Here is a 115,572-nt window from a genome sequence, read left to right on the forward strand (position 1 = left end):
GCCACCGCGCCCGGCCTGATCTCTTGACCTCGTGATCCACCTGCCTCGGCCTCCCAAAGTGCTGGGATTACAGGCTTGAGCCACCGCGCCCGGCCGCCTTTCTTCCATTTTTAATAAGATGTCCTGGAAATCCCTCACAGAGCCAAAAGGAAGTCTGGAGAGTAGCTATAAGGAAAAGAATGATGTGGGGTGAATCTGGGGTTGCACACTGGTACCACATAGTTTCTCTGAAATTATTTCTTCTTCTTCTTTTTTTTTTTTTGAGACGGAGTTTCGCTCTTGTTACCCAGGCTGGAGTGCAATGGTGTGATCTCGGCTCACCACAACCTCCGCCTCCTGGGTTCAGGCGATTCTCCTGCCTCAGTCTCCTGAGTAGCTGGGATTACAGGCACGTGCCACCATGCCCAGCTAATTTTTTTGTGTTTTTAGTAGAGACGGGGTTTCACCATGTTGACCAGGATGGTCTCGATCTCCTGACCTCGTGATCCACCCGCCTCGGCCTCCCAAAGTGCTGGGATTACAGGCTTGAGCCACCGCGCCCGGCTGGTGAAATTATTTCTTCTAAGCCCACTCCTCATCCTTCTCCTGTGTGTTTTAGATATGACCTTTATATCACTCAAGGACAAGCAATAAAATATTCTGCACTTTGTTTTCTTTCAAGAAACTTCACAAGAGCAGTCTGTATCTGCTTTTTTTACCATTGAACCCACAGTGTCCAGCACATAGTAGGCACTCGACACATACTTGTGAAAGGAATAAACAAACAGATGAGTGACCAAACTGAAAACAGCCATCAAATACAAGGATAATACAAAAATCCATGATTCCTGTCCACAAATTTCTTTCTTTTAACCTTTTTTTTCTATTGAGATTCATTTACTTAGAGTGAAATATACCCTTATTAGTATATAGTTCTTATGAATTATGAGAAATGCATACAGTCATGTGGCCACCACCACAATCAAGATAAAGAACAACAAAAAATTCCCTCCTGTCCTTTGAAAGTCAACACCTCCCCCACTTTTTGCTCCTGGCAGCACTGATATGTTTTCTGTTCCTATGCTTTCACCTTATCTTGAATGTCACAGAAGGTAGGCTTTAAGTCTGGTCTCTTTCACTTAGCACAATGCATTTAAGATTGATACAGGTTCTGGCCGGGCGCGGTGGCTCAAGCCTGTAATCCCAGCACTTTGGGAGGCCGAGGCGGGTGGATCACGAGGTCAAGAGATCGAGACCATCCTGGTCAACACGGTGAAACCCCGTCTCTACTAAAAATACAAAAAATTAGCTGGGCATGGTGGCGTGTGCCTGTAATCCCAGCTACTCAGGAGGCTGAGGCAGGAGAATTGCCTGAACCCAGGAGGCGGAGGTTGCGGTGAGCCGAGATTGCGCCATTGCACTCCAGCTTGAGTAACAAGAGCGAAACTCCGTCTCAAAAAAAAAAAAAAAAAAAAAAAAAGATTGATACAGGTTCTTACATGTATTAATAGTCCACTTTTTTTCAATGATGGGCCGGCAGGATTCTGTTGTGTGGATGTAACACAGAGTGTGTTTAGCCAGTCACTCAATGAAGATCAGTTGGGCTATGTCCAGGGTTTTTTTTTTTGTTTTTTTTTTTTTTTGGCTATTATGAGTAAAGCACATAGAAAAATGCGTATACACATTCTTAGAGGACATAAGTTTCACTTGGCTAAATGCCTAGGAGTAGAATTGCTATGTTGTACAGTAAGTCTATGTTCAATTTCATAAGAAATTGCCATACTTCTGAGATGTGAGTTCCCTTGACTCCTTCGTGGGACTTGCAACAGGGATGTGGCCTGCTTACTTGGCCACCACCTTGCTCAAACTCCTTGTGGGAGTGGGCGCACACAGGCGAGTAGGTGCCAGGGCTGGGGTGAGCACTCTTGGGCTCCACCCCAATGGCAGTGTCTAGGGATGTGTTACAATTATTGCTCTTTTAGCAGTTGCCATCCATGGACAGCTAAGTGTTAACCTACTCAGTGGAAAGTCAAGGTGACAGCCTTTTATACCCTGTCGTCTTCGTACCCAGGTTCTTGTTCAGTGTCCAGGAAAAATCAGGTTGCATGAAGTGTTTGAAAGGTAATGAATGCGGAGGATTTTCTTAAAATGGTGGAAGTGGCTCTCAGTGGAAGGGGAGCGGGAAACGGGATGTTGCAGAAAGAAGGTGATCTTTCCCTCCTGACTGTCTCTGGCCAGGCTCCTCTCCAAAATCATGCCGTCTGAAGTTCAGCCACATCTCTGATGCTCGGTTGCTTCTTCTCCTCTCGATGTTCATCCACTTTTCTCTCTGCCAGCTGAGGTCTGGGGTTTATATGGGCACAAGATAGGGGAGCTTGGCCGGGCGCGGTGGCTCAAGCCTGTAATCCCAGCACTTTGGGAGGCTGAGGCGGGTGGATCATGAGGTCAAGAGATCGAGACCATCCTGGTCAACATGGTAAAACCCTGTCTCTACTAAAAATACAAAAATTAGCTGGGCATGGTGGCGCGTGCCTGTAATCCCAGCTACTCAGGAGGCTGAGGCAGGAGAATTGCCTGAACCCAGGAGGCGGAGGTTGCTGTGAGCCGAGATCGCGCCATTGCACTCCAGCCTGGGTAATAAGAGCGAAACTGCGTCTCAAAAAAAAAAAAAAAAAAAAAAAAGATAGGGGAGCTATACAGGCTAAAAAGTAATATTTAAGCAGGAAAACAGGGGTAACTATTACCATTTAGGGCTGCGGTCTCAAGGCTTGAGGGTGGGACCTTTGTTGGGGAGCCACCCTCTTCTACCCAATAATTCCCTGCCTTATGTCCTTATCACTTCTTTCCAAAAAGGCTGTCATTCTGCATTCTCATCAGCAATGCATGAGACTTCCAGTTGCTCTGTGTACCTTGTCAGGACTTGATATTGTCAGGGTTTTATAGCCATTGTAATAAGTGTGTAAAAGTGTGTCATTATGGACTTACATTTCCCTAATGACTACAATGTTTAGCATCTTTTAATATTCATTTGCATAGTTCCTTTGGTGAAATGTCTGTTCAAATATTTTGACCATTTTGTTATCAGATGTTTCTTTTCACATTTGAGAGTTGTTAATACCATATTTTCTATAGGTCTGTGGCTTGACTTTTTAAAAACTTTTTAATTTAATTTAATTTTTTTTTTTTATTATAAAGATGGGGTTTCACCATATTGGTCAGGCTGGTGAACTCCCGACCTCAGGTGATCCACCCGCCTTAGCCTCCAAAGTGCTTGGATTACAGGTGTGAGTCACCACGCCCGGCCTGTGGCTTGACTTTTTGTTTTAACCTCCTGACTTTTCTAACAAGGCAACATCATTTAATAAACGTAAATATCTGCAGTGGAAAAACTCCCATGGCCCATCTGTAATTTCAGACCTGAAATTCCCCAGAGGTTTGAAGCTCTCATTGACGGGTAGTTGCTGGTTATGGCCAACAGCCAGGTTCATTCAGGCACTGACATGTTAGGACATTCTGCACGTGTGTGCCTCTAACGCTCCTCCCCCGGCCTCTTCCTCCCCTCTGCAGAGACACCCTTCTCCTTTCTACTGTGTCTGCACGGGTGGCCAGAGCCACACAGCCCTTTCTTTAAGTCAGGAGTCGCCCTGTCAGAGCACAAGGCAAGAAGGAAGTGATAAAGGGACAGAGGGGAGGCCCCTGAGAGGACTGAGAGAATGGGAAACTGTCTGCTGAGAGAGAACAGGTAAGTCTAGACTCCCTACAGGAGAGCAGAGGAGAAGGGGCAGGCCAATGCAGCAAGGAAGAGAAAAAGAAAGTTAGTATACAGCCAGCACACTAAGTTGGGGTAGAAAGTAGTTGGGTAAGGAAACTGCCAAGCCTTCAGTGCCTATTCTGTGTCAGATGCCACGTTAAATTTCTCCTAGAATTTGCCCTCTCCCAGGAATCATAGTGGGAAGTTGATGGAGAATAGCTGAAAGGTAGAAAGACTTTACTAAGGACGGTTTGTATAATAGGTTACCATCTAAGAAATGAAACAACTTTCTGAAAGGCCTGGGAAGGAGATGCTCTCCTGAGCTCTTAATGTTCCACAAGGAGGTCAAAATCACCACCACTTTTCAGCCACTATTTTAAGTTTGAAATAAATAGCAAGCTTCCTGCCACCTTGAGACGCCCTTTGGTATGCACTCCCTGCGAGCAGGTAAGCAGAGGTCATCTAAATTAAATAGGCAGAGAACTTAGATTTACTTTTCTGGACCTCAGCTTCTTTGAGTAGAAATAACACAGTATCTACCTTAGAGGGTTCTACTGTGTATGGTGCTAGCATAGTGCCTGACACAAAGTAGGGTTCAAAATTAGTAGATATTTTTTGTTTTCGTTTTTTGACCATCATCTTCCTTAATATCAAAGCAGCCATTGTGGAAAACAAAACAAAACAAAACAAAACAAAACAACAACAAAAAAAAAAACCAAAAAAAAAAAAAAAAAAAAAAAACTAGTGCCACCAAAGACAAAGTAATCTCTAGGATATAAAATGGAGCAGTCTAGAGAGAGTAAGCCAGCCAGTGGGGGGTTTTCACAGGGTTATGTCTGGAATCCCAGGTCTCAGTTCATGTCATTGGAGAGTGGAACACAGGCAAAAATTGGTAGCCCACTTTTGACTACTGGCCGAAAAGAGGATTGGTGGCCCTATGGACTATCTCAGGTCCCTTCCTGAGAATCATGTGATCTGAGACTTCTCTACCCTGGGACCTCACAGTCTCTTGTCAATCTTCTACTCCAGCATTTGTTCTAACAATTACAGAAATTGCTATTTTTACTACTAGATATGAGCTGCTCAAATGTAGTGATTATTTCTTATTTATTTTTGAATTCCTGGTTCCTGGAATTGTTTCTGGCACATCACAGGCACTTAATAAGTGGTAGATCATTGACTGGAAACATAAAGAAATTATCGTCCTGAAAAAAACAAATGAAATACAGAAATGATATGAGTTGGAAAGTCCTGATTGAACTCACACATGGAATTTGTTTTTTAGAACTTTGGTGTAGGGGTAAAAATTATGACCTTACTATGTGTTTGTAATAACAAAATTGGAAAATACAGAAATTCTAACAAAAAAAATGGTCATTGCATTTATAACTACTAATAACACTAGATACATTCTGCTTATTTAAATGTCTGTATTCATTAGCTGTTTGTATTTCTTCATCTGTGAAAAGCCAGTAATTTTTTTGCCTGTTTTTATTTTGATTTATTCTGTTTTATTGATAGTAAAAAACTATTTGTTTTTGAAGAAATTAGTCCATTCTCATAAACGTCCCCCCAAAAAAACTTTAAATTTTTTTTTACTATAAAATTTTGTTTTATGTAAGAAAAAAACTTTTCCCAAGGTATACACAGCTTGTGCTTATTTGGACTTCTTATGGTTTTGTATTTATTATATTTTAAAGAAAATTGAATTTTAAATCTAGAAAGCTTTTTGGTTTCTGCCATTGTATTTATGCTTAAAATTCTTTGCTCATCCTAAGATGAGACAAATTCACTCATATAAGTTTTATTATTTTACATTTGGCAACATATATTCAATATATGGTGTCATATATAAATTTTTCTCAAAATAGTTGATCGGTTTGCCCAACATCTTTATTTCTATGATGATTTAAAAAGTCTCCAGCCGGGCGCGGTGGCTCAAGCCTGTAATCCCAGCACTTTGGGAGGCCGAGGTGGGTGGATCACGAGGTCGAGAGATCGAGACCATCCCGGTCAACATAGTGAAACCCTGTCTCTACTAAAAATACAAAAAATTAGCTGGGCATGGTGGCACGTGCCTGTAATCCCAGCTACTCAGGAGGCTGAGGCAGGAGAATTGCTTGAACCCAGGAGGCGGAGGTTGCGGTAAGCCGAGATCACGCCATTGCACTCCAGCCTGGGTAACAAGAGCGAAACTCCGTCTCAAAAAAAAAAAAAAAGTCTCCCTTGAACCAAGTGCAATGGCATGCACCCGTAGTCCCAGCTACTCAGTAGACTGAGGTAGGAAGACTGCTTGAGCCCAGGAGTTTGAGGCCAGCCTGAGCAACAAAATGAGACCCAGTCTTAAAAATATATTAATTAAAATAATTAAATAAAATGTTTCCCTTAACATATTCAGAAGTCTTTTATATACTGGTATCTAATTTTCTTATATACGCTGGTATCTAATTTTAGATACTGGTATCTAATTTAGGGTGACTGGTGTCACCCTAACACCCAGTTATCATCCAATCAGCACACTGCCCCCCATCATGTCTCTCCAGACCAAATAAGCTAAGAAGCTGGGGAAATTTTCCACAGGATAGAATGACACACATTATTTCATGAGAGGAGCTGAGTCTCAGAGGAAGGGACCTGCCAGCTGCAAACCCAGCTTTTCCCCATTAGTGGTTGTGAATCTTCAGACCAGTTGCCTAGCATTTTGGGCCTCACTTCCCTCATCGGTATAAGAAAATAAAATGATAATGTCTACCATATGGATTTATTCTGGGATTAAATGAAATATAACACATAAAATGACTGGCATATAGTAAATAATGTTTAAGTGTTAGTTTCTTTATCCTCATACCCTCAATCCCCAACAAATGGAAAGACGGGTATGCAGAAATCTATCCCAAACAGTGAACCCGTTTATTTTTTTATTTTATTTTTTTTTTTTGAGACGGAGTTTCGCTCTTGTTACCCAGGCTGGAGTGCAATGGCGCGATCTCGGCTCACCGCAACCTCCGCCTCCTGGGTTCAGGCAATTCTCCTGCCTCAGCCTCCTGAGTAGCTAGGATTACAGGCACGTGCCACCATGCCCAGCTAATTTTTTTTTGTATTTTTAGTAGAGACGGGGTTTCACCATGTTGACCAGATGGTCTCGATCTCTCGACCTTGTGATCCACCCGTCTCGGCCTCCCAAAGTGCTGGGATTACAGGCTTGAGCCACCGCGCCCAGCTTATTTTCTTTATTCAATCCTTGTCTTCTCCTTCGATCCCCTGTTCTCCGCCTCCCATGCTTTCTGTGAAATACGTTGTGATTTACACACGACAAAGCCAGTACCCTTCCCCATTGCTTGCATACAGCTCATGGAACTGCACCAGAGAGATCATGATGGCTCAGGACCTCGGCCCTCTCTCTGGACAGATACTCTTAGGGTCACGATGAGGATCCCTAAATATTTGAAAACAGACTTAGGATCACTTGTTCATGGAGGCTGGAGGACATCGGTGGGCTGTCACTGTGGCCACGGAGAGCATGTCAGCGCCAAGGTAGCCTGTGACATGTACTTGAGGAAAGAGTATTAACATGTGTGAGGGCAACCAGGCAATTTCAGAGTTGCACACAAATAGCAGAAAAGAGGAAATTTGTAAAAATTATGAAAAGAAGTGGCAGGCCTGGTTAGGAAATACTTAGCCTGTCTCTGATATGTTGAATTTCAGGTGGCAACAGAACACTCAAGAGGTGCCTTGGAATCTGAGAATGCAAAGCCCCAAACAGAGAACATCCAGGTGAGAGCAAAGTCAACCAGACTCCTCCCAGCCTTTGCCCAGGGAGAATGAAGAGTCCTGAACTTCATATCCCAGCAAGAGAGGGCCCTGTTCAGACCAGCATCAGTTGCAATAGCAGCAAATGCGAAGACAGGACAAAAAAAAAAAGTTTGAAAACGTTAAGAAGATGTGCTGCTTTGCTGGAAGCTAATGTAACTCCTAGCAACAAGAACTAAGACCCTGTTAGTCCCCGTTATGCCCCGTCATAAAATAAGGGACCTTGTTTCCTGTTGTCCTTTTGTTTGTCTATCTCAGGTACCTCCACCCTGCTCAGCCTGCACCCTAGCCGTTTTATTTTAAGCTGTCGGCATCTATTTCTGAGGTGACCACATCCCCCACGTTACGATAATTTTTAGAAAGTTAGGGGAGAGACCATTGTGGTCGCCCTGTTGCGGCTAAACAAAGACCACCTCATTAATTCTTTTTGAACAGAAAATGTCCAGCCCTAAAGAATTCTCTCTAAGGGAGGGAATAATTAAAGTATGGAACTCTAAGTTTGGCCAAGAGAAAGACGAATAGACCCAGAGTCAGGCAAGCAAGTTTTATGAACCTGCCGGGCTGCTTTGTAACAATCAGAGGAGGCAGCCACGCGCTTACAAGACAGGGCCTGTAAGGAGTTTGTGGTGTTCTATGGGGGTGAGAGGGGCATAAGGGAGTTTCAGGACTGAGGTAATCTACCTGCTGGTAACAAGCACAGAGAGAGTTCACTTGTAACAGAACTATAATACATCACCCTGTGACTTTTGTGGTGGCAGTTTTTTTAAAAAAAAAAAAAAGAGAAACCAGGATTTTTTTTACAGATATGTGTCAAACAGAAATTTACAAGTATGGATAACCAACATATGCTTTCCCTGCCCTCCCTCAAGCTGCCAGGAAGTCCGTAATCGGGCTTTGCTTAATTGTAGCACGTTTGGCAGCCTCGCTGTGGCGCCTAGGTAGGGGTTCAAGAATGCACCTGCTGCAGAGCAGAGGGGGAAAAACAGTCAGCCTGCTCCGAGGGGGTTTTCAGAGGCAGCTTGTCTCTAACAGGAACTAATGTTCCAGGGTCCAAGAATCCCAACGGGTGACAAGGTCGGTTGTTCTGTGGCCTGTAAAGTTACTGTGCTTTTCACATGGTTTCAGGAGGAGATTTTGAAAGAGGAACAATTAAAAACGCAAGCACTGTTGTTATTTAATACCAATGCCCATGTTAGGGGCTGCAGACCCAGAGATTCCTCCCAACAGGGTGCATTTTTTCAGGGCAAGTTGAGAATTATATATTTTGGGGGGTATCGTTGGGCACATGTTAAAGCATACAGTTCAAATGATAAATCAGAAGGGCCGTGGCATTATAACAAGGGAGAGATTGGGTAGACCAGAGAGCCAGAGAAGTCTTTGTGAAAGAGACAGATACCTCAAGTTGCTGACATGTAGCCTAAGGTTACAGAGATTTGTCTGGTTTACTTCATGGAGGCTGTCTGAACCCATTCCACACCAAAACAACCACGTTGAAATCCAAGAATAAATTGCAGAAAAGTCGAGTAGAATAACAGCCAGCTTACAAATAGTTTGTGCTCATATTAAATCTCATCTTATTCTTATGACTCCATGGTTAAGCAGTACACACATATCCTCTCTTATAGGTTTAAAAACTGTGGCCTCAGGAGTTCAGAGACTCTCTCTCAAAATCATCCCCGTTTTCTCATCTCACTCATTTTCCTCAGTGAACCTGATTTGTTAGCTTTGGTGCGATTCAGCAGTTTTCTTATGATGTCTCCTTAGCAATAAAGCAGAGATATAAGCAAACGGCTTGGAGCACATTGAAGGTAACCTAAAGAAGAGGAAGAGCTGCAGCTGTGCCTCTGGAATCCAAAGGCTTTGATGATGACACGTAGATCTTAGAGGCTGTCAGAATGCTCAGTCAAGCAGGCGGCCACAGCCAACCAAGGTCATGATGCAGTCAGCCTCTCCTCCACTGCGCCTCCTGATGCCATGGGAAAGCTCACTGGGGGACATTTTTGGATGGTGTTTTCCAAAGGTTTTGACGTACTGTAACTGACATACGTGCAACTTTGTAAAGGGCTTTCACATTCAACCATGTAGATAGCTGACTATACCTCAAATTCAGACAGATGTGCAGAATGATACTTAGACATTACCTAGATGTCGGACTGGAGGGAGATTCTAAGCCTTCGTGCTATGAGAGAGAGAAGTCCTGTTATTTAACTATATCGTTGAAGTCAAGGTGTTGGACTTGCTGATCTCCTGCATCAGAGTTGCTCTGTCCTTGGCTATTCATTCTGTATTCATATCTTCGTCAAATATTTATTGAAAAATCACATAATGTGTGCCAGACATCACTGGCAACACATACCATGGTGAACAAGATCAATATGGTCCCCAGCTTTGTGAAGCTCACGTTCTAGTGTAGAATATAGACAAGTGAGCAAATGATTGCAATATGCTGTAAGTTGGAGAAATTCAGAGTACAGTAAAATGCTATACAGATATTGCCTGACCCATGCCTGAAAAAAAGGATTTCTAAAATTTCCACATTTGTATCTTGATTTTCTGGAGATAACACTTATGTGTTCTTTATTACATGGGAACCAAGTCAATTACCAGAATTGAGGGTGAGAAAACATTTTCCCTTTGCTGGGAACACCGCAGAAAGCTCTTTTCCTGATTAGGAATTTGATAGTATTATCTTCATCCTAGGAGGACAAAGGCATACTACCGTGAAAGAAGTGTCCCAGTTCCCTAGGATGAAACACACTTGCGGAGAGAAAAGGTTTTCCACAGAAATGGCAAAATGAAAGGAGTCACCTTAACAAAGTTGTAGAAATCAATCTTATGATTTGCCATTTCTCTTGGGTATTTTAGATGCTGGGATCACCACATCGCTGAAGGGCGTTTCTGCCTTCCATGGTAAGTGGACAGTTGTTTTTAGGAGTTATTTCCCTAAGTGTGGTTTCAACATGGTATTTGCTGTAAGTTACTTGTGAACTCCCTGCTGTCTGTGGCCACAGCGGAATCCTGTCACTAGCCCAGATGAAATCACCTGAGAGTCAATCAGGGAAGCAATTCTTCCAATTTGACGAGAAACAGGAACAATAGGCTCATGGGTGGCATGCTGTCCTCAAACAGGAAAGCCTCAGAAGCAAAGATGAAACTAGCTACTAACATAGAAAAAAAAAAAAACGCCTGTTTTTCACGCTGCAAATCTGAGTCTGCGTGTTCCGAAGCACACATTTCTATCCCTTGCACGTAGAATGTACAGTCGGGGTGATCATATAATTTATCATCTAAACTAAGATACATTTGAGAGTGAAAGGGATGCTAAAAATAGTTAAAGCTTGCTAAGTGATTGATAATGACCTTAACCAGACTGAGGCAAACCAGGACATATGGTCACCCACACAGCAGATGTCCCTGTCTACTGAAATGATGGTGGTTTTCCATTATATTTATATTGCATTTTTTTCAGGGGGTCTTTTTTTTTTTTTTTTTTTTTTTGAGATGGAGTTACCCAGGCTGAAGTGCAATGGCGCCATCTCGGCTCACCGCAACCTCCGCCTCCTGGGTTCAGGCAATTCTCCTGCCTCAGCTGCCTGAGTAGCTGGGATTACAGGCACGCGTCACCATGCCCAGCTAATTTTTTTGTATTTTTAGTAGAGACGGGGTTTCACCATGTTGACCAGGATGGTCTCGATCTCTTGACCTCGTGATCCACCCGCCTCGGCCTCCCAAAGTGCTGGGATTACAGGCTTGAGCCACTGCGCCCGGCCTTCAGGGGGTCTTTTATACAGTGTCCCCTTATGGGAAGAGTGTGTGTGTTTGTTTCTTTGTTTGTTTGTTTTGGAGATCATAGATTAGAATCGAGATTGAAAATAACCCTGGATCCTTCATGCACATGATACAAAAGAAATTAGTACTTTGTTAGAAAAAAAAAGTCTCAAAAAATGTAACCTATGATAACATCATATTTCCCCAACTATAAATAAATTCCCTATCAGATTTAGAAAAGAGAGAGGGGAGGAGAGAGAGAGAGAGAAAGAGAGAGAGAGAGAGAGAGAGAGAGAGAGAGAGAGAGAGAGAGGCACAAAAGAATATATTTCTACTTGGCCTCATCTTTTACTTTTTTCTTTTTTATTTAACTCATGCATGCTGAAGGAGGTATTATACAAGGCATATAACTTTAAAAAAGAGTGAAAATAAGTTTTATCGTTTTGTATAATTTCCTTTGAGAGTTTCTGAATATTAAAACAATTTGCTTTGCTTTTACAGGAAGAAAATACACACTTTAGAAAAGAGGCGAGATTCCCAAAACGAAAGTAAGTTGTTGATTTCCTATCATTTTCACTTTTTGATAAGACTTACATTTCCAAACTGCCTCTTCTCCATCCTCCCAAAGACCCTTGGGCATATTTCAATTATAATATCTACACATTTTGCTGCAATGTATCCAATGGCATGTGTTTTTTCCTCACTAGATGGTGAGCTCATTGAAGCAGGAATTGGCTCATTAATCTCCATATTCCTCGGTTAGTGCCTGAGGCCTGGGGGATAAAGGCAGTGACTGGGGGCAGGGATACAAAAGACGGAGGAGAAAGGCACTTAGAAGAAAGTGCAAGAAAGCCACCCTGGGATAGAAAGGGGGTGGGGCCTCCTGGCCAAGTTTAAGATTTTCATCTTTGTCTCGAGAGCTCTAGGAGATACTGGCTTTACACAAGGGGCAAATATGATTAGATTTGTATTAAAGATATCACCCAGGTTGCTGTGCAGAGAACAAATTGCAGCAGAGGGTGGCAAGAGCAGATACCAGAAGATCACTTAGGAGGCTGGTGCAATAGTCTCTGGTGATAGAAAAGCATTGAAGTTAAGGAGAGAGAAGAATTCTAGAAGGAGAGCGTGGTGCATTATATCACACCTAAAAATAAAAATAAGAAAGTGTAAGCCTGAGGACAGGCCATTGTGTTTCTGAAGAAGAAAAATGGAAGAGTTTTGACTTTGCCTCCCTTAGTTAAGGAGGAGAACCTAGTTCATCTACACAGAATCTTAAAATCTAGCACTGCAAGATGTGTACGTGAATGATATAGCCCTCCCACCCTATCCACTTCACTCTGGGAATGGTGGGTCCCAGGGAACCTCAATTTCCATCAGAACAAAACATGATAGAAATAAGACCAGATGCTAAAACTCTATGCTGAAGTTGCTTTTCTTGTAACGATAATCAGGGAAGTTTTAGATGGATAGGAGCTTATGGAGATGTGGAAATCCAGGATGAGAGGACCAAGAAAATGTCAATCCATGTACTATATGGTAGCCTCCTCTGTAGACACAAGGGCACATGTTTGCTTATGGAGCTGGTGTCTTTGCAAGAGAATAGCAAGGGTGTCAGTTTGCCTTTTTGCTGGATGGCCAGAGCCATTTGGTTATAACTAGGCTTTGAAAAATTGCCCAGCTTATTTGTTATCTGCCAGCAGGTATAGGAATAGGAATATTTAGCTTAAGAGTTTCCTGTTCTGCAAAACTCCTTGAACACCAGCTTTCACACCACCAGCATCCCGTCACCTACAGTAGAAACAATGGCCCTCACTTCATAGTATGGATCTCTCACACTCCCTTGTCTGTATCCTGTGCTAGCTTGTGAGCCCCTTGACGACAGGGACTGTTTCTGATTCTTCTTTGCCTCCCCAGTGCCTGATGCAGAGGCACTGAATTTGTGTAAGGAATGAAAATAAATTTTGTTTAAGGAAGGAGTCGGGGTAGGGAAGGCGGGAAAGAGAGCTGGAGGGAGAAACTGATTTCCTATCCAAAGACCAACCAAATGGGTCTCCCTCCTCTCACCTCTCAGACTAGGCACAGCTCCCCGGCTGTGACTTGTTTACAGGCACTGTCACTCGCCAGGGATGTGCTGTAGATCAGAATAGGCTGAGAAGAGCTATCCCAGCTGTTTCTTTTAGTTATTTATATTCTGTCTCCCCTGCTCCTCCTCGCAAATCTCCCCATAACCTGAAATTCATTGAGTGTGTTTTCTTTCTCCAGATAAAGGAATGTCATCTACTCCCATCCAGGTAATAAGAACATCTCTAAGCTAAGCTATTTTTTGAGATGATGATAGAAGTGCAGACATCCTAAATGGCAGAAGAAGTTGGCCTCCGAGATCCTTTCTGACGCTCACATGGAGGACTTTAGACATCAGTGCTTGTGGACGCAGGTGGCATATGCAGGGCCTGGTGGCAGAGCAGCAGTCACCTCTGCTGTATAACTTACTGAAAGGAACTTACATTTACTGACCACTTCATTTATGGCAGACAACATGCTGAGTGCTTTACACACATCAACTCATGTAGCTATCACAACAACCCTTGAATATTGCTACTATTATGCATCTCATACCCCCATTTTATAGATGAGGAAACTGAGTGATTAAGTGATAATTCCCCAAAGCCAGAGAGCTAACAAGGGGGTGGAGCCAGGATTCAAAAGTAAGTTTCACTTCAAAATCCATGCTCTTCCCCCTGTACTTTGCTGCTTTGCTTTTTATCTCATGATATTGCATCATAAAACTTCCCTTGAGTTCTTTTCCCGTTTAATAAAGCAAGTATCTCTAGAGGGTAATTAAATATCGTAACCAAAACTCACCCAGACTGGCATGCAATGGCACGATCTCAGCTCACTGCAACCTCTGCCTCCTGGGTTCAAGCGATTCTCCGGCCTCAGCCTCCCAAGTAGCTGGGATTACAGGCACCTGCCACCACACCCAGCTAATTTTGTACTTTCAGTAGAGATGGGGTTTCATCATGTTGGCCAGGCTGGTGTCAAACTCCTGACCTCAGGTGATCCACCCACCTCAGCCTCTCAAAGTGCTGGGATTACAGGTGTAAGCCACCGTGCTCAGCCAGATTATTCTTTTTTTTCTTTTTTTTTTTTCTTTTTTTTTTTTTTTTGAGACGGAGTTTCGCTCTTGTTACCCAGGCTGGAGTGCAATGGTGCGATCTCGGCTCACCGCAACCTCCGCCTCCCGGGTTCAGGCAATTCTCCTGCCTCAGCCTCCTGAGTAGCTGGGATTACAGGCACGTGCCACCATGCCCAGCTAATTTTTTTGTATTTTTAGTAGAGACGGGGTTTCACCATGTTGGCCAGGATGGTCTCGATCTCTTGACCTCGTGATCCACCCGCCTCGGCCTCCCAAAGTGCTGGGATTACAGGCTTGAGCCACCGCGCCCGGCCTCAGATTATTCTTTTTTATGAGAACGGGCTATCCTCAGAGCCCTGAGATTGGGAATTATATGGGTAGTGTTTAGTCCATTGGTGTTGCTATAAAGGAATATGCAAAGCTGAGTAATTTATAAAGAAAAGAGGTTTATTTGGCTCATGATTCTTCAGGCTGTACACTCCTAACTGTGAGGATGGCACCAAGTCATTCATGAGACGTCTGCTCCCATAACAAAACACCTCTCACTAGGTACCACCTCCAACACTGGCAACCAAATTTCAACACTGGGGTTGCAGGGAACGAATATTCAAACTATATCAGGTGGTTAGGGGTCACTCTGGTACAAGGGGCAGAGAGGATGCACCTGAGTAGGCCCTATATGGTAAGCACTCTTGCTGCCTGGTCTAGTGGTTAGGGTAGGAGCAGCCATTTAGAAAAAAGTGGCCAAGAGATGGGGAGGAGGTGGTCATAGAAGACAGGCTTGACCCTCAAGACAAGCCTGTGTTGAGACTGAAGTGTAAAGGTCATGGCAAAAGGCCAAATCTTGATGATGCCTCTCCTTTGACCAGCAGGACAGTGTTGACCAGACCTACTCAGAGGAGCTGTGCTATACCCTCATCAATCATCAGGTCCTCTGCAGAAGGCCATCAGGGAACTCTGCTGAGGAGTACTATGAGAATGTTCCTTGCAAAGCTGAGAGACCCAGAGAGTCCCTGGGAGGGACTGAGACTGAGTATTCACTTCTACACATGTCTTCTACCCCTAGGCATGCCCCATCCCCAGAAGATGAATACGAACTTCTCATGCCTCCCAGAATCTCCTCTCACTTTCTGCAACAGCCACATCCACGTATGGCCCCTTCTGAGACTCAGTTTTCCCATTTATAGTGAAGTGGTTAGACTAGCATTTGTTTAGCACCAGCAAATACAAGGTGGGATGGGGGATCCGCCTGAAGCAGGAACGGGATACAAAGTCCCTCTAGCTTATCTCCCATAGCAACCCTTTCCCTGCAGAGCACGGTTTGCGTACCACAAGCCCTCTTAGATAGCACGCAAAAGCCAAAATCTAAGATCAACCTTTTATCCTGAACACCACCATTTGAGAAAGAGCTAACCATCTTTGGTTCTACATGGTTTGGAGAGTATAGTGGTAGGAGCTATAAAGCTATGCACACCCCAAGGGGTTCTACTCTTCCGCATGGGATCTTATAAAACGTTCCCGTGATTGTTTTATGAAGTCACAAGGAAGCTTTACTCATTATACTAAGTATAACCAAGGGGGAGTTTACTCATTACAGTGACCTTCCAGCTCAGCCCCCACCCCATGGGAGCCTGTGTTGCTCCTCCCACTCCATGCATCTAAGCCATGTCTTCTACATGGTGTCCTTTGACCTGTTGGCCCCCATGGTCTGGTTGGTTATGTGAATTGAATCAAGAGGCTCTAAGCCAGATGTTTACATAATTTTAACCTATATGATTTTATCTTTAACTTTGCATTTTTCCCTAGAAATCTTAATCAGACAATTATAGCATCAGGCTATGATAAAGAAGAAAGATCCTTGGAGATCCCATAATCGCACTAGCCTTTCTTGGCTCAGAGAGGATAATTTGCTCAATGACACATTAAAGTTAGTGGCAAAACTTAATTTGGAGCCTGATTTCCTACTGACTTCCAATTTAGTCCTCCAGTATACTACATAGAAAGCCCTCTGCAATATACTAAATGCATATGTTTAATAATATGTATAAAATATGAATACAATGTCCACACGGGAAGTGAACACATCTATACCTGCTGTGATAAGCATTCCTCTGTGTGTCCTCATTATTTACTTTCCTTTATCTTTTCTTTAGTGTTCCTCAAATTGTATCTATCCTCTAAACCAGGGATCAGCAAACTGTAACTCACAGGCCAAATCGCCCCACTCACTGTTTTCATAAAGATTTATCAGAGCACAGCTACACTCGTTTGTTTACCTACCATCTATGATTGTTCAACCGTGGGAGAGTTGAGTAGTTGTGACATGGACAATAGGCCCTAAAGAGCCAAAATAAATATACTTGAGCACTTTGTGGAAAAAACATTTGCAGACACCTGCCCTAAATGATCATAGTTTGAGAGAAACTTAACAGAAATGTGTTTGGTTACTGATGCATGAGAGCAGGCACCAATAAAACGGCATAAAAATATTAAATCACAGATCGGATGAGTGAGACCAAGACACTTTAGCAAATTCTACTATTTCTGTATTCACACCTGTGTCTTCTACTTGCCGTTTTGTTTAACTCATGGCTACTGTCCTAACTTTAGGGATGCTAAAATAGTTTGTTTTGAAAGAGGTTTGTCAAGACAAGCAGTAGGTACATTACGTTTACTAGACAGGCCCTTTGACCAGGTACATGACAGGGCCCCTAGTACATTTAGTTACTGTTTTCTTCTCAAAGTTAACCAGAGCAAAATAACTTTGCTATTTCAAATGTGCCAAGTGCCAAAATGAGGAGAAATCCCGTGGCTTGAGCTTGAATGTGTCACAGCTTTGCAGAGCCTTCAGCCAGGTGATGGTCTTCAGCTAAAGAGCCAGCTGCACCTTGGTAACTTGTCCTCTGCTAACTTCCTACTTTTAGCAAAATTATTTCACGTGGAACTCTAGCTGATCCTTGGCCACGTTCAGATCCTCAAAAGGAGGTAATCATGTTAGCAGTGGATATTGCATAAGATGTAACATGGCTTAGAGGAAAGAGTGTGGACCCAAGAGACAGGTCATCAGTCATTCAAATCTGGATTCTCTTCCTCCATCTGTGACTTTGAAGATGCTAGTGGAGGCTCAGCTTCTTCACCCATCAACAGGAGGATTACATCTAATGTAGGCAAATCATCTATTACAGATGCCTAATAAATGATATCAAAGAGAATAGAAAAACAAAAATCTTTTATGATGTATGGGAAAAAACATGCTGATACAGCCGGTTATTCAGGGTCAACCAGCCATCCTCCAGCAAAGCAGAAATACCAACTCAATGAGTTGATGCTAGAATTTTTCACATGGCTACTTGACCGTTGTGGAAGTAAATTGGTTGAAATACTCTTAGTATGACATGGTAAGTTACATTTGTTTGAACCTTGTCCTGTGAAAGCATTATCTGTCCCAAACAGTTACCAAAATGCTTAACCAAAGAAAGTTATTCTTATAATGAAATTATAATAGGGATTTATAAGAGGGAATTATAAGAGAGATTATAAAAGGAATTATTTTTGAGTAGGGGGAGCCATTTGGGAGTGCTTCAAGATACCCAATAGAAGATGAACAATTATGATTTCTCAGTGAAAAGTAAATTAAGAGCAAAAAAATGAGTTAAAAAATCTGATGAATGTAATATACTTAATGTGTAGGATGTCTCAAATTTCCAGTAAATAAATTTTGATGTCCAAAAATACCCACTGTGTCTGTATGTCACACTGATCCTGTTTCCCTTACATTTTAGGATTTCTGTTAAAAGCTGTGCACCCCCTTTGCAGAAAATACACATTCACATACACACACATTTTTATATGACGTGTGCGGGGGTTAGGGATGCAACCCCTCAGTGAAAGAATGCCTATTCCTGATAAAGAACCTGAGCCTTCGCAGTTAAATCACTCTCAAGCCACAGACATAACCAGAAAACTCCCTCTCACTCATGCTGGTCTTAAAACTACACAGCCAAAATTCAGAGGCACAATTTATGCCACAACTGCAGACTTTGTGGTTTCCGTTTTACATACATACTAGCATCTATAAATAATCCCTTATTCTGTGAATAAATTCTTATTTAAAACAGAAGAGAAAAATAGGAAGAGGGCAAAGAGAGGGCGGGAAAATCTGTTGACGACAAGTTGAAATGCTAACGTTTTTTAGGACAAACTTGTTTGACAGTTGCTTTGGATATTTTTAGGGATGGAAGGGCATGGACAGAACGGGAAAGAAAAGCCTCCAGGATTCCATGAGGGCTCCAGGGAAAAGTAGACTCTGTTTCCATTTATCTCTGCTCTTTTCCAAGCCTGTAGCCTCAAGTTCAGAAAGCCACTTGATCTGAGCATACCTCGGCTCTGCCAAATGTTAAGTGTGCCAGTGTAAATTCTTCCTACTTTCCTACAGAAGTCTCTTTTCCAAGGCACTTGGTGAAGCCTTGAGAGGTCATGATCATCACAGACAGTCTCCTGTAGTCTGAGGGCCCTCCCTTTCCATTCACCCCGACCCCTGACCATCTGTGCTCGTTAGGGATTCCCAGATGTCAACCAAGCCTGAACTGAGCATGACCCTGGGGATCTTAGCTGGAGGCCATTCATCATGTGCGGTTGACCTGTGGGCTGGGCTTTGCCCTCAACAAGCTGTGGAACTCTGGGCTGGCCCTCCCAGCTCTTCCAGTAGGATTTGATTTCCCAACTGTGAGATGAGGGAGGTGCCTTTTGATGCTGAGTCTATGATCTCTCATTGCAAGGGAAACATTCAAGGATGTCTGTGGATAAAGCTGCCAGCAAGGCAGCAATAGTGTGAATTAACTTATTTTAAAGCAATGAAAGAGTGATGGGAAAGGAGAAGGAGGACATTGAGAGATTTTTCCCATTTTTTTTCTTAGCGTTGTTCAGACTCTGAATAAGACAGGAATTCATGTTCAGAATTCACATGTAAAAGACAAAGGAGAGAATATGTTCCTCATCCTAAAAAGGCACAAACATGCATAAAGGAAAGCAAGTCTTCTTATTCAAATCCTACCAGTGCTTCAGGATTCAGCTTGAATCCTACTTCACACACACACACACACACACACACACACACACACACACAACTCCTCCAATTAAACTATACTGACCACTCTTTTCTCTGATCACCCACAAACCTACTGTTTGCCTTTGTTTTTGTTTGTTTGAGAGCGTTTCACTCTTGTCATCCAGGCTGGAGTGCAGTCGTGTGATCTCAGCTTACTGCAACCTCTGCCTTCCAGGTTCAAGCAATTCTCCTGCCTCAGTCTCTCAAGTAGCTGGGATTACAGGTGCCTGCCACCATGCCTGGCTAATTTTCAGTAGAGATGAGGTTTCACCATGTTGGTCAGGTTGGTCTCGAACTCCTAACCTCATGTGATCCACTCACCTCGGCTTCCCAAAGTGCTGGGAGTACAGGCGTGAGCCACCATGCCCAGGCTACCTTTGTTTTTAACCCCTGGGTATTTTTTCCTGTTTCCTGTTCATCTGTACTGGTCCTGACTTCCTAGTAAAACGAACAGCTTCGTTTTTATTGTCATCTCCATTAGTATCCCCTAGAGCCCTGTATAAAATGCATCATTTTTTAAAAACTATAGAACTAAATTAAATTGATAGGCAAAAGAGAATCAGACACAGGGCTGGAATTTTCATTGGCAGGAGAAACAGGAGTGGGTTCTACTGATATGGCTGTCACCCTTCTATCCATATCTAAGTGACATCCAGAGAAGAGCAGTTTTCCTTCTCACATCCTTCAATTATTGAAAGCTCACTATGTGCCAGGCATTATGCTCTCCATTACGTTGTGTGATGACCAGTAGCTTTATCTTCTACAGCAGAACAGTGCATTTGCAAGTGCCATTTTTTCAAGCACCCCCAAATATGTGAGTCACAAAGGTTAATTGTTTTCATACCGTTTGGGCAGAAAAGTCAAACCTATGGAAAGTCCTCTCTATGACTTGCAAATGGTCAAAACCCAAAACAAGGTACTTGCAGCTGGGTGCTTTCCAAAAAAGAAGAGAAAAACAAAACCAAATCCTGCCTCCGGACATGAACAAGCCATTCCTTCAAGCCCAAGCCCTTTCAGATACAAGTCCTGCCCAAGAGGGCCCCAGAGAAAGGGGAGGGGATAGCCTCTTCCCTGCTCTTGCTGGAACAGAGACGAGAACCCAGGCTGCCCCAGCCAAACTTGGCTCGATCTTATTCACTCAGAAGAGGAAGCTGCCCTCAGGGAAATGAAAAGATTACATGCAACACTATTTACTACAAAAAAAACCCAAAAACCAACCAAATAAAAAAACCTCGCCCAAAGCAGAGCCAATGAGAATGCAACAACACAGATGCAAAAATAATTTATTGTAAATGCTTTTAAATCATTCTCCATTAAAATTTGTCATTACTTTCTAAAAAAATACAAACACGCTAAAGTTCACATTTGACATGTAAAAAATAAAGAGGAAGAAGAGAAATCCACTAGTTCCACTAGTTTTTTTTTTTTTTTTTGAGATGGAGTTTTTTGCTCTTGTTACCCAGGCTGGAGTGCAATGGCGCGATCTTGGCTCACTGCAACCTCCGCCTCCTGGGTTCAAGCAATTCTCCTGCCTTAGCTTTTGTATTTTTAGTAGAGACAGGGTTTCACCATGATGACCAGGATGGTCTCGATCTCTCGACCTCGTGATCCACCCGCCTCGGCCTCCCAAAGTGCTGGGATTACAGGCTTGAGCCACTGCGCCCGGCCAAGTTCCACTAGTTTAAGGAACAATCCCTAAAATGAGACAATGATCTGTAGTACCTGTATCTTCTAGTTAAACAAGAAAGCAAATTCACATTATCCAGAGTCCTGGGTCATAAAGACTCAAGTCAAATCTAGTCTGAGGCAGATACTCTAGCATGTGCCCACACACGGCTGCCCCTCACACTGATTTTAACCCAGAGCTGATTTAACTGAGAGACTGGGGCTAGAAATCTGTCAAGATACAGCACAAAACTCTTTCTCCTGGTAAATTTCTTTTCCCAACAAAACAAATACTCCGTTCCCTCAGGACAGGCAATTCTGTATCTGTAAACAACCCGCCAAATAGCTGGCAAAACCTTCCAACAACACATTTTCAAAGGAGAGTGGTTCTTCTTGTATCACCACCATCTGTAACAGGACATGCAATCCTTGCCTGAAGACACTGAGTCCTACAGGAAGGTTTGTAACACTGGGCAACAAAGAGCCAATGCATAATATCCATAGTAGACGTTCAACAGCCTTAATGATTCTCTAATGGAAGTTTATAAAAAATACAAATGGAATGACTATCCAAAGTGATAGTAGGATGCGGAAAACTCACAGGGACTCACGTTTCCAAAAAGGGTGTTCAGGAATCACAGGAACAATGAGGAGTTGCAAAACAGTGAAGAAACACATGGCTCCCATCTGTAGCTAGCTATATATAGAGATCTCAAAGTAACCTGAGTGGTGTGCCTAAGGCTGGTTGGCTGAGATACTCAGGTGCAGGTCATGGAAGCATCCACAGCCACACTGCTGAGGTCTTCTAAAGTACCTTCCTTTTCTTCACACCCTGGCTTAGAGGTAGATCAAATCGAATGGTGGAGGGAAGAAGGGTGATTTCAGTGAATGATTGGCTTAGTCTTCCTAACCTGGCTGCCTGCCTCTCTCTGCTTTACCAGCTCATGCTTATGTGATCCTACCTAAAAGAAGGCAGTGCACCTCTGTGCTAAAGATAAAGCAACCCAGGTGGGTGGTGTGCTTCAAGAACAGCAGTGAGCCATGACAGCACCATCACACTCCAGCCTAAAGGATAGAACACCACCATGTCTCAAAAAACAAAAACAAAAAAAGAATACCAGTGACCTCCCACAGCGGGACACACCTGCTGACACTATCTGCCCCTATCCTAGCTGGCTTCCTGCCTTTGTCAAGACTGGACCCAGCCGAAGCAGTGCTCAGGAGCTGTTTTACTGGGCTTGGAGCCAGATTGCAGAATCAGGAGAGAAAGGAGTCTCCACCTCCCTGGTTGTTGCTGGTGCTTCTGAATGAATTCACAGAATCTTTTCTGTAAAACAGAGTGAATTCCCTTCATCTCTAGGACTCGGTGGAGCACTGCTTTCAGACGCAGACCGACCTCCATCACTTCATTCTAAAAAGATAACACAGATGAACAAAAGTTACTGATTTTTAAAACCATATTAAACGCTTATGTTTTTATTTCATTTCACTGGATTTGAGTATAAAATCTTGGATAAAATTGCAACGTTTATAAATTCCTAACAGAGGAAGTTTACTGTTCAGTCCACATACACACATACCCCTCTGAATACATTTCAAAAGGCAAATCGCATTTCTTGTTTGTTGCTTATTTGTCTGGGTAGGATGCATGAGAAATCCAATTTTAATGATGTGGTTTTTGGGTGCTGAAGACATTTTAACATCCAGGCTTTTTTCATAATTAACCATGAACTCTGAAGTTTCAGTTTTTACAACGTGTATAATATACTGTGAGAAATCCTGATAAGAGAAACACTGTGAACCCTCGGGCGAGGATGCAGGTGCAGAGAGACGCAAGTCCCTCAGCATACACACACACGGAGCCTGCCAGGGTCTACACAGCCGGAGTCCAGCCTCAACACCACTGACAGGACTGACAAGATTCACTATTTCCCTACCTGGGGCTTTTCCCTCTGCTCTCTCACAAAAATCCTGGTTTTGCCCTTTTTCTCTATTCAGTCTATCAGCTCCTTCCCATGTGAGAACAGTACCAAGTACCTTCTCTGTGTCCAAAATAACCCCTGATGCTGACCTGTTCCTTGACATTTGTAAAACAGACTTCCCCATCTTAGCCTGGGACCCCACTCATCCAGAAGGTGAGGAAGATCAAAGATAGGGAAGGGTGAAGGACGGTGGACTTGAAAAATTTTATTATATTTCAAGGAAGGTTTTTTTTTTTTTTTTATAAGCCATCAAAATATGCATGCAGTCAGGTCAAAATAATCACCATAGTTCCAAATTAGAGAATGAGAAGCATACACACACAAAACCCCTCAGGAGTACAAATTACAATCTAATTTCAGATTCAGCTTCTAAAGTGCACATATACAAACCCCAAATGGAATGGACCACAGGCTGGCTCCAGGGAAATACTCAGAATCCCTGAAATTGTCTATACAATTTTGTGTTGTGGGGAGAGGTAAGCACATTTTTTTTTCCGCTGGGGAGAGGCACACAGCTCTCTTCTAATTCTCTAAGGGGCAAACAAACCAAACAACTGTAAGCATCTTTGCTCTTTGAAGACTAAGAACATTACATCGTGGGACACTAGTTGCCCAGCTAATCACAGGGCGGTGGGAGAATCCCCCGAGCACACAGCTCATGTGCACGTGGAAACTGGCGTAAGAACTCACTCCGTCCCTCTTGGTCCCTCCCAGGGCCCTGGGCCTCTCCCTGACACATCTTCCCTCTCTCTCGAGCTTGCCTCTCAGCTCACCCCTCATCTGGCTGCCTGTGATGAGTCTCTCTTCTTTCCTCACTTCCAAATTCTTTTCCTGTGCACCCTTCCCTTTGAGAGGGCAGAGACGCTCACATTTTGAAATCATAAAATGGCTCAAATATTGCACATGTATGCTCTGGAAAGTGGAACATGGGGTCGCAGAAAACCCCACATTTTCCGAGCACGTCCACTCAGATGAAACGTCTGAGAGAAGAGTGCAATTTCCAAAACAGCAGACTTTGTTCCAGTCGCAGCTGCCTTCCCAGCACTGAGCCCTGGGGAAACACCTGAGTCTCTCTGACAAGCTCAGGGTCTTCTCGGAGCTCTGCTCAGGCCTCACGACAGCCTACCCTGCGCAGCCCATCTTGTGCTGCACGAACCTCGCAGCCTCGGAATCCTCTTAAACCTTTCCTCAGACCTCTGCCCACCTCCCTGGCCTCTATTTGGAAAGAGCCAGTAACAATTTTTGGAAGGGGCCTAAGAAAATCAAGACCAACCACACCACAGCGGCAGCCTTCATAGGCATCGCAGGCCTCTTTACACAGGTGGAGGCTGAAGATTTGTTGTGGGGTGGGGGGTAGTGGTTGTTTCCTTTTGAGACAGAGTTTTGTTCGTGTGGCCCAGGCTGGAATGCAGTGATGCGATCTCAGGTCACTACAACCTCCACCGCCAAGGTTCAAGCAATTCTCCTGCCTCAGCCTCCTGAGTAGCTGGGATTACAAGTGCCTGCCACCTCCCCTGGCCAATTTTAGTATTTTTAGTAGACATGGGTTTTCGCCATGTTGGCCAGGCTTGTGTTGAACTCCTGACCTCGGGTGATCCACCTGCCTTAGCCTCCCAAAGTGCTGGGATTACAGGCATGAGCCACCAGCCTGGTCTTTTTTTTTTTTTTAATTCCTGTAATTGGGGCACACAACCTCTTCACTCCACACACGTATAGTGTCTGCCTGACCCAGAGACACATGTTACTGAGGATGCTCTGTGAGGAAGCTCTCCATGTATGAGACTCTTCCAGTGAGCTAAAATTTGGCCTTCTGAATTGGATTCTTAAGAACTGCTTTACATAACTTTCCGCCTTCTTAGGCCAACAGGATTCTCGCCTCTCATCCTCCAGAAACATTGTCATCATATTAAACACCTTGTCTTGTACTATGCACTAACACGTGTGTTTTTAAGCCTCTGTTTCATGCTTTTGATTCTAGACCGTTACTGCACCTGCTGCCAAGCACAGCTACTTCTAATTTGCCTTTCTCACTCATTCAACTAGTATTTCCTGAGTACCTGCGAATGTGGAGAAAGTGATTCGGCTGGACTGTGGATGAGAACATAAAATACCCAAGATCGTTGGCATTATGGGCTAAATAAGAGTAAGCAAGCCTCCAAGCGAGGTATCAGAAAGTGAGATCCCAGCAAAGGCCAGAGCTTCACTACACAGCAATGAAAGGACATTTGGAAGCCTTGAAGCCGTTTGGCCTTCCAACCTTCCTTTCTGCCATGTTTTGTTCCGAGTGTTACAAGTTCTCAGAGTCTGACAAATGGGGTGTTTGTTACATTTATTAAACAGCACATCTATTTCCTTGTTCTGTTCTTTGTTTTAAAAGTTGATGAGTCAATTTGTCATCATTTTCTAAGGAAAGAAATAATCTTGTCTTTGTACACCCCTCAATTAATTTCTTAATGGTCTCAGTGGCCTTCAACAGAAAAAGAAATAGGTTCCCCATACTGAGATACTCTTTCAGCAATTTAGCTATATTCTTTATTTCAAATTCTTCAATTCTTACTTCTCTTGTGAAACCACAGTATCTCCATGAGGGTTGCTAATCATGTTGTAAAGTAGGATACAGGACTTAGAATGTGGGTGAACTGCATGAGGAAACATGTAGCAATGTTCATCTATAGTTAAATTATCTTTTCCATGAGTTTTCCCCAACTACACTGTCTAATTCTGGAGGGCATGGAACGTGTAGGCTCCACACAGAGTGGAACATCACCTCCCAGCAACACCGTAACTCTCTGCCTGAGTTATGAGGCAGAAAGTTACAGGGCTGAGTGGATGAGTAAGTTAATGAATAGTCTGACACAGTACCAAGTCACCAATGTTGACAAATCTAACCACGTCAATCTGACCCCAATCTGGTTCACCTGTTTATTGTTGCAGCTCTGACTTCTTTACTTGCTCTACTTACCATTGAGCAAGAGGGATGCTGGATCAAGCCCCAGATTCTCACAACCAGGTATGTTCTGATCATGGAAATCCTGTAGCAAAATGCCCAGCACCAACTCCTCACTCATCATATACTTCATAAAATTTTCATCATCTGATGGAACCCCAAATTGCAGGTGGTAGGTTACTGTGGCATTTTCACCACTGAAAGGCAAACCAGAGGCATTAAAACATAAATAGCATCACACGGCAACTCAAAAAACGAGTTTAAGGATAGGCAAAGAGCTCCCTCTCCTGGCCAGAGGTGACATAGGCCGATACTCTTGGATCTTACAAGGTGGCTGACAATTGTTTATTCTACTGCGGCTGGGAGATGTGCCAGATCCTGCAGATCAAATGAATAATGGAGAGTGAGGACTCTGAAGAAACTCGCGGTTTCAAGGATGCCACTACAGGAAGCCCGAAAAATGCACTTTCAAACTGCAGTCCGGCTACCCTAGTTTGCAGGTGTCTTAACTTGTTCCCTGAGCTCTGCCCTCTAATTACGGCTCATGATGATTAACACCTAGACAGGCAGCCACCCTCATTCCCAGGGGCAAGGGCTTCAGCTGGCTAATAAAGACAGCCAGAGGCTGACTTTCAGAAGACCAGGTCACAAGCTGAATGGGAAAATCAGGCCACCTAGCCTGACCTGGCTAGCCCATCCTAATCCCCCATGGCAGGTCACAGGGTAAATTTACATAAGGCTGAATTTTGAGAAAAGAGCCATTTCCAGTTGCCCACCACTGGAATGAGTCTAGCAGCCAATAAATCAAAGGGCATTTTTCCAGGTTCCTGTTGGGCCAGTCTAGGGCCGAGGTCACGATGCCCCTGTAGACACAAATGTATGTGTCGGGGATTTAGCCACCTCCCACCCATGTGCGGCAGTGTCCTTTGGGAAGCAATGGCTTTCCTTCCTCAATTCAATACTTTAGAACCTCTGCCTGGACTTCTTGAAATAAAATGCAGAGATGTCACCATAAGTACCATGTACACTGGAGGTTTTTTTTTTTTTTTTTTTTTTTTTGAGACGGAGTTTCGCTCTTGTTATCCAGGCTGGAGCGCAATGGCGCGATCTCAGCTCACCTCAACCTCCGCCTTCTGGGTTCAGGCAATTCTCCTGCCTCAGCCTCCGGAGTAGCTGGGATTACAGGCACGCGCCACCATGTCCAGCTAATTTTTTGTATTTTTAGTAGAGATGGGGTTTCACCATGTTGACCAGGATGGTCTTGATCTCTTGACCTCGTGATCCACCCGCCTCGGCCTCCCAAAGTGCTGGGATTACAGGCTTGAGCCACCGCGCCCGGCTTTTTTTTTTTTTTTAGAAAGAGTCTCACTCTGTCACCAGGCTGGAGTGCAGTAGCACAACCTCAACTCGTTGTAGCCTTCACCTCCCGGGTTCAAGAGATTCTCCTGCCTCAGCCTCCAGAGTAGCTGGGATTACAGGCATGTGCCACCACACCCAGCTAATTTTTGTATTTTTAGTAGAGACAGGGTTCCACCATATTGGCCAGGATGGTCTCCATCTCCTGATCTTGTGATCTGCCCACCTCGGCCTCCCAAAGTGCTGGGATTACAGACATAAACCACCACACCCAGCCCATTGCGGATCTTTAAAGAAGGAGATCAAAGGCAGCCTGCACAGTATGTATTTGTAGACTTCAGGTCTCTTTGGCCCCATATCATGGTGCTACCAGCCACCTGCTTTACATTCCTCCCTTCCCAGGTCTGCTAATATTATTAGGGTTTGGAGAACTTAAGGTTTGAAAAAGGAATCTCAATATAATATAACTTTTGATGATCATATTCCAGAGCCATCTCAGGAATAATGGAATAAAGCTTTGATATAAAATTTAAGTCATCTCCAATAGTCCCAATAATGTAAAAGGATAATAAACCAACTCCACACACATACATCCTGATGCCTACATCTCAAGAACATTAAAGATGAGAGGAAATTTTTAAAAATAAAAAATGCATATGGGTGTGTGGCATCTGTAGTACCTATAGTAGATACACAAACAGAAGCAATCATACTCAACTCTCAACAGCTATTAACTCCATGGAAGTGAATAGTATCAGTTATTGGTGGTAGAGGAGAATAAAGGAAGCAGAAGGTAGACTTTTCCTTTACATACCTCTTTATGTCTTCTCTTCTTTGTTTTTTTTTTTTTTTTTTTTTAATGACAGAGTCTTGCTCTGTCGCTCAGAATGGAGTGCAGTGGCGCAATCTCAGCTCACTATAACCTCTCCTCCTGAGTTCAAGAGATTCTCCTGCCTTTGCCTCCTGAGTAGCTGGGATTACAGGCACCAGCCACCATGCCTGGCTAATTTTTGTATTTTTAGTAGAGACAGGGTTTCACCATGTTGGCCAGGCTGGTCTTGAACTCCTGACCTCAAGTGATCCACCCGCCTCGGCCTCCCAAAGTGCTGGGATTACAGGCATGAGCCACCACACCTGGCTCCTCTTTATGTCTTTAATAATAAAGGAGTAATACAGGAGAATGTACTCCTGTATTACAAGTAATACATTCCCCTGTATTACTTGTGCTGCTCAAAAGCAAATGCCTATACATAGATTATATCACTTACATCACAGCATTACCTGAGACCGCTTTCTGCTTCTACCCCTAGCTTATTTGAGCACTCATTGTCAAATATAAATAATTTATCTGGGACTGTGTGACCCTGGTTGAATCATACCATTAATCTGGGCTTCCTTTTTCTCATTTGTAAAATAACGGAGTTGAGCCCGTTGGTGTAAAAGACCTTCTCAGCACTGATGCTCTATGATTCTATTACTGGTTCCCTCCATGCTCTGAGGCTCTGGGAAGGCCTGCTAGGTAAATGATGAAGGGTGGGGTGGGGGGATGTCTTTCCAAAGAAAGAGATCAAAATGTAATGTTCCACACTCTTACCTGAAGTCCATTATTTCAACTGAAGTAAAATAACGACTCAGAGAGGGCGATGTACTGTACACATCTGTGAGCTAAAACAAACAGAAGCGAATAAAACCACACACATTACTGACAGATCACATTACACATCACCTGACAAAGCAAAACTACTTTAAGACAAAGGAGATTCCACTCTAGCCTGGAATCAACTCATCTGGAGGTTTTGGATCTAGACATAGGAAGGTTTGAGCCTATTGTAAACCAAAACTCCAGTTAACACTATTTCAAAATAACTGCATTTATAAGGACCACATGACAGCTTCTCTCAGAAGTTACACTGGCACCTCGTAGCCTTAGTGGTGAGAAGGTCAGCAGCTGGAGCCCACACAGACCTCACAGACCGTGGGAAGGAGAGGAGACCTGGAAGCAGCTGCTGGACAGCAGCAGCACAGACCATTCAGCACCTGGGCCATTGCTTAGCCCGGGGTTTCTTTCTTCCTTCTCCAGAGCTTCATTGCAAAGACAAACAGCCATGCTAAGCCATGGGTCTAGCACATCCCCGGACAGAGAGGGGAACTGCAGATAGGGAGGCTTTATTTTATGCATGAAATATTGCGAGCATCATTAAAAAAATAATGACACCTGTGTTTCCACTACCTAGTTTTCATGTCTTCACATTTTGCTATATTGGGTTCAGCCCTTTAATTTAAGAAACTAAAATAAAGCTAAAGTGACTCCTACATACTATTCAGTTCCTCCTCTCTCTCTTCCTTAGTACTAACCATCATCCCGAAGCTGGCACGGATCTTTCCTTGCAAATCACTACTTCCTAATATAATCATAACAAACTATAATTTGTGTTTTTATTCAAACAAAAGGCACCATATTCTACATAATCTTCTAAAACTTGCTTTTTTTTCACTCAAAATTACATTTAAGATTTATCCATGAAGTAAATCTCAATAAAGAGCATTCACCTACCTTCTGCATAGATTCCTTTAAATGATGATGCCAGCTTATCCATTCTTCTACAGATGATCACATGCACTATTTCCAACTTTCCCCTATTACAGCCTGAGCTGAAGCAATCATCCTTGCATGTCCCTCCGCATCTCTTCTTGGACACGGAGGAGATTCCACTGGGCATATGCCAAGAAAAGGAATTGCCGGGTCCAAGGGCAGGTGCATCTCCAACCTCACAAAAATCGCTCTCCCTTTCCCATTCCTCCCAGGAATGTATACAGACCCATGTCCCACATCCTTACCAGCACTCGGTGTTACCAAATTTAAATTTCTGCCACTCTGATGGGTATGAAATAGTGCTTCATATTGTTTTAATTTGTACCGCCTTGCTTACTAGTGAGGTGGAACATCTTTTCCTGTGTTTATTAACTCTTTGGGACTTCTCATCTCTGAATTTCTCACTCATTTCCTCTCCTTCTCTTGGCTTATCTGTCTTTTTCTTATTTATCTAAAGTGGTTAGTTTTACATTCTGGATACTAGCTGTTGATATTATGTTACAAAAATCTTTTCGCCGGCATTGAGCAGTTGTGTTTCAGAGTTCTGAATCCTAAACTAATAGTACTCAGGAGCATGTGCCATCCCCAGCTATGGTCATCATGGCTTAATGGCCTATTACTTTATTCAATAACAAGCAGTAGAACATACAGAAAACAGCAGTGCCTGTAGGAGCTCACCTTGTCGCCCCTCAACTCTAAATGGAATGTCAAGGACGCTGCACTTCCACAATGCACTCCCATTGAACTCCACATGTACAACCCGTCTCTCAAAGAGAGAACAAAAGATAAGAGCACCTGCTCTTTGTGCTCTTCTAATCTTGTCATTATTGTTGTGAACTTTATAAAAACCTGGCATAACAGGCATTAACATCTCTCCCCTTTTCACTGGAAGATAAAAATAATCTCCGTGAGATTAAGAAACCTGTCCCAGATCACTCTGCTCATAAATAGAGAAGCCAAAATTCAGTCCTAAGTGTTTATGAACACTAAAAACTAGCTTCTTCCCATCTTACCACACTACCCAGTGAGGATGAAATGGATACATATCATTGGATACATATCAAATGTATACATATCATGTTCTGATATGAACATGATATGAAGATGTGAAGAAAAGTGTCTCCTGAATATCAAGGAGGAAAGAAGCATAAAGTGACAAAAACTTTCGGAGAAAATGACTGGGTCATTTCACACCTCTTAAGCCCCAATGCATAAGATGTTGCCGATAAGCTGACAGGCATTTAGCAAACTCAGGAACTAGGAAAGCAGCGTTCACAGGGATGCTGTGATGGGGAGGAGGATGAGGAAGCTGCAGAGGAGAATCTCTTCAAGCACTAATGTCAAGCACTCACGTCTCTCGCTTCCTTTTGGATTGAGCTTCCTATGGCAGGGGGATGTCCATCCTTCCTTCCACTCTTCCCTGCTTCCTCCTTCCCTTCTTTCCTTTATTAATCTTCAGGGCCCAGTACAGTGTTTTGCACGTAATAGGTTTTCAGCAAAATTTTTAAGTTAAAATTTTCAGGTAACACATGGAGTGGTAGATTAGATCACTTTTGGTGTTCACTGGAAGATTCTTTTTGATAGCATGCTCCTCTGCTGTACTTAGGACATATTTACATTTTGGGACCTGTTAGTCACACTGTCCCACCTTGGGCCCAAAGAAGTGAAGTGGGATGTTGGGGGGGGGGCTCTTCAACCCTTACTCTGGTGTCTCCCACACAATGTCTATGAGGCTTGGTGCAAACTGAGCAAGGAGCTCAGTGACTTGATTGGCTGAGTCTGATGCAGTGGCTAATTAGACACAGGTTCCAGAATAAGAGAGGTGCCATCATTAACTCCTCACCCATGCACAGGGTGTGGCAGTTCACACGTAACTAACAAGCTGGCTTAAGCAGAGTAGTGGCCCCAACCCTAAGAGGAAAAAACTGGCAGTGACACGTGACAGGGCGTGTGTTTAGAAAAGCCAAGGGCAAGGGCGTAAAGTTCCAATACTGTGATATAATAAAAATATATATACTGTTTAGTCTCTGTCCCAGTTCCTGGCCCAGAATTCCTAAAACCCTTATTATTTCCTGAGGGACAGGGGTGCCAGGTACATCTTTGACTCAAACATTTGGTCTTTACCCCAGCTCCTGACATAGAGCTGCTCCTAAATCTCTTGCAGTTTCCTGGGTTATAGGAGTGTCTTTATTTCTGATGAGGCAACTCTTGGTGGGCTGCTGGATGGGGGCTGATCACCAGAAAGAGCAAGCCACAGCTAGAAGCCTGGAACTTTCCGGCAGTGCGGTGGAGTGAGATGGTGCACGCCTGTAATCCCCGCTACTTGGGAGACTAAGGGGGGAGAACTGCTTGAGGCCAGGAGTTTCACATCAGCCCAGGCAAAATAGTGAAAATTGAAGAAAGAAAGAGAGAAAGAGAGACAGAGAGAGAGAGAGACGGGAGGGAGGCAAGAGGAGGAAGAGGAGGAGGCGGAGAAAGAGGAGGGGAAGAAGGAAGGAAGGAAGGAAGAAGGGAAGGGGGAGGGAGAGATGGAGGGAGGGAAGGAAGGAAGGAAAGAGGGAAGGGGAGAGGAAGGGAAGGGGGAGGGAGGGAGGGAAAGAAGGAAGGAAGGAGAGAAAGAAGAAGGGGAAGAAGAGGAAGGGAAAGGAAGAAGAAGGAGGAGACGGGGAAGGAGAAGGGGGTGGAGAAGGAGGAGGAGAAGAGAAGAAGAAGAACATAGTGAGAACTGAAGGAGAAGAAGAGGGAGGAGAAGAAGAGGGAGGAGAGGGAGGGGGAAGGGGAGGAGGGGGAGGGGGAGGGGGAAGGGGAGGGGGGGAGGAGGAGGAGGAGGAGGAGGAGGAAACTTTTGGCCCCATCTTCACCCCCCATCCTCCAAGGGGAAAGTGGCTGGAGAGAGAGCTAACAATCCATCATGCCTATGTAATGAAACTTCCATTAAAATCTCTAAAAGAGAGTCTGGAGAGCTCCCAGGTGGCTGAACACATCTACACAAGGGAGGCCGGCATACCTGAAAAGGACACGGACGCTCACGCTCCTTCCCACATGCCCGCCCTATGTACTTGTTCACCTGGCTTTTGATAACCTCTTTCCTTTGCAATGTGCGCGTAACTACGATGCTTCCCTGAGTTCCGGGAGCCATTCTAGCAAATGATCGAACCCGAGGCGGGGCTTTGAAAACCTCCCGTTCGCAGTTGCTTGCTCAGAAGCAAAAGTGACAACCTGGACTTGTAATTGGCATCTTAAGTGAGGGAATTTTTGGGGGGCTGAACCCTTAAACTGTGGGGTCTGCACTAACTCCAGGCAGATCATGTCAGAATTCAACTGGATTGCAGGACATCCAGCTGGTGGCAGGTAACTGGTTGGTGTGGAGAAAAAACACACATGTGGCCACAGAAGTGTTCTGCATTGAATGTGAATAAAGAGAAAAAAATAGTTTTTCCTCCACAAATACCCATTTCCATTTACCTTTTATATCCAGAAACTTCTGAAAGTTAACCTAATGGGAGAGAGGAGCTATTGATCTTACAATAAGACAGCAATACCTCCTGAGCATATTTGCTTGGTATATGAAGGGCAGGAATCTGTTACCTCACTATGCCTTACTTTGATCATCTGTAAATAAGATAATTCTTTAAAAATGTTTTTCAAGTTATTTTTACGTAATCTCATTTGCACCTGAGGTATACAGAGAAACTGCACTGATTTCCGTTTATTGGAGAAGAAAATGGCTCAGAGAAATATATGGATCTGCCACAGGCATCAATGTCAGTCCCTGCTCCTTTGCCACTACCTAGTGATGAGCTCAAATGCCCGGAGAATTTCCTCGTATCTGCCTCTATGCAAGAGATATGGTTGTAAGATGAAAAATGAACATTCATTTCCCTTTGAAATAGGCAATCTTCTCTGCTATAAGTGACACAAGTGGATGCTGACTCGTTTTATTTCTGCTCAGCAAATGCAAAACCTTTCCATTAAAAAAGCAACCAAGAATTAAGTAGCAGGAAGCTTCTCACACTGCAACTTGCCTCGGGAAGCAGGTGGGAGGAAAGGAGAAAAGGGAGCTGAAGATAAGATATAAATGAAGAGACTCTGGGGACTCTAGGGAAATGGTGGTGGGGGTGAGGGATAAAAGACTATAAATCGGCTACAGCGTACACTGCCCGGGTGATGGGTGCATAAAATTTCAGAAATCACCGCTAAAGAACTTATTCATGTGACCAAACACTACCTGGTCCCCAAAAACCTATAGAAATAAAAATAAAATAAATAAATTTAAACAACCTAAAAATTTTTTCTTTTTTTTTTGAGACGGAGTTTCGCTCTTGTTGCCCAGGCTGGAGTGCAATGGCGCGATCTCGGCTCACCGCAACCTCTGCCTCCTGGGTTCAGACAATTCTCCTGCCTCAGCCTCCTGAGTAGCTGGGATTACAGGCACACACCACCATGCCCAACTAATTTTTAGTATTTTTAGTAGAGACGGGGTTTCACCATGTTGACCAGGATGGTCTCGATCTCTCGACCTCGTGATCCACCCGCCTCGGCCTCCCAAAGTGCTGGGATTACAGGCTTGAGCCACCGCGCCCGGCCTAATTTTTTCAAAAATATAAATGAAGAGAAGGAGAAAGAGAAACCTGGAGTAATCATCACAGGATACCAACTCCTGTGATAAAAGAAGCAATCAAATTTCATGCATGGGTACCCAGAAACTGACTCTGATGTGACCTAGATGGAATCGCTTCTTCAGGAGCTTTTGTAGGAATCAAATCAAATGGAAGCCAGATAACCAGCACTCACTCTATTCAACCCAGCAATGGCAGAGAAGAGTCTAACAGAGGGCAGGCTGCTCTTGCCTAGATTTTCTTACCAAAATTTCTGGGTCTGGCTGTGAACCACCCTGTCTTTGACAGGATGATCAGGATGGCCCAACCAACCCTCCTAGTCTGGCTGCAGAGCTTCCATCTCACACAGGGGTTCATTCTGTTGCATTTCTCACCCCATGACTGACACCATCATCCATCTGCCCATCACTCAACCAGAGCCTGGAGTTACGCTCTCCCTCACTACCACCCAGTCAGTCACAGACTCCTGTTGGGTGAGAATACCTCTTAACTCATGCAAATCTTCCTTATTTTCCTGACATTGCCCTAGTTCAAGCCTCCCTCATTTCTCACCAGGACTATTGCAACACCTTCTAACTGATCTTTTCCTCCCGTCTTTCTCCACCAAAACACAGAAAGGTTAAAAGGAATAAATCTAACCATGTCAATCTGCTGATTAAAATATTTTGGTGCCTTACTGAAGAGTGGGAAAGCCTTGAAGACCTGATCCCTGCCTTCCTTTTTAGCCTCATCTCTGCAAGCTGTCACCACACAGCATGGGAAGGCCACAGTATTCTACTTTGCAGATCCTTTAACGTCCCTTGCTTTTTTATTTAGAAAATTCCTACCTCGTTTCAAAACTCATCCTGAGCATCACCACTTAAGAGGCCTTTCACGCCTTCATCTTCACCTCAGGGAGCTCAGGTGCCTCTCCCTCGCCATTGTAAACCATGCTAGAACACATCATGCTGTTATAAACCTATCTTTTTAGTTACTTCCTGTACTTGGACTAGGAGCCCACTGAGGGCACAATGTGGCCTGGCACTTGGCAGGCTGTCTAGCACATCGCAGACCCTCGATGAATACTACAGGTTGGATCAAATATAAGACCTGAGGGAGTAAAAAGAACAGCTTCCTCCAGCATTTATGCAACTGGAGGCCAGGACTCTTCCCTCTGGCTTTGCACTACAGTAAAGATATTTACTTATTTCTTTTTTACAAACTTTTATGTTCAGCAGAAAACATGTACACGTTTGTTATACAGGTAAAGTCGTGTCCCGGTAGTTTGTTGTACAGATTATTTTGTCACCCAGGTACTAAGCCTAGTAGTATCCAATAGTTATTGTTTTTTCTGATCCTCTCCTTCCTCCCACCCTCCCTCCTCCCACCCTCCACCCTTAAGTGAGCCCCAGTGTGTGTTGTTCCCCGCTTTGCGTCCATGTGTTCTCAAGATTCAGCTCCCACTTGTAAGTGAGAACGTGCAGTATTTGGTCAGAAAATATATTTATAAGCATCACTTCCTGCTAAAATCCAGACAAATACTCCAAAATTGAAGCTACTTACTCTATAGCTACATGCCAATTATTCTAGTGAAACTCATAGTCTAATGTCAAGAACTCCTTAAGCAATACATAAGATGGAATTACCCTTTCGGTGAGCAGGTGAGGCAAATCCTCTTCAGCAACACACTCCTCTGGAATCTTCAGCGTGACCAAGAATGTTTTATTTGATGATAATTCAAGTATTTCATTTTCGTCTTCATCAACATAAGTTACTAAAGAGAGTAGGGGAGGTGGAAATGAAAAACAAAAGTAAACACCTGCATAAAATAATAAACTTATTCATTCCATTGGCTACCATACACATAACTATGAGCATCAAGGGTAGAGGCTGAACACAGCAAGCAAGTATAAGCAGAAATGCTTTCTCCACTCAGTAAAATTGAGTAAAATCCAGGGGTCTGCCTCCATCAGGATAAAAAGTTTGTTTTACGGCGAAAGAGCCTCAGATTCCACTGAATACAGACTAAGGAAAGGGCCAGAGGGAGTAGGAAGAATAGGAACTTCCTTATTCAACTGAATCTGCAGCTTAGCTAGGTACACAGGAGTCAAGCCAGGTACTGGGGGATGGTAGGAGAGATGAACATGATTGATGGAGGACAGGAAGTGGGAGCAAACAACTGTGTCAGCTCACTTTCCAATTCTGTGCTAGCAAAGACCGCCAGGAAAAAGTCGTATCATTAACCCAAACAGCAGAGGTGAGACTAGAAAATGAGCATGCAAGCCCATGTCTTGAAGTCTCCCCAGGAAGACAGAAGACAGGCATGAAGTCATCGCTCTAGACTATGTCTCACTGGACAGGTAGGTTGACACGCTCTGCTTGCAGAAGGGAAGTTAAACTTGCTGAGAGCCCCAGGGTGTGCAGGAATTACCTTCCTGGGACAATTAGTTATGCGTTGCTGCTTGTGTTCTAATGACTGCTATCTAATTGATTTTTAAGTAGTTGGAACTAAAGGAAAATCACACAAAGTGAGGAGCTAGGCACCAGAAGCTGGCACTAGTGTGCTAATTATGCTCTTCTGGCTCTATGCCGGCCTCACCAGCTGGCCCCATACAGGAGACCATCTCTCTGGCCCTGAGAAAGGCATGGGTGGGAAGAACCAGGTGCTCATATTGCCACAGACATTAAGACCATAGCGGAATAAATTTAGTGTTTGTGATGGAAGGGCAGGTAAAAAGGAGGAAGATTCCCAGTATTCTTGTTACTCACTCTGTGAGGACATCTGGAAATGTGAGGCATTAGGGGCAAGGAATGTGCAGAAAACAGTAATATAGTAGGCCTGAGATTGCTAGCATAAGAAAGGCCTCCTCGAAATTCGTCCTGGCTGGCATCCTAGAACCTGGATTTTGGGAGGGTTCCCACCATTCCCTGATGAGAGGGGCTCACCGTGCCTCAACTATTTGTACACTGTGGCTAACATCTCTTTCCCTTCTGGGAGTCTGGATTTTTGGTGCATGGTAGGCAGAAGCTACATATATGATCAACGCCCAGTGAAAACCCTGGGCACTGAATTTGTAATAAGCTTTCCTAGTAGATGAGCTCTCACATGTGCTGTCACAGCCTATTGCTAGAGGAACTAAACAAGTGTGGTGCAACTCCACTGAGAGAGAACTCTCGAAAGCTTTCTCCCGGTTTTCTCTGGACTTTGCTGGATAAATCATTTTAGATAATGTATCTTTTTGCTGTAATAGATCATGGTCATCAGTAGGACTGCATGCTGAGTCCTGTGTATTCTCCTAGCAAATCGGTGAATCTAAGAGTAACCTTGGGGATCCTCAAACATAGAGAATTATCCCTGTGTCCTTACTTGTTATAAATCATGACATTATGCTGTATGATTTTTTAAAAAGTTATGCCTTCATAGCAAAAAACTTGCAAAGTATGGGAAATCATAACAAAGCAAAGAAAAATATTAATAATACTGAAATCAAGAGGGTTTTTCCTCCTCTACTTGGTTATATTTGAGGTCTTAACAAATAGGTAATTTATATTCTGCTTTTTGTTGTTTGCTGCTATTACTGCTTACTTATCCTGATTCTTTTGTCGTATACATCAAAAGCCATTTCCATGTGCTTAAAATTCCTTGCAAAGATTATTTTAATTGATTCATAATATTCATAATAGGCTCACCTATTTTCTTAAGGATGACATTTATCATTTTCAGCTTTCTACTTCTATAAATAATATTGCAATGGATATCTTTGAGCTCTATACCTACCATGTAGATTTCCATAATAGACATCAATGCGTCAGAAAACAATAGGGGGTGTCAAGAGGATAGAGAGAAGATTCAAGTAACTGCTAAACTCAAGGATACTGAGAAGAGATACCAAGTGTGAAAACAGGCCTTCCATAGTAGCTCTAATGAAATGTACTTAATGTGTGTCATTTCATGAATCTGTACCAAGATCTAGCGAAATAAGTTGTGTGTGTCAATACAATAACAACAGTAACAATGGCAGGCTTATCCAGTCAGTAGAGTTTTTATGTTACTAATCAGATAATCTGGGCTGCACTTTTTCATGTTAAAAAAAAAAAACATATTTTAGCCGGGCGCGGTGGCTCAAGCCTGTAATCCCAGCACTTTGGGAGGCTGAGGCGGGTGGATCACAAGGTCGAGAGATCGGGACCAACCTGGTCAACATGGTGAAACCCCGTCTCTACTAAAAATACAAAACATTAGCTGGGCATGGTGGCGCGTGCCTGTAATCCCAGCTACTCAGGAGGCTGAGGCAGGAGAATTGCCTGAACCCAGAAGGCGGAGGTTGCGGTGAGCCGAGATCGCGCCATTGCACTCCAGCCTGGGTAACAAGAGCGAAACTCCATCTCAAAAAAAACCATATTTTTTAAAAATCAAAAAAACATACGTTACACGTTGAAGGAACACAAAAAGAGCTCTTTGGCGAAATATAAGAAAATTAAGGTTGACAGAGAGGCCTTAAATGCCAGATGCCTTCAAGGGGTAATGGAGTGTTGCTAAACATCTCCTACGAAGAAAGTAGAGGCTGGTGTTTAATGGAGGTTAATCGGGTGGTCATGGATGGGATAAAATAGAACTGGGAGAGAGGAGGCAGAGAGGCCAACAGGCACAAGTTTGGAACAGACTGATTTGACTGACAGCAGTGGGAACAAAAAGAAAAAAAAATTAATGAGAAAGGCCAGAAGAGTAGAAACAGAGCTGGCTTTAAAGGTAACCAGACTTAGTTTGAACTCCTGTTGGCTATTTCTTAGCCATGTGACCTCTGAAGCTGCTTCCCCAGCAGAAATTTCAATACCTACAATGTAGGTGATAGCAAAGATGAAAACTAACCTGCGTAAAGTATCTTGCATGCTGTCTTGTAGTAAGTGGGAAAGTTACTATCAAGACACTACCAAGGGATGACTGGTAAGATTTGGCCATTACCTAGATATGGGAAAGAAGAAATCAAAAAGGGTTCCAAGATACCAAGCCGGGAACAGGAAGAATAATAGCTACCGTATTAAGTATGATGCACAAACACTCTGCTATGCACTTTATGCATATATTTTCCTCATGTAATCCTCACATCAACCAAATGAGTTAAATATTGTTGTTTTCATTTTTAAATGAAGGCATCGAGGCTTAAAGAAAATGCATGATTTGTTCAGGTCAATGAACTAGTATGTCTTAGGGTCAAGGTTTATTTATAGACTCAGATTCCAAAATCATTTACATTTTATAAGTGTGAAAACAGGCCCATAAGGTTGACAAGTTTGCCTAAAGTTACACAACTGGATAGTGGCAGAACTAAAATAAACTTGGTCTCATATAAAGGGCGAGTGAATAGGGGAAAAGATGAGCAAATTGGGATAAAGGATATGCTATGATCCGAATGTTTGTGTCTCTCTGAAAAATGCATATGTTGAAATCTAACCACCAATGTGACTGTGTATTAGTGTATTCTCACACTGCTATAAAGAACTACCTGAGGCTGGGTAATTTATGAAGAAAAGAGATTTAATTGTCTGGCAGTTCTGAAGGTTTCACAGGAAGCAAGGATGGGAGCCCTCAGGAAACTTACAATTATAGCAGAAGGCTCAGGGGAAACAAGCATGTCTTACCATGGAGGAGCAGGAGAGAGAGAGAAAGAGCAAAGAAGGAAGTGCCACACACTTTTAAACCATCAGATCTCATGAGAACCAATGCACTATCATGAGAAAAGCAACGGGGAAATCCACCCCCATGATCCAGTCACCTCCCAACAGACCCCTCTTCCCACTGAACATGAGATTTGGACACGGACACAGATCCAAACTGTATCAGATGGTCTTGGAGGGTAAGGCCTTTGGGAGGCGATTAGATCATGAGGGGAGAGCACTATGAATGGTATTAGTGCCCTTATAAAAGAGGCTCCAGAAAGCTGCCTTTCTCCTTACACCATAGGAGGATATAGCTAGAAGGCATGATCTACAAAATAGACAGTGTGCCCTCACCAGACAGCAAATGTGCTGACACTTTGATCTTGGAGTTCCCAACCTCCATAACTGTGAGCAACAAATTTCTGTTATGTATAAGCTACCTAGTTTATGATAGTTTGTTACGGTAGCCCAAGCAGACTAAGATAGCATACAAACAAATGGTGGTTTCACATGTATAATAATTGAGATGATGATAGTTATTTCTAGATAAAGCTCTCTAGCCAAGAGTATCTCCAAAACTTGGGAAAATTGTACAGTAGTAGATTTAGGAGTCACCTTCTTGGAGGCATGGCTGTTGCCCTGGGAGTGAATGAGCTCTCTAAGGAAAAAAATGAAGAATGTGAAAAATCAGAAGGCTGAACGGAAGCTTCATGAACCCACAATGCAGAGACCAAGAGGAAAAATAGCAAAATAAACCTACAGTCCAGGAGTTCTATAGACTCAGAAGAGTATAATGAAGTTGACAGAGCTAAAGGCTCACAATAAAGCAGGAGACAGAGAAAGACTGGCTTTCATGATCAGACAATTGCTAGTAATCTTGGGAAGAAAAGCTGGGGACCAATAGATACAAGAGGTTTGTGAGTAAGCAGGAGGCAAGATCCAAATGCAGACCTTTCTTTCTGGAACTTTGTCAGTGAAAGAAGAGAGAGAAAAATATGTATCTAAATGAAGTAGGAAGAATCCTGATAGAAGATTGCTTTGAAAGAGAGAAGATGCCAGTGCATCTGAAGAGTTAACTCATTTATGCCTGAGGTTGCAACTTTTTGAAGTTTTGTGACCGGACTTTGGCAATGACCTTGAGCAGTAGGATATAAATAATTCCCACATGATTAGCATCCCAATCATAGAACACTAGGCACAAATTAAGAAGAACCTAAGGATGCTTAGAGAGAGGAGGACATATCTGAAGATCTCTGGTCACAGGAAGCTGAAAGGTATTATATAAAGACCACAGGTAAGAATAAGTAGAGAAACATCAGTGATTTAAAGAAAAGATAAACAGGTGAAAATGGAAAGACATTTCAAGGTACTGGGTCTAGTGCTGCTCTCATGTGCCTGCCCCAAATGATCTTGGCAGCCTAGAGCTTGTTAATGCTGTCTGCCTAGGATTTTCCCATGAGTTACCCTACACCAGGGAGCATTACCCTGTGAAAACTATCAGTCTGCCAGAACCATGTGACATCATAAAATGCAGACAATCCACTCAACACAACATCACTGAGGAAGTCGTTGCTGATATTTCAGTACCACGGTATTCCTACTCATCAAAGCATGTGTAAATATAAGAGATTAGGGTCAGGCAAGAATCTGGGGTACAATGTTGGGGGATATCACATAAGGGTACCCAGAATGTTACCAATTTAAATCATGTTTCTAAGCATCCACCTACTTGTCATAGTTTTGTTTTTGCAACATTTAAAATATTTTGCCCCAACCAAAACTTCCTTAGTAAAGTGTTATTCAGGGTCTCGACCCCCATTACTAGGGTGAATTAGTGAAGAAAGGAAAATGCTTGATAATACTCAACTGGTTCTCCAAATTATCCAGAGAGAAAATGACTGAGAAAAAGATGAAGGCTTTTATTTATGTATCTTTCAAATCAAGCAATTTATAATGCCTTATGGAGAAGGAAAGAATCCATTAATACCTTTTCCCTAAAGAGTCTCAACAGAATTCCCTGGGCTCTGCCCATAAAATTGGACATTAAAAAATGTCCATGTCAATTGTGAGTCAGGTGTACGACTAGCCTTTTTTCCCTCTAGTGCATACAAAGCCCCTATTCAGTGTCTTAAGCTAAGCCATGATCCTGAATTTGTCATTACTTCAATGGCATATAAGATTAGAGTAGTGGGCAAGCCCACCCCAGGTACAGGCAATAAAGGTTGCACAGTCTGTAGAGAACAAGTAGCAATAATAAAACCTACTGCAAGTTGATCTGCTTTTATCATCGCCACATGCTGACAATTCTTAATTTGAGTGACAAAATACAACTCCCCACTAGACACCCTGCCCTCCCCAACTTTCTGTTCTGAGATGCTTTCACCGTCCCATTTTGTATCCACCCCACTGCACAACTATATAGGCCAAAGAAACACAATAGAATACTATTTAGCTTAAAAAAAAAAAAGGAATTCTGTCATTTGCAACAATATGGATGAAACTAGAAAACATGCTAAGTGAAATAAGCCAGGCACAGGCACAGAGAGACTAACATTGCATTATCTCACTTACATGTGAAATGTTAAGAAGTGAAACTCATAGAAGTAGAAAGTAGAATGGTGGTTGCCAGAAGCTGGGGTGGGAGGGGGCTGAACAGGGAAAAAGGGGACATCAGTCAATGGGTACAAAGTTTCAGACAAGAGGAATAAGTTCTGTGATCTGTTGCATGGCAGGGTGACTACAGTTAATAATAATGTGTTATATATTTCAAAATAGGTGGAAGAGAGGATTTTAAATGTTCTCACCACAAAGAAATGATAAAGATTTGAGGTAATGAATATGCTAGTTACTCTGATTTGATCATTTCACAATGTATTCATGTATGGAAATATCACTTTGTACCTCATAAATATATACAATATTATTTGTCCATTAAAAATGAAATAAAGCTAAAAAATTTTTTTAAAAATAAATTCCATCTTAGTTGTTAATTCACCATGTTAACTTCTGATTAATCCCAGTTCTGGAAATGCCTCTAAGATTTCTATTTCATCTACTGTTCCTTGTATGAGAGCACATACTTACCATAAATCTCACTGGCAGGTCAAAACAATCTTGACGTTATCTACATGCCATAAATCCTGCCCTTACGAAATTGTCCAACACATCCCTTCTGAAGAATGCATACTCTTTCTCTGTGGTATTTAAGCCCTGGGCCTTTGGGGTAATGGTGCAGGAATGCAAGGTCTCGTCTCACTGCTGCCCAAGTCATGGCTTCTGTTCATAAAACCCTGTTAAATGTTTCTGAGTAATGAATGGATTTGTCAGTTGCTGGTTTTTTGTTTTTTGTTTTTTGTTTTTGTTTGTTTGTTTGTTTGTTTTGCCTCTCAGCTTCCTCAGCCTTTCTGGGTAGTTTTGCAAAGACCTGCCTACTGAAGAGCAACAGTTAACACTTCTGCCTTCAAGCTTCAGTCTGAAGACTAAAAGGCCTTGAGACAGGAGATTAATGGGTTTAGAGAAGGGTAAGCAGGCCACAGATGGCAAATGTAGTTCCTGTGGAACCTCAGTCTCCCAGGAAATCCAGACAGCCACAGGCAAAGCCCTTTACTCTCCCAACAGTATTTTTTCCACAGACAGCATTTCATTTCCCACACAGTTCTTGAAAGTTCCATAAATATTTGATCCATATTAACGGGCTTGGCAATCAGGAAGTGGCCGATTATTGCAGATCGTCTTGCCCAACATGCCTACAGAGCTGGGCACAAGGCTGGGACTGTCACAGAAAGGAGCCCCTGCCCCGCTCCTCTTTACCTATTACAGCTCCTCCACCCCCACGTGTCACATGACTCTCCCTGCAGGCTTGAATACCTAAGAGCTGAGATGCCAAGTAAAATAAAAGTATTTCCTTGATTAAAAAAGTAGTTTAGCCGGGCGCGGTGGCTCAAGCCTGTAATCCCAGCACTTTGGGAGGCCGAGGCGGGTGGATCACGAGGTCGAGAGATCGAGACCATCCTGGTCAACATGGTGAAACCCCGTCTCTACTAAAAATACAAAAAATTAGCTGGGCATGGTGGCGCGTGCCTGTAATCCCAGCTACTCAGGAGGCTGAGGCAGGAGAATTGCCTGAGCCCAGGAGGCGGAGGTTGCGGTGAGCCGAGATCGCGCCATTGCACTCCAGCCTGGGTAACAAGGGCGAAACTCCGTCTCAAAAAAAAAAAAAAAAAAAAAAAGTAGTTTGAAAAATCTTACAGCATTGACATGTTAGAACACAAATTTACAATTAAATTAGAAATAAAGTTTGCATTAAAAGTGTTAAAAAATTCTTCCCTGAATATTATCGCATAACCTTTCATATCTCCAGAAAAAACTGTGAAAGAAAGTAAAATACCTTCCTCTGCAGATTGTTCTTTGTGAGGTGAAGAGGTTAGATGACTTTTTGAGAATGGAAGACAGATCCTGGGACTTGTGCTTTAGAATCCTGAATATTAAACCATCTACATCTCTTGTCTCATCCCTTATGATAGGCACCAGATGTCAACAGGATCCAAATATCAACTTCTAGGACATCACCAGCTAGTTGTGTCAGGACAAGATTGTGCTACTCAACCTCATTTTCAACATCCATGTGTTGGAATTGATATGAATAGGAAGTATGGTAATGCTCATGCCAAAACTATTATCCTCAGCATGATGGAGAAGGTACAGGACACCTTATTAGCTTTCTCCCACCTTAATATCAGCTTACAGCCTCAAAGAGTCACCCATCACACCTAAACAATGCCCTAAAGAAGTAAATAGATACGGTGCCTGGCCAGGAAACTCATGTGCTGGAGGTTGGCTGATGTCATCAAAGTTTTCCTATTCCTTTAGGAACTACAAAACTCTAAGGCAGGAAATTAAAGGATTGAGAGAAGGGGTAACAAGAGGTAAATGGAAAATGTAGTTTCTGAGGACAATTCCTAAGAACGCCCTCTGGAGAGACTGGAGAGCGCTCATTCTATGACTGGGTTTGTTACTGAGAGATGGACTCAACCCACGTCCACATGAAGGCTGGATGGTGCTCAGGAGTTTCCCAGCCTCAGATGAGCCTTTCTCTACCATCACTCCCACATATCAATAAAAACAATTTTCTTCTTTCTCATTTTGAAATTGAAGTGATTGTCCACTGGAGGATGCTGTGTTTATGCACTGTAAAAACTTTAACAAATACTACTAATCAATAAAAAATCAAATAAAACAAATACTACTAAAGGGCTTTAAATGATGTGGAAGACTATATCATGAAATCATTAAAAAAATAATGTTCACAAAGGATTTTTAATGACTTGGCAAAATGATCTCAACATAACATCAAAATCCTACAGGTGGGCTACAAGACTATAAAGAAATCTAATCTCCAATTATTTTAGAAATGCAAGTGAGCAAAAGACTAGAAGAAAATATGATAAAATATTAATACTATAGATGGGTTTTACGGGTAACTGAACACGTATCATTTTTCAATCAAAATAAGCAACAAAATAAAATAATATATGTAATAGATGTGGTCATATATAGTTAGCATTGTGTACTTTTTTTGTTTTATACACGCATACAACACTAATATAATAAACAGTCATTTCTGGCCGGGCGCGGTGGCTCAAGCCTGTAATCCCAGCACTTTGGGAGGCCGAGGCGGGTGGATCACGAGGTCGAGAGATCGAGACCATCCTGGTCAACATGGTGAAACCCCGTCTCTATTAAAAATACAAAAAAAAAAATTAGCTGGGCATGGTGGCGCGTGCCTGTAATCCCAGCTACTCAGGAGGCTGAGGCAGGAGAATTGCCTGAACCCGGGAGGTGGAGGTTGCGGTGAGCCGAGATCGCGCCATTGCACTCCAGCCTGGGTAACAAGAGCGAAACTCCGTCTCAAAATAAATAAATAAATAAATAAATAATAAAAAAATAAAAAAATAAACAGTCATTTCTAAAATATGTTAAAATTGGGACATGGTGGCTTATGCCTCTAATCCCAGCACTTTGGAAGACCAAGACGGGCAGATCACTTGAGGTCAGGAGTTCAAGACCAGCCTGGACAACACGGCAAAACCCCATCTCTACTGAAAATACAAAAATTAGCTGGGCATGGTGGTGCATGACTGTAATTCTAGCTATTTCGAAGGCTGAGGCACGAGAATTGTTTCCACCTGGGAGGCAGAGGTTGCAGTGAGCCGAGGTCATGCCACTGCACTCCAGCCTGGATGTGACAGAGTAAAACTCTCTCTCAAAATAAATAAATAAATAAATAAAATAATGACAGCTTATGGACACATGGTTATTTAAAGTTTTTTAAAACTCTTTCAAATCTATTATCATTATGGTAATATACTAGACATACCAGAGGAAGTATAATTATTTTTAGCAAACAAATGATAAGAAAAAAATCCAAATTAATGGGTATCAGGATATAATAAAATATAAATCAGTGTTTAAGGAAGTTAAAATGTTAAGAAACCTCTACAACATCCAATGAGCAGGGTTTAAAGTAAAACACTGGTTTCTATACTACTTCTGGAGCTTATAAACCAAGAAAATACAACAACAAAAATACAAGAATCAGGCATATCTCCTATCCATATAATATATTCCAACCCAGTCTTAAATTCATGTAATAAATAATGAAATGGCTATAAGAACATCTTCCATTTCAGTGTAAATCACAAGCCTTAAGTTCTTAGAATGTGTCAACTTATCCACATCTAAATCCTCTTACCTCCAGCAAGACATAAGCCTACGATGATCACTATAATGAAACCTAGGAAAATGGAGGTGACGATCATCCACAGTTTGCACCTTCCAACCACATTCTTATTACAGGAGCTCCAGGGGCTTTCCTTGTTAGCCTGGAAAGGCAGAGGGAGATTGTTAGGCAGTCATTTTGTTGCAGGAGACATTTCTGAATACCGAGGATGGGCCAGTGACACAGAAATGAAGGCAGCAAGACCCTGACCTCAGGGCAATACTCTACTGAATCAAGTTTACAAATATAATCATCAGAGGCAGAACAGAACCTCACAAAGAAGTTAGCAAGAAAATGCTCTGGGGGCTCTGAGGTGGGGAGAATAGGCGGGATTTTGAAAGATGGATTTTTTTTTTGAGATGGAGTTTCGCTCTTGTTACCCAGGCTGGAGTGCAATGGCGCGATCTCGGCTCACCGCAACCTCCGCCTCCTGGGTTCAGGCAATTCTCCTGTCTCAGCCTCCTGAGTAGCTGGGATTACAGGCACCATGCCCAGCTAATATTTTGTATTTTTAGTAGAGACGGGGTTTCACCTTGTTGACCAGGATGGTCTCGATCTCTTGCCCTCGTGATCCACCCGCCTCGGCCTCCCAAAGTGCTGGGATTACAGGCTTGAGCCACCGCGCCCGGCATGAAAGATGGATTTTTGAAGGCTTTCCAAACCCAGGAAAGAGCATCCACAGTGTTGATTGGTAATGGAACTGGCCAGTAGACTAGTCTGCTGACTGGAATGTGGCTTTCAGGGGCAAATAATGAAAGTTGAGATTAGAGAGAGTGAAAGGCTGGGAGCACACTCAGAGGATGTTGATTGCTGTCCCAGAATAGATTGGACTTAGCTGGGTAAGTTGAAGGTTTTGAAACACCAGAGCCTAGTTGAAAATTAAGGGAAAATGACTTGTAGTTTAGAGTGGAAACACCAAGAAAAAGCTACAAGGTTACTGCTGTGGCCTAGGTTCTATGTAAAAAAGTGCAGGAAAGGGAATGAAAGGACAGGTGAAAGAGACAACGGGAAATAAGCTGTAAAGGCTGCGGTGAGAAGGCTGGAGGGAGACAGAGGTGGGGTCAATGAAAACAAGTACAGCTGCTACGGTTTATTTATTTATTTTTTATTTTTTTTATTTTTTGAGACGGAGTTTCACTCTTGTTACCCAGGCTGGAGTGCAATGGCGCGATCTCGGCTCACTGCAACCTCCGCCTCCTGGGCTCAGGCAATTCTCCTGCCTCAGCCTCCTGAGTAGCTGGGATTACAGGCACGAGCCACCATGCCCAGCTAATTTTTTGTATTTTTAGTAGAGACGGGGTTTCACCATGTTGACCAGGATGGTCTCGATCTCTCGACCTCGTGATCCACCCGCCTCGGCCTCCCAAAGTGCTGGGATTACAGGCTGGAGCCACCGCGCCCGGCTGCTGCTATGGTTTACTGAGCACCAGCGTCATTTCACTTAATCCTGACAGCCCCTCAGGGTGTGCACTAGCCCATTGCAGAGACCCAATTCAGAGAGGTGAGCCAGGACCAATCCCTGCTCTGTGTCTCCGCAAAGTTCTCCAACTCTCCCTTTCGTCCAGAGTCTCCCAGCTTCCCTGTATCGCGCTCCGGTTTATGAGGGTGTCATGGAGGCCCTCCCCCCCACTTCCCCAATATGGTCCCAGGATTCTTCTACTTCCCACTCCACCAGGTAATTCTTACATGGAGACCATGGGAAACGACAGAATACAATGGGAAAAAAGTATGTTTCTGTATCTAACACACTTGGATTCCAAACCAAGGTATACCACTTAAAGGCAAGGTGGCTTTAAGCAAGCTACTGAAACTCACAGGCCCCAAAGTCCTCAACTTTAAAATATATAAATACTAAATGTAGCTCACAGGATCGTTGCAAAAACCAGAGATAATGGACACAAAGCATCTGCTAAACAATTATTGGGAGCTCGGCTGAAGGGCGGAACCCGCCTCAGTCATTCCTCAGTGTTCGCTGGCACTCCAGGAGACTCACTCCTGACTGACACCTGGCCTGCTTTCTCGCCCATGCTTATTTTGGTGGTGACCATCAGAAAAGGAAGCGGTCAGTCCACACTTGGACTGTATTTCCAACCTTCTCAATGAGAGGTGCCCAAGTCTAGCTACACATCAGAATCACTGGGGGAAGGTTTTAACTGACAAACACCTAGGCCCCACCTGTGCCTAGTGGACCAGATTGTAAGGGAGGTGGAAGCAGGCCATGGATTGTAATTTTAAACCCTCCGACGTGAATCAATTGATTTAACAGGGCTGAGACCTCTGGTCTGAGGCCTCCCACCTTTCAGGAGCTGGATCAAATCTCCCCTTTAGTGGAAGCCTTCCTCCCCACCTGCCCACAGTGAGATCTTCCAATACACGAACTGTCCACATAGCCCATCTGCTGCTGCCACTGACCGCCCTGTCCGGTTTCAGGTTCAAATACAAACAGAGACTAGCCTTATCTTTCTAGGTAAACTGAAACCACATAGAGGAGGCGTGCTCTTAAACTTCCCTGTTCTTATGTTCCACACCTGTGCCTCCTACAGGTCATATACATTTAACAGTTGTGTGCTGTTTCATTGTAGAGGGCTCTAGAAATTTTAAGAATGGACTTAGAGAAAATCTAGAGGAGGGGACTTACATTGGGATTTCCTAAGTGCACTTTACACTGACTCTGAGGCCCAGACTGTCACAGGCTCGAGGGGAGCATAAAGGCCCTGAGGAAATCTTTTTTTTTTTTTGAGACAGAGTCTAGCTCTGTCACCCAGGCTGGAGTGCAGTGGCACGATCTCGACTCACTGTAACCTCTGCCTCCCCGGTTCAAGCGATTCTACTGCCTCAGCCTCCCAAGTAGCTGAGATTACATGCGTGAGATTACATGCCCAGCTAATTTTTGCATTTTTAGTAGAGAGAGGGTTTCACTGTGTTGGCCAGGCTGGTCTCAAACTCCTGACCTCATGATCCACCCGCTTCGGCCTCCCAAAGGGCTGGGATTACAAGCGTGAGCCACTGTGCCTGGCCCCTGGGGATATCTTGACAAAAGAAAACCCTCTTGAGTTATGTGCATTTCTAGAGTCCAGGGATAGGTCACCTCTCATCCCCACACAAAACCTGCAGAAAGCCAGGGGAAGGGAAGACATCCCAATTCAAGGAATCTCTAACTTCTCAGGGGCCAAAAACATCTCCCCACTTACAGAGCTCCTGAGGCCGAAGGGGCGCTGTTTTCAGCCTTCACACAAAAGGCAGCTGGGACCCATAAAGATTAGCACAAAAGGAAACACCTGGTTTCAAATGAGCCATAGAATGAGTGTCAATGCACGTCCTCTGCCTCCCGGTTCAAGCGATTCTCCTGCCTCAGCCTCCCCAGTGGCTGGGATTACAGGCACCTGCCACCAGGCCCAGCTAATTTTTTTTATTTTTAGTAGAGACGGGGTTTCATTTATTTACTTACGCTGTCCCTTAGAGATCATAAATCAGGACTCCAGTGGTTGAAAAAACCACTAATTACTCTATGACTTCCTGGAGGACCTCATCTCAAAATTATACCGCCCTCATCCGCAGGAAATGCCTCTTCCTGCAGCCGAGTGCCCTCACTGACCTGTCCTCAGCTCTAACAGCAAGACCGCTGAGCACTTCCCTTACATGATTAATATTCACAGACTTTATGTCATTATAAAATTGTCTGTCACTACAAAAATTAAAAGTTTTTAAAAAGCCAGGCATGATGGTTTACACACGTGGTCCCGGATACTGAGAAGTCTGAGGTAGGAGGATCACCTGAGCCCAAGAGGTCGAGACTGCAGGGAGCTATGAGCGTACTACTGCGCTCCAGCCTGTGGGGCAGGAGTGAGACCCTGTCTCAAATGAAAAATGAAACACACACACCCACACAAAACTGTCCGACACTCCCAGCCAAACAATTGCGTGTACGGTGCTTCTCAGTTGTCTGCACATCAGAATCAGCTGAAGAATTAGTATCTTTTAGAGGTACCCCCAGGAGATTCCAATGTGCCCTGGGGGTGAAGAGCCTCTGACATAGTAGATGTGTGCTACTTGTGCCATCTGAGTCTTGCCTCAAAATTGGATCATGAAGACACACTGCCTTCTTCACTGGCTTCATCTCCCTTGCCCAAATTCTAGGTGGTGAGGAGAGGCCACAGGTAGATTGTTCTGCAAGACACCTTCCGGAGATATTTGCAACTGAATCTTACATTCTATGATTGTTTTACATGGCTCAATAATTGATGTGTGCAAACTGCATCTTATATTCTGTGATCGTATTATACCGCTCAAGAATTTTCGGGACTTTCCTGTGAACATTCCCCAGGTATTCATATCCGTCTTTAGATAAAGGTCTAAATACATGACACAGGATCCTGCAACAGCGGCAGGATACCTATCTCTTGGATCCCAAGTTTTTCTTCTTTTTGACTCAATCAGGAACAGATATTATACAGATCAGGGAAAATTGTCTTACAGGTAGAAAACTTTTTTTTTTTTTTGAGACGGAGTTTTGCTCTTGTTACCCATGCTGGAGTGCAATGGCGCGATCTCGGCTCACCACAACCTCCACCTCCTGGGTTCAGGCAATTCTCCTGCCTCAGCCTCCTGAGCAGCTGGGATTACAGGAACACGCCACCATGCCCAGCTAATTTTTTGTATTTTTAGTAGAGACGGGGTTTCACCATGTTGACCAGGATGGTCTCGATCTCTTGACCTCGTGATCCACCCGCCTCAGCCTCCCAAAGTGCTGGGATTACGGGCTTGAGCCACCGAGCCCGGCCCGAAAACTCTTTATAATATTCATTCTGGGATTTAATCCACTTTTTGACCCAAGCACAAAAGAGCCAGTTGATTCTTGTCCTAAACTGAACAACACATGACAATGGAGCTAATTTTTACCTAGCCCATTGAAATAAATCTTACCTCCCTCAAAACTATCAATTTACTGGTTTGTTATTATTCAAATGATGCCATCACTTAAAATGCCTCTGGGACTTCCATTTGAAAACGGAGTCAGAGGCCATGTAATGAGCCATAAAAGAAAACCAGCCTCACTCTGTTACCCATAATTTCTTTCTCATTTTTGACCCAACCAGATTGCCATGTTTACGGTGACAGCAGGCAAAGCAGAGTTCAGTGGCTTCTATTCCTTTGTCTCAGGTGCCAAGCACAGACCGAGAAAGGGAAAGAAGTTCTTTCTGCTGCTTTTCACTCTCCCACCACAGCTCTTCCAAGGAGGAAGAGAGATGTCTTCGTGCCAATCATACCAGAACTGTTCCCAATTCCTCACCCATCCATCCGCAACTCCATCATTCCCGAGTGATACTCAACTCCTAGCTCATTTAAATTACCTAATTATAAATTACCTAACTTATAGAAATTAGTAGTAATTAATAATTGAGGCAACTATAAATAAGCATCAATTATATATGACATATATTTTAATTAAATGCAGATAGATGATAGAAAGAGTAAATCAACAAAAACAGCATAGGTTTGAGACCTAAAAAACATACATTCAAGCTTTGGAGACACCACTGAGTGAACCTGAGCATTCTGGTAACTCCTCTGAGACTCCCTCAATTTCTTCACTCAGCATCTTCAATTTGACAAATCAGAACACTGGCACCTTCCTCTTAAGTTAGTTGTGATAATTAAATGCATTTATGCATCAAAGGTGTTTGTCACAAGACAGTTACAAAACAGGGTTAATGAAAATACATGGACTTTAAGCTGCATTTCAAAATTGGAAATCTTAATATACAGTTCAAAGAGACCAACACACAAAATTCTTGTGTCTGAATCTTGTCTGAATCTTTTTAATGAGCCTATATTTATTGACTTTTCCAACTGAAACACACTTCACTTTATTTTATAGAACCAAAGAGAACGATTAACACACTAGGCAAGGCTTTTTTTTTTTTTTAATCTCGTTGTGAAAAGTTTCCCAGTCCAAGCATTCCTTGAACACACTCCAAATGCTCCTGTAACCCTTCACCTTCACTCCATCCTGTTGCTGAGGACAGTCTCCTGCTGGGTGACCTACAAAGCTAACTTACAAAGAAGCGTAGGATATTTGAATATACCTGACTAATGAGGGCGTCACGATAACATGAAAGAGCAACTGCTACAGGGTAGGTGTTAAAGAATTATAGAATATGATAACCCTGCATGGATTTGACATGTTCTACCCATTAGCTGTTTTCAACAAGGCATTCCCGGGCTTCACAGAAGCCCGAGTAGGCACACATTACTGCTACGGGACAGCCTTGCCCCTGGGACACACTTTTAAGTGGTGAAACTGTCACCAGATCTCTGGATCAGTTCCAAGCTAGGGAGTCTTTAGGGTGTCCAGGTCTATCTAATCTGAAGCAAGTATTTCCAACTCCCATTCCTAGACACTGTCCTAGAGGATCCATACAGCAAGTTCACAGTTGTGACCACTTGCACTGGTGACCAGATTATCTTCGTTCAAACTTCATTCTTCTGTGGCATTCATCTTTTATTCAGAAATAAGTTTCCAAATGACTCTCCAGAGTACCTATAAAAGCGGACTTTGCAATAGTTCCAGGAATCGATGTAGAACAAAAGCAATGCTTTCAACTTTCGAATTTCCTGCCTATCCCTAAAATCAACAGCTGGGCAGCCAAAAAGTTGAGGGTGGAGGAGTGGGGCCTGGAAAGATCAGGCTGGGGCTCTATATGAGGAGTTCTGTGTACCCAGAAAACCTCAAGCCAATCTTAGGGGTTAATCAGAAGGTGGATTCAAAGCTCTGATGTTTTACAAGTCTTTGATGAGAGTGAATAATGTTCTCATCATTGCTAGGGTTGAATCCGAAAGAGCGTGTGACCTAAAAATCGCCAGGGGTTCTCTTAGGGAGCGAGAGAAGGTAAAAGCAAAGAGGGCAAAGAGTCATCCCTCCACACAAGAACTTTGAAATTACTTTCTTTCAACTGAGCAGGGCGAGTTCAACCCCCTCCACCCGCATCCCCACACCCCGGTCGTACAGCTTCTCCTTCTGACTGCTCTCCTCTGTGCTCTCCCCTATCTCTCTTCCTGCAGAACCAAATGGCCAGGCTGGGAGAAGGCAGAAAGCGCCTGGGGGATGGCAGGCAGGGAAGAGGGCTGGGGGCTGCCACGGGGACGGAGAAAAACGGCAAGACCGTGAAGGCAGAGGGAGCCCGAAGACATTCTGAGAGGAGGAGGACGCGCAATCTGTCATTCTCATTCTACTGGGAAAAAGAAAAGCTGAATTAAAAGTTACATGACTTTTAAAAACGACCTCTATCTCCGGAGTCTGTCTCTGAAGACGGCAGCGGCCACACGTGGCCAGCAGGGTTCCCGAGGGCCCCGGGGGCCGGGGAAGGGGCCGCCCGCGCCGAAAGGGGTCGCGGGGATCGGCTCCGTCCGGAGCTCGCGCGCGCGCCCCACCCTCGCTCGGCGCCGGCCACGCCCCGCCCGGCCGGAAACCCGAAACCCGCGGGTGCCAGGCCCGGTCCCGCCGTCCCGCCGCCGGAACGCTAGGGCCAGCGCCCCGGAGACCTTACCTCGGCCGGCAGGGCCGCCTCGTCCACACGGACGGCACCATTGAGAGGCGTGTGCTCGTCGGGCTGCCGCTCCAGCGCCGACAGCTCCAGCCGGACGCCGGGCGGCGAGGGGTGCGCCGGGTCCATGGGCCGGCGGAGAAGGTCTGGGCGGCTCCGCGGGAGGCCGCGCCGCAGGCAGAGTCCGGGCGCCTTCCCCGCCTCCCCTCCCGCCCTGGGCGGGGCGCCGCGCACCTCGGGCGGCTGGAGCGGGCCGGAGCCGGCGGGAGGGGCGAGCGGCTAGTGGCGGCCGCTCCCTGGACCCCGCGGGGTAGCGCACCTGAGGCCGTGCCCGCCGTGGGCTCCAGAGCCGACGGCTGTTTTTCCGGTTTGTTCTCGGCGCTGCCTGCTGTGCCTTTGCCTGCGCCTGCGGGTGCACCACCGTCTGGGTTTAGGGTCAGCCTGGGTGTCGGTAAGGAAAGGATGGGCCCGGCCGCTCCGTCCAGCGGAGGAAGGTTTGCCGTCTAACCCTAAGAACCGCGGGTTGGTGGGGTTTGCCACAGTCCTCCCGGCCTAGCAAAAGGTCATTCATTCAGTCAACAAATAACCGTGCCTCGTGCCGGCATGGTGCTAGGTTCTGAGTCTGTGAAGATGAATAACACACACCAACACACTTCAAGTCCAGAGTCGGGCACAGAGACAGTATTGGGTGGTGCTGGGGACAGCGGAGTCTGGAACCCGTCTACCTGGCTTATTCTCCACCCGAAGGGTTCCTCACTGTGAGACCTCGGGCTTCAAGTCTCTGTGCCAGCCTCGTCACCTGGAAAGCTGGCGTAATATTTATCCCCTCCTAATGTAGTTGTTACCAGGATTGCAAGAGTTGCTGTAAGCAAAGCACTCAGAGCAGTGGCTGACACAGCAAGCACCCATAAATGTTGACCATTATTTATCTTCGGGGAGGGGCCTTCACACACACACACCCACACCACACAATCTCCTTGACGCCCTATCTATAGTTCAGAACTTCCGGTTTAGTTAGCCTGGGATTATGTTTGCCAAGCACAGCGTGGGTTGGGCCAAGGGCCTCACCTCTCAAGCGTCTGTTCAGAATAGTCTTGCTCCCTACTTCTCACCCCCATGCAACACACAGACACATATTGAGACCAGACCATTAACAAGAAACATATAATCACCTCCACTCCAAATCTGTTGACTTGAGTCGAAGTCTGGCATCTTCAGGGCCTGCTGTTGAGACACAGCCTAGATACCCTGTCTCCAGTTGTCTGGTACCTGCTACCAGACAGATCCCCTTGAACTTTGGATCTATCTGCCTGCTAAGGGAGTTGAGTAGTGACTCAGCTGCTGGCCTGCACTGACTTCTGCTCCAACAGTCAGATCCTGCAGGAATCCGGCTGCACTCTCAGCTGGGATTTTTGAACAGGCTTTTTAACCAAGGAGCAAAGGTTAAGGGAATCAACAAGGAACGGTGAGGTACCCAGGGACTCGCAGTAGCGAGAAGCTATTAACACCCCTAGGCCTAAAAGGAACTGGAGACTAATTAAGAACTAAAGCCAGTGAAGGGTGTGGGAATTTGGTGGGAGGTCTTGATAGGATCTGTAGTCACAAAAACATGCAGACCTGACTGGAAGCACTGAGACCTCTCAAACTTCTGATTCTCCCCACCCCTATCCTTACCCAGGGTCCAGAAAACTTTTCTCATAGTTCCCTCATTTGATTGCAGGAGTTCTACCTAAATGTGAGATTTTTTTTCTCACATTAGATGGATAGTAGCTCTCATCTAAGCCTGGTTTCTCCAGGCGCAGATACCTAAAGTCTCCTTCACTCCCCAGAGTATCAAAAAGCAACTGTTCCTGTCTCAGGCACACCCTAAACCACATCTTCTAATGCCTTTTGAGGACTGTTAAGTAAGGTTTATATGTTCTCTTATTAGATTTGAATGCATTTCCATCGCTCCATATGCCTAACCAGTGTCCTCATGGTACAGTGGAAGGAGTATAAGTTCTGAAGGCAGACAGAACTAGAATCAAATTTAGACTCTCACTATCTCTGTGTTCTTGAGCAAGCTGTTTAATGTCTATTTTTGTATAAAATGATTCCAACCTAGGAGAGTCAGGAAGATTAAGGTAAAGCATTTATTCCTGTGCCTGAAAAATGAAAGGATCTAAATAAATGCTCCCTTACATTTCCTGACTATGTCTTTGTAATTAATCCCCACCCTCCCTCAACTCTTAGCACCCAGAACTAAGCTTTGACTTAATATGTTTTCTTTTGACATTGATTTTTCTTCCTGTCCTGTCCTGTTTTCCTGATCACTGACACTTGCTGACACCTCCCATATTACCTGAACTACTTAAATTCTTATTTGCAACCTGTTCCTCTTCCTGTTTCTGTTAACTGCAAATTTCTTAATCTCCAGACAGCTGACCTGGAATGCAGATGAGAGTGCCAACACCTACCTGAAGACTTAGTGTGAGTCAGTTTGACTTACACTAAGGATTCAGAATAAGTTAGGTGTTTCTCCCTGGAGGTACAACCAGCTTTAGATTAAACAATTCTGATGAAAGTCAAGCATTTGTGAATGAGAAACCAAACTCTACGTACATTTGTTTTTGTAATTCCTTCAGAATTTATTTACATAAGGGTAGCTTTTTAAATGTACTATTATTTCAAAAATAGATTTCTTTACTATAATTTAAAATTATTATTGACTCAATTGCTTTAGGTTGTTTGAAGAGTCCAATTTAAATAACATTAAAAAATTAAAACATACTTATATTTGCTGACCAATATAATATTTTCAGTGTTGCTCTTTTGTAATAGTACTTGATCTTCTTCTTAAATCCTTTTAAGAAGCAAATTAATGGTTATCATATAAACCAAAAAACACAGTAACATCATCCGAGTGATATCACCAATATGCCAAATTATCTCATTCCCTTCAAATAGGTCTGTGCCTGTAGAATATGCAACAGTTTGTTCCTGCGTGTTGTCAGATGACAAGCAGTACTATCACAAACATCAGCAACTGGGCCAGCCACTCAGGCTAATCAAGTAGAAAGCCATTGAGAAATGGTTGGTTTGTGGTGCTTCACTGTGCTGTTTTCAAGGCACTGTGAAAGAGGGCATGAGCCCTTACAAATTCTCCCCAGTAATATGGCACATGAAATGCTTCTGTCTTGGTTTATGAAGGTCATTCCACTCTGCTAACAAAACCAATCTTGAGACTTGCCTTACTTTACACCTTTGCAGGAATGAAGTGGATATCCCACATCATTCAGGTTCTAAATACATCTTAACATGCAATATCCAAATAAGTTAGGTTTGTTTTTCAACCTTTTCCCTGCCTCAGCACTGCTAAGGAACGTAGTGTACTCACTTTAATACTAGTGGTAGTGCATACATGTGCTTTCAAAAACTCCCTCTGATGAATCTGATAAATCATGCCAGCCCTCCTCCGTCCCGAGATCACAAACTTATGCAAAGGTTTTCATGTATTTTGCGAAGAGCAATTCTACACCCTAGAAATGACCATAAAGTAGAAAGTACAAGTCACCTTGTATATAGGTCACAGCCATCCAGACAAAATAAATGTAGATTATACGAACTATCAGCCAGTCTGCTCTTCTGTCTAGTGGATTCAGTAGCCAAGTCCTCCCTTTTGAATTAATGGTACACTTGGCCCTCTGAATTACACTATCATATAGCCAGTTTACTGAAACCTTTGGGGCCTATGCATACAGGTATTATTAAGATGCTTTATCCTTAATCTGAGGGAACAGTCTTTTAACAAATCAAAATATGTTCTATGAACTGAAAAATTTATCTGGCCTGGGGGATGACACCTTTTGCTCTCTCTCTTTTTGTTGTTACATTAAGATTTTCTAAGGTTCTGGGCAATATTCTATCAATAGATTATACCTGATAATGGTATTGTTAATACTCCTTTGACTTTGTAACAGGAAAACCAATAATATCACCCTTTTTTTTCTGTTGTTTTCACTCATTTGGTGGTACTGTCAATTCTGGCTTCTGTGAAGTAAAAGAATATTCTGATACCAACTATGAAACCTAAATCAAGACAAAATAAATCAAGAACTAAGATACTTTGAGAGTATGTATAGGTTTACAACTATGTAAGGTATTATAAGAGTCTGGAAGTAAAAGAAAGTCTCAGCCACTGGGGTTTTAGAAAAGAACCAAAAGCCAGATGATAATATTTCCGAAAAATTTCACTTTCACAACAATCATTCAAAATTTCTTTGCCTTTTTTCTGCTGATGAACATTACAACGATTTCTTTGAATCTCATATACATGCTTTTGATTCAGTTACCATGATGCTTTATTCTGCCATTTAGGAAAGGTGGCTATCAGTTTTGTTGGTTGGTTGGTTGTTTCTCTGTACACAACATTACAATGTGCCATAGCTGAAGATGGTCCACTATGATATGGTTAGACAAAATTGGATTGTAAAGCAACAATATAGGTACTTTTTCTGTCAAGAACTGAATTTTGCTTTATTTGCATTTGCAAAGGAGATATTTTGTGCATTTAGTTTCTTGAAATTGCTGAAGGTCAGGTATGGTTTTTAATGGAATTTCTTATTTTAATAAGTCAAATTTGCTCTAATTTTTATGAATATCTGAACATTGAATAGGGACATAGAAGAAGGATCCCTGAACATCTCTCTCATTTTTTATTGTTTTTAGAGGCTTGGTTTATAACATTACTTTAGGTTTCTTCTCTCTCTGAATCAATAGCCTTTTGATACATAGAATGAATATAGTTATTTTCTTGGAAAAACTTGTTATGGAATACATATTAATCTCTCAATAAGTATTAAATGTATGCAATTTGACATTTCCAGTTGAAAAAAGTAAGGGACTCATTTTATTAATAATTATTGCATCAGTTTAAGTATCTATTTTTAACATAAATCACAGTAAAAATCCAACTAGTACACTTACAAAAGAGAAGGGACATATTTATGAATCCAGGGAACAAAGTTTGACACCCGTGTGTAAACACCAGGAAAATTTGGTCGTCCACATCCATGTCCCCAGCTAACAATGCCAGTCAAAATCCATTTTCCATCACTTTTTCTTCGACAAGCTAGAGGTCCACCCGAATCTCCCTACACAAAACAATAATGTAAGTAGAAAGTAAATTTGTCTTATGATCATCAGTTTCATCTTTATTGCATCTAATGAATTGTGTTCAAGCGTCCTGTAATGACAGATTTTTGCTTGGCTGATCCCATTTGGGAAGTGTCAAAAACTAATGTGAAACTTCTATCATTTTAGAATTTTTCTTCCTATAATCAAACAGTTGTGTTCGTTAGAAGAAACATGATTCTTTAGGCCAAGAATAACATTAGAAACTTCTTATTGGAGAAAACAACTCTCACATACCCCTAAACAAAGAATAAACCTAAGTAAAGGAGTGGTGGCCGTGGTGGTGATGGTGGTGGTGGTGGTGGTGGCAGTGGCCGTGGTGGCGGTGGGGGTGATGGTGACCGTGGTGACGGTGGTGGTGGTGGTGCTTGGTGGTAGTAAGGGCTAACACTTAGTGCTAGCTATGTGCTAAGAATTGTTTAAAGTCATTTAATCCTCACAACAACCTTATGAGGCATGGTTATCTCGGAAGGTTTACGTCTATCTCTGGGCCATGCAACTCCAATGATTGGCTCACAGCCCCGTGGAGAAGAGACTCTGTTTAGTTAGCCAGGTCCAGTGAAAAAATCCTAACAACTACTGGCCCACAGTCATCACAAACAAATCACCATCACTTGAGAGTCCTTTCTGATATCTCAATTCCTCTAAGCAAAGGCTTAAATAATTCAAAGTGTAAACATAATTTCCACTGTACTAGTCCTTTAAATTATAATATGTAGGCTTTATTTTCCTATTTCAGAGGGTAGATAATCTTGCAATTTACTCAGAGGCAACAAATTTGCCCATGTATCCAAATTATGATCTTATACCTGATTAGGAAAATTCCAACTAGTAGGGAAACTGGGCTTTTTATTCTAATTGCCACCACATCAACTCGACTAAGTTTAACAAGTAAACACTGGTGGCTGTGTGGAACAGGGCTATGTAACTGACTAGCTATGGGAAACACCCAAAATAGAATACCTTGAGCATTAGAGAGGCAAGGGTTCAAATCCCAGCTCAGACATTTACACTTACTAGCTGTATGACCTTGGGCAATTTACTTACCCTCTCTGTGCCCAGTTTCCTCTTCCATAAAATGAAGAAAAAATAATCATTGGAGTGACTTTATGTAAAGAACCTAGCACACTGCTTGCCATAAAATAGGAGCTCAGAAGACAGAAGTCATTATTATAGGATGAGTTTTTGTGGCATCATGGCTAAGGTTGTGGAAAGATGAAAGAGCCGCTCCCACTGTCCTACTCACCTTCTAAATCAGGGGTGTTCAATCTTTTGGATTCCCTGAGCCACATTAAAAGAAGAAGAATTGTCATGGACCACACATACGATATACTAACACTAATGATAACTAATGAGCTAAAAAAAATTACCAAAAAAATCTCATAATGTTTTCAGAAAGTTTACAAATTTGTGTTGGGTCACATTTTAAGCCATCCTGGGTTGCACGTGGCCCATGGGCCCTGGGTTGGACAAGCTTGCTCTAAAGCATCTGTTTACTCTTTGGCAATCATTTAGGTAACTGCACAGATTGGAATCTCAGAAATGTCTCCCCAAAGGTGGCCTCCAACTTTCCCACTGCCAAGGGCCTGCAGAGTGACCTACAAATGAGTACTCTCTGCTACCTCTCCATTCCTCTCTTCCTTCCCCAGCATATGCTTCAAAGGAGTGAGTAAATAAAAACCCTTTGCATTTTAGAAATTAAATGGCAGCTGCCAAGGAAGTAGGAAATAAATTGGTTATAAGAAAATTATGGCAGAATGGTGAATGTTGATCTCATCCTCTAAATATTGAAGGAAAATACATGAGGCACATCATAGAAAACTGAATTCTATAGAATCAATTATTTCAATACCTCTCCATGATCTTAGGCAATTGGATTAAAATTAATATCTGAGACGCTCAGATGAGTTAAGGCAAGTACCTACCCTGGTTATTTCCCAGTGTTATGTAGATTAAGTGAGAAAGCATTTATGGAAAGCACAACATGTTAATCAAGGGAAAGGTACAATGACTTACTTTGCAGGCATCTCTCTTGCCTGACATTAAGCCTGCACAGAGCATCCGAGAAGTGATGATCCCATAGGTGGAAACACAGAGAGTTTGATCAATGAGTTCTACCTCTGCTTGCTGCAGAACAAGGGAGCCTTTATTATCTGCAAAACACATTGGAAGTAGAAGTGTTGTTAGTGGTAATGGCTACATGTCTTCAGGGCTTCATTTGAAAAGTTAACACACATTATCTCCTTTTACCCTCAGAGCAGCAATTCTTTGAGGTAACTTCTACTATCATCCTCATTTTGCTGATCAAGAAATGGAATGTTAAGAGACTAAAGGACTTGCCTGGTGATACAAAGCTAGCAAGTAACGCAAGAGTCAGACCCAAGGTCTGACTCAATTACTTGAACAACTGTGCCATATTCCTCCCCATTTCCCTCCTGATTTCAGTAGGATAGTGAGTCAGCACCAGTTATTACCAATATCTGCTATTCAAGAGAGCTCTTTAACAGCATAACTGATATACGGGTGTCTCTGATGAACCATAAAAACCTAACAGTTTGCATGTAGCCCTTTCACTTCCTTTTGAACCTACCTAGCTAAGAAGATTCAGAAAAATAAGCACACACACACATACTCAGACTTATAAAGAAAACATCTCATAAGTTGGTTGGGAAGACACTTTCCTTTAGTGATATATGATAATGTAATCAAAGCACTGAGCACAGTAACCTATCAAAGTTACAAGTGTTCAGTCAGCTGCCTTCCCTCCTTAGGACCCTGGACTTCAGTGGACCGAAACTGGTGGTGAGTATTACTACTTCAATAACTAAATGAAAGCAGTGAGAAGCTGCCTTTGGGAAGCCGCCCACACTTTAGAGTGTCAAAATGAGGCTAAAGGTAAGGTTCAAGAATTACAGACACTGTGTGTGTCCTAAACCCTTGAAAAGGACAGCAAAAGAATGTGAGGTTATTGGAAGATCAAGGGAAAATATTAGCACTAGCATTTGAGGAGACATTCACAAAACACTGGATTCTTCCCCTCACTATATATTCAGAATCCCACCTTAAATCCTGGACCATGGAAAACCTTGGCAGGGTAGATGCAGGGACTTCCCTACTATACAGCCTGATCTTTGTGCATATTGAAAAGATGTCCTCTCAGGTCAGAGGAATTGCACAAAGGTATCGCCTCTGGGTGGACTCAGTTCGGGCTGGTATAAACTCCAGGCCTGAATTTTTGGTTTGGGAACTAAGGGAAGGCTGGAGTCCAGACCTCACTCGTATCCCTTGGCCAGCTGCATAGGTACAGGACATACTCACATAATCTTCCAGACTGTTGCCTATGAGTTGACATAGTGGAATGTGTATGTGTGTCCTTCTCTCCTTTATAAATGAATCACTTCTTTGAATGAAAAGGGAGGAATTGCTCCTTCTCTAATGAATAACATAGCATACTCTTCAGCGTGTGACAAGGGCCCATAACTATCTAGTCAATCCTGCCTTGCTCATACACAGTCCTCTCCCTCTTTATGAGATGGGCCCTGCTTCTTTTGAAGCAGGTGGAAAGCATCTTTATTTATTTATTTATTTATTTATTTAGAGACGGAGTTTCGCTCTTGTTACCCAGGCTGGAGTGCAATGGCCCGATCTCGGCTCACCGCAACCTCCGCCTCCTGGGTTCAGGCAATTCTCCTGCCTCAGCCTCCTGAGTAGCTGGGATTACAGGCACGCACCACCATGCCCAGCTAATTTTTTTGTATTTTTAGTAGAGAGGGGGTTTCACCATGTTGACCACGTTGGTCTCGATCTCTTGACCTCGTGATCCACCCGCCTCGGCCTCCCAAAGTGCTGGGATTACAGGCTTGAGCCACCGCGCCCGGCCGGAAAGCATCATTAAAAAGGAAAAATAATACCGTCCTTCAATCCAACCTTCCAGAGTTGTCAGGAGGCTCAAAGGAGATGATACACACAAACCCTCTCTGTGAACCCTAAAGCTCTATATAAACACCTTATCATCCTCTGCAGGGGAAGGGCATAACCACTCATTCATACACACACCTGCTTCATGCCTTCGCCCCCAGCCAGTTACCCAGCACTTCTCCCCACTGCGAACTCTCTGGCCAGCGGGAGGAATGCATATTGGCTGAATGAGCTGTTTCAAGGTCTCAGGCCAGGCAATACTGAGCTGTAGCAAAGCGATATCATAATCGAAAGTCTGACTGTTATAGTATTCGTGGACCACAATTCTTCTCACCGGAGAGACAAACTTGGCATTCCCCTGAACATACATCCCAAGGTGTGCAGTCCATGGTGTGGGATCTGACAGCCTGATAGAACAGTAATGAAACACAAAGTTAGCAGCTTAAAGAACCATATATCGCTTGCAAACAAGCACTCTAAAGAGTTGAGGGCTGAAAAAGAAGGGCCTGACTTCCCTTGCTATAGCCACCAGCCCTGTCTAGGGACTATGGCAGAAATCATAATTGTAGGCCTCCGTTGTCTCATTATTAAAGCCAGAAATGAAGTAAGCTATGGTAGGAGTGACAAGTTATAGAAAATTCATTCAACAATGTCCTCAGCAAATGCCTGGACATTTTCTTGCCACTGATAGTCCATGAACCACACACAGGTCAAGAATGCTGGTAACTAGAATTAATTTGTTGCATTCTTCCTTTTCATGCTGACAATGGCATTTCATGGAGAACCCTACTATCAAATTTAAATGATATGAATACCAAGATAGATTAGCAATCAAAGTGTTATAAGCAGGAACTTAATGAAATTCCTTCTGGCAAACTACCAGAAGCCTTAATGATCACTACTGTTACTGCTCAACAATGCCCATTCATAGGGTCACCAACCTATGAGTCTTTTGAGAATCCCAATCTTGACCCCCATGACCTTGCACAAGTCACGAAAGGACTTGTAATCTCCATGTGAGGCTTCCATCTCCATCAGCATAACAGTGGGGGCAAAGGATGGGAGTGAAGAAAATGAGGAAGCTCCAAAATTTTGCTCACTAATCTGCTTAGCTGATGTCTCATGAGTGGCAGTGGACACCCAAAGAAATATTAGGGTTAACACATTATTTGGAGCAGTTTCACAGCATTAGGGACTAATGATCAAACAGATGTGAAGCTATCTTAATAATACAAGTCCTTTAATTTCCAGGAGAAGCAAATACCCAAATTGTATAACTTCATTGAAATACAAAAAACAAATACAGAATTAGAAGTGAATTATTTTTTTCAACCTAAGATTCAGTAGATTCAAAATAAGTTTAAATTTTAAGTGAGGTTATTTTCTAAGATGTCTTCTTACCCTTAGCTGGAAGAGCATCTGTTCCATAATAATCCCATTGCTAAAGATAGACAGAGCCCTTCCAAACCAATCCTAATGGGCCTCTCCAGGATCCCTCTCCTAGTTTAAATAGGGATCTGCGTTTTGCTGTCACTCTCCAGTGCCCATTCTTCTCCACATTCTCCACACATTCCCTCTTAAGTTTGCTCCCTCTGAGTTAAAAGCCCTATCTTATTTTCTCAGCCTTAGTAAAAGCCTATTTATTCTTGATGTTTCCTTTGTGTTCTTTTTTTGTACCAATAATACCTAAAAAAAAAAAAGTTTGTCACACAAGTGGGATCCAAAAAAATGAAATCTCAAATGAGTTGATTGAATGTCTCCAACAGGGATCTGCTTCCCACAACTTGAGGGCAGATATATCATCTGTGGCCAGAGAGTGCCACTTGAGAGTAGGGATTGAGATGCCCTACCTGTTTCCATGAAAACAGTGAGCTGCAGAAAGAAGCCACTCCCTGGAGATGACCGAGGCACCACAGTAGGCAGATCCAACAAAGTGGAGGCTGACCTGCCATGGCCAACCCCCCTCCAGTGTGTCTGTGCCCCCGATGATGCGGTGAAGGCTGGAGGAACTCCTGCTGCAGGCTTTAGTGGAGAAAGGGCATGGGATTTAAAGATCGACATGGAAGAAAAATGGAAATGAAGCCAGGTTTAGTGCTAGCTGGAAACTGACTCACTAGGTAGCAATTTGAAATCTCCTTATCTAGAGGACAGAGAATACGTGAATATGTCTGAAACCAGTACCAAACCACTCCCTCCTTTCTGAAGCATGCCCTGACACAGGCTCTAAACCACAATGCATGTGGGAGGAGGAGGGAGACCTTTTGTAACAGCTGGGCTGACATCAACAGCAGCCTGTGGACTTAGATTGTCAGGTAAAGAGGAATGTAAATGAATTGAGAATTTCTTTGAAGAAATTCTTGACCTTTGAATTTCTTTGTCTTGATGTGACAAGAAGCATTTGGGAAAAGATGTTTAAGTCCCTTACAAATGAAAACCTACTGGGAAAACTGGTTATCAGAGCAATTGTTTACCAGTGTAAATAGTATTGGTAAAGATGTATAATTTACATGTTGCCACATGGCCAATTAGTGGCCACATGACTAATAGGAGCATGCGGGAGATTAGTTATTGGGTCAAACCTAAAGCAAGAAACAGCACTTAATATTGTTCCTAACATAAGACATTATTAACAAGTCAACAATAGATACTGTGTTCCAATACCTATTTATTTTCTCACAGGATGTTTTTTATTCAAGATCTTCTCCCTTGATTAAAGTTATTAGAAAGTGAAAGTTCTCATTATAAAAAATTAATTTATTAATGCTGTCATCAAGAAGACAGAATCTATTCTAAAGTTTTTATTTCTGAGAAACAATTTCAGACTCAGTTTGCCAATAGTTACTATTCTTTTGGCTTTTGTCAACCTCCAAGAAGGGAATGAAAATATAAAACAAGTAAACTGAAGAGGGAATACAGGAATCCAAAGAATGAATTTCTACTCACTGCAGCCTTCTTCGTCACTTCCATCTGGACAATCCACTGTCCCATCACATTTTGCATTTTGTTTCCTAAAGCAAATATCATTGCCACACTTAAAAGTTCTGTTGTTGCATGGAATACCTAAAAACGGACAAAAGAAGAAACAGCTTACCTTAGCCAGAAACAAATTGAGTAAATGAGATGTGAATGCATAACCCCGAACCTCATAACAATGGTTGAATCATAGGATTGGTATTTGCTGCTCTGGAATAAATGGCAGAGAGAAGTGAAACAAGCTCACAGTGATCTGTTTCTTCACCTAAGAAAAGCCATTTGAAGGCTGGCAGGCATATCTGTTGAGAATCAATCCAACCACCTCTTCTTTCTCCTACAGCAGGTGAGATGTGAAGAAGTGCACCATATCAGTGGCTTTAGGCTGGAGCCTCTTTGCTATTACCTTGTCTTATTCTCCAAAAAAACTTTTGAGCAAAAATCACTGCCGTATTCAGTTATTTTATATCAGTAGGCAGCAAAAGGACAGATTTGTTAATTACAACACATTTGTTCACAACCTCAGAGGTTTGTTTCTGCAAGGGTGACAGTGAAATGTGTTCCATTCCAGTATTTGGCAAGTTCCTCTACATCAGGTCCTCTGTATCCTACAATCTTGAGCATCATTAAAAGCAAGTAAGCAATAAGAATCTGCCAGTATTCATACAAGAACACACACACACACACACACACACACACACACACACACACACACTCTCTCCACCCCATTTAGAGTGACCAACTGTCCCAATTTGTTCCCTTGGAACTAAAGGGGTTCCCAAGACAAGGGGCTTTCAGTACTAAATCTGGAAAAGTTCCAGAGAAACTGGGACAAGTTGATTGCCATAACCCCTAACCCATCAGAGGTATTTTTGTCCTGATTCAGGAGAGTTTCATAGGAGGAACAGCAGGGCACAGAGGACCCTCCCTCACTTTGAGTGCAGTTTTGCTCATCCCGGCCATTCTCACAGTCCCTGACGCCATCACAGATGAGAGGGCCATGCTGCCTGAAGGAGCTGGTATTGCAGGTAGGTTGAGGGCTCACTAGAATAAAAAATAAAACAAAGTTCATGAGCCTGAGATATCAGCTGGGTTCTCTGATGATCAGCAGTGCCAGTCTCAAGGTACAAATCATTCCGATGACTTAAATGAAACAAAAAGTGTATTTTCCTTAAAACTGACACTTCCATGAGGAAAAGTGGGTGTTTAAACTTTGGTATAATTTCTAGCACTTGAGTTTGTCAAGTCTGATTTTTGCTTTTGTATAAATGCGTTAAACTCTAGTGGCTTATTTATTTAATCACCACTAAATACATAATAGTAATTTATTTTAAGGAAAATAAAAAGCATAAGCTATGATCTAAATTAAACTCATCTATTTTTCTAAGCAAAATAAAACTGTTCTGAGATTGGAGATTTTGTCTTCTTCATCTCTGTACCTCAAGCTCCTGAACAAATAGTAGTTGTTTACTAAAGATTTCATTGAATGAATTAATGAATGTGAGATCTTAAAGGATAACAGACTTTGGGTTTATGTTGTCCTGTGGTCTCTTTGGAATTATTTTGTCTGATGAGATCCATTTCCTGAATTAGGAAATATTCATGTAAATCTATCACATTTTTCCCCTTTGGAATACTTTCATTAATTGCCTTTAGACCAGCAACAAGTACACGCAAGCAAATTTAGAAAGTATGATTTCTTAGATATTTCTGGTTTTATGAAAAGTTACCAGTTTTGCTATCTGCGACTGTTTTTTCAGAGGTATCTCTTGTGAGGGCAGGTAGGAGGATATTGCTGTCCTAAAATTGTTCATTAGGTCTCTGGGCAGACCTAGTGAACTCTTAGAGAATAGCTCCAAAAAGTGGCACAATGAGGAATAATGATTACCAAAAAGTCCTTATTATAAATTAACAAGAATCATTTTTGTTTGGAGAATCAGCACCAGCACAAAGAATAATAATGTAAAAAAAAACCTCAGTCATTATATAACAATCAGTATTTATTTTCTTAAGAAATCGAACACTATAGATTTAAATAATCAATGAACCATAAGCTTAGACAATTTTTTTGTTTTTTGTTTTGCCAATTAAAAAAAAAAGGCATAAACTAAGCGTGGTGGCTCGTGCCTGTAATCCCAGCACTTTGGGAAGCCAAGGTGGGAGGATTAGTTGAAGTCAGGAGTTAGATTGGCTTGGGCAACATAGTGAGACCCCATCTGTACGAAAAGTAAAAAAGTTAGTGGGGTTCGTGGTGTGTGCCTGTAGGCCAAGCTACTCAGGAGACTGAGTGGGGAGGATCCCTTGAGCCCAGGAGTTCGAGGCTGCAGTGACCTATGATCACACCACTGCTCTCCAGCCTGGATGGCAGAGCAATACCTTGTCTTTAAAAAAATAAATAAATAAATAAAGTATCTCATTGTAGAGGTTCACTCAGGGTGGCGGCAAAAATATTAAAGGAAAGATATTAGAGATAGCTTTAGGGAATAGTCACAAACCTTTTTGGAAGGCCAAAGGTTTACATAGCTTGTAATGACTGAATGGGTCGAAGGTGACCAGCTCTTACCCTAGGGCATTAGGACAGTAGAATATATACTAGAAATTGTGAAAGAAGTTTCTCCAGATAAGTCCTTACCTCCATCTCCATTAGCAAAACCTTTGATCATCGCTAGTGGTTAACTGCCTTCTACACAGAGGATCGGCACAAATTAATTATCCTCTAATGGTATTGATCCAAAGACCCTTATCCTTTGATACACTAAATAAAAGCCTGGAGTCAGGACTGCTGGAGGCCGGCTGCCATTAACTCCTTTGAGTGAGTGGCCCAGACACCCCAGCTCGCTCTTCCACTGCATTCTGTGTTTGAGTGCATGTTATTCATCCGTCACTGAGTCAGGGTCTGCAGGACAGACCCCCACATTATTTTTCATTAATACAATTTTTCAGTTATATATAGCATAGTAAGTATATTTTTCCAAGAATATGAAAAAGATTAAATAGCATCACCATTGCAACTGTATTTGATTTAAAAACTCTGGACTTTCACGAGAAAATGCTGACATTGGTATCACATAATCCAGTGAATTGTCCTTCCCATATTGCTCCCTGAAACCAGACTTAGATTCAGGAATAAGGTGCAAATAGCCATGAAAAATTAAGGCAGAGATTCTCCACCCAAAATAAGAACACCCAGTTATCCCACACTTTAGTCATCACCAACGTAATGTCAGTACAAATTGTACAGGTTAGAAAAACAACAACAAAACTTTATCTTTTATGGGGCTGGCTGCCGTGGCTCATGCCTGTAATCTCAGTACTTTGGGAGGCCAAGGCAGTTGGATTGCCTGAGGCCCGGAGTTTGACACCAGCCTGAGCAACAAAGTGCGACATTGTCTCTAATAAAAATCTTCTAAAAATTAGTGAGACATGGTGGTGCACACCTGTAGTCCCAGCTACTCAGGAGGCTGAGGCAGGAGGATCTCTTGAGTCAAGGAAGTCAAGGCTGCAGTGAGCTGTGATCACGCACTGCACTCTAGCCTGAGTGACAAAGCGAGACCCTGTCTCAAGGAAAAGAAAACACACACACACACACACACACACACACACACACACACACACACACAACCCATTCTCCTTTATTTATAAACAACAGCCGAGAGCTGGGCTCCATAAAGGAGCATGCTGAAGGAGTAGTGCTCTGCAAATGCTGAGCTTCTCTCTAGGTGGAGAATCTGCCTTCAAATAGGATTCCAGTGTTTAAGGTTGTGGTGAATTAAGTTACAAGCCACAGATCTTTACTCCGTGTGGTAGCATTATGCACCCCAGTGTTACCATAGCCCCAAGGTGTACAGAGTAAATTTCCCTACCCCTGACTTTGTTCTCAGCTATGTGACTTGCTTTGAACAATAGAATGTGACACCAATGATGGCATACCAGTTTCAAGCCCAGGCCTTAGGGGAAACCATGTTGTTTCTGCTCTCCCCTCTTTTCCTTTTGCCACTGCCATGACTAGCCCACTGGCTCTGTGAGGCAAAGGGCCATCAAAAGGAGAGCTGATTCCAATCTTGGAAGAATCAAGTTCAGGAGGACCCAATGCTTGAAGCAGAGCCACCCATATGAGCCCCACCTAGATTAGTCAGATCCCAGAAAATCCACAGATGCCTGATCAAGAATAAATGATTGTTTAAGCCACCGGGTTTTGGGGTAGTTGGTTATGCAGCAATAGATAATAACTGCAAAGACTAAGGATACATACCAGCAGCAATCATGGTCCTGAGAACTTACTTATTCATAAGGAAGTCATATTAAAAGCTTGAATACCCACCGCAAAACAGTTCATCACTTTCATCAAAGCAGTCATTTACTCCATCACAGCGCTGGGCCTGAGGGACACATAAACCGGAGGAGCATCTAAAAGATCCAACAGGGCAGGCTATGGGCAACAGAAAATAGAAAATCTTGGATAGATCCCTGAAAATCACTAGACCACATTAACAAAGAAATATGATGTGTGAAATGGTTAGGGAGTTGGCAGAGTACCAGTAATAATTATATAGTGTCTCCATCAAATGAAGGCTGCCAGTCACTGAAAGACAAAAATGCAGAACACAGAAGAGCAAGGAAGAAAGCAGTATCCACCTGGAGCTCTGGGTGAACACTGCATTCGCGTCATATCCACAAGCAAACTTCTACTACCTCCACAGTCTAGTCTCAGCTCAATGACTTTGTCATTTACCTGAAGAATGTGAACGCTGGAACATACCTAAGGGAGCCCAGCATTTTTAATGTGGAGTCTTCAGACTGCCCCAGAGAATTTTAAATTGACTTCTGGTGTCCCTGAATCTTCTGTGATCAAATGAATTATTCTGTATGTCTTAAATTACATTTTCAAGGGAGCTGTGCTCCAAAACATATTGGTAAACACTGCTCTTATCACACTGGTCCTAGAGAGACTACTGACTGTCCGCAAACCCAGACTCCTGCCCTCTTCAACCAGGCTTCTGATCAATGATCCATTCCCTGATTCAAGATTCATTCCTGATATTGAATCACTCCTCCTGAGCTTGTAGATAAACATTAGAGAATAAATAAATCCTTCCTCCCCTTGTCCAGAAGAATGGAGGAGAGTGTACGGTCAAGTCAAACACAATTTCAATGGCACATGATGGAGTGGATGAGATGCTGGAAAATAGTTATGGTTTGAAAAACAATTAAAACAGCTTACTTACTTATCTACCTGTGACTCTGCTGGAAACTGTAATACTCTGATATTCAGGATGTAATATTCTGAATCCAGAAGAAGGTCTATTAGGGATTGGCAAAGAATGACATAGTCTAAAGAAGTGTTCTCTCAAGTCATATCCTTGTGGACTCCTCAGTGAGCAATCTTTAGTTTTCCCCTCTTAAAATGGGTCGACGATTTCCTGAGCATGTCATTATCTACTCTCTGCAGTTCTAATGACTTCCCTCACACACTGCCCTTTCTGAGGATCCCTTCCTGGCCACTCTTCCAGTAGTTTTCAGTATGAATTTCAAGCTCAACATTCTGAGGACTGATATTTGAACTCCCTCCACCAAACAACTCTTCCTGTGCAAGCATGGACCAAAGTGAGTGACAAGTGTTGGCTCTGGATCCACTATATGCTGCTGTGAACATCATATTTACAGAAAATGATAGCTAGCAACAACAAACCCATAAATGGCTTGTCTTTAAGGAATAATGTGAGAAATTATTTTTCAACTATAAATCAGTAACATTTAAAAGTTATATTATTTCTTTAATAAAGTACAGTAGTAATAAAGATGTAATTTTCCATATTTATATTATATATCATATATATTTTATTATGTATTTATATATTAAATATTTATATATTTTTATACTTGTATATTTATTTATTATAAAAATAAGTATGTAAAAGGAAATAGGAGAAATAAAGCAGTGTTCATTTCTTAAATTCTCACAGTTTAGGATTATAAAATGTTATCCTCCATGTAAGCATTTACTAAGGTTTTCTAAGGAAGTGATCCCAGGCTTACGTTGACTGATGTTGTAACTGCCATATTCCACTAAAAGTGGCTTGTCCGAAAGCCTTGAACTGCACTGGAGCTGAATGTGAACCAGAGGGCTGGGCACTCGAAAAATTGTCTGATGATCCATATAGGAGCCACAGTACCTGAGGAGATAAGAGTCAGGGAGCACACACAGCTTGAGGTTCTGTTGACTGCGTTTCTATTCAGGATGAATTCTCTAATACTTCGATCATTTGGTTTCCAGAAACAGAGACGCGTATGGTAGAGATAATGGTAGTCAGTCATTCTAGGCCACGTGACTGTGATCAAGTAACTTCTGCCCTCTCTATTTTCTCCTCTGCCTAATAGAACAATAACAGCACCATTGACCTGTTGCTTCCCTCACCAACACTTAGGACCCAAAGAAATATGGATTTAATTCTCCCAGTCCTCTCTCCTTTTACAATGTGAAAACCTGTGTAACACAAGAATTGCCTGCTTTTGTCCACAAGCCTCTCTGCTAAGGAAAGTGGACTCCATTTGTTCAGGTTGAAAATATGCAAAGAATTCCAGCAAGACTAAAAGCAAAAGATAACCTTATTTCAATCTAAATTGAAATTCTATTTGTACATAAGGGCTTGTCCTTGGCAAAAGTTCAAAGAATTAATGTATCTGTCTCCAATATTTCCCTACCTTGATTTTTTTTTTCTTATCTCTCATCACCTAATGCCCCCCAGTATCTTTTTGAGAAAAATATCCCTCCTGTTAACAATTCTTACTACATTAGCACTGTGGTTAGTGGAGAATGCAGTATTATTATATTGCAGGCCTGTAAGTTAGTTCACCGCCCTGCATAGGTGAGGCTCTTCCCACAGGGAAACCCGCAAGGTTGATGGGAGACGGCAGACACAAGGCTTGGGGGTAATGACCTCCACTGGAACCTGTGATGCCAATCACTCCAGTCCCCAAAGCACTTGGGAAACAGGCATGTTCCATGGATCAGACACTGGCATTCAGGAGCACAGATGATCTTTGATTTTAGGGACTAAAGGAGGAAAGCATTCAAGTGTTATTCAGGAAAGGTCTTCTGAAATTGGCTGAAGTACAGGAACTGATGAGCTGTTAGACCAACTTCTGAGATATGAGGAAGATATGGCAAGTACAGATGTCCTTCTGGCTAACTTGGAGCCACGGTTTGAGAGGCACCTGAAAGCCAAGCCAAGCCAGAGTTGGCCGTCTTGAGATCAGAATCCTGTGCTCTTAAAAACATGCTGACTATGTTATCTGAATCTCATAGTGATTTTCTTTATGTTCACCATTAACATTTAGTAGCGTTTCTTTGCAGAGATGAGCCTTGCTAGGCATGTTAAGGGGAATCAAGAGGAAAGAGATCACACGCTTGGGCTGGAGTTTAAAGGGGAGAGGATGCAGTGAGGCATAAGAGTGGCTTATGAAATGCAAGTTTTAAAAGTGAGAGACGAGACAGCCAGCAAGAATCAGTTTCTATAGACAGACACATGGTAAGTGAGGACACCAACATATAAAGATGTGAAATAACTTGCTAAAGTTCAAATAGCCAGTAAGTAGAACCAAGATTTGGATAACAATTGGCCTGAGGCAGGAGAATCACCTGAACCCAGGAGGTGGAGGCTGCAGTGAGCCAAGATCACACAACAGTACTCAGCCTTGGTGACAGAGCAAAACTCTTGTTAAAAAAGAAAAAAAGTCTGTCTCAAAAAAAAAAGAGAACTATTCAAGTGAGTGCCTATTTAATCTGTCACAGATTTAGATGCAAATCAACAACAACAATTAAGAGAGAAATTAAGAGTGAGAGTAAGCATCTAGTAGATTGGTTCTAGAGCCAAGTGGATTGATTAACCCTAAGTCCCTCGATTTCTGATTGGCTTCAACCCATTTTCCAGCCTCAGGATCCAGCCAGGCCAACTTGGACTCTTCTACCACACAGAATTGGTTAATGGTCTCTAACTTTTTTTTTTTTTTTTTTTTTTTTTTTTTTTTTTTACCCAGCAAACCCCCAATTTATTATGTTTCTCCATGGATCCAGGACTTGAAAAATTCATTTGCCAAATACTCTTGTGAAGTGTAGAATGTACACATCTGTAGCCCAGCAACAGAGAGCAGTGGTGGGGCAGGAGCCCTAAGACATGGGTGTGAATCCTGCCTCAATTACTTATGAGCTGCATGGCCTTGAGCAATTTACATAACCCCTATATCCCTCAGTTTCCCTATCTGTAAATGGTAAAGTGCAAACTCTTTGAGGACAAGGAACACACAGCTATGAACCTTTCATCAGATGCCTAACACATGGAAATCACTTACATGTGCTCATTAATTTCCCACCATCCATGCTCACAGCCTTTCATATTCTTCTTGCTTATTGAATAGTTATGGAATTTCAGTGCTATGCCAAGTGTTGGTAGGGAAGTCTGTGAAAACAAACATTACGTCAGAAAAAACGCTTCAATCAAAGGATGTATTTACTCAGTTCTGTGGCTTGTTGTTTTAAGGTCATTCTACTCCTTGTGCTCTGTGGCCCACAGTGGAGTAAACCAGTTCTCCCGAACAAAGCAGGATGAGGAAGACAACATGGTGATGAAGGAAGCAGGCAGCCACGGATTCAGGGAGCCGCTGCTGGGTCCCAAGTGGAGCAGGGTGACTTAGGACATATCAGTATCTCTGGGTTTCAGTTTCTCTCTGTTAGTGTGAATTTAACGTTAAAAACACCCACTTGTTAATGAGTGTAAACACTTTCCTCTTTTAATATTCACAATGACACAGTTGATTTAAAGCATCATTCAGATTCTTTAGATAAAGGAGAAATGAATCAGTATCCTCTTCATATTAAATTCAGTGTTTCTGAAGGCTGTTAGTGAGGCACCCCTAGATCTTCCTGGAAGACATCAGAAGAGAAAGCTGCCTATGTGTATGAGCAAACACAGTGTGTGTGTGTGTGTGTGTGTGTGTGTGTGTGTGTGTCATCATGCAACTGACTTATTTGTTGCATTTTGTGGTATACATGTGTGTTATGTCTGATATGACATAAAGTTTTAGTTTTGATTTTCACTTTCACCCAGGAATTATTTAAGAAATTTTTACATTTAAGAGAGTTAAATTGGGTTCATCTATTTTCAAGCTTTCTAATTCTTTCTTAATTGAATAAGAGTATCATTTATAGTGCTTTAAATTTTTTTAGTTTTGTGATCAAAAAAAGGAGTAGTCTGCATATATATATATAATACCACTAAGGAGGACAAACTTGCCCTCTCCTCCTCAGACTCACTGGTCATCTGAGGCCCTGCATTTCTGCTGCCCTGAAGCCTTGAGAATCTGGCAGTGAACAAGGGTCCAGCACCTTTATCTCCTAATCACTTTGGAAATGTTTGTAATAGTTATTTTTTTTTAATTTAAGGATACATGCCATCAAGATATTGACACCAACTTACAGGTTTGGGTAGAGTAATGAAATTATTTGAATGATTATCACTATGCACAAATAAACATATATGCATCAAGCACACTCCTGCCTCAGAGTCCCTGCCTCAGCTGTTCCCTTTGCCTGCAACATTCTTATCCCATTCACAAGGTGAGTTCCCTCATCTTCCAGGTTTATCTGCAAATGTTCCCTTGTCAGCAAGACTTTCCCTGAGCATCCTATTTAAGGTAACAAACACCTAACTTGTTATCCCCCACACCTCCCACCCCCGACTCAAGCTATAGAGCCCGCTTCCCCACTTCACTCTTCTCCATAGCATTTTATCTTTATGACACAAATTACGTGTATTTATCTTGCTTGTTTATGACTTGCCTTCCCATGCTGGAAGGTAAGCTCCATGAGAGCAGGGCTGCTTCTGTGTGTGTGTGTCTGATTTCATGGATCCCCAGTGTCCAGAATCATGCCTGAGTGCCTGGCCCATAGCAGTCATTCAATAATATACTGAATACATGCAAATGACATGCTGCTTGCCATTTGCATCTAATTCATCTAAATTGCTACGCCACACAATAATGATTTTATACGTATATGCTGAATGAACAAAGGTGACACTTTGCCCTGTCTCCATGTGATATTATAGGTGGAAAAAGAAAAAACAGTTTACTAAGATTTTTTTTAAAAAGCATAAATGCCTTGTCTAACACCAGAGGGAGAGATAGATGATAGATAGATAGATAGATACTTCATATACATTTGCACTCTGGTTTGCTTATACAACTGAAACATATACAGTTGTCCCTTGGTATCTGTGAAGGATTGGTTCCAGGAACCCCACAGATATCAAAATTCTCAGATACTGAAGTATCTTATATAAAATTGTTTAGTATTTGCGTGTAATCTATGCACATCCTCTCCTATACTTTAAATCATCTGTAGATTACTTATAATACCTAATACAATTATATTCTATATAAATGGTTGTTATACTGTATTGGCTTTTATTTGCATTATTTTTATTGTTGTATTTTATAGTGTGTTTGTAAAATTTTTTGATATGTGGTTTAATCCACAGATACCAAACCTGCAGATACAGAGGGCTAACTGTACTGCCTAATCCAATTCATAATTTTATTATTATTCCTATTACAATGCTGGTGATGAAGTAATTAAGAATTGATAAATGTGCTCTATCATAATAAAATAATTGTTTGAAGGCCGGGCGCGGTGGCTCAAGCCTGTAATCCCAGCACTTTGGGAGGCTGAGACGGGTGGATCACGAGGTCGAGAGATTGAGACCATCCTGGTCAACAAGGTGAAACCCCGTCTCTACTAAAAATACAAAAAATTAGCTGGGCATGGTGGCACGTGCCTGTAATCCCAGCTACTCAGGAGGCTGAGGCAGGAGAATTGCCTGAACCCAGGAGGCGGAGGTTGCGGTGAGCCGAGATCGCGCCATTGCACTCCAGCCTGGGTAACAAGAGCGAAACTCCGTCTCAAAAAAAAAAATTGTTTGAACCTTCAACAATGCCTTTGCATTTTCATACAAATAAAATTAATCTGAGACACAAGCCCCAGTATGCCAAGAGCAGGACATTTACCAGCAGAGGGTTGAAATTACAGAAAAGTGTTGTATTGTAAATAATGTATTTCAATAATACCAAAATTTTATAAAATTAAGCAATATTCTTTTTATAATTAAAAAATTAATGTAATGAAATTCACAGTATTAAAAATAGAGCAGTAATATTTTTCTAAGTCACTGGTAAAACTCGGCTACCTGAAATTTCCAGGTGCACTTGCATTTTGGAGGATAGTAGCTCGGGTAATATGGACTTGAAATCTTCCCTTCAAAGCCAGTTATTTCTTTCACCAACACTGTGTTTTCACACCCTGAAAAAGATACCCAGTGACACACAATGACTCGCAGCTGTGCGATTATGGAAAAATACGCTTCATACATTTATTTTATTACTAATGCACACTTCCTTCATCAACAAGCTTTATACATTTCTTGAACTTTGGGGGTTTTTTTCTTCAGAAGAAAGAGATAGCACCCTACAGATATATAGCTAAAATACTTATTCTCAAATTCTGTATTTGTTTTCAAATCATATGTTTTAGCTGCAGATCTGCAGGATGCTATTACTTTCTTTAAAAACATAGTTCTGAGGTGGGTCGGTGGCTCACGCCTGTGATCTCAACACTTTGGGAGGCCGAGGCGGGCGGATCATGAGGTCAAGAGATCGAGACCATCCTGGCCAACATGGTGAAACCTCGTCTCTACTAAAAATACAAAAAATTAGCTGGGCATGGTAGCGAGTGCCTGAAGTCCCAGCTACTCAGGAGGCTGATCCAGGAGAATCCCTTGAATCCAGAAGACAGAGATTGCAGTGAGCAGAGATCATGCCACTGCACTCCAGTCTGGTGACAGAGCAAGACTCCATCGCAAAAAAGAGAGAAAGAAATAAAGGAAATAAAATGAAATTATGACTGATAATACATTGAATAAATTAATAAAATAAAATGAAAACATAGTTCTGAACTCAGTGACACCAGCAACAGCTGACCAGCAACCCCTCCTCATAGGCCTGAGTTTCATCCCACATATTCCTTCCTCTAAGCTCTAAACTATAATAATCTCAACCTCTTTCCTTTGTTCACCCAGCCCTAGGGATGACAGTTGCTTCCTGCACGTGTTACATCCATGATACCTTACATTTCTCTTCATGCCCTTTTTGCCTTTTGAGTAACTTTATTAACACCTTTATACTAAGTTGATAGTTCTTATTTAATTCATCCTTTCAAAATTAACTAATATGGTCTCTTCTGACTGGACCCTTATTCAGAGTCCCAGCACAGCCTCCAGAAAGATAGGAATAGGCTTTCATAACAAATATTTCTAAAAGTGACATCTCTGTAATTGGAGAAGACTTACTTTGTTCTGGAATGACCTCAAAATATGCCCGGATTCCTGAGAGCCTCCGTATATGAGGAGACTTAAATGTCACCAACATGAGATTATTTGTAGAAACAAACGACATTAATGTTCTTGTGGGTTCACAAATTCTGAAAGCAGATAATAAAACAGAAGTACATGAATAGTACGTTATTTGAGAAATGGGTTTCCTGTTCAAGGAATGGGTCTCCATTCAAAATGATTCCACACATTTCCTGGGTCATCCATTCAATCCATTCACTCAATTCTTGGGAGTCTCCCCCAACCAGATCCTCATCCATTAGCAGCCACAGGGTGCTACAGAGCCGGAAAACGTAGACACATTTCTGTGTAGGAACCTCTACCAGAGAATTATCTGGGATGGCTGTCACTGGACGCTCCTTGAGCGGAAATATGGTAGAAAAGTCATGTTTCTAATGGCTAAGGTCCTAGACTCTGCCCTAAGGAAAACTGGATTCACAATTCAGCTCCATCACTTAAATGGATGCAAGGCGTGGGGCTTAAATCTTTGTTAGCACCAGTTTCTCTCCTATGCAATAGTAGCGTTACCAGAAGGGAGGCCATGTGAGTTGCCCAGGTCCTTGGCATTTTAAAAAAAGAATTGAGACTGGGTGTGGTGGCTTACGCCTGTAATCCTAGCATGTTGGGAGGCCAAGGGGGATGGATCACGAGGTCAAGAGATAGGGACCATTCTGGCCAACATGGTGAATGAAACCCCATCTCTTCTAAACACCACTACTGGGTGTGGTGGTACATGCCTGTAATCCCAGCTACTCAGGAGGCCGAGGCAGGAAAATCGCTTGAACCCGGGAGGCAGAGGTTGCAGTGAGCCAAGATTGCGCCACTGCACTCCAGCCTGGTGACCAAGCAAGACGATGTTTAAAAAGGAAAAAAAAAAAAAAAAAGGAATTGAACAAAACGCACAAAGTAACAAAGGACTGAAACACAGAAACAAGAAAGGAAAGTAGGGATTTATTAAAGCACTCCACAAGGTGGGAGTGGACCAGAGCAAGCAGCTCACAGACTCAGTTACAAAGTTTTCTGGGTTTTAAGCACTCCTTGTGAGGTCCCTAACAGCGACCCCTTACCTGGATGAAGGATTTGGTCCACGGCTAATTAAAGGCTGAGGTGAACTGGCACTGCCTGCAGATAAAGGGACGGTGGTGCTTGGCCTGAGGCCAGTCCAGGGTGCTTTCCCTCTCGCTGAGCTGTGGTGGAAGCAGGAAGGCTGCGGGGTGATAGGGCTTTTCCTTTCGGCTTAGCTTTAGGAGGTTTGCGTTTATTGGTTAATTGGTCTTAAGTTCCCTACCCCCACGCCTGGTCTTGGTATTTCCCTTGAATCAGCTTTAGGAAGTCAGCACAAATTGGCCTTAAGTTCCCTGCCTCCAGACCCTATTCTCCTGCCTCGGTAGTAATAATAATAGTATGCTCCTTGCAGCATTGTGCTGAGGATTAAATGAGATATCTAAATAGGTCTGAAAGGATGAAAATAAGCTGAAATTGATGGAGTAATGGGCAACAGTGGCAAACTTACTTTTCACTACATATCCTTCTATTGTGTTTGAATTTTTAACATTCACATTCATCACCAAAATATAAATACCTACACACACACATAAACCATTATTACATGCATCCATAGACACTGTCAAAAATAATAAGATAATTTATGTACCTTTTTAGCACAGTGAGTAATAAATAATTTCATAAAGCCTAATTCATTATCAGCTTATCAAATATTAAGCACTCATAAATAAATATCTACTATTAAGTAAAAGATACTAGGGTATGTATATGTGTGTGTAATTACATATACATGAATGAAAAGATTTATGCTAAAAGATAACAGAAATTTGTTCTGAATAACGAGATTGTGAAGCAATTGATACTGTTTCCGCTAGCCTAATTTTCTACAATAAACGAGTTATCTTCGTAACTAGAAAAAAATTTGTTTACTAATGCAATGCAATCATCATAGGATATTTATTCTTACACTGTTATTTCAGTAAATGTAAAATTAAAGTATCTGTTATATTTCAGGTATATTGGTTGAAGTTCTTGCTGTACTGACTTTGAAAGCATCTGCTACAAGTGGAAAACAAACATTGAATCTGACAGGCTATGGCGAGGGTACTGAAGTATAACGGTTACTAAGTAGGTCAGTCTTTGACCTCACGAGTGCACACAAAAAACTGTTTAAAACAAAAAATCCAGGGGGAACACAGACACTGTAAAACAGAGGTTGTAAAAAATCTTTTTACCCACCAAGAAGAGTGCCTGCATCGTACCTGTACAAGATGCTGCTCCGGATTGGCAAGAGGGAGTCGTAAATGGTCAGGGAGTCAGTGACACAGTTGTCGGCTTCGATTTGAATGGACTTGATTGAGAGGCGAATCAGGTAGCCCATGATGGCCACCAGCTTGAAGTGACACATCAGCCTCCCTGAGGTTGAAGAAATCTCCAGCGGGTAGTGGAGAGACAGATGCTCTGCATAGAAGTACCGAGAGCAGCCTTTGTCTGTGGAGACAGCACCATTTTTCTTTCTTTTCTTTTTTTTTAGCAAAGACTTTTCTAGAAATCTTTACAGAGAAAGTGAAGAGCAAAAGAGGTCATGTGAAGTACATAGGCTGCCTTTGCCAGCGTCGGTCCATTTCCCTGTCTTCCGGCAACAGCCTTGGATTTTGTCTTTAACAACTACCCTTACCCTGTCTATATATTTTGGTTGGGGTTAAACTCACCCCTAGTTTCAGAGGTGGGCCCATAACCCAGGCTGGCCAATCAGAGGCGAAGTCATTTCAAGAATAGGCCTGTCAGCCGATTCCGACAAGGCGTGTCAGCCCCAGGACTTCTGCAAGAGCAGTCATGATACACCTGGAGGTGTTTTCACCATGGTTGAGAAAGTGATAAATTATAAGTTTCGATCTGCTTGGTGGTCCTTTTTGCAACCACAATGGAAGAGCACACTTGATAATGAAGCCCCCGCAGAAGGAGGCGGAGATGCAGAGTTCCGATGCGATTTTTATTTTAGATCCTAGGCTCAACCATGACTAACGCCAGCACGTTCCACGTATGTCCCACTTACATGAACCAGTCAAGCTTCTTTTGTGCTTAAGCCAGTTTAAATGTGTTTCCGTCACTTGCAATTTAAAAAGCAATAGCAAATACCACCCTTAGAAAAGGAAAATTACAGCCAAAAACAGTATTAACCTGGGGGGAGGGGAACCACATGAAAGAATTTACCAGATCCTATGGTTGACGAGTAATCCGACCGAAGCCCAGCTGCATTGAAAAAGTACACAGAGAAAAGACTGTGAATCCCGTCATTTCATTTTGTTAGAATTTTGCTTAGTAAAAATTATTTTCAGCCCTTCTTTAAAAGAAATCAAATACATCTGGGATTTACTCTAAAATAATCCAGCGAGGATGGGGTAGTTGTTTAGGTATTTAGAGACCAAATAGAACAGTCGTGAGTTGAGAGCTGTCGAAGCTGAATAAAGGGTATGGAGTTCACTATGCTATTCTCTTCACCTTTGTATCCTTGAAATTGTAGTTGCAAGCTTCAAATCGTTTCAAAGGTTAAAAAGCACTGAACAAATATGATATTAGTCCTATATATGAAATACTACATGGGATACAGAATTTTCTAAAGATTTCTCATTTATTTAACAAATATTTATCAGCCACCTACCATATGCCTAGTGTATGTGTGTATATATATAATATATATACCTATATAGATAACATATATGTAAGTATCTATATCCTAAGTATATGTACTTATATTTATAGATGTATATATACACATACATTTATAATGTGTTTATAACATGTATTCATGTGTATTTTTATATAAAATTTAAATCAAAAGAGAAAACTGCATAAATTTTGAGTTATGCAACAATTAAACCATTTTACTATCAAGGCAAACAATGACATTTGCATTTGGGGCTATGAAGCAAGCTGTTTTGGAGGGCTGGGCAGCATTACATAGAGGTACAGTTCTGTCTGGGCAAGTAAAGTAACAAGATAAGCCTCAGCAAAATTCTTCCTTGCCTAGGACTTTGCTCTCTGGGAACTTAGTTTGACGATCATGACCTGACTAAAGGTAGGTAGAGGTATACAGTAACAAATTCAAATTCATGGATATGTTGTTTCCAAAACTATTGTTCAATCGCTGTATACGACTTTTAGCAATTTCCTTTACTAACATAGCTCCAATGTCTTTAGTTAATCCTGCACTACTGGGATTGTGGGAGATAATGCTTCGTTACAATGTTGACCACAATCATGGCAAGTAACAGGAGTGCTGCAGGAAGGAATGCTAAAGGAGAATTACCCAACAATCACCATTTAGAACCACAGAGTCCATGTCCACAGCCAGACCCTGCAAGCTCCCCACGGAGGTCCGATTTATGATGCTTGTCTGGATGGAATCCTTCAAGATGGCGGCCACACAGTCTTCACAGAAGATGTGGCCTTTGGCACGTGGCATGACAAACACAATCCAAAAGTGGACAAGGAGGCCACCCTTGTTGTTGCTACTATAACGAAAAAAGAGAGATCGTCAGGGACCTCATAGGCCTTTATGGAGAACCAGTACCCAGCTGATAGATTCAAGGTAAGGCCAGTTAGCACATCCTTCAACTGAAGCTAGTGCCCCTCTTTAGGTAGTCATTGACTTCTGTTAGCAAGATTGACACAGGACAGCATCATGTAATATGTATTCAGACATCTGTATTGGATCCAAATCTAAAACCATTACTGAATAGTTGCATCTCCATGGAGAATATACTATTTCTCTGGATATCAATCAGTATTCACTGCCATTAAAATATAAAACCACTATAATGTTTGATACTCTGCCATGTCAGGGCACTGTGCTAAATCTGCTTTATTCCAGTTAATCTAATGAGAAGGTCCTATTATCATTCCAGTTTTATAGAAGGAAACTGAGGCCAAGTACAACTCCAAGACACAGAGCTCGTAGCAGATCCAGTAATTAAGCCCAATCTGATTTGTAGTCTGATCCCGGAGCCTGAGCTCCTAATGGCATAAACACTGCCATGTTTTATGAAAGGAACAGAAGATGGTGTTCTGCAGTAAATGACCTGGGAAATGGAAGGTTAAGGAAATTAATCGAGTTGCTTTACTCCAAGACTTGTCAGAGTTTTTATATGTCAAAGTGGATTGTGACTCTCTGCAGATATATTGGGAGTGGGTGGGGTGGGATATAATATAATATACAATCTTTTCTAAAAATTATTTGACCACAAAACCTCTTTTTTCTCAGAAGATCGCTAGTGACCAGTTTTTCACTGAACATTAAGAAATCGTGGTCTGTGCTTTATTTTTGCCTCCACCCTCTACCCAGTATGACAGCCACGTTTATGGCCATTTTGCACAGCAGCGCTGCTATAGTGGTCTGGGATTCTAGCTGTGGGGAGAAAGTAGGAATTTGGTAGATAAAGAGCAAAAACACAGCATGAAAGCCGGGCAATGAGTTGGGTCACAGTTGTGCCAATACAGCATGAATCCCAAACACCCCCAAGAAGCTACTTGGGAATGGTGGAATCTCAGCCTTTTCATAGCTTTGAATGGAATTTAAAGCAATGAACATGGAAATCCCAAAATGAGGGACATGCATTACCTGACATCTGCAACAATGGACTGCTCATAAAATCTGGAGAAGGCAGATGTTGTATAAATCAGGTTTATCTGAAAAAGAATAGTTGAGGTACCTGAAGTATTTCATACTTGGCTTCCTTTTACAGTATCTTAAATGTGGTAGGCCCAAGCTCTGACAGTCAACAAGGAGAAGTGCGATCCTCAAAATAAGGGCCCCTAATGCTACACCAGACATTATTTATTCAATTCGAATAAATTCTTGCTTCCTGCAAAAATCTTGGGTGACTTACTTTTATTCTGCTATCTGTGAAGAATCAGTGACCTTCAATCATTTATTGCTCTCTTTAAACTCAAGCTTAACTTCTGCATTATTCCCATTCCAGACGTTAGTTTTCTCCACAGTTAACAAATCAAACTCATTTAAGCACATTTTCATAGTAGTGTCTAACCCAACGTCTTTTCTATCAGCGCACCAGCGTTGACTATATGGACACATTCCCATATTAGCCACTAGGGGGCGAGTGGTACCCACAGCCAAGTCTACCAGCCTCCTTCAGAACACTCTAGGGAAGGACCTTTTAAAACTTCATCATTTGATCTCAAAGCAGAGCTCTAGTTCAATTGATTTACCTCCTTGGCCCTCATCCAGCATTTCTAAAAACCAAACTCACTCTCTTCTCCCAAGTCATCTTCTCTGGTATTCCCCTTCCTACATAATTTGAAACCACCTGCATAATTGCCCATGATTTAAAAAACAATTGTTTTTAACCCTTAGAAATTACGAAGTGTAGCCGGGCGCGGTGGCTCAAGCCTGTAATCCCAGCACTTTGGGAGGCCGAGGCGGGTGGATCACGAGGTCAAGAGATCGAGACCATCCTGGTCAACATGGTGAAACCCCGTCTCTACTAAAAATACAAAAAGTCAGCTGGGCATGGTGGTGCGTGCCTGTAATCCCAGCTACTCAGGAGGCTGAGGCAGGAGAATTGCCTGAACCCAGGATGCAGAGGTTGCGGTGAGCCGAGATGGCGCCATTGCACTCCAGCCTGGGTAACAAGAGTGAAACTCCGTCTCAAAAAAAAAAAAAAAAAAAAAAGAAATTACAAAGTGTAGCGGAAACTTTATGAGCTGCAGAGTTTAAATTCACTGTGTAACACAGAACATGTTCTCTAAACCTGTTTAGCCTTCTTTGTTGCTGTTTTCTTTTCCTTTTTCACCTATGAAGCGGTAATCAAAACACCCACCTCTTTGGGATAATTTGAGAAATAATTGGTATACAGTCATATGCCACATGACATTTTGGTCAGTGAAAGACCACATATATGACGGTAGTCCCATAGGATTATGACGGAGCTGAGCAACTCCTACTGTCTAGTGATTTGTGTCACAATCGCCTATACTGTTCAGTACAGTGACATGACCGTCCAGGTTTGTGGCTTAGGAGCAGTAGTCTATACCATCTAGCCTGGGTGTGTAGTAAGCCATTCCAGCCACGTCTGTGTACATACGCTCTGTGATGTTTGCACCACAGCATATAGAAAGCACTCCATAAGCAAAAGCTACTCTGAGCACTACTGTCTTTGATTTTCCCTCTGTCTCACCACCTTTCCTCATTCTACACAGCCAGTCATTGTGTCAAGGTCATCACTGTGACAACCCCCTGCAGTACTGTGGAAATACAAATTGACAGCAACCTTCTAGTTGGTGATATGTGCCAAGAGCCATGAATAGATACTTTTCTATTTGGTCAAGTAATTATACTTTTAGGAAACCACCTAAGAGAGTAATCAGAGATACTCACAAGTAATGAGGCAGTTTCACCGTCACATTATCTATGGCAAAGACTGGAAACAGGCTAAACATTACCAATAAATAGGGATTTGCTAACTTTGAAGCTATTGTAACTTACATTTTTAAAGGAAGATTTACTTGTACAGAAGCACGCAATAGCATGTTAAGAGAAAATACTAGTTTATAAAACTGAATATAATATCCCAATATTGCACTATTTGCTATGTTTATGTATTCCAGATTAAAAAAAAGCTTTATCTCTGGTGATAACATGAAAGAAGATAGCAGTTTTGAAAACACAATCCTCTGAATTTTGCTAATTTTTGTAATAAATACTTATTAGTTCTATAATGAGAAAGTTATTTATTTATTTATTTTTTACCATGAAGAGATTTCCAGTGCATCAAGGTTGAAATAAATGTGTACAACGATGGAATTAATTGGTATGCATGTAACTTCAGAACTGGAAGGTACTTTAAAGGTCATCTGATTCCAATTCCTTTATTTTATGGATAAAATAAAGGAAACTGAGTGAGCTTTGTTCGTTTTTCACATTGGAGCATGGGGGCAGAGGGAGAAATTTTATCTTATAGCCGAGATGAGCTAAATTTCATGTTTTCCTCTGACAGCTTCCTTTGTCTACCCTGCCCTCTACTTCCCTAAACCCTGCTCACCTGTGACACCTGTGGTCCCCTCCAGCTTCATCCCCCGCTGCCCCCCAAACCCACTCTAACCCCTGCTGCCCCCATCACCTCACCACTTGCTGCACAGTCCGTGCCACAGAAAGAAATTCCCTGGACTCCTTTTGTCGGTATTCAGGAAGAAATTCAATGTTGGTGATGCGAAACATCCCAGCAAAGTAAAAAGCGTCTTTGCTTTCTGTCTTACCTGTAAAATAGGAGAGAACGTGATTGGGAGGCTTTGCCACCTGTATGTCAGTAAGGAATTGTCTGAGCTATGTCAGTATGAGGCTCCCAAAATAATTTTATTTTAGGCAGCTACACATCTAACTTGCTTAGAGCCTGTGAAGTTCTAAATTTAGTAAACAACATCCATTTCATCAGCAGCAAATAACCATATCTCAGCATATTCCTTCGATCTACTCTGGCAAATACTTACGAGCAAGATTAAAAGGATCTCATGGCCCCTGTGGGTTACTTTTTTGTGGCCCATATATACCCCACTTTATCATAATTTCTCCCTGTCTGTCTCCTTTATGGGCTCTCTGAAGGAATAAACAGTAATTTATTTTGATTCCTCATCCTCTCCTGTAGGCAGTACCTGGCTTTGCTTTGAAGTTCAGTAAACATTTGAGGGAAGGAAGGGAGGGACAAAGTGGGTAGAGGGGGAGTGAGAGAAAGAAAGAGAGAGAGAAAGAAAGAGAGAGAGAGAGAGAGAGCAAGAGAGAGCGAGAGCGCGAGCATTCCCACTCAGCACAAGGCCCAGCACATGGAAATGCTAGATAAATGATGGCTAAATTAAAAAGAAGTTGCAACATCTGTGAGCGATAGAAAACAGCTTCCCTTGTAAGATCCATCCAAGGTCACTTTAGCCCCAGGAAGTGTAGGGAGGCTGGGGAGGGGAGCAGGCAGCTCAGGGTAAGGTGGGGGGTGGAGGGTGGGCTTGAACTCCTGTCCTTGATTTGTTTTTTCAGGTAACGTGAACTTGGACTGGCCACCTTGCCTCTAGGCCTACCATATACAACAACAGTTGCCGTTGCTTTTCGTTTTTTGTTCTTTTTTTCCCAGAAAAATGCTTCATATTTCTTTCCAGAAGCTCACACATCCATCTCATATCAGTAAACACTCTAGAGTCAGAACAGCCACCATGCAAGGAAGATCAATTTAGCATTAAATCAGATTCCGTTTACCCAACTCTCAGCTCAGCCTGTACACCCTGCTCCGTGGTCTCCCTGTTTATCTGTCTACCTCCTTTCTCAAGGCCACCCTCTGTGCCTTCCAGGATCAAAACTAACCAGTTTTCTACTGAAAAATTCATGTATCAAAACTACCAGTTTTCTATTGAAAAACTCTTACTTGTCCATACCAGTCTCCCGTTGCTTGTACTGATCTGTTCCCGTAAGTGGCCTTCTCTGATTTTTACACAGGCAACAAACGACATCTGCACGAGAATGTTCTAAAACTTCATATAAAAATGTTAGAACAGTGCAAATGTGTCAGCGGGGGAACAGCAGAGAAATGACGGCTTATAAGCTGCTCTGTTCTGGGTTGGGGTTGTGTGTGTTTGTCTAAAGGACCCATTGACTTGACTTCCCTGCTGGTCTCCTCAAGGACAGAGATTGTATCTTGCTCACCACTCTGCTCCCATGCCCACCACGGTACCCAACACATAATGGGCAGTCTCAAGATGTGTCAAATGAATGTTCATGAACTGGTTCCTGAAGCCTTTTCTGGATGCCATTCCTGGGCAATTTGGATATCTCCTACTGTGATCACAAGCTAATAGTTGAAGCAAAAAATTCAATTCACACCTCTCTCTAGCACTGAACTGTGAACTTTTTGAAAGCGGAAAATTCATCTGTGGGCTGGGTGAGGTGGCTCACACCTGTAATCCCAGCATTTTGGGAGGCCGAGGCAGGCAGATCATGATGTCAAGAGATTGAGACCATCCTGGCCAACACGGTGAAACCCCGTCTATACTAAACATACAAAAATTAGCTGGGCATGGTGGCATGCACCTTTAGTCCCAGCTACTCTGAAGACTGAGGCAAGAGAATCGTTTGAACCCAGGAGGCAGAGGTTACAGTGAGCCGAGATCACACCACTGCACTCCAGCCTGGTGACAGAGCTGGACTGTCTCAAAAATAAATAAATAAATAAAATAAAGAAAATCCATGAGCTTTCTGAAGGTAGGAGATGCATTGTGGTGTGTCTGATTCCCTACATTCTGCCAAGAAAATCACAGGTTATCCATTTATGCATGTAAGTGACCTGAACTATCCAAGAAAATATTCATTCATTCTTTGCCTACAAATCTTCCCTTCCAATCAGATTGTCATATCTCTGAAAGCACATCTAGGAAAACTGTTTCTCTACTCATAACACTTCTGTCACCAAATGTAGCAGGGACTGGGGGTTCCCACACCAAGCAATTCTCCGATTATTTGCAGACACCAACTGGATGTCCAATGATTCAATTCAATTCTGACACCAGCTACCAAGAGTTCGTGTCAGATCCCAAAGGCTCATTCCCACGAGACCACTTTCCACTGCAGATGCTATCAGGTCCCCAGGCTACCCACACTGCTGTCCAAATTGGCTACAGATTGGCTGTTCTCATATAGCCCTGAGGTTTCATAATTTGCTCTAGACTCTCAGAACTCAAAGAAACACTTTACTTACTATTACTTCTTTATTATAAAGGATACAAATGAGCAGCCAGATGAAGAAGTGCCTAGGGTGAGGTCCAGAAGGGCTCTAGAGCAGGAGCTTCTGTCCCTGTGGAGGTGGCGCATGCCACCCTCCCAGCAATTGGATATGGTCACCAACCTGGAAGCTCCTTAAACCCCGCATTTAGGGTTTTTATGGAGGTCAATTTCAGATCACTGGCCGTTTGTGATTGAGCTCAATCTTCAGTCCCTCCTGAAAGTTATAATTCTCTAAGCATGTAGTTGGTTTCTCTGGTTACCTAGGGGCTTTCAGCCACCAGTCAGTAACATGTAAAAAGACATTCTTAGAAGCTCTGTGTTAGGAACTGGGGACTAAGATCAGTTATTATAACAAAATGTATGTATATAAAACAAAAGATGCTCCTATCCTTCCTATCATTCAGGAAGTTCCAGAGTGCTAGAAGCCCTGAGTCAGAAATCTGGGGCACAGAATAACTACATGTATTTCACATTATGTCATGGTGCATGTATTTTGTATCAAATATATTAACATGTATAGGATGGCAACTCTAATACAAGTCAACAAAGGCTATTCTTACTGTGTTGCATAAGTAAGAACTCTATAGGAAAGGGCTTAGTTATGACACCCATCCAAATGGATCAGTCAGATCAACAAACACATAATAACAGAGGAGAGAAAGATGCATGTGCAAAATGGAGCTCAGGGAGCTGGAAATTCAAGGTTGCCTAGAAACAAGTGGTGGGTGGAATGAGGAAATGAAACAGCTTAGCATTCCATTAATTTTTTTTTAAAGCTACAAATGCATTACATTTCTGAACCAGTCAAAATCTCCTGAGCATCACTCTCAGCTCTTCCCATCCTATCGTCAGTCTCCTCCTGGAGAAGAGTAGTGTTGGTAAAAAAAGAAATGAGAACGATAATTCTACTTTATGTCTCCCTAAAACATCAACACCAGGCTGGGTGCCATGGTTCACACATGTAGCACTTTGGAAGGCCAAGGTGGGAGGATTGCTTGAGTACAGGAGTTTGAGACCAGGCTCGGCATCATAGTGAGACCTCTGTCTCTACAACAAATTTTAAAAATTAGCCCAGATGTGGTGGCATGTCCCTGTGGTCTCAGCTACTCAGGAGGCTGAGGCAGCAGGACTGCTTGAGCCCAGGAGTTCAAGGTTGCAGAGAGCTGTGACTGTGTCACTCCATTCCAGCCTGGGCGACACAGCAAGACACTGTCTCAAAACAAAATAACAAAAACCCATCAACACCAGTTTTGGAAATGGTGCATCCATCTTGGAAAGAGGAAAATCCTATCAGAAACACCTATGTTAGGCCTGCATTGCTAATGCTAGATTCACACCATAAGCCCTAACCCCAAAGAAACACAGATTTTTAACTTACTGATATAGAGCCACAGAAGTGTCCAGGCTGTGACTGCTAGGATGAATAAAAATACCGTGAAGAGAATGATCTTATTTTGTACATTCCAAAAGGGAACTTTTTTCTTGGATTGCTTTATGGGTTTGGATTTGCCAACGGGTTTTTGCAGTGGTCGTCTTCCTGGCAATGGTGGTCGTCTCCCTGGCAGCTTCTTTTGGGCACTGACCACTTGGACTGAGATATTGGATATCTTAAAAAAAAAAAAAAAAAGATGTAGTACCAAGTAGAAGTAGTCTAAAGCTTAAATGAAACTACCCAGTCAGGAGATGTTGGTGCTAAAAGGCCTAAATATAACGAAGCATTCTTACTTATGTAAGTATATCAAATTATTAAGTATAATAAGTTGATTTGCACCAAGTCACAAAACGAAGACCAGATAAACTAGACATGACTATACACAAGCCCTAGTGAAATGGTCTCCAGGTTCTTTTCTTGACTCTCCAACTCGGTTGAAGAGATGCTGTGGAGGAGAGGCCTGAATTTCCTGGGGTAACCATTGTGGAAGACAGTGTGGCGATTCCTCAAGGACCTAAAAATAGAAATCCCATTTGACCCAGCAATCCCATTACTGGGTATATATCCAAAGGATTATAAATCGCTCTACTATAAGGACACGTGCACACGAATGTTCATTGCAGCACTGTTTACAATAGCAAAGACCTGGAACCAACCCAAATGCCCAACGATGATAGACTGGATAGGGAAAATGTGGTACATATACACCATGGAATATTACGCAGCCATCAAAAACGATGAGTTCACGTCCTTTGTAGGGACATGGATGAACCTGGAAACCATCATTCTCAGCAAACTGACACAAGAGCAGAAAATCAAACACCGTATATTCTCACTCATAGGCGGGTGTGGAACAATGAGAACACATGGACACAGGGAGGGGAGCACTACACACTGGGGTCCGTTGGGGGGAAATGGGGGAGGGGCGGGAGGGTGGGGAGGTGGGAAGAGATAGCATGGGGAGAAATGACAGATACAGGTGAGGGGATGGAAGGCAGCAAACCACACTGCCAAGTGTGTACCTATGCAACAATCTTGCATGTTCATCACATGTACCCCAAAACCTAAAATGCAATAAATAAAAAAAAAAAAAGAAGAAGAAGAAGAAAAAAAAATTTCATGGGGTAAAGTAGACTAGAGGATTTGAAGGCTAAGAGATTAAGGTTAAGATTCTATGTGGGTAGATCCATGTGTGTACAGATTCTTTTTTTTTTTTTTTTTTTTTGAGACAGAATTTCACTCTTGTTGCCCAGGCTGGAGCGCAATGGCGTGATCTTGGCTCAGTGCAGCCTCTGCCTCCTGGGTTCCAGCAATTCTCCTGCCTCAGCCTCCCAAGTAGCTGGGATTACAGGCACCTGCCAGATAATCCTGTATGTGTAGTAAAGACGGGGTTTCGTCATGTTGGTCAGGCTGGTCTTGAACTCTTGACCTCAGTGATCTGTCCGCCTCAGCCTCCCAAAATGCTGGAATTATAGGCGTGAGCCACCATGCCTGACCACAGTCCTTTTTGTGTAAGTGTGTTTCACATATTTGTATTATAGTGCTTTTCTCTCCGAATCTATTATTTCTGGGCTGATGTAGTATTGAAAATAAGAAGATAAGTGAGCTCCCCACAGAAATGAATTTATTTCCTAGTTACAGCTTCATGACTGTGGTAGGAAGAAAAGTAAAAGTTACATGATAATTTTCTTAGGGTTGTAGGATAGGAGTTAAATATGTTTGTTTTACCATTGCCAGCCACTGACCTAATTAGTGACTCAGTTTCTCAATTGTAAATGAAAGAATTATTTAAAAGTAAATCAAAGAATGAAATAGAAGACTCAATCGATTTGAAAATTGTTGAAGTGTGTTGATGTGCATAGTGTTATGTGCAAGAGTGAAAAATACATTATTTAACTGTTTCCCTTCTTCCTCTTTTATTTTCTTGTCTACCCTCTGCTATTTGATGCTGTGAATTCTTTAATAATGTATTCAAGAGTTTAGCTTCTTTTAAGGAGAGATTTACACACGCCAGGGTAACTAAACTCCGGAGATGATATAGCTTTTAACCACACATTCTCTTAAAGGCAATAATAGGGAATACCAGTTCCAAAGAAACCATCTCCCATTTGCACTATCCTTAAGAGTCCTCTCCTTCTGTTTTTCCTTTCCCTCACTCTTCTCTTCAAAAGTCATGCCTTCCAGTCTTTAATCCTGCCAATTAATGAAATAATATGTGGCCACGAACACTCTGAATTATTCATGGCTCCCTCATTCTTTTTGCCAAACACCTCGTCAACCCCTGGAGTGAAATGTCGCTTGTATCCTTTCTGGTGAAACTGAACGACACCAGACATCATTTAAGGTGGTGTCCTGCAGGAATGAGAACGGGGTTTCTAAAGAGAGAAACTTTCCACTGTAGAATGAGTTGACGATGGTGTCAAGCTACTTTCAAGCACTGCCCCAAAAGAAGTAAAAGAAAGAAACACGTACAAATGTAAGTACATGAACTGACAAGGCCAACGTTGGAGCTTTAAGTGCAGAAACACATTATAGGCAGTCTCAGTTAGCACTGATTAAATTTTAAAGTGGAATTTGTGTAGAGACCAGTACCATTTCCCTCGAGTTTTAGAAAAATAGCTGCAAATCAATTGTTGAGTACAGCACTTTATATTAAGCTCACATTTGTAAAACCCATTAAGTAACATAAGAAGATAAAATATTTTATCATTGTTTATTTTTATAAGGTCATATAATCTCATTTTACTAACAAGGTCAACAATAAATGGCATTCAAGTAAGAGAGAAAGTTTCTCACCCTGTACTTACTTTCAGCTCAGCAGGTGTGGCTGAAACATCGCTGTTTTCTTTGTCCATTATTAGGTGTTTCGTGTGATCACCCAGGGTGTCTCAAAGCCAGTTTTCACCCCTGATATGCTGTCTTGAGAAGAATGGAGAGAACCGTCACCACATTCAAGCTAGCTTTCAGAGAAGTGGAATCAATTTACCTCCAGCGGGTTCAGTTCAGAAACTGAAGCCGCCTCATTGCGATATTGTAAACGTTAAAGGGACCTAGCACTCAGCTTTGCACCCCAAACTCAAGGTTTCGCCGTGTAACTTTAATAGGAGTCAGGCCCTTCAGAGTACAGCCAGCCTCAAGGCAAGGTTTTCTTATAAGAAACACGGTCCCACGATCCAGAAACATTTAAAAGTCACTATACTTTTTACTTGCGTCTCCTAAAGGATATGTAGAGGTCTAATTGACAACCCTCAGCCCCACATTTGGGAAGTCGTCACACCTGATTTCTCTTGCTTGGCCTCTCCTGCCTGCTCCAGAAGACTCACTCTTCAGTCCTGCTCCCAACTCTCCAGCCATACTCACTGAGAACTCGTATCCAAGGGGACTTTTTTTTCCCATTTATCTCCCCCTACTTCTTACAGTCAGTCCTCAGTAAACCTGGAGGCCTTTCCACTGTGAAGCTCCTCTTTCCATCTCGCCCTTTCTTCCTAATGTCAATCTGAATTAGACCCACCATGGAAAGAATAATCCTGAGAAGCAGGGTCAGAATTTTTCTTAGCAAACTGGGAGGAAAAGGCAGGGATTGCTGGAAGCTCATCACCCTGTGACACTAGGTATCAACAGAAAGCTGATCTGTCACGCTTTAAAGGAGAAACCACTGGTCTGCTGATCCAGACACAAACTTCAGCATTGTTCGGGGCTGTGCATCCGACAAGCGAGAAACCGCCTGCTGAAGGTGCTGAAAGATTAGCGGAGTTGCCTCATACCTGAAATTTGATCTAACTTGGGGAAAATGAGACAGACTGACAAAAAAAAAAAAGAAAAAAAAAAAGAAATTAAGTCATGTATAAATTTGCCTCCTCGGTTTTATTTATTATTCACACTGATGAAATTGCTAATAATGGTTAGGCTTTATAATACTACTTTTAATGGCTCATCTTTCCTGTATTATTTCTCTACTTATTTCTAGAACTAACTCATATTCCACCAATATAAGTAAAAAATATGTACTTAGCAATGGCCATTGACAAAGACTCTTTTCCTGACCAAAGATAGCTCAGGTTCCTCTGAGCTCTCTTTTCAACTAGACCTTGTCCTTGGGCCCTGTCTTTGGCCTATCTGGTCAGTTTAGCAGGAATCCCCACACCCTGGATATGTGATCACCCTTGATTTTTCTTTTTTCTTTGTGATTCAAGAGTGGTCTTGAAACACCGCTGATAGCTAGTCAAGTTCTTTATCCCCTACCCTTGATGTGTAAGTCCGTGGCTGCCTGTAACAAGAACCCTGATTGGTCAGTTGAGCAAGAATGCCCCTACCCTTAGTCATTTTCCATCCATGGACCCCCCTCACTCTGCCCATTGGCTACTAATCCCCAGCTTTCTTTGCTGTAATTTGTAAGGCCGGTTGCCTCCCCGGGAGGCCGGACAAACCCACCTCTGCACTCAGCACCTGACTCTGCACCCAGCACCAGGCTCCGCACTGGGCACCTAGCTCTGCTGCATGGCTCCCCTGGAAGGCTCCGCCTAATGCAGCCCTGGCTGGCTCTCGCACTGGAAAACCCGCCCAATGACCCTTCACCCAATAGCGCCCGCCCACCCCGTGTCAATCCCACGCCCCTGGACCAGAGCACCCAGCTGTTGCTCATTCCTCCTAGCTGCCACCCCCCTCCCCCACCGCCCCAGGAAGTCAGCGTGACTTCTCTAGCCCCTTTCCCCGGGACCATGAAAGCTCGCCCGGGAGCTGAATAAACACGGCATTTAATTTTCTTGTACTGGCCTCAGTTACCTCGTTTTAAACTCGGCAATGACCCTTACATATTTGTAATTGAGCTCAGCTCTATGTCGAATTCGCTTTCTCCTGTTGCAACAGTGCTGAAGAAAATCTGTCTTTACAGCCTTTAACTAGCGTTCCCCAACCCTTGTTTCCCTTTCACACCTCCAAGGGTGAAAAGTAGCAGCAAATAACAGGAGGCTCTGCTAAATGTGCAGAAATTAAAAGCAATCGTAAAACCAACTGAAGGCTGCTTTTTCACTATCTCTGTGCCAGCAGTTCTAGATAATGTCAGTGACAAAATACTTCTCCCTTAAAAAAAAAAAAAAAAAAAAAAAATATATATATATATATATATATATATATATATATATATTATAAGTTCTTTGGTATAATCCCTGTGGGATTACACATTCCTGCATTTAAAGGGAAGATCTGAAGCAAGCAATAATAGCACAATGATTGTAAAGACCAAGAGACAGAACTTCAGTTATTTCATTTGTCCCTCTACGTGACCACTGATTTAATTTATACCTAAAATTTAATACAGTTAGCACAAAGTATGAACTGCAAGGTGTAATATTTTTGTATGTAATATTCTGTGTGCAATATGTATTTTGCTAATTTTATTTTTGCTAGCATAATTATATATACAAAGTTGACTAAAATTTTTCTCGTCAATATTATTATTAGTTTTATTTCATAATTCTTTTTTTTTTTTTTGAGACGGAGTTTCGCTCTTTTTACCCAGGCTGGAGTGCAATGGCGCGATCTCGGCTCACCGCAACCTCCGCCTCCTGGGTTCAAGCAATTCTCCCGTCTCAGCCTCCTGAGTAGCTGGGATTACAGGCACGCACCACCATGCCCAGCTAATTTTTTGTATTTTTAGTAGAGACGGGGTTTCACCATGTTGACCAGGATGGTCTCGATCTCTTGACCTCGTGATCCGCCCGCCTCAGCCTCCCAAAGTGCTGGGATTACAGGCTTGAGCCACCGCGCCCGGCTATTTCATAATTCTTACTGAAAAAAAATTTACTTTATAGGAGAAGAGATTGTTAAGAAATGATCCACTCTAGGGAGAAGCAGCCCCTGAGTAGCTGGGAAGCTTCTGTAGGGTCAGCAGTGTGAAGGATCCACCGCAGGGTGTCGCTGGCACCACCTGGTCCCTGGTGAGCCCATCGGCTGGCAAAGCTCACGCCCACATCCCCAGATTAGTCCAGGGATCCAGGCATTGCCTCCACTGCAGCTCTTCCAGATGCATGGAGGTCACACTGCAGCCCATGCCCCGTGCATGGCACCAGAGGCACCTGCTGTACTTCTGCAGGAGCCAAGTGGTGCAGAGCCTGGGTCACTGCTCCAAGCAGCTGGGCATCCCCATAGCTGACTACCCAGAACAAATGGTACATAACCTTCCAACTGGTGTAGCCACTGCATTTTTCATGGGTGGGCCAGTTTGGAAGCAGTAATGTCCATAAGATGGTGGTGAACATAGGGTGGAATCCATACACAAAAATACACATACACAAAAAAAGAAATCCACAGAAATGCCTACCATGCATACTTTTAAAGAAGACTTCTGGCTGGGCACAGTGGCCCACATCAGTAATCCCAGCACTTTGAAAGGCCCAGGCAGGAGGGTCACTTGAAGCCAGGAGTTTGAAGCCAGCATGGGCAACCTAGCAAGATCTTGTTTGTCCAAAAAAAAAAAAAAAAAAAAAAAAAAAAAAAAAAAAAAAAAGCCAGGTGTGGTGGTACACCATTAATTCTAGCTACTCTTTGGGAGGTGAGGTAGTGGTAGTAGGATCTCATGGGCACAGAATTGAGGCTGCAATGAACTAGGACTTCCATGGAGAAATCCTCAATGTGGCTATTGTTGGCTACCTCATAAAGGAAAGTCACTTGTTTCAGCAATCCAAGGTGATACTGAGAAAACTAAGAAATGATTCATTTACCAGAATATTTGAAACTCAGAGAAGACAATTTCTTTCAGGTTCCTAAAACCAAAGTGATGAATGGCCACTGACGAAAAAAAATCATCTTATTTATTCATTCACTGTTTTCTAGTGAAAACATAACTGCTCATAACTGTGCAATCTCATCTTGGCTGTATTTTAAAAGTGAAACATTTCTATACACCTATCAATTAGTTTAAACAGTGCATTGTAGTTGCCATTTTACGTTTCAACTATTAAATTAAACCCATCGTGACATAGTACAAAAGAGATTCATTTAAAAATCAGTATTCTTTTCTATTTAATATATCAATTCAAATGCATCACTAGCAAGGTATTTGTCTTATCATGGAAATGAAATGTATACAAGTATGTGTAAAAAGGCAAGTCACTAGTTTGAGATTAGAAGGATAATTCTAATGGTAAAATAGGGGCATATATGTACTCGTACAGATTTCCTGCTAGACAGATGGGGCTTATAAAAGTAAATGCACTAAACAGAAGTTTGATAGTTCATTATAATCCTAAAAGGAAAAATCCGGATTTTGTACTTTTTTATATTTTGTGCATGAATATATTGTCATAAACATGAGGACACTTGGGAAATCTTATTTTAGTCCTTTCTTTTACGAGGTCACATTATTGTACCATCTTCTTCTTCTTTTTTTTTTTTTTGAGATGAAATCTCACTCTGTTGCCCAGGCTGGAGTGCAGTGGCACAATCTCGGCTCACTGCAACCTCCACCTCTCAGGTTCAGGCAATTCTCCTGCCTCGGCCTCCTGAGTAACTGGGATTACAGGTGTGCGCCACCACACTGAGCTAATTTTTGTGTTTTTAGTAGAGATGGTGTTTCACCATGTTAGTCAGGCTGGTCTCTAACTCTTGACCTCTTGATCCACTTGCCTTGGCCTCCAAAAGTGCTGGGATTACAGGTGTGAGCCACCGCGCCTGGCCACCATCTTCATTTTTGTAGGGCACTGCCTCAATTTGTGGACTAGACACACTCTGCCTATCATGTTTTTTGTGTTTGTATTTTAAGACAGCAGATAAGGGTTTTTTGAATTTGTAGGTCTCATTTTTGTGTTAGATAACACTTTTTTCTTTTTAACAGTAGATATTTCTGTCCTGCAACAATTTTTTTTTTTTACTTTGGTTTTCTTCCTTTAAGTTATTGTCAATGTCAGTTTATCCTATTTAGAATATCCTATAACTGTATACTTAAAAAAGATTGCATCTGTCCATACCATTCCATTCTTTCAGTATAGAACAGTGGCTAAGCATATGTAGGTATTGCATTTTACAGAAAAAACAAAACAGCAAACTTCATCTTTACTTTTCCTTAAGATTTAAATGACCATGTAGCCGTTCATTTATATGTACCAGTTTCTTGAAGACCAAAAAATGTTTGCCTTTAGCAAAGCTATTGAAAAGCCAGTTAAACTATAAAACAATTAGAAAGCTATTTATTTTTAATGCAAGTATATGTTCTAGAGCAAATCTAAATTGCTGTGTTTGCACACGCACAATGTAATGTGATGCTTGTATAAAGAGTGCGTGTAGCTTCAGGGAAATGGATAAAATTTTACTAAATAATTTTCATAATATGGCTTTTTCCTCCTAATAACTGTATGATTTTTGGCCATTTGAGTCTTTTTGTTTATGCTGGAAGAAAGTTGAAATCCTTGGATATTTAGGAAATTAAGATTGCAGGTTGTTTTGGGGTCCCTCAGACAGCACCTTACATCATTATTCACTTTAGCAACAGATTTGATGGCAAATGGGGGTTCGTGTTGGAGCAGAAGTATGCAAAAGCTATTTCTAAAGATAACTCATTATGCATCAGTTTCCTGTAATCTGCAAAGATGAATTAGAGCTGATTTTAATTAAAATATTTATAAATTATATAGAAAAGCATATAAAGTTGCTGGTGAAGAGAGAAGCATATGTAAATTCAGTTGGGTTGAGCTTTACTTTTTGGCATATGTATTTATGGCAAGCAACACTGTGGCTTTCTTATATTTTATAGAAATATTTAGAAAACATAATAGTAAATGTTAGAAATCCTATACTTGAAATAAGCCTCATTTATTAGTGGCTTTTTAAAACAAAGTTTAAAATAAACATGGAAATGGTAAGAATATTTGTGTTTGTTTTGTCTGAATAGCTTGCTGCTAATTAAGTTCTCCTTAGGTGTGTGAAAGTTATTTGGTGTTTTATTGTCATCTTACATCTTGATAAATAGCCATCATTTTTGAAAATCAAAGGGTATCTTCCTTTAAGAATTGTGTCAACATTTTTTCAACAATTTATATTATTTGCATATTATAAATTACTAGAGTACCACTTTGATTAGTCTGAATGTCTTCAGGCTTTGAAATAAATCTTGACCAAGTGATACGAAACAAAAGATAGAAAGAAATGATCTACTCTCAGTGAGCAGATACATGATAAAGCAAGTATAGCAAAATGTTAATGGTAGAATCTAGGTGTGGGTATATGCATTGACACTATAGAGATATTTCAACTTTTTTTTTTTTTTTTTTTTGAGACGGAGTTTTGCTCTTGTTACCCAGGCTGGAGTGCAATGGCACGATCTCGGCTCACCGCAACCTCCACCTCCTGGGTTCAGGCAATTCTCCTGCCTCAGCCTCCGGAGTAGCTGGGATTACAGGCACGCGCCACCATGCCCAGCTAATTTTTTGCACCTTTAGTAGAGACGGGTTTCACCATGTTGACCAGGATGGTCTCGATCTCTTGACCTCGTGATCCACCCGCCTCGGCCTCCCAAAGTGCTGGGATTACAGGCTTGAGCCACCGCGCCCGGCTGAAATTTTTGTTAATAAAACGTTGAGGGGAAAATGATCATCTCTGAGAATCAAATACACTAGATAAGTCACTGGTTTTGAGTGATGATGGCAAAGAAAGCTGGGATTTAAGATAAGCAAGCTTGCAGGAAGCTTGGGGAGCAAGTATGTATGGATCTCCTTGTTGCTTTTACTGGTATGGAAGTTCTGCTACAGAGTCCCTTCAGTCCCAGAGCATATAACCAAACACAATTGCCATGGCCAGGAACATGTTGATGTTTCCTATCATAAGCAGTTTAGAAGACGGTGGAGAGATTTCTGTTTCTTCCCAGGAGCAAGAAGAAGGGAATTAGGGTAGCTGTCTGAAAGCTGGCCTTCCAAGCAGAGTATACAGTCATCTAGATCAAAGGAGAAAATATTTCTCCATTGCGTTTAGCAGTGATTATTGCGAGCAAACGCATAATCGATACATGAATTCGACACATGAAAACACTTTAGATGTTTCAGCCTTCCATTCCTGTGCCGAGACGAGCACATTGTGAAGACAAGATGTAGGTCAAATCATCCATCTAATTGTGAACAAGGTTCTGCACTCCTGGCATAGAAGGCACTTAGCAGCAGAGGTGACACTTTCATCTTTGCCTGACCAGAGGAGAGGTCAGCTCTTCAGAAACTGATAAATGTCTTTCTGCTACTTAGGACCCACTTCTCCCTATTATGATAAGTGGCTGTGTGCAAAGTTGCCATCTGATCACCACTCTCCACTAAGTTATCTGCAGAGGTGGAGTGTATCCTGAGGAATTTCAAGGTTGCACAGGATGCTGGGAAGTCAGGCAGCCACTTAACATTATTATCCTCAGTGTTTTGTAATAGGCTTGTATGACAATGATCCTGGATTCCTTTCCCTGATGACTTGCAGGGGGCATGATTCTAATCTTTTGGGTCACATCACATGGATCTTTGTTAAAAGTGAAATTATAGTGTGGCATCTCAAATCTGCGTACTGCAATATCCCCTTAACTGCTTTTCCTTAAGCCCATGTGTGACACTCTGACCCGTGAGTACATCACTGCTGATAAATCTGCCTAAAGTAACACTTAATGTCACTTTCAACTTTAACAAATGGCAGCCCTTTTGTTCAGTTTCTCTAGCCTGGCAGTCAAGGTTTCCTGAGCATGGCATCAGGCTGCCTTTCTAACTGTGTACTCCTGTCACATATACCAACCCTGTTCTGTCACATCATGCATTTCTCATCTTTATTCCTCTATTTATTCACCCATCTACCTGTTAACCCAATATTTATTTCATGCCTGCTATACGAAATATCAATTTTTTCTAAAAACTGAATACAATGTATCACTGCTCTTAAAAAAGCTGTCATTGCAGGGGACAGAGATGCAAATGACTGATTTTAATATTACATAATAAATATTATAACAGAAATGTGAACAAATACCCTAGAACCATAGAGAAAGCTGATATTAACAGCCCTCTTCCCTGAATGTCATGCCCCTAGCACATATTGCAATTCAAATCCTAACCACTTTCCACACCCTACCTATAGCTCTCCCACACACTTTTGCACCCCACCCCATGACACTCTCTTCTTCCTAACTCAAAACCTTTATGGTACATACTAACTCATACTTTGGACTTTAAATAATGTAAAAATTCATCAAACACTACTTTGTAACATCTATCATCAGTCTTGTTGACTATTTAATTTGTCATATGGATATCCTGTCTCCAACTAAACTCCAAGCTCCTTGAGGATAAGGTCTCTATATTATATCCTTCAGTGTAATAATCTTGGGAAGGGGCAATGGCTGACAGCTCCTTCAGGAATTAGTTGGGCCTGGGATTTGTTTGCACCTTATTTACAAGCTAATAGGTTAGCCTGTTAACTATTTTATGGATGGTAGCAAAAGGCACAAGATTCATGGCTCAGCAAACAGCATGAGCATCAGTGGGTGTTCCATAAGGGTGACACAATATGGTCCAGATGGATGCTGCACACGCAGTGGGTTTCCACTGCTGCTGAGGAGTGCAGAGTTTGGCAAATTCACCATTTTTACGGCAAACAATAAGCAACCCTGCTGATTGTTCAGGATGGAAATATTACCTCCTCCCACAGGGCCTGAAATCACACCCTGAGAAACAGCCAGGATGGAGAGCAGTCTGAGTCCTGTATTCTTGGCACAAACAGTGTATTTATTTCCCAGGGCTGCCACAAATTGGAAGGCTAAAATCGCAGAACTTTATTGTCTCACAGTTTTAGAGGCTGAAAGTTCCAAATCAAGGTGTCGTCAGGGCCGTGTGCCCTCTGAGAATTGTAGGGTAGAATTTCTCCTTGCGTTTTCCTAGCTTCTGGGGGTTTGCCAGCAGCCCTTGGTGCGCCTTGGCTTGTAGCTGCTGCCCTTCAGTCTCTGTGTTTATCATCACATGGCATTCTCCCCTTGTGTGCCCCTGTGTCTCTTACAAGGACCCCAACCCTGTTGGATTAAGGGTCCATTCTACTCTACCATAACCTCATCTTAACCAATTACATCTGGAACAACCTTACTTCCAAACAAGATTACATTCTAAGGTAGTGGGAGTTAGACTTCAACGTGCGTTTTTTTTGGGAGACATAATTCAATTCATAACACCCAATAAGACCTATAGGATACGGAGAGACTTGGAGAACTGTCTCTCTCGACAGAATAAACTTGCTCCTAATAGACAGCACTGCAAACATTCTAGAGCCAGGTCGTATTCTGAAATAGCTCTAGGTGGCATTCTTACCATTTTCTCCAGATGTTATCCTGAAATCCTACTCTACTCTTCGACTCTCCCTGTATGGTAGAGAGCAGAAGGATGGTGCAATGTGATTTATTTATGGTCAAGAAGCAATCATGATTCATTAGTACATGATCCATGGTCAACCATATTCAAAGAAGTGAATGTTCAGAAAAGATTGTATAGGGTCCAGCCCTACAGGGTTCTATGACCTCCTCCAGGCTGGTGCAGAGATGGGAAACTGTAGAAATAAAAGGCACAAGACACGGAAATCAAGAAAAGAGAATTTCAACCCAGGGTTCCACTGCTCCCCAAATCGCGGAGACCAGCATTGGCCCCAAAAGCTTGGAGGCTCTCACTTTTATTGAGCTGCAAATCTGGGGGCAGGGTGGGTAGGATGTGGTCTTGGTGGTCAGAGACTGGGGGCATGGCAGTGATAGGGTCAAGTACAACACGGGTCATTCAGGTAGGGGCTCAGGAATTTCTGGCATCCAAAGTAAGATATGGAGCATAATGCATCAGCACTTTTTCCATGCTTATCAGGAAAGAACAAAAGCATTAAGATTTATATTACTATTACTGATTATCTTTTCTAAGAAAAAAGGAACCAGGTGCAGAAGCAGAGCTTGAGAGTAGACGTGGAATGTGACCACTGAAGCACAGCATCACATAGAGACAATTAAGCCCCCAGATGTTTGCGGGTGTACCTGACAGCCGTCAGGCCTGCCACAAGAGCTTGGAGAAGCGGAGTTTTCTCCTAACTCCTTGGGGAAGGAGACATGTCAGCTATTTTGGATGTCTCCTTCCCTAGCTGGCTAAACAGCGGGCGCTTTCCCAGTGCTGGCGCTGCTGCACAGCCAACGCGCCCTCCAGCAGCCCTTATGAGGGCGTGACAGAGGGCGTAAAGCATCTAGCATTAGTGTCATTCATTTCACAATGTCACCCCAGGTTCACACTTCCAACCTGAGAGGCATTAATAAAAGAATGAAGATCACCTATGAATAACTAAGATCATATATGAATAACTAATAACTACTACAGTTATATTTCTAGTTACTTTCCTCTTCATTATTTATATGGAAATAGTCTGAGGCTTTTTGCTCCTGCCTTGACACTTATGGGATCTCCCCGCTACAAGATTGTCCGGCTATTCAAACAGGCAAGTAAGGGGAGTGTTAGTGTGTGAAAAGCCTCTTTTCCTCGTGGTTCAATGGATTCTCGGAAAAGATCTCTTTTCCTTTTGACTGCCTACCATGAGAAGTGCTTAATTCAGTATGAACATGCAACTGGGCTAAGGGACACTGAGGTAAGCTAGTCCAGAAGCCATTCTACCTCACATACCTAACCAGACAAACCCTAGGATGCCCACATTGGTCCCAGTGGTAGACAACACTCTCACAGAAAGCCACCATCGCATTGAGCTAGTGTAGCATCTGGCTCACAGCAGGAGCTGAATCTGATTTATGTTTGATGAAGGAATGAACCTTCTGTACTAAAAAGTACTGACTTTGGAAATAATACAAAGGTCACTGGATTACAAAGTGATACTTTAAAAAAAAAAACTACAAATTAGAATAACAGGATAGGATTGGGAAAATGACAAAATGATGAAAAATGAGAAAAACTATGATAGAAATAAATGAAACAAATAAATCAACATGAATTTGGTACAGAGAGGTATGGAGAAAAAATGAGGAGTAAAAATAAGTGGAGGAGAAAACAAAGGGAGCAGAACAATTAATTAATTTAAAATGTGTATTCCATGTAAGTTGGCCTGGAGAACATCTCATGTCTTAGCATCCAAGGATTGACTTTGGCACTGCTATCCAGAGTTAGCTTCTCCACCGAATTCATCTCAGTAATGCTGTTCAGTGCTCCCGGGTTCTCTGCTGTTCAGCACTGTGTCATATCAACTTTTTCATAGACTATGCACGTCCTGGAATCTGAAATAATACCATTCAACTATTTGCTCATTATTCTAAATCATTCCCAACTAGAGATCCCAATGGCCTCGATATGATTTAACATTGGCAAATGAGAGAAACAATTGAGAGTATGTTCTGGTAATTTCTATCGAAAGCTCAGGCGCTCAAAAGCACAGCTAAAATTCAAATAAAAGCAGTGGTGAGGTGATAAAGTAGAAATCCTACCTTATGTCCCCTCCCCTGAAAAAAGAAGTATTTAAGAATTAAATTAGATGTTATATTAGGCCACTTGGTGTTGCTATAAAGAAACTGAGACTGGGTAATTCATGAGGAAAAGAGGTTTGATTGGATTCTAGGTTTGTAGGCAGTATAGCAAGCATGGTGCCAGCATCTGCTTCTGGTGAGGATCTCAGGGAATGCATAATCGTGGTGTATTAGTTCATTTCACACTGCCATAAAGAACTGCCCCACATTGGGTAATTTATAAAGGAAAGAGGTTTGATTGATTCCCAGTTCTGCATGGCTGGAAAGGCCTCAGCAAACTTACAGTTACGGCAAAAGGCAAAGGAGAAGCAAGGCACATCTTCACAAGGCAGCAGGAAAGAGGGTGAGCGTGAAGGAGGAGCTGCCAAACACACAAAACCATCAGATCTCATGAGAACTCACTCACTACCACAAGAACAGCATGGGGGAAACCGTCCCCATGATTCAGTGACCTCCCACCAGGGCCCTCCCTCAATATCTGCAGATTACGGGGATTACAATTCGAGATGAGATTTGGATGGAGACACAGCCAAACCGTATCACATGGTGAAGGACAAAGGGGAATCAGCACACGAGAAGGAGTAAGAAAGAGAGAGTAGGGATGTAGGTACCACACGCTTTCAAACAACCAGATCTTGCAAGAACTCACTCACTCATCACCAAGGGGATAGCACTAAGCTGTTCATGAAAGATATGCTCCCATGATCCAAACACCTCCCACCTGGTTCCACCTCCAACTCCTATACTGGGGATTACATTTCAACATGAGATTTGGTGGGGACACAGATTCAAGCCATATCATTCTGCCCCTGGCCCCACAAATTTCATGTTCATCTCACATCACAAAATACAATCACCCCCTACCAATAGTCCTCCAAAGTCTTAATTCATTCTAGCATTAACTCAAAAGTCCCAAGTCCCAAATCCCAAGTCTCATCTGCGGATAAGTTCCTGATACCTATTAGCCTGCAAAATCAAAGCAAGTTATGGAATTCTAAGATACGATGGTGGTACAGGCATGGAATAAACATTTCCTTTCCAAAAGGGAGAAATCAGCCAAAATACAGGGCTACAGGCCTCAAGTAAGTCCGAAACCCAGTAGGGTAGTCATTAAATCTTAAAGCTCAAAAATAATCTCTTTTGACTTCATGTCCCACATCCAAAACACACTGATATGAGGGGTGGGCTTCCAAGACCTTAGGCAGCTTCTTTCCTGCTTTGCAGGGTACAGCCCCTGTGGCTGCTCTCATCGGCTGATGTTGAGTGCGTATCGCTTTTCCAGATGCAGGGTGTAACTGCCAATCATTCTGGGGTCTGGAGGACAGTGGCCCCTTCCCACAGCTCCACTAGGAAGTGCTTGGTGGGGACTCTGCCAAGGAAGCTTGGCAATTTCCTTCACTCTTGAACTCTGTGCACATTCAGGCTTTACATCATGTGGAAGCCACCAAGGCTTAAGGACTGCACTCTCTAGAACAGCAGCCTGAGCTGTACTTTGGCCCCTTTGAGCCGTGGCTAGAGCTGGAGTGGAAGGGATGCAGTGAGCAGTGTCCTGAGGCTGCTCAGGGCAAGAGGGACCCAGGGCCTGGCCCACCAGAATCATTCTTTCCTTCTAGGCTTCTGGGCCTGTCATGGAAGGGACTGCCACAGAGATCTCAGAAATGCCTTAGAGAACTTTTTCTTACTGTCTTGGCTATTAGTATGTGGCTCTTTTTTTAGTTGCAGAAATCTCTTTAGCAAGTGGGTTGCTCTGAAGCACTCTTGGATTCCTCTCCCCAAAAAGCTTTTCCTTTCTCTGCCACATGGTCAGGCTGTAAATTTTCTAAACTTTTACACTCTGCTTCCCTTTTAAATGTAAGTTCCAGCTTTGGTCATTTCTTTGCTCCCATATCAGCGTGTAGGTTGTTAGAAGCAGCCACATCACTTCTTGAACACTTTGCTGCTTAAAAATTTCCTCCATCTGAGACCCTAGGTTGTCGCTCTTAAGTTCAAACTTCCACAGATCCCTAGGGTATAAACACAATACAGCCAAGTTCTTTGCAAAGTCGTAACAAGGGTGACCTTCGCTCCAGTTCCCAATAAGTTCCTCATTTCCATTTGAGACCTCATCATCCTAGATGATGTCCATATCACTATCAGCATTTTGGTCACAACCATTTACCCAGTCTCTAAGAAGTTCCAAACTTTTCCTCATCTTCCTGTCTTCTTCTAAGACCTCCAAACACTTCCAATCTCTGCCCATTACCCAGTTCCAAAGTATCTTTATAGCAACACCCCACTCCTTGGTACCAATTTCTATGTTAGGCTTTTTTTTGTGTTGCTATGAAGAAATACCTGAGACTGGGTAATTTATAAGGAAAAGAGGTTTCATTGACTCCTGGATCTGCAGGCAGTACAGAAAGCACAGTGCCAGCATCTGCTTCTGGTGAGGGCCTCAGGAATATTGCAGTCATGGTAGAAGGCAAAGGTAGAGCTAGAGCATTACATGGCCAGAGGGAGCGAGAGGAAGAGGTGCCACACACTTTCAAACAACTAGGTCTTGTGAGAATTCACTCACTCGTCATCAAGGGGGTGGCACTAAGCCAATCATGAAGAATACATTCCCACAATCCACATGCCTCCCACCAGGTCCAACCTCCAAATTTAACACTAGGGATTACATTTCAACATGGGATTTGGTGGGGACAAACATCCAAACCATATCAGACCCTTTCTACTAAAGATGGCTTTGGCTTTCCAACCTTTCCTACCCTAATTGAGGAGCCATATAGAGCTGGAGCAGTTGTTTTATGGTTTTTGTGTTTTTCACTTTTGTTGTTGTTGTTTTTCATTTACAACCACAGGTTCCATTTGTTCCAGGCAACACATGCAATGTTTTGTGTCTGTTTGTGTAACACTAGCCACTAAATTGACTTTTATTCATTTCCACTGACATCTCTGTTTGATTAGGCTTACCTAAAACCTCAGGATATCTCATATAGGTGTTTATTTAGCAGAGGGTCCCCTGGCTGTTGCATTCTAACTGATCTCCTTGGAGGATTCTAAAATGTGGTTGATTAAGTTCATGGACCTAGCAACAGGGTACAGGAGCCTCCAGTGGAATTTTACTACTTCCCCAGCAGCCTAAGTGCCTCTGACTTCCTGAGGATACTTGCTGGCATCCTCTCACTGTCTCATCAAGCACAAAGGGCAGATGAGTGGATGTCTCTGCCATGCCATCATTCAGTACATCAATTTGCTCCAATGGGCTGGAAATAGTTTTGTCTTAAATGATATTTTTTCACTCCTTTCATAAGTTTAATTTCACTAGAAGTCCTTGACAGCTTTCGCCTACAGTTAGCCACAGCTGCCAAACCCCCTTACTCAGAGACGCTGGCTCTTCAGATTCACTGATAAAATGCCTTAGTGTTTCAGCAAATCAGTGGAGGATGCAATCTGTCTACAGGGCTGATATCACACTGTGAGAATCACTGTCCTCCACAGTAATCCAAAGTCGTGAGCCACGGCTGCACAGTTAGAAGGGCTGCACTTCTGACTCTTCTTATTTTATTTTTATTTTTGAGATAGCGCCTCACTCTTCTGTTGCACAGGCTGGAGTGCAGTGAAGTGATCTCAGCTCACTGCAACCTCTGCCTCCCAGATTAAAGAGATTCTCCTGCCTCAGCCTCCCGAGTAGCTGGGAGTACAGGCACCCAGCACCATGCCTGTCTAGTTTTTATATTTTTAGTAGAGACAGACTTTTACCATGTTGGCCAGGCTGGTCTCAAACTCAAACTCCTGGCCTCAAGTGATCCACTTGCCTCTGCCTCCCAGAGTGCTGGGAGTACAGGTGTGAGTCACTGCGCCCGGCCTTGACTTTTATTATGAACGACCTACATAAGCTGAGGAAGGGTCTGTTCCTTAAATATCCTGACATATAGCAGGTGCTCAGTAAGTCTTGGCTGTTGTGTTAATTAAATTCATAACATCTGTTAATTAGATTAAGTAATAACATCTATTAATTACTGTGAAGTAATGAATACAACCTTGCCAAAGACCTAGTTTTACCATCTTTATTCTTTTTACCACAAAGAGGAGTGTTGTGACTGTTTTCCTATTCAAAATTAAATTTTGTGTCTAAGGAGAATAACTCACTCATTTTACCTTCATCCTGGCCCCAATTAAAAGATTCTAAAGAAAAAAGTTACATAACCTCTGCATAGCTATGCAAGAATCATTCTGATCAAGAAACATATGTTAAACCCTCAAATGTAAAACAAGTTATTGGTTATTTATATACACAAGGGTGCTCTGAACTCAGGAAAGAAATAAATCTTTTGAATTCAGTCCAGAGAACTGCACATGTCTGTACTTTTCTGATTTATAGACTGGTAAGCTCTTCCCTATTGGGGAAAGAGCAGGTGTTAATTAAGTGCAGGGACCATGTCTTCATTCATGTATCCACTAAAGCCCAGCACTGTGTCTCAAACGAGGAAGGGGGCACTGCAGAGCAGAATTTGGAAGGCTTTGGAATCAATGCTCAGAGTTCAAATTTCAGTTCTTCCATTTACTATCTGTGGAAACTTGGACAATTCCTTAGCGTCTCTAATACCTCACTTTCCTTATGTGGGAAATTATGTAAATACTCACCTTAAAGCGTTGTTATAAGTATTAAAGGATATGAATTATACAGAGTGCCTGACACTTAGTACCTGTTAAATAAATACCTGCTATAGTTCGAGTGCACATGTTCCTCCAAAATTTACAGCTAGTGCTCGACTTACGCCCACGATTGGTTCCGACAGACCGGTCGTAACACGATTTGGTCGTAAGTTGAGTAGGCTATATGTATAGTACTGTGAAATGATGTTATAAAAAGCTTTAAGTCATATTTTATCATAATTTTCTTTCATTGTTGTTATATATCATAATTTTCTTTGTTCATTTTATGCCATTTGTATCATCTCTACACCATTTTGTTTCTTATTTTTACATTCGTCAGGTTTAAGTAAAACACTGCCTTACCAGTACAACTGGTTTAATATTTGCAAAATATACAAAGTTACAAAATACAGGTGCATACAAAAATACAAAATACAGGCGTAAAAAATACCATAGGAAACATTTTCCCAATTGCAAAACATATCAAAATATATAAACATGTACAAAACACAAATTGCTGTACTGAGTCTGGGATAACAGTTGAAATGGTGCACGCGGAGATGGTAGTGCTGCCAGAAGCTGGTCTGCACTGTCGTACACCCAGCTGGGCAACGTTTGCACTGCCAGACGCAGAGCAGTCGTGGCTAGCGATTGTGGTTGTAAAGTTGAATGGTCGTAAGTTGCATAGGTTGTAAGTCGATCAATACCTGTATATGTTGGAACACAAATCCCCAAAGTGATGGTATTAAAAGGTGGGCATCTGGGGTGATTAGGCCATGAGGGTTCTGTGCTCATCTGCGAGATTAATGCCCTTATAAAAGGGGCTTCCAAGAGCTGCTAGGCCTTTCATTTCTTCTGCCACGTGAGGACACAGCATTTGTCCCCACTGAAGGACACAGCAACAAGGTGTCATCTTGCAAGCAGAGGGCAAGCCCTTACCAAATACCACATCTGTTTGTTGTTTTGATCCTGGATTTTCCAGCCTCCACAACTACCAGAAATACGTTTAAAAAAAAATTTTTTTTAGCTCTTTTTTTTATTGTTCTTTAGGTTCTGGGGCACATGTGCAGATCATGCAGAGTTGTTGCATAGGTACACACATGGCAAGGTGGTTTGCTGCTTCCATCCTTTCAATATTTATAAATTACCCAGTCTAAGGTATTTGTTACAGTAGCCCATATGGACTAAGGCAATTTCTATCAAGTAAAATTCCTATAGGTCATTATTTTTTTTCCCTTTAGTTTGTTCTGAAATGGAATTTCTTCTCAGGCAGAATTCCTTATTTTGCAATCCATGTGCGCTAAACTCATCCCATCATAACAATGTTCTCCCAAAGAATTATTGATTCAAGAATGTGGAACCAGGTGGGGCAAGGTGGCTCACTCCTGTAATCCCAACACTTTGGGAGGAAGAGGCAGGTGGATCACTGAAGGTTAGGGGTTTAAGACCAGCCTGACCAACATGGTGAAACCCTGTCTCTACTAAAAATACAAAAAATCAGTTGGGTGTGGTGGTGCGTGCCTGTGTTCCCAGCTACTTGGGAGGCTGAGGTAGGAGAATCACTTGAGCCCAGAAGGTGGAGGTTGCAGTGAGTTGAGATTGCACCACAGCACTGGGTAACAGAGTGAGTGAGAAGCCATCTCAAAAAGAAAAAAAAAAAAAGAAAAGAGAGTGTGGAACCAGACAGGACCTTTAACTTGATCCTCCAGAAGGCCATTCAATAGCTGTCTCATTAAAATAAAGGTCAGTAGGATAGTATTTACCCTAAACTCACTTGAACCATAGTGAGATTTATTCTTGCCCTTCAACATAGCTTTGCCTTTTCATCTCAGGGCCAATCAAGTTGACACGTTTATTTTGAGAATGTATTATAGAGTCACAGCCACATTAGGTCTTTGACTTCACTGAGTAGTGAATCAACTAATGACATTTCAGATTAGCTTTCTTTTTTTTTTTTTTTTTTTTTTTTTTTTTTTGAGACGGAGTTTCGCTCTTGTTACCCAGGCTGGAGTGCAATGGCACAATCTTGGCTCACCGCAACCTCCGCCTCCTGGGTTCAGGCAATTCTCCTGCCTCAGCCTCCTGAGTAGGTGGGATTACAGGCACGCGCCACCATGTCCAGCTAATTTTTTGTATTTTTAGTAGAGACGGGGTTTCACCATGTTGACCAGGATGGTCTCCATCTCTTGACCTCGTGATCCACCCGCCTCGGCCTCCCAAAGTGCTGGGATTACAGGCTTGAGCCACCGCGCCCAGCCCCAGATTAGCTTTCTTGTCTAAGACATTCACATTGAATTCTGGAAACAATAATTTCTGTTCTGGTATCTTATTTTTCAATAATTTACCAGCTAACCTTTCTGTTTTTAGCAATCCTATTTACTTCTTACAGTCATTAACAAGCATGAGGCTGGGCACAGTGGCTCACGCTTGTAATCCCAGCACTTTGGGAGGTCGAGGTGGGTGGATCACCTGAGGTCGGGGGTTTGAGTTCAGCCTGACCAACATGGGAAAACCCCATCTCTACTAAAAAATACAAAATTAGCCAGGAGTGGTGGTGCATGCCTGTAATCCCAGCTACCTGGGAGGCTGAGGCAGGAGAATCACTTCAAACCAGGAGGCAGAGGTTGCAGGGATCTGAGATCACACCATCGCACTCCAGCCTGGGCAACAAGAGCAAAACTCTGTCTCAAAAACAAATAAAAATAAAACAAGTATGAATTGCTCACAGATTCAATGTGCTCTGTGGCAGAAATAAAAAACGCTGAAATCTGTGGCAAGGTATCCAGCCATCATAAAGTTTCTTTGCAGTTGCCCAAGAAAGACACCAAATTCCACTAACATCCTAGCATTCAGATGGTGTCTTTCAAAATAGTCACAATTTTTAAAAAATGTTAATCCTGATGAGAGTACATGAAAATGGCCACATATACTTTGCAGGTGAAGCTCTAAACTGGTAGTGTGGATGGTAACTTGACAATATTAATAAAATATTTATCATTAGGAAATTATCCTATGGTAATTATTACAAATATATTCTGGTATCATATTTTTCAATATTTTTTTTACCAGCCAACTCTTCTGTTTTTAGCAATTCTGTTTACTTCATACAGTTTTACTTCATACAGTCATTAACAAGCACGTGGCTGGGCGTGGTGGCTCACGCCTATAATCCCAGCACTTTGGGAGGCTGAGGTAGGCGGTTGCAGTGAGCTGAGATCATGCCACAGTGTGATGTAGCTATTAAGATGTTTCTTATAGCATGAATTTGAGAAATTTGAGAACATTCTAAAATCCAACAATAAAGGGTTAATTAAATAAAATATGATTCATCTGTTCAACAGATTTTCAAGGAAAAATTATTCAGTCATTTCCATGTAGAACTTCCCATGTAGAAAGGACCGGCTTCCTCATCTGATCTCGTTGGGACACCCCCTTGAGTCAGATCTTCCTATTTCCTGAGATGATATCTACCATCCCCTTTTATCTGATAGGTTGTAGTTGTGAGAAACTGGTTTATTACCCAAGGGTTAGAGAGATGAAGATATTCTCAACATGTTATGTGGATTACACATGCATTTTAATATGCTAGGATGAGATGCACTAAATTGTGGATTGTGGTTGTCCTGGAGGATTGAATTAAAGAGAATCTTTACATTCCCTGAATTGTTTGAATATTTTACAAAGGTTTACCAAGGGAAAAATCTATTTTGAAATTTGATAAAAGGCAACAATTATCTTACCTGTCCATTGTACAAATACCTTGAAGCTATAGTGACAGTCAATAAATTAAGCATGATAAAATTAAGATCTGTGTTATTAATAAAGCAGCAGCAAAATAATAAAGCAGGTACAAACCAACATCCAGAATCGCCCTGTTTTCCAAGGAGCTTTGCCTCAGAGACTCATCTCTTATGGATTATGTCACAACTGTTTATGCAGTACAAAGCAACTTTGACATAATATATTGAAGTAAGAATTAGTGTTTAAAAATACACAATTATCTTTCTTTTGTTTGTTGGGTGCCCATTTGGCAAACAACTGTTTTGGCATGAAAATTCCCATTTCTAGGTATAAGCTGAGAGGAGTGAAAAAAAAAAAAGAAAATTTTTATTTCTACAATTTGCAGCATGTTATCATCACATGGAGAAAAATTGAGTGCCAGAGGCCCAGAAGAATCCTACTCATCTTGCCCCCTAGCGTGCGGTTTTAACAACACAGTAGGTATATCACTAACACAGAATTTGTGTAATGACTATTCAGAGTTGACTCTCACTCAGTCACCACTGCCTGCAATTAGAAAAAAGTACATAGCACGCTAAGTGGGTCTATAATTTAAGAAAGATTGCTTTTGTAAAAAAATGGACTTAACTACACTTTGGATCCAATCAAACTATTACATTATTTCCTGTAGTTGAAATGCATAAACTATCAAGAATTGGCACCTACCATTTGAAATGGTTCTCAAACAATGCTTGGGAGCAGAGACTCTGATCTTACTTGGCGGGGGGACGGGTGGTGCGGGGTGTAGTGACCTTGAGCTAGTTCATCATATGCACAGTGTGAGGGCATTACCAAGCGCATGTGAAAGATAGCCTGGAGTCTACATTATTCAAGGAGCTGAGTTTGGCCTGTTTAATGTGGAATTTTCACTTTTAAAATGTCCAAGGGAAATAGGCTTTGAAAGCAGTCACAAGAAGGATGCGCTCATTTCTGCCAATAATGCTACTACAATTTAAAATTTTATCTTTGTGCTTTACAGTTACCATAGCAGTGACAGATTCATAGTCAACAGAATTATTTCAATTTCAATGATTAAACTAGCAGTTTTGCTAATTTGAGGTCATGCCAAGTAAATTTATTATCTACAATAGTGCTTCAATCTATTATTCCATTAAAGCCTTCTGCGAATGGTAGCTAAAATGGCAGGATGCTAGCAAATAAAAAAAAGAACAAGATCCTCCTACTTGACTGCAAATGCAAAGTGGGAAAAGAGGGAAAAACCATCTCAGGCTTTAGCTTGGTTCACTTCTGGTGACTTTTGGGAAAATATATTGAAATA

General features: G+C 42.3%; 3 protein-coding genes across 5 annotated transcripts; 1 reads left to right on the top strand and 2 right to left on the bottom strand.

Annotated features, from left to right (window-relative positions):
* Positions 1–3,552: 3,552 nt before the first annotated feature.
* On the top strand, positions 3,553–18,178 carry GCSAM (germinal center associated signaling and motility). 2 transcript variants are annotated; one of them, XM_003935467.3, is made up of 6 exons: positions 3,553–3,721; positions 7,436–7,504; positions 10,406–10,450; positions 11,810–11,856; positions 13,571–13,599; positions 15,317–18,178. In XM_003935467.3, the coding sequence occupies exons 1-6, from the start codon at positions 3,693–3,695 to the stop codon at positions 15,629–15,631; spliced, it is 534 nt and encodes a 177-aa protein (XP_003935516.2). In that variant the 5' UTR covers positions 3,553–3,692; the 3' UTR covers positions 15,632–18,178. The 2 variants fall into 2 exon arrangements, with proteins under 2 accessions (XP_003935516.2, XP_074260491.1); XM_074404390.1 differs by having other exon boundaries at positions 15,314–18,171.
* Positions 18,179–20,817: 2,639 nt separating this feature from the next.
* On the bottom strand, positions 20,818–54,865 carry C8H3orf52 (chromosome 8 C3orf52 homolog). Its single transcript, XM_074404391.1, has 6 exons — positions 54,676–54,865; positions 47,102–47,231; positions 36,339–36,466; positions 29,096–29,166; positions 26,161–26,342; positions 20,818–22,627 (listed from the first exon to the last, which is right to left on the bottom strand). The coding sequence occupies exons 1-6, from the start codon at positions 54,799–54,801 to the stop codon at positions 22,623–22,625; spliced, it is 642 nt and encodes a 213-aa protein (XP_074260492.1). The 5' UTR covers positions 54,802–54,865; the 3' UTR covers positions 20,818–22,622.
* A 4,700-nt stretch (positions 54,866–59,565) lies between these two features.
* Positions 59,566–94,239, bottom strand: TMPRSS7 (transmembrane serine protease 7). Of its 2 annotated transcripts, XM_039477593.2 has the most exons (18): positions 94,192–94,239; positions 91,331–91,559; positions 87,322–87,452; positions 84,799–84,866; positions 83,499–83,692; positions 82,392–82,430; positions 81,440–81,668; positions 79,131–79,261; positions 77,973–78,085; positions 75,082–75,188; positions 72,769–72,905; positions 71,054–71,161; positions 67,666–67,776; positions 66,706–66,822; positions 65,613–65,784; positions 63,901–64,169; positions 61,861–61,997; positions 59,566–59,804 (listed from the first exon to the last, which is right to left on the bottom strand). In XM_039477593.2, the coding sequence occupies exons 1-18, from the start codon at positions 94,237–94,239 to the stop codon at positions 59,634–59,636; spliced, it is 2,511 nt and encodes an 836-aa protein (XP_039333527.2). In that variant the 3' UTR covers positions 59,566–59,633. The 2 variants fall into 2 exon arrangements, with proteins under 2 accessions (XP_039333527.2, XP_003935520.1); XM_003935471.4 differs by lacking the exons at positions 82,392–82,430; positions 91,331–91,559; positions 94,192–94,239 and having other exon boundaries at positions 83,499–83,689; positions 87,322–87,414.
* Between the last annotated feature and the right edge of the window lie 21,333 nt (positions 94,240–115,572).

Source organism: Saimiri boliviensis, chromosome 8 (genome assembly GCF_048565385.1).
Source record: "Saimiri boliviensis isolate mSaiBol1 chromosome 8, mSaiBol1.pri, whole genome shotgun sequence".
Taxonomy (NCBI): Eukaryota; Metazoa; Chordata; class Mammalia; order Primates; family Cebidae; genus Saimiri; species Saimiri boliviensis.

What these genes read in the sequence shown, in the direction of transcription:
- GCSAM (XM_074404390.1), top strand. Translation starts at nt 3,693, where the DNA reads ATGGGAAACTGTCTGCTGAGAGAGAACAG. An exon ending in CCCAAACAGAGAACATCCAG is followed by an intron (nt 7,505 to 10,405) that starts GTGAGAGCAAAG and finishes TGGGTATTTTAG; the next exon opens with ATGCTGGGATCACCACATCG. An exon ending in TGTCATCTACTCCCATCCAG is followed by an intron (nt 13,600 to 15,313) that starts GTAATAAGAACA and finishes TCCTTTGACCAG; the next exon opens with CAGGACAGTGTTGACCAGAC.
- C8H3orf52 (XM_074404391.1), bottom strand. Translation starts at nt 54,801, where the DNA reads ATGGACCCGGCGCACCCCTCGCCGCCCGGCGTCCGGCTGGAGCTGTCG. An exon ending in AGGCTTATGTCTTGCTGGAG is followed by an intron (nt 36,467 to 47,101) that starts GTAAGAGGATTT and finishes TACTCTCTTTAG; the next exon opens with TAACTTATGTTGATGAAGAC. An exon ending in CTCACCTGCTCACCGAAAGG is followed by an intron (nt 29,167 to 36,338) that starts GTAATTCCATCT and finishes TGTTTGTTTTAG; the next exon opens with CTCACAGATGTGTACAGTAC.
- TMPRSS7 (XM_039477593.2), bottom strand. Translation starts at nt 94,239, where the DNA reads ATGGACAAAGAAAACAGCGATGTTTCAGCCACACCTGCTGAGCTGAAA. An exon ending in TGAGGTCATTCCAGAACAAA is followed by an intron (nt 78,086 to 79,130) that starts GTAAGTCTTCTC and finishes TATCTTTTTCAG; the next exon opens with GGTGTGAAAACACAGTGTTG. An exon ending in AAGTGATGAACTGTTTTGCG is followed by an intron (nt 67,777 to 71,053) that starts GTGGGTATTCAA and finishes TTTTTATTCTAG; the next exon opens with TGAGCCCTCAACCTACCTGC.